This window comes from Poromitra crassiceps, assembly GCF_964638095.1.
Source record: "Poromitra crassiceps genome assembly, chromosome: 22".
In the NCBI taxonomy this organism is placed as follows: domain Eukaryota; kingdom Metazoa; phylum Chordata; class Actinopteri; order Beryciformes; family Melamphaidae; genus Poromitra; species Poromitra crassiceps.
Genome location: NC_139647.1, coordinates 6,844,611 through 6,988,789, shown reverse-complemented (window position 1 = coordinate 6,988,789; position 144,179 = coordinate 6,844,611). Strand labels below are relative to the sequence as shown.

Sequence of the window (144,179 nt, the reverse complement as noted above, 5' to 3'; positions counted from 1 at the left end):
TTTTTTCACCACAGATATTGATATTTCTGTGTGAAGGAGTTGTCCTGTTTGCCCCCTTAATGAAATATTAAAGCAGTATCAGGAGAGAAACGTCTCAATTGATTCAAAATTGCACACGTAGCTTGGAAATAATGATTGGAGGCTTAGCGTCACGTTACGTTTATTGACTGCTGTAGATGGGAGGCGTGCTACTTGCAGGGCCCCTTTCTAACCACATGATAGCATTCTCAAAGGTGCCCTCATGTTCAGAGAGAGAGAGAGAGAGAGAGAGAATCACTTTTATTCCCACAGTAGGCAATCAACATTAATAATCAGAAGATACAATTAAGAAATAAATAATACTAAAACTCAAAAGGTGCAGTCCAATATTTACAATATGCACAAGTGTTAGAAGGTCCTGGGTGATCAATAGAGAGCCCCAGGGATGACGTATTTTTGTAGTCGGAACGCAGAAGTCCCGGACTTCCTGGTTCTTCACTGTTTTCGCCTATGGGATTTTTGAATGGGTTTTTGCCGCGATGCTTCAAATAAGGTCTCTGGGCAACGCAAGCTTAATCAAACGCGAACCAGTGTTCAGCCGGATAATCTTCACACATGAGGACCCCTTTTATGAGTTTTGAAGCGTAAATGCGAGCCCTAGAAGTAAAAAGCTCGTGCTAAGCTAATCCAGAACTACACACAGTGTCGCATAGGCTTCCCCGTCACGTCACCACTCAACCTGGACTGTTGTTGACGTGTGCGCTGCTGTGCACTGATTACCCCGGGCTGAACCAGGTGAGGGAAAGAGAATTTCCGTGTTCGTCCTTTGAAGTGATGACGTTATTGACGTATAATATCCCCGTCGACTCAACAGTGTAGCATGCCATTTGCTAGCTAGCCGCCCTTTTAACGGCATGTAAAAAGCGTAAAAGCGGCTTTAGCTCAGGAGGTAGAGCGGGTCGGCCAATGACGCAAGGGTTGGCGGTTCGATCCCCGCTCCCTCCCAGCTGTTAATCGTTGTGTCCCTGGGCAAGACACTTAACCCTCCTTGCCTCGTATGATTGGTATGATTGGTATGAATGTAGACATGAATGGTATGATTGGTATGATTGGTATGAATGTAGACATGAATGATGGTGGTTCGGAGGGGCCGTTGAGCGCCAATGTGTGGCTGCCACGCTTCTGAACCACCGGTACGAATGGTGTGAACGAATAATCATCCTGTGTCAGCGCTTTGAGCCTTGGAAAGGCGCTATATAAATCCAATGATTATTATATTATTACGTTGTTGCCCAGAGAAAAAGACACCAACAATGTGATTATGCAAGTCTGTGTCAGAGGGACACAGACTTGGGATTTGAGATCATCTCAACAGACTTGCAACAGACTTACTTTTTTTTAAACTGTTTAACTGATAGTATTAGTATCGGTTAATGGTAACGGTTGGTTATTGGTTCAACGGTTATCGGTTGACATCCCTAGTGGGGAAATCTGAATTATAAAAATAAAAAAAATGCAATGGGAAGTGGAGAACACAGTACTGCTTTTATCACTTTTAATCACACAATCACACACAACTGTTTGAAAGTGGCACTGCTTATTCAATCAAAGGCTCCCAAAAAAGTATTTCTATAAATACTTGGTGTGCTTTTTATCTACTCTGATATAGATGAGATGTTGAAGAATCTTCTCCACAGCCTCTCATTAGTGCGGGCAGAGCTAACTCTGGGAAAAGGTGCCTTTGAAAAGGCAGATCCTTCCTTAAGGCTGTTCAGGGCCCGGCTTCATCTATCGGCTGAAATGTCACAGCCATGAGCAAACAGCGCAGAGCTAGAGGTCGGATGGAAAAATCGAGAAAAAAGTGTCTGCGAGTTAATGACATCAGTCATTTATTCCCTATGGAGGATGCCTCACTGTGACATCCAATAATGCATTCAGCGTGTGTGCAGAAATGAGCTGCTTACAGTTTGATGGATTGCTAAACTAAAACTCTGTTGCATTCCTCCCTGTTGATTGGTCAACTAATGGCTCATTTCCACCACATATAACAGCACAGTACAGCTCTAGTCGATCTGGTCTTACTCGTCTCTACTTGATATAGACTCTGTTTCCATAGCAAGTTTACTCGCCTCCGCCCACACCTGGTCGTCATAGCGACCGCATATCTGCCCTCCGCCCATAGCCGAAGTAGGCTATAACGTATAACGTTAAAATTAAATCCATACACAGAACTTTTAAACTGTTTATGAAATACTGGGGCCTCTAAATGACCTACAGTGTACATGGGCAAATGTGACAATCGGCTAGGAGAATGGATATCACTTTGTTGTTACTCAAACTCACATGCATGCGCTGCGCGAGGGATGGGAGAGGCGCTACAGGGAGAAGTGAAGCCTCTACCCCGGCGGCCTCTCACCAGGCAAGACCGCGGCTTCACTAAACCCCCGCCTGCGGCCTAGCGGAGCCAACTACAAAGGGCTTCCCGAGGAGCGGACTTTTTCTCTCTCAAAACAATTGAAAACCACCGCATGTTAAAGCTGAGCAAGGAGATCGATTTTATTTCACCAGAGCCGAAGGCAGCAACACAAAAGACTGATGGAAATAACATTAACAGAACAGAAGAGAAGGTAAGCCCCACTAAACTGGTATCCAGCATTGACAGTAGATACAGTCAATACAATTCTGCCTGACCAATCAGTCGTCTCCAGTGTTTTCACGTCACCGTATGAACCCGGGTTCACAGCGCTGGAACCTCAACAAAGCAGGGACCAAAACTAGCACGACTCAACCCCGACTCAACCCGGGCTGTCCATGTTTTTGATCGGTGGAATGAGACAAAAAAGCGAGACGAGCTGGGCGGGGCCACGCTGATACCAGCGGTGGAAATGGGCCATAAGACGCCGTTGCATTCCTCCCTGCTGATAGGTCAACTAATACTCTGTTGCATTCCTCCCTGCTGATAGGTCAACTAATACTCTGTTGCCATCCTCCCTGCTGATAGGTCAACTAATACTCTGTTGCATTCCTCCCTGCTGATAGGTCAACATGGTGATTGGGATCTTGGTGTTTAATAAGCTCGTGTCCAGAGACGGCATCCTGGACAAGAAGCTGAAGCATCGAGCAGGGTATGACGCCACATTCTCGTTAGTACCTCTTGTTTTTTCTTATCACTAACATTTACACATACTAGAACCTCACCAGTGTTGTAGTCAAGTCACTATATCTCCAGTCCCGAGTGCCCAGTGTTCGCGTCTTAGTACAAGTCCGAGTCACCAAAGACGAGTCGGAGTCGAGTCCCCATTAGTCCATGAGTCCAAGTCCGGAGTTACTGAACATGAGCATGAATCCGCATGTAGGTGGAACACACGTGCCTGCCCTTGCACGGAACTGAATAATGTCACAGTATTAATATAGCTATCAATATCTTATGGCACATTATTAGGGCTATTACAGAAAAAAAAACTGTCTTTATCAATTAAAAAGTCCCTCTCCAAATTCCGACTCCAAATGCATGAATGCTCGAGTCCAAGTCCAAGTCACGAGTCCTGAAAATGAGTCCAGGCCTCAGACTTGTGTAGTCGACTGGACTACAACACTGCACCTCACAGTCGTCTGGACTACAACACTGCACCTCACAGTTGACTGGACTACAACACTGCACCTCACAGTCGACTGGACTACAACACTGCACCTCACAGTCGACTGGACTACAACACTGAACCTCACAGTCGACTGGACTACAACACTGAACCTCACAGTCGACTGGACTACAACACTGAACCTCACAGACTGGACTACAACACTGAACCTCACAGTCGACTGGACTAAAACACTGAACCTCACAGACTGGACTACAACACTGAACCTCACAGTCGACTGGACTACAACACTGAACCTCACAGTCGACTGGACTACAACACTGAACCTCACAGTCGACTGGACTACAACACTGAACCTCACAGTCGACTGCACTACAGCGCTGAACCTCACAGACTGGACTACAACACTGAACCTCACAGTCGACTGGACTACAACACTGAACCCTCACAGCCGACTGGACTACAACACTGAACCTCACAGTCGACTGGACTACAACACTGAACCTCACAGTCGACTGCACTACAGCGCTGAACCTCACAGACTGGACTACAACACTGAACCTCACAGTCGACTGGACTACAACGCTCAACCTCACAGTCGACTGGACTACAGCGCTGAACTTCACAGACTGGGCTACAACACTGAACGTCACAGTCGACTGGACTACAACGCTGAACCTCACAGTCGACTGGACTACAACTCTGAACCTCACAGTCGACTGGACTACAACACTGAACCTCACAGTCGACTGGACTACAACACTGAACCTCACAGTCGACTGGACTACAGCACTGAACCTCACAGTCGACTGGACTACAGCACTGAACCTCACAGACTACTGGACTACAACACTGAACCTCACAGACTACTGGACTACAACACTGAACCTCACAGTAAAAAATATACACACTCTTTTTCTCCATATGGAGATTTAGACCCCCTTTTCATGCTGTTGAGAGGAAATTAGAAGCATAAACATAAAGAGGTCAGTTGTCTCTCGGGAGCCAGACGTTGCAACGTATTTCTTTGGCAGAATCAGTCCAAGATGAAAAGCCGTGAACACGCCCACACATTGGCTCTGTGTGCTGTGTGTGGGGATCTATCTTGACGTCAGGGTTAGGCGGTGCGGGAGTTGTTTTTTGTCATGTTGTTGTTTCTATGTCCCACAGACAGATGAGTGAGCCGCATACAGGATTAACTCTCAAGTGTGCCAAATGTGGTGTTGTATCAACAACTGCTTTATCAGCAACTACAGCTAGCAATGCCATGTAAGTGCCCATCAATGTCTCCCAATCAATAACGATGCCGGTGCAGGGAGGCTGTGCATGATGTGACGCATGTCCACCTCCAGTTTACACTCTCAGACCACTGCAGCAGAAAGCTGCTGTCCCACTTTCACACACAGCCCAGCATACATTACACACACGTGCAGGAGGAAGAGCCTCTACTGCACCACATGCAGGAGGAAGAGCTTCTACTGCACCACAGAAAGACTTGTCTTCAAGTATCAACCATGCATGCTAACATTCTGCAGGGATTATGGAGTGAGAAGGCCAAGATGGGGATGACAGTAGAACGCCGGCCACAGTGGTCATTTTGACTGTTAAATTAATTTAAAAAAAAAAATACAATGCTACTGGTACCTGACTTTCCCTAAAAGTGTCCGTGTTTTAATATAAGATCGATTTTATATCAATTAAATTACACAAGAAAATATGATCATTTTTACCTATTTCGTCCATAACTGATCATATTGACCGCACATAATTTCTGGGTTTTAGGGCTATTTTTATTAGTTATTTCTTCTCACATTTTGGTGTTATTTAGTTGTTGTTTTGTAAAGATATCCCAACACTATGAATGCACAAATGTCTCAATTGGGTATTTCTCATGAGAGAGTATAGAGTTTGGAATCTAGTGGTCAAAATGGCCGCTTACGGCCGTTCTAGTGATGATGTATATTTATTGCCGGTGCAGACCTCACTGTATTATCCCGTCTATACCCATTTACCTCTGGTTTCCTCTGGTTGTATCCCTCTCTCGCTCTGTGTGTGTGTGTGTGTGTGTGTGTGTGTGTGTGTCTCTGTCTTTCTGTGTGTGTGTGTGTGTGTGTGTGTGTGTGTGTGTGTGTGTGTCTCTCTCTCTCTCTCTCTCTCTCTCTCTCTCTCGCAGGGCGTCCTTGTGGAGCTCATGTGTTGTCCTACCTCTGCTGGCGTTGACCTGGATGTCTGCAGTGCTCGCCATGACAGACAAGCGCTCCATCCTCTTTCAGATCCTCTTCGCCGTCTTCGACTCGCTGCAGGGCTTTGTCATTGTGATGGTGCACTGCATCCTGAGGAGAGAGGTAGGCAGGGCTTTGTCATTGTGATGGTGCACTGCATCCTGAGGAGAGAGGTAGGCAGGGCTTTGTCATTGTGATGGTGCACTGCATCCTGAGGAGAGAGGTAGGCAGGGTTTTGTCATTGTGATGGTGCACTGCATCCTGGGGAGAGAGGTAGGCAGGGCTTTGTCATTGTGATGGTGCACTGCATCCTGAGGAGAGAGGTAGGCAGGGCTTTGTCATTGTGATGGTGCACTGCATCCTGAGGAGAGAGGTAGGCAGGGTTTTGTCATTGTGATGGTGCACTGCATCCTGAGGAGAGGTAGGCAGGGCTTTGTCATTGTGATGGTGCACTGCATCCTGAGGAGGGAGGTAGGCAGGGCTTTGTCATTGTGATGGTGCACTGCATCCTGAGGAGAGAGGTAGGCGGGGCTTTGTCATTGTGATGGTGCACTGCATCCTGAGAAGAGAGGTAGGCAGGGCTTTGTCATTGTGATGGTGCACTGCATCCTGAGGAGAGAGGTAGGCAGGGCTTTGTCATTGTGACGGTGCACTGCATCCTGAGGAGAGAGGTAGGCAGGGCTTTGTCATTGTGATGGTGCACTGCATCCTGAGGAGAGAGGTAGGCAGGGCTTTGTCATTGTGATGGTGCACTGCATCCTGAGGAGAGAGGTAGAGGGCTTTGTCATTGTGATGGTGCACTGCATCCTGAGGAGAGAGGTAGAGGGCTTTGTCATTGTGATGGTGCATTGCATCCTGAGGAGAGAGGTAGAGGGCTTTGTCATTGTGATGGTGCACTGCATCCTGAGGAGAGAGGTAGAGGGCTTTGTCATTGTGATGGTGCACTGCATCCTGAGGAGAGAGGTAGTCAGGGCTTTGTCATTGTGATGGTGCACTGCATCCTGAGGAGAGAGGTAGAGGGCTTTGTCATTGTGATGGTGCACTGCATCCTGAGGAGAGAGGTAGGCAGGGCTTTGTCATTGTGATGGTGCACTGCATCCTGAGGACGGAGGTAGGCAGGGCTTTGTCATTGTGATGGTGCACTGCATCCTGAGGAGAGAGGTAGGCAGGGCTTTGTCATTGTGATGGTGCACTGCATCCTGAGGAGAGAGGTAGGCAGGGCTTTGTCATTGTGATGGTGCACTGCATCCTGAGGAGAGATGTAGGCAGGGCTTTGTCATTGTGATGATGCACTGCATCCTGAGGAGAGAGGTAGGCAGGGCTTTGTCATTGTGATGGTGCACTGCATCCTGAGGAGAGAGGTAGGCAGGGCTTTGTCATTGTGATGGTGCACTGCATCCTGAGGAGAGAGGTAGGCAGGGCTTTGTCATTGTGATGGTGCACTGCATCCTGAGGAGAGAGGTAGGCAGGGCTTTGTCATTGTGATGATGCACTGCATCCTGAGGAGAGAGGTAGGCAGGGCTTTGTCATTGTGATGATGCACTGCATCCTGAGGAGAGAGGTAGGCAGGGCTTTGTCATTGTGATGATGCACTGCATCCTGAGGAGAGAGGTAGGCAGGGCTTTGTCATTGTGATGATGCACTGCATCCTGAGGAGAGAGGTAGGCAGGGCTTTGTCATTGTGATGATGCACTGCATCCTGAGGAGAGAGGTAGGCAGGGTTTTGTCATTGTGATGGTGCACTGCATCCTGAGGAGAGAGGTAGGCAGGGCTTTGTCATTGTGATGGTGCACTGCATCCTGAGGAGAGAGGTAGGCAGGGTTTTGTCATTGTGATGATGCACTGCATCCTGAGGAGAGAGGTAGGCAGGGCTTTGTCATTGTGATGGTGCACTGCATCCTGAGGAGAGAGGTAGGCAGGGCTTTGTCATTGTGATGGTGCACTGCATCCTGAGGAGAGAGGTAGGCAGGGCTTTGTCATTGTGATGGTGCACTGCATCCTGAGGAGAGAGGTAGGCAGGGCTTTGTCATTGTGATGGTGCACTGCATCCTGAGGAGAGAGGTAGGCAGGGCTTTGTCATTGTGATGGTGCACTGCATCCTGAGGAGAGAGGTAGGCAGGGCTTTGTCATTGTGACGGTGCACTGCATCCTGAGGAGAGAGGTAGGCAGGGCTTTGTCATTGTGACGGTGCACTGCATCCTGAGGAGAGAGGTAGGCAGGGCTTTGCAATATATAGATATTGTATTAATATCGTGATACGAGACTAGATATCGTCTTAGATTTTGGATATCATAATATGGTGATATGGTATAAGTGTTGTCTTTTCCTGGTTTTAAAGGCTGCATTACAGTAAAGTGATGCCATTTTCTGAACTTACCAGACTGTCCTAGCTGCTCTATTATTTGCCTTTACCCACTTAGTCATTAGATCCACATTACTGATGATTATTTATCAAAAATCTCGTGTAAATATTTTGTGAAAGCAACAATAGTCATCTCTACAATATTGTCGCAATATCGATATCGAGGTATTTGGTCAAAAGATATTTTGATATTTGATTTTGTCCATATCGCCCAGCCCTACCTTATGCTCCTAATAACAAAATGTGCAATGATGAAACTTTTTCAGAGTGCATGTCTTATTTAGTCTAAACCAGAGGTGATATGCAGCATTGTGTTATTTAGTCTAAACCAGAGGTGATATGCAGCATTGTGTTATTTAGTCTAAACCAGAGGTGATATGCAGCATTGTGTTATTTAGTCTAAACCAGAGGTGATATGCAGCATTGTGTTATTTAGTCTAAACCAGCGGTGATATGCAGCGTTGTGTTATTTAGTCTAAACCAGAGGTGATATGCAGCATTGTGTTATTTAGTCTAAACCAGAGGTGATATGCAGCATTGTGTTATTTAGTCTAAACCAGAGGTGATATGCAGCGTTGTGTTATTTAGTCTAAACTAGAGGTGATATGCAGCATTGTGTTATTTAGTCTAAACCAGAGGTGATATGCAGCATTGTGTTATTTAGTCTAAACCAGAGGTGATATGCAGCGTTGTGTTATTTAGTCTAAACCAGAGGTGATATGCAGCATTGTGTTATTTAGTCTAAACCAGAGGTGATATGCAGCATTGTGTTATTTAGTCTAAACCAGAGGTGATATGCAGCATTGTGTTATTTAGTCTAAACCAGAGGTGATATGCAGCATTGTGTTATTTAGTCTAAACCAGAGGTGATATGCAGCATTGTGTTATTTAGTCTAAACCAGAGGTGATATGCAGCATTGTGTTATTTAGTCTAAACCAGAGGTGATATGCAGCATTGTCTTATTTAGTCTAAACCAGAGGTGATATGCAGCATTGTCTTATTTAGTCTAAACCAGAGGTGATATGCAGCATTGTGTTATTTAGTCTAAACTAGAGGTGATATGCAGTGTTGTGCAGGTGATGGCAGGCTGACTGATCCTCTCTGTCTTTAGGTACAAGATGCTTTCAGATGTCGGCTCCGAAACTGCCAAGACCCAATGAACGCTGACGCAACAGGAACCTTCCCTAATGGGCATGCTCAGATAATGGTAGGCAGTGTTAGCCCCTAATGGGCATGCTCAGATAATGGTAGGCAGTGTTAGCCCCTAATGGGCATGCTCAGATAATGGTAGGCAGTGTTAGCCCCTAATGGGCATGCTCAGATAATAGTAGACAGTGTTAGCCCCTAATGCGCATGCTCAGATAATAGTAGACAGTGTTAGCCCCTAATGCGCATGCTCAGATAATGGTAGTCAGCGTTAGCGTTAGCCCCAGTTCTCTGTAACCATTAGATCCTCTTTACTTCCCCCCTGCTTATTTATGATGTGCATGCATACCTCCCTGCTCTCCACTGACCTTCATTTAACGTCTCTGCTCCCGATGCATTTTTTACCATTGTTTATTATTAGGGGTGTCACAATATATCGTCCCACGAAATTTCGCGATAGTAAAACGTCACGATATGTATCGTTGAGATGAAATCTCATATCGCAAAAAAAAAAAAAAAAAACTTTCCCCCCCCCCCCCAAAAAATAGACTAAGAAACGTCTTTGTTTGTTGAAGTTCAATGTGTGGAAAGTAGTTCAGTTGAACAAGTCTCTGAAGAGACACATGAGAAGTTATACAGGAGAGAAACCATTCAATTGAGTTTCTGGCAAAACTGTTTACTTGACAGGAAAAACTGAAGATGCATAAAAAATAGATTAAGAAAAGTCTTGTTGTTTGAGTTTGAAGAAAAACTGAAGATGCATAATGAGAATTTATACTGCTGAGAAACCTTTTAGTTCAAAGTAAATCTAAGTGACGGTGTAACTCATTCTATTTCAAGATAAGCCTTATCTCCAATCTCATGTTTTTTCTAGTTGTTATTGTAATAACAATTTCCCACAACAGCATGTTTTGTATTTGTGCATTTCAAATAAAATACTACTTTTCCAGTCATATATTGTCATTATTCAAGTTTAAAAAAATATTGTTAAAATCGTATCGTATCGTATCGTTATCGTGAACCCAGTATCGTGATACGTATCGTATCGTGAACTGAGTGTATCGTGACACCCCTATTTATTATTCCCTTTAATACGCCCTCTCATACTGTAGATGAAGCGTTGTTTCCTGCAGGTTCATCATTTACCAGATAAGGCTTTGGTGAAACTGTAATTACATGCAGTGGAGACACTTGACCCTCTGATAAATGACAGCAGTTGGTTTTCTTAGGCCCTAAGCCAGTCCGCTATTTATATTTGATTGAACTTAGCATGTTTGCCATGTGTGCCTCTCACAGGGTAATAGAGGACTGTTCTCTGACTGACCTTTGAAATGCGACAGCGATCCTCTTCATCTAGCACAACGCCACTGGCACATCATAGCAATGATCGCCCATTAGTATTCTAATATCCCTCCGATTGCAGCAGTTTTCACAGTAGCAGAATGGTGCCAGGGCGCCCTGCTTCAATGCAGTCATTAACAGCAAGCACAACATGCTTTACAGCTGCTGTTGCTAATGCTGCAATTACAATTTTTACATGGATGTTTAGCTGATGTGTGTATATATATATATATATATATATATATATATATATATATATATATATATATATATATATATATACTGTATATATATATATATAGCATATACACACACACACACAGTATATATATATATATATATATACACACATCAGCTAAACATCCATGTAAAAATTGTAATTGCAGCATTAGCAACAGCAGCTGTAATACACATATGTGTATATATATATATATACATACAGTATATGTGTATGTGTGGTGTGTGTGTGTGTGTGTGTGTGTGTGTGTATATATATATGATGTTTCACTGATATATTGTTAGGATGAAGCAGAGAAAAAATTGGCTTTGTATTTTCCTGGGGAAGCACTGAGAAACAGTATCAAAAGTATATAGAGCTTAATCTGGCTATCTGGATAGATCAGGGCTGAATGATTTTGAAACCATATCTAAATGTGATTATTTTGACTGATTGCGATATGATTTGGGATATTAGGTGGAATGATAATTTTTACATCATCGTTCTCATTTTCATTGAAAAGCATATGAATGATTATGGTGTGATTTTTGCAGGGATCTGTACCAAACAAAGACATTTTCTTAAGTCTGTAGGATATGATGTGTAGGCCAGGACGTCTCCGCAGCACGATAATATTTAATTTAACATGGTGTTTGCGTGTGTGTGTTTTTAACAGACATTTCACCTTTAATAAATATTGCACCTCCAGCTATTTGACAATTGCAGTGGGCCATATTGCGATTTTGATTAATTGTTCGGCACTACTAGATATGGATGAATATATTTTTGTAGATATGCAGTTTACACAAACTGACTTATTTTTAGGATTATTTATAATTTACGGCAGTACTGATCATTTGACTGTCTTGAACCTACAGACCGACTTCGAGAAAGATGTGGATATCGCCTGCCGATCAGGTAAGGAAGAGATGGTCTCCTGTCCGCTTTGCCTTTAAAAGCCCAAAAGACAATATAAAAAAGAAAAGAAAAGAAAATATAGCTCCAGTTTAATAACAACCAATAACCCCCACAGGAGTTTTTCACAGCTATCAACACACTGAATTTCATTTGAGAACAAAACAAAAGAGAGATGTTGGACATTTACATTATTTGTCGGATATACTGCGTTGTTGAAATTGAAATGTAAGTGAAAACCATTCAAACAGTAGTGGGTTTTATGTGTCCTGGAAAATATGCCCATAAAAGTGAATAACAATGGCTTTTCCATCATCTAGGCAGGAGAGCTGCTGTCTGACCACAATGCTCCTCTGGCCCAGAATTACTCATGCAGTACACTCCCTCAGAGCATCTAGTTGGGTCCAGAACCTCAATTCTGTGAACATTCTCTGGCTAAGATGTTTTGACTTCTATGGACCTTTTATTAAAAAACAAGAACAACAACAACAAAAAGACCCCAGGTCCCTCCCAAAAATCCCAGGTAGAGGGCCGAAATCCAAGATGGCCGCTGGCACCATCTTGGGGGAAAAATACTTTTGAACCAGAGCACCTAGAATCATGTATGGAGACACTTCTCTGTGCAAGTCGACCACGAGGATTCCGATTTTGACATCAGTTTGATGTTAGGACATCATTGTGACCCAGCAATCCAAGATGGCCGCCATCCAGTAGAGTGAAAAGGTCACTTTTGAATGGGAAGTTAAGATGTGGCCACGATTTTGGGAGAGACCTGGGGGCTATTTGTATAAAAAGAAGTCATAGAAGTCCAATCAATCACAAAACATCTTAGCCAGAGAACGGTCACCTAAATGAGGTTCTGGACCCAACTAAACGGTGGAAACACCCGATCCGAATAGGCAGAGCAGACAGGTATCATTCATAGTTCATGGCCAGATTCAGACTGAAATAGAGCTGCAGTCGTAGAGATACATTTAACAGATTGCTCTCTGGATTCACATAGTTTGAAATGATTGCCAGTCCCGGTGGCAAAGGGAATATTTTACAGCCTCACACCTACATTACGTATCAATAATGCATTTGATCAAAAGCCCACTTCATGATGAATTCTAGTTGTAGACACGGTCTCCTGTGGCTCCTCCACAGCAAACGAGCTCGAAACAAAAAGGCGAGTGGTAGATCTTTGTAGATCTTTGTATCCTTGTAATCTCCTTGCAGGCTTTTAATAGACAAGCTAATCCCTGCTGACTCATGAGGCAAAGATTAAAATGCCCAGTGGTGGAGGGCCGAGTGTTTTTATAAGCAGAGGCTATTTCTGATCAGATAGCATATACTGTATATATCTATGATCTTCAGATATTCTATTAGAATATCTGAAGCTTTACAAGGTGGTCATTAGCAAGTTAAGACAAGTAAACATGTCATCCAACACAAATGATGCAGGCAGCCTTTGGGTAGGAGATGTTGTGTGTGATGGACAGACGATCCATACTGTAAGGTCCCTCCCCCGATTTCATTATGGGGGTCAAGGGAGAATGTAAGGGAGAGAATATATAATTTATCATTTTATTCTGGGACTATACTAGAGTAGCTTTACAATGATTCGCAGATCAAAAATCTCTGTATTTATCTTGTACTTTCCCTTTGTGCAGCCGCTCAGTCCAGCCTCTGTCTGAAACACTCCATTTGTAGAAACGACCATGAAAAAGAGTGGAACACTAGTTTTGCATCGCTTATATTTTGACATTGTGAGTGAGAGCTGAAGGGTTTCATGTATAACATGTATGTAGTGTTAATTTGTATATAGTGTTTTAATTTGTGTGCATTGAAGAGGACAGCCTGTAAAGTCTGCTAGTTGAATTGTGACATCACACACTGAAGGCTGGCTCCAGGATCCCATTGGTAGGGTATGGTTTGAACAGTACAGGGCCCTGGAGCAATGACCATATAAGGTAATCCTGGTCTATCTGACCTCACCTAGATCCGTGTTTTTGTTCAACTCTCATAACCTCTTGATCAGAGCAGTCAAAATCCAGATTTTCTTTCTAATGGGGATCATTTTCACATAATTTTACCTCATTATTTGAAACGTTGGACTTTTTTTTTTTTTTACCACTTTATATATTAGTTTTCACAGATTAAACAGATATGAATACAGAAGTGCAGGAAAACACCTTTTCTCCCCTCCCTATCCCCACCCCACCCCAGGGGGACAAACAGAAAACAGAAGACCAAAAAACAACAACAACAATAGTAGACAGATGTGTGTGGGTACAAGTTTAAGTTTAGGGCTCAAAGCAAAGCAACTCTCTGTTGAAAGCAAACACTACTGCCTCACAATTGATCAAGCAAATATGTAATAAAGGGTCACCATATGAAACATTTAATATGAACATCCAACATTATAATACAGTAGGTCCCTTTGAAAGTCACAATGGAACAATGTTCTGAGAGTATCTTGCTTCCTTAATGTGATCTATTTCCTGTTCAAACAGGATATAACACAGGGAGGCATCATCAAAATGTAAACCAATGGGAGAGAAAGGCAGTTTTATTTTATGGGAAGGAGCAGTTGGGAATGTAAAAAGAAAAGCGATTTTTATTGGTTACAATTTTATAAGCCTGTACATGATAAAGTCGCCACTAAAGATTTTCAATTTTTCTGGAAATAAAAGTAATGACATTTTGATGATATATACATACAAGACATTTTTGTAAAAATGTGGGGTCATAAATTGTCAAATGGGTGTCTGGTGTGACAGGTAGAATGAGCTAAATTGGTGAAAAAGTCTGGAATTCTGAGTATTTGCCACTAACCCTTGCATCACTCTGCCCTGCAGCTCTCCACAAAGACATGGGCTCTTGTCGCGGCGCCACCATAACGGGCACCCTCTCCCGCATCTCCCTCAACGACGAGCAGGACGAGAAGCTCCCCGAGGGCCTCAACTACTCCACCTTACCCGGCAACATCATCTCCAAAGTCATGATCCAGCAGCCCTCGGCCCTGCACATGCCCCTGGGAGTGGGGGATCTGGGAGAGCAGTGCATGGCCGACAGCAACGCCGACATGCGCCGCACGGTTTACCTGTGCACCGACCAGAGCGACCAAGACATGGGCCACGGCCACATGATGGAGGGCCACTCGGCGCAGGGCCCCATGATGGAGACAGACTACATTGTCATGCCCCGGGGGCCCGGGAACATGTCTGGGAACATGCCCACCCTCCTGAAGGAGGACAGTAAGATGAACATCACCATGGACACGCTGCCCCACGAGAGGCTGATGCATTACAAGATGAGCCCCGACTTCAACATCAGCCCGTCGGGCCTGGACCACATGAACGTGAACCTGGAGCAGCAGTACCCGAGCGCTCCCGAGCACGTGCAGAACCTGCCCTTTGAGCCTCGCACGGCGGTTAAGAACTTCCTAGCGGAGATGGAGGAGAGTGCGGGGCTTTCGAGGAGCGAGACAGGGTCCACCATATCTATGAGCTCCTTAGAGGTACATAATATGCTCAGGTGTACGAAGCTCAAGAGGGTTCAGAGCTTAGATTCCCTGCCTAGCAACACGAGGGTCGCAGGTTCGAGCCCCCGTGTTGGTGGCCGGGTGTCCATACGCACAATTGGCCGTGTCTGCGGGTGGGAAGCCGGATTAAGGGTATGTGTCGTGGTCGCTGCACTAGTCTCCTCTGGTGAATCGGGGCACCTGTTCGGGGGGAGGGGAACTGGGGGAATAGCGTGATCCTCCCACGCGCTATGTCCTGCCAGTGAAATTCCTTGCTGTCAGGTGAAAAGAAGTGGCTAGCGACTGCCCATGTATCGGAGGAATCATGTGCTAGTCTACAACTCTCCCAGATCGGCAGAGGGGGCGGAGCAATGACCGGGACAACAGGGGGAATTGGACAAGTACAATTGTGGAGAAAATGGGAGAAAAATCTGGGGAGAGAGAAAAAAGAGGGTTCAGAGCTGCTTTCTATACTGTTAAAATGTACAGTAGAGTACTAGTAGAGTACTAGATGTAGTATGTAGGCTCAGATGTAGTATGTAGGCTCAGATGTAGTATGTAGGCTCAGATGTAGTATGTAGGCTACAGATGTAGTATGTAGCCTACATATGTAGTATGTAGGCTACATATGTAGTATGTAGGCTACATATGTAGTATGTAGGCTCAGATGTAGTAGGCTCAGATGTAGTATGTAGGCTACAGATGTAGTATGTAGGCTCAGATGTAGTAGGCTCAGATGTAGTATGTAGGCTACAGATGTAGTATGTAGGCTCAGATGTAGTAGGCTCAGATGTAGTATGTAGGCTACAGATGTAGTATGTAGGCTCAGATGTAGTAGGCTCAGATGTAGTATGAAGGCTCAGATGTAGTATGTAGGCTCAGATGTAGTTTGTAGCCTACAGGTGTAGTATGAAGGCTCAGATGTAGTAGGCTCAGATGTAGTATGTAGGCTCAGATGTAGTATGTAGGCTACAGATGTAGTATGTAGGCTCAGATGTAGTATGTAGGCTCAGATGTAGTATGTAGGCTCAGATGTAGTATGAAGGCTCAGATGTAGTATGTAGTCTCAGATGTAGTATGTAGCCTACAGGTGTAGTATGTAGGCTCAGATGTAGTATGTAGGCTCAGATGTAGTATGTAGGCTACAGATGCAGTATGTAGGCTCAGATGTAGTATGTAGGCTCAGATGTAGTATGTAGGCTCAGATGTAGTATGTAGGCTCAGATGTAGTATGAAGGCTCAGATGTAGTATGTAGGCTCAGATGTAGTATGTAGCCTACAGGTGTAGTTTGTAGGCTCAGATGTAGTATGAAGGCTCAGATGTAGTATGGTTCAGGTTAAAAAACTTTAATGTCCCCGAGGGGCAATTCGCTTTGCAGACAGTAGACACGACACATAGGCAACAAATTAATACATCATACATACGTCATACATACAGTAACACAGCACAGAATAGATCTAAATCACCTGCACTGTCATCATAAATCATGGAAAGAAAAGTCTCTCTACCTGCAAGAGACACGATGACATCTACGACTTTCGGTTGTTTAAAAACCTAATGGCAGAGGGAACGAAGGACAGCCTGAATCTGTTGGTCTTAGTCTTTGGATGACTAAACCGCCGACCAGATGGAAGCATCTGGAACTCAGCATGTAAGGGGTGCTGAGGGTCCGAAACCACAAATTGTGCCTTTGATGTGACCCTCCTTTCATATAGGCACTGAATGTCATTGTATGTAGCCTACAGATGTAGTATGTAGGCTCAGATGTAGTTTGTAGGCTCAGGTGTAGTTTGTAGGCTCAGATGTAGTATATAGGCTCAGATGTAGTATGTAGCCTACAGATGTAGTATGTAGGCTCAGATGTAGTATGTAGCCTACAGATGTAGTATGAGATGTAGTATGTAGGCTCAGATGTAGTATGTAGGCTCAGATGTAGTATGTAGGCTCAGATGTAGTATGTAGGCTCAGATGTAGTTTGTAGGCTCACATGTAGTATGTAGGCTCAGATGTAGTATGTAGGCTCAGATGTAGTATGTAGGCTCAGATGTAGTATGTAGGCTCAGATGTAGTTTGTAGGCTCACATGTAGTATGTAGGCTCAGATGTAGTATGTAGCCTACAGATGTAGTATGTAGGCTACACAACTTATTGATTATTTAAAATCTAATAACCTCATGTTTTGTTCTTACAGAGAAGAAAGTCACGATATTCTGATATGGACTTTGAGGTAGGCATTCCCCCCCTTATTGTTATTCTTTTTTTAAGTATATGCATCTAGCTTTTGCAGTTGCCATTTTTTGCAGTTGTGTTTGTCATTTGATTTACTGTGACTTTTTGTGGCACTTAAGCTTATTGGACTTTACACAGGCTTGACTCCACAAGATTGATTGATATGCTGTGTAGTTAAGGTAAAAGCAGGGCTGTCAACTGACAAACAAGGCAGCAGTTCTCATCTACATTTTGTCCTTCTCCATCTCCGACATCCATTAACTATACGTTACTTTCCAAAATGTATGCTTTTAAAGTCATTTGCACATTTCACATCTGATTTTACCACTGGTTTCAACAATGATTATATTGGCTTGCAAACCAAAGAAGCAAACACATAATCCAATCCCCTTTGACAGGTTTCAGCATTTCCTTTGCATTGTCTAATCAGGCTTTGCTGCATATATAATATATATATAAATATGTGTTATATATATTTATATATAAGGTACAAACTTACAAAGTCAAGGAAACGTGTCAAATTAAGGCTTCTGGCAGCTGTTAAAGAAACATGCAAACATTTTGGGAGATTCACCTATTTGCCATATTCCCGATAGTAATGAGAAGATACTGTAGATATAGATATAGATATAGATATAGATATAGATATAGATATAGATAGTAATGAGAAGATACTGTAGATATAGATATAGATATAGATATAGATATAGATATAGATATAGATAGTAATGAGAAGATACTGTAGATATAGATAGTAATGAGAAGATACTGTAGATCAGGGGTGGGCAGAGGGCCATACTGACATAAACATAAAACACGCGAAGGGCCACACATTGGAGATCATACCTGCCAACACCTGATTGTCGCGGGAGTCTCCCTATTGTTACCTCTCTCTCCCGTTGTGATTGGTAATTTCTCGTTAATCTCCTGATATAATAGTGATACAAATCCAATGGCTGTAGTGTAGCAGATGAGATTTATTAACATAATTCTGCCCTTCATTGAGTTTTTTGGGGTTGTTTTGTTTTTCTTTGAGGACCTTGGGGACCGGATTGAGGTGGTCCAGGCAGGGCCAGGTCCGGCCCTGGGGCCGCATTTTGCCCATGTGTGCTGTAGATGATAGTAATAGATGATAGTCATGAGAAGATACTGTAGATGCATTTTTCTTCTCTGTGCATGTAGTAGAAAAATAGCGACCCCCAAGTTAATGGTACTAGCTAGCTTACTCCCCCGGTAACACGAGCAAAAATGTAACAAAACAACAGAAAAAAACAAACAGAAAATGCTTCCATACTGCTCACCTGGCGTAATCCAAGTCTCCAGAAGCCCAGAAGGCAAGTTGACATGAAAAGATGTCATTTTTACACCTTGTTTTTAGCTGAAATCTGCACTGGAGCCAGGTGCTGCACGATGGTGGCCGGGGGAATAGCCTGCTATTTTTCTACTACACGCACAGGGAAGAGTAGGGACTCTTATCTTCTCTAGGCAAATCTCCCAAAGTGTTGGCATGTCAGGCGTGGGCTGCATGATGTTAGCTTGGTTTAGGCCTGGGCCAGGGTTTGACTCCAACACCTGAAGCAGCATTCCCCTTACCTTAGGCTTACATCAGATGATGTACATCGTGACATCATGACATCAAACTGTCATGGCAGAATTATGACTCCAGACACTCTGGCCGATGCAAATGAAACAGTTCTGGAGGCTCAGTGTCCCAACAACCTCGCTGAACACATTATGTTGGTGTTTCCTTCATTTTGGCAGTTACACGTATATATGCAGAGACAAAACGATTTGTTTCAAACCGGGCCTATCAGTAAACTGCCATATGACACACTGACAAATTGAACAGAGTGGGTGGAGAGGAAGATGCATTTCCATTATTGGCTTTCAATACCAAAAAAAACAAACCTTGCCATTGCAGAAAGTCATGCACACCAGGAAAAGACACATGGAGCTGTTCCAGGAACTGAATCAGAAATTTCAAACCCTGGACCGATTTCGAGACATACCAAATATGGGCAGCATGGTGAGTAACAGGAAACCATGGGGGTGGCTGTCAGCCAATTAGAGAGAGAATGGCATCCAAATAGCCTGTTTCTGCTGTATATCCGGTGCAGGACACATAATGTGTGATTGTGCAAATGAGCAGTTCTCCAGCTAATGCATTCATGTGGAAGGGAAGCCTGCTATACCTCGTGGTGCCAGCGGCTGGCAGGGGACTGGAGGGTTAGAGTGGGGGCTAGTGTGGAGGGCTGGCCCCTCAAGGCCCCGTTTTAGGGAAGGAGGACCTTTGGTAATCCAGTTGCAATACAGTGCACCCATTCCAATGCAAGGTCATGAATGCACTTTGATTTACATGCATATTTATCTACTCAGCAACCCAGTCATGACTCCATTAACGCATGGCCCACTATTTAATCTATCAACATCTATACAAAGATGCCCTTGAGTTTGCTATTAACAAGTGTGTGTGTGTGTGGGGGGATTCTCTTCCTGTAACTTGTCACATAGAAGACACAACCTTCAGGCTTCTTCTTAGTTCTGCCTGACCCGGCTCCAAATCAAAGTCCAATGATCCGTCTCCACACCTGGCTGCAGCTGCAGACAATGGGCCTGCCAGGCTCCATCCATCTCAGACAAGCAGCAATGCTTTGTGTCTTGAACCTAACAAATAGCAATTGGAGAGAAACAGAGCCACACTATTGTCTGTGTGTATATAGGCACTGTCAGCCTACACAGCAGCTGTTTGGCTGCATGGAATCCTTTTTCACTCACATTTCAATCACCCCCACAGCACAATGTATTTTGCTGCTTGTTGCTTAGTTACCACTGCAAGGACTTTTGTATAGAAAACGATAACTACATCCTCACTCCCCCCCCCCCCCCCCCCCCCCAAATGAATCTACTGCAGAGCTGACTGCAGACATTAGTAACCATTTTATATTCTCTGAGTGCGAGCAGCTTCTCTCCCTTATTTGCAATAGAGTCTGTGGGACTGTCAGTGAGAGCACATTCAGATCAATGGTTCACAGATGAAGCTCATATAGTCTACAGTAGCAGAGTTTCTGGGTTTGGGGGAACGACTCCATGATAGTAATATTGTTGCCATGTTCAAGGCAAGGCAAGTTTGTTTATATAGCACATTTCATACACAGGCAATTCAAAGTGCTTTACATAAAATGGATAAAAAGAAAAGATCACAAGGTAAAAAAATATAAGATAATAATAAGATATAATAAGATATAAAATGTCAGAGCAAAATGATTAGCATATTCTTTTACTTTGTGATTGAATTCATATGCATACTTAGATCTTAAATTATGCACTATTGTGAATTCATTTTGTAAGTGTGTTTTTACCGGTTTATATTAATATATTATATATAATTAAATATTTTTTTTCCTAAATCTAATTGATTCACATAATACTTTTTCTTGGTTATCTTACCTCAGTTCAAACCTCACTGCTGCAGTCAGATCACTGCTAAATTGCAGATAGGATTGATTTGAAATTTGGTTCAAAGCTTCTGGCAGAGCCTTGGTTCATCTTTCAGAGCCTCGTTGCCTCGTTGTGTGAGCAAAGGCTGGCTGCTGATACACCAGGAACAAGTCAGTACCCACATCAATCAAGCTGATCAATTACAGATATGTGATAGTTAGAAATTTGGTTCAAACTTTAACCAAATCTAGTCACAGAATATATTGTCTCTTGGTCGATCTTACCTCAGTTCAAGACCTCACTGCAGCTCATCTGCTGACCTACCATACATGAACACAAAGGGCCCTTCCTTACAGACTTCCATCACAGTCAGTGCCTATAGGCTTAAACGATGCATTATTGTGAATGAATTCTGTTCACATGTAATACACTACCATTACCTTTTGTTAGCTGATGCTTTCACAGCATTATACCATTACTTTCAATTAGCATGAGTTAGGATTGGATGCAGTACAGGGCAATGTTTAAATACATAAATCAATCAATAAATAAATAAATAAATAAATAAATAAATAAATAAATAAATAAATAAGTAAATACATAAATAAGTAAGTAAATAAATAAATACATAAGTAAGTAATTAAATAAACAAATAAATAAATTAATAAATAAATAAATAAATAAATAAATTAATTAATTAATTAATAAATTAATAAATTAATTAAATTAATTAAATAAAAGTATGAGTTTGGCCCTAGAAGATGTCATGCTACTAATATCACACCCATGTTCACAGGACAAGGCAATGCCAAACAAGAACCCGTGGGAGAGCTACAATCCAGCCTGTGAGTACCAGAATTACGCCACTATGAATGTACTAGAATGTGACACCAAGGACTCACTGGAGATGACGGCTGCAGAGTGGGAGAAGTGTGTCAACCTTCCCTTAGACGTCCAGGAGGGAGACTTCCAAACCGAGGTCTGAAGTGTGTCAACCTTCCTTTAGACGTCCAGGAGGGAGACTTCCAAACCGACGTCTGAAGGTGGGACAACTAAGAAATGCAAACAGGGAAAGGAGACGAGCGGATGGATTTTGCACTGAAAAAAGCAACAGACTTTTCTAACAGCCTTGGCAACATATACAGATACATATCTGGATAATACGAGTGTGGCAGGGACATTATGTGCCAATACAATATAAGGACTGAGGAGAGGGAAAAAAGAAAAAAAGGGGAAAAAAACATCAGTGTTACTTTTTGTATTCTCACTAGTGTACTTAGTGTGGGGCAGCCTGGTGTACAATATTTACCATCATGTGTTTCAAAATATCTGTTGAGGAATTGGCTAAAAAAGGTCATCTCTCTAGATGAAACCTCAAAAAGCAAATGACATGCCATGTCGTCCCAGCTTCATTGGGCCTAGTTTTGATTTCATAAAACTGGACCCGGGAGCACAATGTATATATTTATGCAGGTTTTTAAAAAGTTTATAACAGTCTGTTTGGCCATTACTACACTTTTTACTTTATAATATAAAACATGGGAGGCAAAGAGGATTTTTTCTGTCATATTAAAATGAATGTTTGTCAAGCTACATTCTTCATTGCTTTAAATGCAATAAAGATAATACTCACTTTTATATAAATAATATATTTCACAACTTTAATACTGCAGAATCTGCTTGAAGGATCCCAGCAAGCTCTCTCATCTGCAGCTCTGTATAAAATATTTAAAAACAAAATGTTGTATGGTGTAAATAAACTTTTGTCTACATATGTTTTACTTGTGCCAATTTATTTTAATGAGAAAAAAATGCCAACCGGATCAAAAGTTATAGCGAGAAATGTTAACATTTGAAAAGGAATGTAAATAAAAGAGGAAATATGTTCGTACTGCTTCAGAGGTTGTGTCAAGTTTATGTGGTTTTATTGCTTGTGAAATGCACGACTCACTGTGCTCCGTTACGAGGAATCACCCATGATACTGACTATGAAATTACACCTCATCCTTTTGGAGTATTAACTGGGCGATAATATATCGAGATATGAGACGAGATATCGTCTTAGATTTTGGATATTGTAAAATTGTGATATGAAGTGTTTTCTGAACTTACTAGTTACCTGTTCTATTGGTTTCCTTGACCCACTTAGTCATTATTATTGCCACATTACTGACGATTACTTATCAAAAATCTCATTGTGTAAATATTTGGTGAAAGCAACAATAGTCATCCCTACAATGTTGTCGCAATATCGTTATCTAGTTATTTGGTCAAAAATATATTTGATTTTGTCCATATCGCCCAGCCCTACACTGGCCTACAAGTAGCCTACATGTAAACACATAGATTAACAGTGTGCCATTTCTCTGAAATACTAACATGAAGACTGCTTGGTTATTTGTGAAATATCATACAGCAATGTTCATAGTAGGGAATATCTTATCCCAAATGTCTCATTTAATGACTATCCAGTCCCTCCCATGCCTGTCCCCCTGATGAATGCTGGCTCCAGATTACAAAGTGTGATTGAAGCTGCACCTGTCTGCACCTCACAAATCCACCACTCCATCTGATTTCTGACTTTGGTGGCACCTCTAACCGGATACGATCAGTCACGATTTTGCCAAGGAGATGGGGGGGCAAAACTGGGTGGGTCTGAGGGCTTCTGAGAAATCCTGTTTGTTGGTCTGCAGTGTGGCAGCCACTTGGAGTATCAGAGTGCGTCGCCCTCTGGGGAGCAACGGTCCGCCTAGCAGGAGGAAAGACAGAGAGAATGAGGCGTGACTTGTATCTGCACCGCAGAGAGAGGGAGCAGCAGTCAACAGTGACCATGATAAGAGGAAACGGGGACACAGCAGAGAAGAAGCTGACGAGGAAAATGTTTCATTATAAGCCTACATGATGTGTTACGCTGTGTAACATCGTTTGGGTGCAGTCTAGATATTTGAAATCAGAATTCACACAATGATACAATGCAGACTATACCATTCATAATGAGGTTAGTTGTAGCCGGCTTGCTTGTTAAAGTGTGTTGAAACACTAGTGTCACCTCACTGGCTTTGTGTAGCCTGATTTAATGCAGGGGGTTTTCTGCATAGAATAATTTGGATCATAAGTTCTGTATAATCACCAATTAAGATCATAACAACTCTGACTACACACCAACTCAAAATCAAGCATTTTTACTGGATCAATTCAGAGAATTTCACAAGACTGTAAACAAACATTAAAGGAGAATAAAATAAAATAAAATTACAACGTGGACCTTATTTCCAGCTTTCAGCTCACCCTGATTTTTTTTTTATACCGATGCACTGAAAATATATAATTTGCTGAGCAGCAGCCTGGAACTAGCAGGAAATAGGGACATGTAATGTGTGTATTTATGTCCTGTAAATAGCTTATTTTCTGACACACAGCGGCTCATATCCTTATTATATGATACTGACATAAATGTGATATTGACATAAATATTGACCTCTGCCAGCCATCCATTGCTCTGTTTTCCATCAGGGGACATCCGGCGACTCAGAGCTCAGACCCCCTTGAGAGCTCAGAGAGCAGTCGATCAAGCCGCCACGACAGTCCGTGGCATGGATAAACAGTGTAGGGTGGCTGGATATCTATCTGATTTCGATAATATAGACGATGCATTTGAATTTGATGGCTACCTGGAGCTAGACACCGTAAAGAATGAGACAGGTGGGATTTGAACCAGTGAACAACTACACACCAAGCAGTTGTTTATCTAACTGAGCTAAAGCTATAGGGACTGCCCAGGCTTCTTCATCAGCTTATTGATATCAGTGTTCAAACTACTGATGATAAAGAACATAGTAAAGAAGAATGGACAATGTGAGCGTGATGTCACCCATTGGTTTTTAAGACCTCAAAATTAATCCTCAAATCACCTGATTTGATAAAGAAGCATCACTGCTGGCATCTTACAGTCAGCAAAAGTCAGTAGAATGTGAACATTTCTGAAGCAGGGATTGAACCAACAACCAACCTTCTTCACCACATCTATATGTTTATGTGGGTACAGCCCACTTCCTCTGGCCCAGAGTTGGGCAATACTATAGAGGGGAAATCATATCTCGGTATTTTTAGGCTGAATGGTGACATGATGTAAATTTCTGTATTTTATACAAGTGCGCTAAATGTTCAGTTCCAAGTCAAAGACACATGTGAGATGTAAGGCTGGGCAATATGGAAAATTTGCTTTTCATCATCAATTTAGACATCAGAAATGTGTCATGATATTAAAATATCTTCATATCATCACAATATGATTCCACTGAAAAATGATAAAAGATAATATTGAATTATTGCACAGCTCTAGGTTTAGGTAAGTAAAACAGCAGTTAGGTTTAGGTAACAACAGGGTTTGGGTCTCGGATTCAAACCAGGTGTCCGGTCTGCCACTCCCACCCCTTCTCTCTAATGCAACTATGACCCAGTGGCGCAGACAGTTGGGGTACTGCCCAGCACTGTTGAGCGTGTGGGTTCAAGCCTAGCCGGTCAGTTTTGAGGTCGTTGGTTCGAGCCTCAGTCAGTCAGTTTTAAACTTCGACAGCCAGATGGAAGACAGAAAAGCTCTGAGAACCTGTCTTAAAAAGTGTGACCCATTGGCTCAGAGGGTTTCTTTGCTGCCCAGCAGTATTGAACTTGTGGCTTCAAGCCTCGTCAGTTTTGAACAGCAACAGCCAGAGGAAAGAATCAAATGCTCTGAGAAAAGCCTGTCTTAAGCGGTGTGACCCAGTGGCTCAGAGAGTTTGATTGCTGCCCAGCAGGGTTTAGCTTGTGGTTTCAAACCTCAGTAACTTTTGAGGTCATGGGTTCAAGGCTCAGTCAGTTTTGAACAGTGACAGATGAAAAAGATAAAAGCTCTCAGTGAAGAGCTTTGAGTATGAAGGGGAGTCACTCCACATTTACTCTTTGGGCTTTAGGGCAAGGTGTCACAATAGTCTACTGGAAGTCCCCCCCCCCCCCCCACCCCCCCCCCCCCCCCCCCCACACACACACCAGCTTTATGTTGATTGACAGCTGAAATGTAACATTTTAAAAACCAGACAGGTCAAACTTTTTGCAGCGGGATTTTGGCCGAACTCTCTTAGTCTCTCTCTCTCTCACTGTCTCTCTATGTCTCTCGATCACATGAAAGTGAGGCTTCCTTCAGGTACAATCAGGACGGTCAGCTTGGGTGGTGGTGGTGATGGTTGCTTAAACCTGTGCTAAAACTCTGGTGTCACTCCACATTTACTCTTTAGGCTTTAGGGCAAAGTGTCATAATAGTCTACTCTGGAACCCCCCCCCCCCCCGTCCGTCCGTCCGTCCTTACACACACACACACACACCAGCTTTATGTTGATTGACAGCTGAAATGTAACATTTTAAAAACCAGACAGGTCAAACTTTTTGCAGCGGGATTTTGGCCGAACTCTCTTAGTCTCTCTCTCTCTCACTGTCTCTCTATGTCTCTCGATATCATGAAAGTGAGGCTTCCTTCAGGTACAATCAGGACGTTCAGCTTGGGTGGTGGTGGTGATGGTTGCTTAAACCTGTGGTAAAACTCTGGTGTCACTCCACATTTACTCTTTAGGCTTTAGGGCAAGGTGTCACAATAGTCTACTGGAAATCCCCCCCCCCCCCCCCCACCCCACACACACCAGCTTTATGTTGATTGACAGCTGAAATGTAACATTTTAAAAACCAGACAGGTCAAACTTTTTGCAGCGGGATTTTGGCTGAACTCTCTTAGCCTCTCTCTCTCTCACTGTCTCTCTATGTCTCTCGATCACATGAAAGTGAGGCTTCCTTCAGGTACAATCAGGACGTTCAGCTTGGGTGGTGGTGGTGATGGTTGCTTAAACCTGTGGTAAAACTCTGGTGTCACTCCACATTTACTCTTTAGGCTTCAGGGCAAGGTGTCACAATAGTCTACTGGAAATTTCTTGGACCCAGTAATGTTGTTTCTTATGAACTTTTATGATTGAAATGTCATATTTAAGCCTAGTGGATGAAATTCAACTTGGTTGCTAAGAGTTGCATGTTGGGCAATTTGAGTAATTACCATAATGAGCTAATTAACTGCCAAAACTGGAAATTAGCATGAATTATATAAATAGTGAGGCTGAAACCAGGAAATTGTTATACTGTATTGTTGCTTTTAATCAATTTAGAGAGGTGATCTAGAGTCTAAATTGATGTTTGGAAGTCCAGAAATTAATCTCTTGCCATAACAGAGTCTAGTTAACTATTTCTAAATTGACTAAAAGCTAAAATATACAGTAGCCTTTTCCAGATTTTGACCTATAGCCATGCAGGCACTTCAAAAGTCATACACAGAGAAAGACAACATCACCTCGTGGTTCCCGGTGTATGTCAGCTGCCTTCAGGGGAAGAGGTTGTGAGTTCTAACCTGGGATGTGCACAGACTGAACTTTCATCTGTGTATTTTGAGGCAGCAGTTATTTATATTTGAATAAAAGTGGAAATAGGCATAACAATCTTCTTTTAGTTTTTAGCACACTAATTAATTAATATTAAAGCTGGCTGCTAGGCGTAAAGTGTTAGTGACGTTAAAGACAGGATGGTGCTGCCTTCTCCATCGGGAATCGAACCAATACCCCACCTGTCATGTAGCAACAGAGACACAGCAACTCACCATGCTGAGCTATGAACTGTTTGCAGGTCACCTTCTGAATTCTACACACTGTGTTCACACTGACAACAACACAGAGCATAAAGAGTGAGATAGGTCAGAATTTAACGAGTGAGCAGCTGTTTATCTGACTGAGCTAGAGTCAGAGACTAACTAGACTCCTACATCAGCTTATTTCTATCAGTGTTCAAACTACTGATGATAAAAATAGCATGACGGGTGCTGCCTGAGGCAGGGATCGAACAAACAACCTTTGAACATCACACAAGATCCACATGTTTATCTGAGTGAGCTATTCGCTTGTTAAGCTATGATGTATGACCTCCCGACAATACTACTTCCGGGTCCAAGCGCCAAGCCGAGAAGCCTCCCTGCCTGGTCAATATGCCGCAGTGCTGTGTCCTTCATTGTTGGAATAGATCTGAGACGAAAAAAATGATTCGACTGTCATTCTACCACGTTCCTTGCAATGAGAAAGAGAAGAGGAAATGGCTGCAGTTAATAAGGTACGTTACAATTTGGAGAAAGTACGTAGAAAAACAAAGTTTGGCCCTAAGTCTAAACAGATTATCTATAAAAACTTATGTTAAGTTCAATAAATATTTATAAAAAAATATCTAAAAAGATTCACGGGATCCGCCCTAGTTGTTTTGAATGAGGCGAGCGAGGAGCGGTGCCGCTTGGCCCCGGAGGTGACGCGGGGTGAACGTGTGTCGTCAGTCTTAACAACCGAATAGTCCACTTCCACTTATGTTTTCATATTGTAGCTTTAAACCTTGATCTGTGACTGTTGAAATAGGTCTGGGGGGCATTTCTGCATTTAGTTAGAGAGGACAGTAGGCAGACAGGAAAGGTGAGCAGTCAAATCACCAGCAGTCAAATCACCTGGCCTAATGGACAAGGTGTATGATGTTGGATCAGATTGTAAACTTTTTAGTTCAGCAATTCCAGACTTTTCTTTTAGAGCTTCAGACATTACACTGTGTTGTGTTGTAGTTGTCAGTTTGTGATATGCTTTTTCCACGAAAAAGGTGCACATAATGCGTAAAAGCTGGGAGAGCGACGAGACGAGAGAGACAAACAACGTTACATCATGTGTCTGTCGTGCATTAAAACTAAAGTAACACGCCTGTTTTGAAAATGTAAGGAGTAGAAAGTACAGATATGTGTGTTAAATTGAAGGGAGTAAAAGTAAAAAGTTGTCAGAAAAATAAATGCTCCGTAAAGTACAGACGCCTGAAAATCCTACTCAAGTACAGTAACAAAGTATTTGTACTTAGTTACTTCCCATCTCTGCCTGCCTGTCTGTCTGGCAGGTCCCACAAGCCCGTCACAGCAGAGGGTAACCTGCTTAGGTTGCTGAATCAACATAACAGCATTGATGGCCTCTCTCTGCCCTCCCTGGTGGCACACTTAAGGCTCAGGCAAACAGTGTTGCTACATCAAAGGCCCGTCACAAGAGTTAAGCCCACAGGAAACGCTTAAGGCCACCCGAAATTCACAGAGAGTATCCCCGTAAATGTCAACTGATTTAACTGTAATGCCTGGAGTGCATCATGTGCTGTGCCTGTGTTCGATGCTATACACAAGTGGCTCACAAAGTGGGGTCCTTGAGAGGGGGTCCAGGGACCTACCTGTACCTGGGGGTCCAGGGGGACAACTTTTTGGTGTGGTTCAAAAAAACTGCCCGCTCCGTCAAATATGGCCTACTTTGTTTGAATGTTGAATTACTGCTGAAGGTTAGTATGCATTTTCATTCGATTCACCCGTTATCAAAATATGTCAAAGTATTTGCAACACAGCCAGGGAGTTAGAAGTGAATTTATAGTTGTAACAATAAACAATAACAATAAAATAACGCAGAAGTTGATGGTTTATTCAGGAGCATAACAGCCCATAGAAACCATGAAATGAAGAGCGACAAAAGTCCTTTAGAAAACCAATTGGACATTTAATAATGCAGATGGTCGGGGGGGAAACAATCCTTGAGGATATTTCGAGTTGTATAAGATTCAGATTAAAGTCAAACAACAGTCTAGAATGCTACTATAAAAGGAGGGAAACGCTGTCCTTCTGTCTTACTGTCTGTCTGCATCCATTTCTCTCCTCAACAGGTTGGCTAATTAATCAAAAATATAATCCCCCCCCCCCCCCCCCGCTTTTTATTTGTGCTCAAAGTGAAATGTTTTATGGTCACTCAGTAGGTGGCTGGCTTGGTTCTTAAAACTCTTTATATAAGGATTTTTCTATACATCTATGCAGAAAATAAACGGGGGATTCTCTGATGGAACGGGAGCTGAAAAAAGTGGGGCGTCACTGTTGAGCTCCATAAGAATAAAAGACAGGGATTATCAAATTTGAATTTATTTAGAACAAACAGCACTGTCAGTCAAATATTCTTGCTCAGTCCTTGTTAGGATAATCTTGTAGCAAATCAGGCCAAACCACAGAATGTTATGGCAAGTCGCAGGCTGATGCAGACAATGTAATATAGTGAACCAATCAGCTGGCTGATGCAGACAATGTAATATAGTGAACCAATCAGCTGGCTGATGCAGACAATGTAATATAGTGAACCAATCAGCTGGGGCAGAAAGCGTATGAAAACAAGTATTGCAATTTTGGTGCTTAACTGATTCATAAAGATTTGTAGTGTGTGCCCATCTTAGTAGTACCTTTCCAAATGGTTTCCAAATAAAATGTCAATGTACACTGTTAATATATCTGTTAAATCAAATGTTTTTGTATCAATCTTGCCACATACAGTACTGTAGTTTGACTGTGAATGAACTGTAAAAAATAATGTGAGAACCAAAGCTAATATTACTGTCACATTGTAATTATGTTGAGAAAAACTAAAGCACTGACAAAAATATATAACTACTTAAAAGCAAAATCCATCCATTGGTTTCATTAATACTCTCATAACAGACCCTTTTCACGGGGGCCATTTTGTGTCGAAAAGGCAGGGTAAACACAAGTGCAACCAAAACAGTAACAAGGGTTTCCAACTTCCAATCCTAGAAGTTGGAAACCCTCATTAGTGTTTTGCTTGCACCTGTGTTTACCCTGCCTTTTCGACACAAAATGGCCCCCATGAAAAGGGTCTATCTTTAAATACAGAGTGAAAAGCTATTGAATCCATTTGGTGAAAACCCAAAGAGTACTGACACCTTAAAACACAAAAAACACAATTGGTCCTGTTTATATTTCAAACACAGTATGCAAGTACAGTAATGCAAGCTCACATAATGGACTGGGCCTGCCAACAAGTGAGCAAAGATAACAGCACTAGACTAAAATGTTACCTCAGACAAAAAGTAGCAATATAATATAAACTTTTGAAAAGTCTACAGCAGTAAACACCTTTTTTCCATAGCATATATTTTTTTCCTCAAAAACAAGCAAGCAAAACCGTTTACATTTTGTAAGTTCTACTGCTTTTATATTATTTTCTTAAATGTGCATTAAAGCCTACTATACATCTAGATATTTTGTTTTACAGTAACTTAAAGGTCGCCTGGTAAACCATACTGATCATGTGACCTGGTAAACCATACTGATCATGTGAACTCACATCCTGTTTCACCTACGTCTCAGTCTGGCCTCCAAGCCGCCCACAGTCATTTCAGTGGGTGGGAGTACTTGCCTTGATAGACAACTCCTTCAGCCAATCAGCGTCACCAAATCCAGTCCTTCAGCCAATCAGCGTCGGATCCAGTCAAATCCAAATCCACTTTTCCGCCGAGAAACTCCGCAGCTGCACTCTTGTGTTATTGAGTCTATTTCTGCAATAACTGCACTTACAGCTGTGTTTACTATACTCACGTTAACATTATCGCTCGTTGCTTCAGGAGCCACCATACTGTTTTGCCAGCGGTGTCCCTGATTGGCTGGGTTACGATGTCAACTATGAGGCAGGTCCCTGATTGGCCTGTGCACTTTGAATCTCTGGATGGATCCACGGAACGAAACAGAGTGTGAGTTCATGTGATCTAGATGTTTACCAGGCTAACTTAAAGGCTCTAGAAAGTGTAGAGTGAATTAAACTTAAAAGGGAGACGTCTAAACTTTTTCGGCGACACATAAAGTTGAGACATAAACTCCATCTGTGTCTGGTTGTGGACATGAAGTCTCAGAATGGATCTGTGTCTGGATGTGGACATGAAGTCTCAGAATGGATCTGTGTCTGGATGTGGACATGAAGTCTCAGAATGGATCTGTGTCTGGATGTGAACATGAAGTCTCAGAATGGAATGTCTCCAGCTTCTGATTCTGCAGCCGCAATAAGCGACTCGCCTACCAAAATGACCAATTTGTGTCAGTTTCAAATGTTAGAATTGAGAAGTGAATTTTGAAAGCAGGAATCGGAGTTGGAGTCAACTCCCAAAATCCCACAGCGATCAATAATACTGATCAATCAATCAATCAATCAATCAATCAATCAATCTGTAATACTGATTATGCAGAGAAAGACTAAACAATCAGTCTCAACGGTTGCATAACGGGGAGGGAGATGTCAATGACATCATGTCATCCCAAAACAGGGCTGAGATAGGCGAGACACGACTGCACTGGCTCTTAAAACCACTACATTAACAACCAGGACACAAATGAGCGACGTTTATTGATTTGATGATGGAACAACACTTTCTAGGCCCTTTAAGATGGCTGGAGTACCTCTGACTCAGTTTTCAGTGCACATATTCATCGTCACTCATGTCTGAGTCATCTGCCTCGACCTCTCCTTCAATCACAGACTTCTTCCCTCTGCAGCAGGACACCACCAGGCCCAGAAGGAAAGCCTACAAATTACAAGCAAACCGCACATTAGACAATGTTTTCAATGATCATTTGATCCATAGCATACATACATCCATAATACCAGGAAACGCTATTACAATTTTTGCTGATGAGATCTGCTGTGTGCCGGTTGGGTTCTGAACTAAATTAAATTTGTTTAAATAATATTTTACAGAGTTAGTTACAAAACTAGCCAAAGTCAATGTTTGATGGATTCTGCAAATCTATCAAGAACAAACTTGCTTGGAATCCAATATTCCGATTATTTTTCCCAAATGATCACTAAGAATATTCTGATATGTAATCCTCAAATTGTTCCAGAGAGAAATAGAGGCAAAGTGACGGCCTACTTCCTGCTTCAACACTGTACCAGAGATTTTCATCCGCCATTTATTTTCCCATAGACATTTCCTAAAATGCTTATAAAAAATAGTTGTACTTGTTCAAACCAAACGGTTCAGATATATTTTGAAACAGGAGAGACCTCGTCTCGGCTCAGAGACGTTTGGTGAGCGGCGCCAACAGCGCCACCTACACCAAATGTCTGGGAACATCATTGTCAAAATCTGTCTCTTCCAGGCCGGCGAGAACGGCCGGCAGCAGACACGCCTACATTTATTATTTGAATTTTATTTGGTAGCGGCAATGCAATGTTTCATAGTTCCAATACAGAGCATGACTCTGATGTGCTGCAAAGAGAGTTTAATACCTGTTGTTTATTTTACCATTTGTTTCCTACCCGGAAGTGGTGCGCCCACCATTGTCCTCCGTAGTGAAACACGAACCGGAGAATAAAAATGGATGTCCCGAGAAATGTAACGTTATTGGTATCAGTTTTATCTGATGTGTGCTCAATCCACAAGATTGGTGCAATTAAAGGAACACTCCGCCCATTTTCAACCAGCTTTGTATCATTAGAACATCAGTAGTATATCAGAAAACTGTAAACGGTTTTGAAGTCTGTCATTTAATTTGACAGTTATTGAGTGTTAAAGTGTGGACCAGTGACATCACTGGTCCACACTAACTCAAATTAATAACTCATTAACTCAAATCAACTCTCAATAACTGTCAAACTATTCATCATTCATCTAGTTTGACAGTTATTGAGAGTTGATTCGAGTTAATGAGTTATTAATTTGAGTTAGTGTGGACCAGTGATGTCACTGGTCCACACTTTAACACTCAATAACTGTCAAATTAAATGACAGACTTCAAAACAGTTTACAGTTTTCTGATATACTACTGATGTTCTAATGATACAAAGCTGGTTGAAAATGGGCGGAGTGTTCCTTTAAGGATTTACAGCGGCTTTGTTTAAATCTTTTAACACAGGACAAGAAAGACGTGCTGGCTTGTTTACCAACTGGTTACGCTAAAAGCTTTGTCTATCAAGCTTGGCCTACTGTCTGCGACTTGTTGTCGGCACAGGGACACCGCTACTGCATGTAGCCACCGCCCCCAGAATGTAGGCCCGCCCTCAAGACTCAGGATTGGTTCACTGCGATGCAATGTTTTTTCTAACTCTGAAATTGTATCCACCCACTTTTAACAACTAGAGGTGGCGGGAGGTTCTCAGTCTCTACCGAGCGAAGCGGATAGAGACTCGTGCAGCAAAGTACCGTAACAAAGTATTATTACTTTATTACATTACACCACTGGTTGACAGCATTGTGGTCATCTTTCATTATTATGTACATCCTTGAACTTACCCCAATAAATACCCAGTTGCCAAAGTAGTAGATGGTGCTGAAGAACCAGAACTTGTGAAGGAAAAGATAGGATCTTGTCACCGTGCACTGGTCTGAAAAACACAGACAGAAGGCAGAAGTATTTTCTGTTAAATAAAGGTACACCACCACGGATAAACGCTCTCTTTATTTGTCAGAATGCACCAATGCATGCCCGTACGCATTATACACACATGCCGTGACATGTATATATTATATATAATTTTTCAATCTCTTTACATGCCTTGGTAGGTTTTGGTATCGGTACTCAAATTGAAGGTATCAACTAAAATAACCCAAGACCAAGTAGTATGGAAACTTCTCCAGTCAAAAGATACCTGGATTCAATCCTTTTTTCACACAGATCTACAGTAGGAAACAAATAAATACTATTTGTATGTGGGAAGTATGATTGGTCCACTATCACAACAGCACCCCCTACAGTCTGTGGTGGTGAAGTCGAGCGCGGTGTATGTGATGTGAAGGAGTTGGCAGTTCAGTGTGCCGAGATGCTGCCAAAAAAAGATCAGATAAAAAAAAATATATATATATCGAATGAAGAACTTGATTGGTATCAGTATCAGTGTAAGCCTTAAGGGTACTCGTATTGGTACTGGTATCGTACATGCGATGACTGGCCAGTCTGCTGCTGGTTTCAGTGGTGATTGAAGATGGGAAGCAGGTGGTAACTCACTCTCTCTCTAGATTGCCTTGTCGAGACATGAACCCTCTCTACAGCCACGGACAGAGTGACCCACTCTGTTAGTCTGTTCTGCCTGCTCTGCCTGGACTCGCCTGTCGGCCTGATCGGTGGGTGTGTTTGTCAGGAAAGCGCTGTTGGGCGGAGCCCCCATTGACTCTAACATGGACTTTGTGTTTATGTTTGGATCTGGAACAGAAGTGGATATTCCCTCAGTTGTCTTTGCAATATTATTATTTCCCATTGTGTCACCGCGACTCTACTCATCTGATCAGGTTTTGTTACGCCTTTTAAGTCAGTGAAGACTTTGAAACATTTCCCTGTCTCTCTCTGTATCTTGGGCCCAGCCTTTTGCACAGGCACTACAGCCCTCACCTAACTGCTAGACACCTGGCATATTTTTTTGGCTGCAAGTCTGTCAATGTCTGGAGTGATTTTCTGAGCGGTTGAAACTCTCAGTAGGTGTCTGTCAGTGACACATGTTGTGTTGTCCTCAAAACAGAAAATAGCTGACAATAGAAATTCTGCCAAATTGTAGCCTACTTACGGAAGATACTTGAGCTGCTTAATGTCCCAGCATAATTACCGTGGAATATTAAACATAACCCAGTTATGCTAATGAGGTCATTAATTAAGGCAATTACTGCATCAATTAGGCAGTATTTCTATGTCAACATACGTGTCTCCACAAAACACATGGGTGGTATTAATATGAACTCTGTATCTTAAAGCATTAGGGAGTTATAGTCATTTCAAGAAAATCTGGTTTTCCTCTTTAAGATGCAAATTTATGCAGCAAGGTGCTCAAAGAATCTAATCAGTTCATCTACCTTTATAGGACGTATTGTGTAGATTATAGAATGTCTACAGTACGCGCACGCACGCATATACTGTACGCCCACAGGAGAGGACCACGCCTATTTAATTGACAAATTGGACCATGCTAATTTCTATGAAAAATTTACAACAACAACAAAATATGTTTGTTACATTTTAAAGACTTTGTAATCATTAATGTATGTGAATGTGAAGCTGAAGTCAGGAGAAGCAGTGTCTGGTTATGTTAGTAAAGAGTGTGAAGCTGAAGTGAGGAGAAGCAGTGTCTGGTTATGTTAGTAAAGTGTGTGTGAAGCTGAAGTGTGGAGAACAGTGTCTGGTTATGTTGGTAAAGAGTGTGTGAAGCTGACGTGAGGAGAACAGTGTCTGGTTATGTTGGTAAAGAGTGTGAAGCTGACGTGAGGAGAACAGTGTCTGGTTATGTTGGTAAAGAGTGTGAAGCTGAAGTGAGGAGAACAGTGTCTGGTTATGTTAGTAAAGAGTGTGTGAAGCTGAAGTGAGGAGAACAGTGTCTGGTTATGTTAGTAAAGTGTGTGTGAAGCTGAAGTGAGGAGAACAGTGTCTGGTTATGTTAGTAAAGTGTGTGTGAAGCTGAAGTGAGGAGAACAGTGTCTGGTTATGTTAGTAAAGAGTGTGAAGCTGAAGTGAGGAGAAGCAGTGTCTGGTTATGTTAGTAAAGTGTGTGAAGCTGAAGTGAGGAGAACAGTGTCTGGTTATGTTGGTAAAGAGTGTGTGAAGCTGAAGTGAGGAGAACAGTGTCTGGTTATGTTAGTAAAGAGTGTGAAGCTGAAGTGAGGAGAACAGTGTCTGGTTATGTTAGTAAAGAATGTGTGAAGCTGAAGTGAGGAGAACAGTGTCTGGTTATGTTGGTAAAGAGTGTGTGAAGCTGAAGTGAGGAGAACAGTGTCTGGTTATGTTGGTAAAGAGTGTGTGAAGCTGAAGTGAGGAGAACAGTGTCTGGTTATGTTAGTAAAGAGTGTGAAGCTGAAGTGAGGAGAACAGTGTCTGGTTATGTTAGTAAAGTGTGTGAAGCTGAAGTGAGGAGAACAGTGTCTGGTTATGTTAGTAAAGAGTGTGAAGCTGAAGTGAAGTGAAGCAGTGTCTGGTTATGTTGGTAAAGAGTGTGTGAAGCTGAAATGAGGAGAACAGTGTCTGGTTATGTTAGTAAAGAGTGTGAAGCTGAAGTGAGGAGAACAGTGTCTGGTTATGTTAGTAAAGTGTGTGTGAAGCTGAAGTGAGGAGAAGCAGTGTCTGGTTATGTTAGTAAAGTGTGTGTGAAGCTGAAGTGAGGAGAACAGTGTCTGGTTATGTTAGTAAAGAGTGTGAAGCTGAAGTGAGGAGAACAGTGTCTGGTTATGTTAGTAAAGTGTGTGTGAAGCTGAAGTGAGGAGAACAGTGTCTGGTTATGTTAGTAAAGAGTGTGAAGCTGAAGTGAGGAGAACAGTGTCTGGTTATGTTAGTAAAGTGTGTGTGAAGCTGAAGTGAGGAGAACAGTGTCTGGTTATGTTAGTAAAGAGTGTGAAGCTGAAGTGAGGAGAACAGTGTCTGGTTATGTTAGTAAAGTGTGTGTGAAGCTGAAGTGAGGAGAACAGTGTCTGGTTATGTTAGTAAAGAGTGTGAAGCTGAAGTGAAGTGAAGCAGTGTCTGGTTATGTTGGTAAAGAGTGTGTGAAGCTGAAATGAGGAGAACAGTGTCTGGTTATGTTAGTAAAGAGTGTGAAGCTGAAGTGAGGAGAACAGTGTCTGGTTATGTTAGTAAAGAGTGTGTGAAGCTGAAGTGAAGAGAACAGTGTCTGGTTATGTTAGTAAAGTGTGTGTGAAGCTGAAGTGAGGAGAACAGTGTCTGGTTATGTTGGTAAAGAGTGTGTGAAGCTGAAATGAGGAGAACAGTGTCTGGTTATGTTAGTAAAGAGTGTGAAGCTGAAGTGAGGAGAACAGTGTCTGGTTATGTTAGTAAAGTGTGTGAAGCTGAAGTGAGGAGAACAGTGTCTGGTTATGTTAGTAAAGAGTGTGAAGCTGAAGTGAGGAGAACAGTGTCTGGTTATGTTAGTAAAGAGTGTGAAGCTGAAGTGAGGAGAACAGTGTCTGGTTATTAGGGATGCACCGATATGAAAATTTTGGCCGATGCCGATAACCGATATTAACATTGCTGTTATGGCCGATAACCGATATTTACCGATGTCGATATGATCTGTATAAAACCACATTTTTATGATCATCACATTTTGTACATACTGAAAAACACATGTTCACACTGAATTTGAAAAAGTTATGCATTTATTTATTTGCAAAGCCTTTGGAAAAGCCCATAAATCATAGATTTACTGCATTATTTCATATCAATGTGAAGAATTTGGCTGATAATGATAACCGATATTAACATTGCAACATCTGACCGATACCGATATGACCGATATGTTAAAAAATGACTAACATCGGCCGATACCGATATGATTGCCGATATATCGTGCATCCCTACTGGTTATGTTAGTAAAGAGTGTGTGAAGCTGAAGTGAGGAGAACAGTGTCTGGTTATGTTAGTAAAGTGTGTGTGAAGCTGAAGTGAGGAGAACAGTGTCTGGCTATGTTAGAGAGCCATCTGGAGCATTATACCTCACCCTGCTGAGAGGCTCCTATCACACTGTTCCTCACACAGCTCTGCACACGGACTTGAGCCACATGAACAGTGCAATATACTCATACAAGGCTCCGTCAAACCAAGGTCCACTCAAATAACCCAGTGTGCTTTACCATTTAGACACAACAATATTTTCATATTCTTTGAGGACCACGATGGAAACAAGTCCTGGGCTCTATTGTGTTTAATTCTTCGACACTTTTAATACTGGTGGTGTATGGTTTTATCTGTGTATTGTGTGTTTTAACATCTGTCTTAATAAATTCATTCATATTCATTCATGAATTCAAAAGCGCTCTCTCTATAGTATAACCTCGGTGTTGAAATAAAAAAGGCAACCCAACTCTAAGCTGTTTGATCTACAATAAAGATTAGATAGAGATGGCCTGAGGGAAGCTGCACCGATGGTCAGCCTCTGCTCCAGGAGGAGCGACAGACAATCGTCTCCATCTTCATCCCCACGTCCCCGCTCTTTTCCCTCAGCACCTCGGCCATCTGCAGCTCTCCAGCTGCTCACCTGAGCAGGGCTCAGAATGGGACCTACAGATGGTTCACAACAGTGGTCTGCCTAAACATATGATCATGTACACCAGTGACCCGCTTCACCTTGGAATCACTAGTGTTCCCTCATAAGAGCACGGGGCAGCTTGTGAGTGCAGGTAATAATAATGGCTTTAATTTATATAGCACACTTTAAAATGTAAAACAAATCTCAAGGTGCTTTACAGTAGATAAAAGACAAGATAAAAACAAGCTAAAAACAGCAAAAAAAAAACTCAGAGCTAGTAAAACGCAGAGCGGAACAGGTGGGTCTTAAGGTTCGTTTTAAAAACAGCGAGGGATTCAGAGGCCCGAACAGTTCCTGGGAGCTGGTTCCACAGGCGTGGCCCCAGGGTGGAGAAGGCTCGGTCACCCATCGTTGCCAGCTTGGTGCGGGGGAAACAACAAGCAGGTTGAGGGTGTCGGATCTGAGTGACCGGGAGGGGGGCTTGGGGGGGGGGAAGGAGTTCCTGAAGGTAGGTGGGACCAGTGTGGTTGACCGCCTTGTAGACCAGGAGGAGGAGTTTGAAGGCGATGCGTTGGTTGATGGGGAGCCAGTGGAGTGAGTGGAGGACAGGGGCGATGTGGTCTGACGGGCGGCGCAGTTCTGAACATATTCCAGTCTCTGGATGTGTGAAGCTGAAGTGAAGTGAAGCAGTGTCTGGTTATGTCAGTAAAGTGTGTCTAGTGTGCCAGTAAAGCTCATCTCACTGGAGTCATGATACTGGACTGAGTGCATGCTCTATGTACTGGAGCACGATGCATTATGTATAACGTAAATCCCCCATCCAAAAATCCCTTCAAGCAGGGTTCAAGACCTCTAGATGAAAACACAAAGGACAGCATATGTAGATAACTGATAATCCGTCTGGGTCACATGTACTGTTACAGACCACTTTCACTCAGAACCTCCACATTGACATTAACTGAATTATGTTTTTAATCATCTAATTAGTGTGCTGTGCAATGTAATTATGGCCCAGTGCCAGGACAGGATTTGAGGCGTGAGGTCACCTGACTGAGCTAGCCAAATCAACAAATTCACTGTGGAGAAAAAACCCACAACAAATAATGCTAGAAACTACAACTACTACCTAAAGACTGCATCATCATGCTCTATGTGTCCAACAAGTACAAGTCTATGGACGTGTGTCCACATAGCGTCTGTCAGCGTTTTTTGTTTGTTTGTTTTGGGCGTGGAAATAGCGCTGCCTGGAGCAATTTTTGTGAGGAGAAATAAGAGCGGCTGATAACGTCACCTGCTGCTAGCTCACTAACCAGCTGGTTAGCACTAACGTCACCTGCTGCTAGCTCACTAACCAGCTGGTTAGTAGCACTAACGTCACCTGCTGCTAGCTCACTAACCAGCTGGTTAGCACTAACATCACTTGCTGCTAGCTCACTAACCAGCTGGTTAGCACTAACGTCACCTGCTGCTAGCTCACTAACCAGCTGGTTAGCACTAACGTCACCTGCTGCTAGCTCACTAACCAGCTGGTTAACACTAACGTCACCTGCTGCTAGCTCACTAACCAGCTGGTTAGCACTAACGTCACCTGCTGCTAGCTCACTAACCAGCTGGTTAGCACTAACGTCACTTGCTGCTAGCTCACTAACCAGCTGGTTAGCACTAACATCACTTGCTGCTAGCTCACTAACCAGCTGGTTAGCACTAACATCACTTGCTGCTAGCTCACTAACCAGCTGGTTAGCACTAACATCACTTGCTGCTAGCTCACTAACCAGCTGGTTAGCACTAACATCACTTGCTGCTAGCTCACTAACCAGCTGGTTAGCACTAACATCACTTGCTGCTAGCTCACTAACCAGCTGGTTAGCACTAACGTCACCTGCTGCTAGCTCACTAACCAGCTGGTTAGCACTAACATCACTTGCTGCTAGCTCACTAACCAGCTGGTTAGCTCTGCTAGCAGACAATACAGTGTTGTGGAACAAGCAAAGGCTTACCAGATATTTCCATTACATGTCCGGTATCCATACTGCATATCGCTGCTACAGTAACGTCAATTCAATAACAACAACCTCCTATTTCTGCACCAGCAGCACTGTGACTGCCTCCATATTGTTGTTGCTATGGGAAACGGCCCGCGTCTCATTGCAATTGGTTGTCTGGAAAAAGTGGTTGACGTCACACGGTGCTTTTCTAAAAAGTTCAACATTTGTGAACTTTTGAAAGCGCTCCGCTGTGAGGAAGAAAACCTCGTGGTCACCTCCCATTACTTTCAATGAGGAAAGGGTGCTGGAGCTATATGGACACACACAGGGCTGGCCTTGTACATCTGGTGGCCCTAAGCAGGATCAGTTTGGGGGGCCTGCCTCGCAGTGGATAGACAGTGAAGTATTCATACAGTAGAACCAGCTACCATATGCAAAATACTGGTATAACCCTTGTGCATTTTATTTGTACCTAGAGCTATCAACATGATGGTTCTTATACAGCTAATTACAATTCTTACACTGCTAATTATAGTTTGTATACTGCTAATTAAATACACTCATGGAAACAGTCAAAGTAAAGCTGAGTGCACTTGCCATTTTTACTTCTGTACATTGTTTTTGTGTAGCCAGGTGAACAATGGGCTACAGACAATTTATTTTATTTATTTTGGGTTTACATACGGTGGTAGGATTCGCCTTTGAAATTAGCACTGTTGGAACTGTTCTTTTATTTGGTGTAACACTGTCACTTTAAGGCCAGCTAGAGGCTAAACTCCGTGAGAACACGGAGCTCACGCGAGATCTTAATCAGGAAGAAAACAGTGAATGTGAATGGGAGACTGTGAATGACTGTGGGGAAAAGAGCACACATATCATTGTAAAAGATTGCGGTAACAGTGTAAACGTGTCCCTGTGTGTGAGGTAACAGTGTAAACGTGTCCCTGTGTGTGAGGTAACAGTGTAAACGTGTCCCTGTGTGTGAGGTCTCCACCACGCTGAGCGCAACTTGGGACGGCGGATCTGCAGGGGAGATTGAAGCTGCTCTATTGAGTTCCAGGTGTGTTTAGGAGCGTGCCGGCTGCACCCTGCAGTGCAAAACCAGGCCACTACTGTTGTCTTTTCACTGCTACACATTATAGCATATGGAGTTGAGTTATCTAAGAGCTACAGTGATGCTTTGAGTAGCTGTGTTGCACCTTAGTCCACTACGTCACAACACACAGCTTGGAGCTGGAAGTTATTGTTTTGATTCTGTTTCTTTGTTAATTTGAAGGCGTTTCAGGACAGGCTGAGCTTACAGGAAGATAACAACCCTGGTTTCTTGTTTACTGTCATTTCCAAACAAATCCTCTGAATTATAAAATGAACGCTGCTCTTATTCAGTGCAGACTGGGAATAAAAAAGACCCACAAAAAGAGTTTTGCTTTGTGTCCGGTTTCGTCATTCTTGAATGCTTAGTGTTGAAATAACATTTTCATGCATGCAGAACACTGTGTCTTTAGGACCCTGGAGCTCTTAGCTGACATTTGTCAAAAATGGCTGGAAAGCTAGACTCCGGCGGTTCTAATGAGTCCAATTTCATCGTTTGCATTTGATATTTACTGGTCTGTGCTTTTGCACTTTTTACTCGCACATCTTTTACCTTTACTCTATCATTATTTTTGAATGGCCCCAGTAAGTGCACGCCTGCTGTGACATGACATTCAGACAGAGGTCAGGTTACCCCATGTGGAGCACTGAGCCCTACACATACTGTAGGGGTTGATCAGCAGCCACTCTATTTGATTACAGCCACACCAGCCTCACTTCCTGTTTGTGTAAAGCTACATGGAGGCAACATGGACAAAAGTATTTGCCATTTATAAGTTACTTCCTGTTGCGTTCACTACAGCTGATGATGGTGTTTGGATGAACACCCACATGTCTTGTTTTCTGCCTTTTCTTAGTCTTAAGTGTTTTTAAAAATAAATAATTTTTTCAACTTTCCACCTGGATGTTTGAAAATGAACTTACGCAGATAAGAGGGAAAGGATTCATCTGGAAGGCAGGGTTGTTGTATTTAAAGTCCCTGGAAACCAGAAATATTTTATTATTATTTAGCATTTTGAGTTCATCACATCACAGGAACCTATGTTAATAAGCCACCAGCCAAATTTGAACGATGATGAACGTCGCAAAGTATATAAATTTAGGTTTGACAGTCATGACAAAAGTCATGAGAATCAATTAGATTTTAGAGTGTATTTTCTCCCGCGGACTGTGTGGGCGTGTCCCGTCTGCAGCAGGTCTCCTCTCTCTCTCTCTCTCTCTCTCTCTCTCTCGGAGCAGACCGAGGAGACCTCTCTCTCCGTTAACGGAGAGAGAGAGAGAGAGAGAGAAGGAAAGAGAGATGGAGTGTGTGTGTGTGTTCGCAGCGCGCGTTGCTCGATGCATAGCACAGACAGAGAGGGTTTACAGAGAGGAAGAGATCTCTGCGCTGCGAGTGCACAGCGCTACTGTGTGTGTCAGTGTGTGTGTGCGCACGTGCGTGCATGCGTGTGTGCGATTCGATTAAATCTTATGACGTGATAAGATCATGCATTTTAGCACCGCATGCACCGCTCTCTTCAATGAGGAAATGGAAATCCAGACCTTGTAGAAAAGTGTCGATTTTTGGGGTTAGGGTTGAAAGTAATGTCAACTACTTTCTGAGGCACACAATTACTCACATAAGACCCTAAATTTAATAGTCAGAAGGTTTTTGTGGATTTTGGTTTCCAGAGACTTTAAGTTGCAGCTTGATATCTTATGTGAGAGGTCAAGGGACCCTTTGAAAATAGTCATGGCCATGAAAATTGCCAAATGTGGAGCTATTTTATGCCCGCTTCCCAGTGAGCATAACATGGTTGGTCCCGACGGATTTTGTCTGGAGGTCTAGTTTCTGCTAATACCAGAAGCTTTGCTCGAGTCTAGCTAAACATTGCAACAAGAGCTGTCAAACATGGACTGCACCCTGCCATCCTCTTCCCATGGGGGCCCCCTGGTGGCTTTTTTTCATTTCATTTCATTTATTTGTTTATTTGAATAGGGACAGGTACACGTACATATAGTGTTCACAACATAAAATGTCAATAAACCTATGATGTGTTGTACCAAAGCATGTATAGCCCAGGGCTAGTTTGCAATGCCAGTCCCTAGATGTAACCCGACATTCCAGCCCTGCTTAGGGCTGTAGGGCCCTAAGCAGCTGCTCAGTTTGCTTATAGGGAGGGCCGGCTCTGGACACACAGCCAAACTCAGATAGACATGATACATTATACTGTAGTAGTTAGTTACAGTGGCTAACAATACTATTCAGCTCCCACAACCTATTGCTTTAAGATCTGATCTCTATTTTGAAAAAGTATTAATACCTATTTCCTGTTTTTAAATTGCCAACATTTAAAGAAATTGAAACCTGCCAATTATGGGATGTTTTAAAGGAGGATTTGGTTGACAAAATATTGTAGTAGCAATTTTACGGTCTGGATCCTCTATATTTTGGATAGAGTGAGTGAACTAACTTCAGATAAAGATCTTATTATGTTGAAAAATACAGCATTTTGGAGTATTCTCTCTCCAGTCTGAGAGAAACTGATGTGAGAGAAACATTCACATTCTAGTGAACAGAGAAAGTACCCTACATTTTCTCCCATATATCACAAGGCAATGCTGCCATGTTTACCAAAAGAGAAGAGTGATCATTCCCCAAATAGTTCACTATAGTGAATGAGTGAATAGTTCACTATAGGGAATAGTGAGCGAGTGAATGAGTGAATAGTTCACTATAGTGAATAGTGAGCGAGTGAATGAGTGAATAGTTCACTATAGGGAATAGTGAGCGAGTGAATGAGTGAATAGTTCACTATAGGGAATAGTGAGCGAGTGAAGGAGTGAATAGTTCACTATAGGGAATAGTGAGCGAGTGAATGAGTGAATAGTTCACTATAGGGAATAGTGAGCGAGTGAAGGAGTGAATAGTTCACTATAGGGAATAGTGAGCGAGTGAAGGAGTGAATAGTTCACTATAGGGAATAGTGAGCGAGTGAAGGAGTGAATAGTTCACTATAGGGAATAGTGAGCGAGTGAAGGAGTGAATAGTTCACTATAGGGAATAGTGAGCGAGTGAAGGAGTGAATAGTTCACTATAGGGAATAGTGAGCGAGTGAATGGGTGAATAGTTCACTATAGGGAATAGTGAGCGAGTGAATGGGTGAATAGTTCACTATAGGGAATAGTGAGCGAGTGAATGGGTGAATAGTTCACTATAGGGAATAGTAAGCGAGTGAAGGAGTGAATAGTTCACTATAGGGAATAGTGAGCGAGTGAAGGAGTGAATAGTTCACTATAGGGAATAGTGAGAGAGTGAATGGGTGAATAGTTCACTATAGGGAATAGTGAGCGAGTGAAGGAGTGAATAGTTCACTATAGGGAATAGTGAGCGAGTGAAGGAGTGAATAGTTCACTATAGGGAATAGTGAGCGAGTGAAGGAGTGAATAGTTCACTATAGGGAATAGTGAGCGAGTGAAGGAGTGAATAGTTCACTATAGGGAATAGTGAGCGAGTGAAGGAGTGAATAGTTCACTATAGGGAATAGTGAGCGAGTGAATGGGTGAATAGTTCACTATAGGGAATAGTGAGCGAGTGAATGGGTGAATAGTTCACTATAGGGAATAGTGAGCGAGTGAATGGGTGAATAGTTCACTATAGGGAATAGTGAGCGAGTGAATGGGTGAATAGTTCACTATAGGGAATAGTGAGCGAGTGAAGGAGTGAATAGTTCACTATAGGGAATAGTGAGCGAGTGAAGGAGTGAATAGTTCACTATAGGGAATAGTGAGCGTGTGTAGATTACCACCATTTTCTTTCAGAAAAAAGGAACAACTTTTCACTGACACATCCCATTGTAATGTGATTTAATGATAATCCCCTTGATGCAGAGACAATTATAATGAATGTGTGCTGGGATTGAGGGAGCCTCCTGTTGGAAAGTGCCTGGGCAGCAGCAGATCAAATGACAACAATCTTTCCCCTGTAGCTCTTTCAAACAATGCTGTGGAAAAGTGCACGTTGCTAGGAAACAGACAGGGCTCTATCTCCTTTGTATTTATTAGTTAAAATATAAGTGCTGTCTGTGGTGGTGTGAGTCACGATTTGTGATGGAAGTGATGTCATCAGTGCTGTCACTTGAGCAATTGTGATGTCATCAGTGCTGTCACTTGAGCAATTGTGATGTCATCAGTGATGTCACTTGAGCAATTGTGATGTCATCAGTGATGTCACTTGAGCAAAGTTGATTGCGCAACTGTGGTGGGCGGGCGGTGTGTGACAGAGGAGCGGGCAATTTCCATAACTCCCACCATGGCGCATTATCTCAAGTCTCCACCCGATTCCTAATAGTATAAAAACAACCTGTATCCTAAGTTTGATTATATTACTGGGATCAGGGGCGATTTTAGGGTTGCACAAAGCACCTTAGGTTAAGATTTCCCTTAGAGTCAGAGTTAAGGTGTCCATAAAATAGAATCAGCTGCACAAAACACCCTTAAATCTTGTGCTTATGTTTTCCTTAAAATGTTTAACCTTAGGGAGAAGAAAATTGTGTAAATTTTTAAGTAAATTGGATCAATCTGGTGGCTAGATCTATGAAGAACTACACATATCACATTAATATCCTCTTTAGTGTTCTGTGGCTTTACAATGATGAAAAAATAATTCTGCATACAGGTCAGGACTATATGGTAGAATACTGTTTGCTTAAATACAATGGCCCATCTATACCAAAGCTTGTTTAGGATTTAGGATTAGACAGCTACTCAAAAGTCACTCATCCCGGGCGTCCGGGTAGTGCAGCGGTAGATTCCCTGCCTTCCAACCAGAGGGTCGCAGGTTCGCGTTCTCATGTTACCTCCGGCTTGTTCGGGCATCCATGCAGGTACGATTGGCTAGTGTCTGCGGGTGGGAAGCCGGATTGAGGGTATTTGTCCTGGTCACTGCACTAGCACCTCCTCTGGTCGGTCGGGGCGCCTGTTTGTGGCAGAAGGGAACTGGTGGGAATAGCGTGATCCTCCCACGTGCTACGTCTTGCCAGTGGAGCTCCCCGCTGTCAGGTGAAAAGAAGCGGCTGGCTACTGCGCATGTCTCGGAGGAAGCATGGTGCTAGTCTCCGGCTCTCCCCAGATCGGCAGAAGGTGGAGCAGTGACCGGGGCAGCAGGGGGGAATTGGCCAAGTACAATTGGGGAGAAAAAAGGGGAAAATCGTCGGAAAAAAAGACACTCATCCACGTTGTGACTCTTCTCGTCCCTGTCGCCACAATGGTGGAACGAGCTCCCCCCTTCCGTCAGGGTGGCCGAATCACTGCCCATCTTCCAGCGGAGACTAAAAACCCACCTCTTCAGGCTACACCTGGACCCTTCTTAAACTACGTCATGTTCTTCTTCTTCAACGAAAAGCTACTTATTCCTTTTTAAAACAAACTTTCAACAAACTTATTCCTTTAAAAAAAGTCTCTGACAAAGACTGTGTTGCACAGTTGATTTCACTACTGTTGAAAATGTTTTACTTTTGTACTGTAAGTCACTTTGGATAAAGCATCTGCTAAATGACAATGTAATGTAATGTATTATAAGTAATGTAATATAAGACCATAATGCCCAATGAAGGATGACTTCAAACTGGCCGTAAGACACTAAAGCTCACACATCAGTGGCAGAAGCTATCCACACGGCTCATTGTTTTACAATAGGTTGCACAGATACTCGTAACTGGGAGCGACCTTAGCATTACATGCTGTTGCCAGGGTAAATATCGCAAAGACAGAATAGTACAAAGTTGATTTTGATTGGCTCATTTGGGATAATCAGTTGATGAATGCAAACAGCCGTAAAGCATCTGTACAAATGTGGTCCTATGCATAGAAAAATCCATGCATAAAAGAAGGGGGGGGGGAACAAACAAACAAAAAACACGGCTCATTTGCATTTCAAATATGATTTTTAGACCAACTTTTGAAAACAAAATGCATATGGGGATGGGAAGTCTGGGGGGAAAAACTCCTTTGGGGCTCAAGTTGTCTGCTTCTTGTGGATTCATCTACCATGATGCTGAGTAAATGAGTATGACCAATGAGTGACCACAGTGACCACATGGGAAAAGGCTCAGCCCACACAGGCAGGGAGCCTGAGCTATTTAGGAAACATGAGACAAACTAAACTGGTTAGAATGATCAACTGGAGATGGGTTGATTTCTGCTAACCTGCCAGGTGACTTCTGTGTGACTGATGTTTTCTCCATTCTGAGACACGGGGGCACAAGTGGGTCCACAATTAACATGCACCCCTACTAAAATTTAGTAGGGGTAAATGGTAAATGGCCTGCAATTATATAGCGCTTTTATCCAAAACGCTTTACAGTCAGTAGGTACATTCACCCATTCACACACCGATGGCGGCAGGTTACCACGCAGGGTGCTGCCACACCAGCGGGAGCAATTTGGGGTTCAGTGTCTTGCCCAAGGACACTTCGACATGCAGACTCGAGGAGCCGGGAATCGAACCACCGACCTCTTTTATCCAAAGCGATTAGTGGACGACCCGCTCTACCTCCTGAGCTACAGCCGCCCTATCATATATCTACACACAACACAGGTTACATACATACATATACATTATAATACTACACAAACACAGCATGTCTGACTGTGGGAGGAAACCCACGCAAACACGGGGAGAACATGCAAACTCCACACAGAAAGGACCGGGGTGGAGATTCGAACCCACGACCTTCTTACTCTGAGGTGACAATGCTAACCACTGATCCACCGGTAATCTCTAAATCCACATGACGCTGCTGCCATTATGAATAGAAGTCTAAAGGTGACAAAATTGTAGTTTCACAGCCACTAAAACAAATAAGGCTGCTTTAAATGGTCGGAATGAAGGCGTTTTTAAGAAAATAACGAAACACAAGCTCTACTGGGAGTGGTAAAGGCTACTTATGAATGGGCTAGTCTAAAGGTGGATCTGTCCTAAAGGCGTTATTATAGAATTCTATGTTTGTCTGTCTCTCATTTATTTGATAAGAGTCCACTCTGTATTGCTCAGTATATAGAAATAAATTACAGTATTCATTGTTTTGAGTGCCTTCCAGACATGGAAAGCAAATGGATGCAGTACACACCAAACTTCTTTCTGACAACAAAACCAATTTGCATTTTGTTAGCAGCACATCTTCATTTGAACACCCAAGATTAATAAGTAAACCTAAAACAAAACACCTACCTCAGAATGAAAATATTTTGCAAAGGATTCACATTTGACACCTTCGTTTCTAAGACTAACTGAACCATAATGCAATTATTTAATGCAGGCTGAGTCAAAAGACACATTTAAGCAAGGTACAGTCAAATATAGTAACTGCCTATCTCTAATTGATTTGGGGAATTAACGACATCCACCTCATTGTTTCTGCATGGCCCTTTTACTTGACATTTAAAGCCAGTATCAACACTCACTAGCTGTTGTAATTGCTATCCAATTCTATGTCTGGGAGAGTGTTTATGTCCCAACACAATGAACCGGGTTCCAATGCAATAAAAGACCACATTAAAAAATAATATCTTCGATTCTGTGTTTTCAAGGTCACTCTCTCGGGTTGCTAGCTTATAATTTAATTTTACAAACTAAATCGCAAATGTTCACTTTAACAAAATAACTCAACTTAGAGCAAATTGAGTTTGAAAGAACTTTCTCCTATTCTGGCAATTACATAAGGTCTATAAATCCCACTGCAACATTCTTATTTACAGAGCATCGTCTTGGCAGTTGGTGATTATTCTGCTTTTAAAAGCCTGTTCCCAGCCAAAAGCATTATGTAGACAGAACAGTATTTCAATCATGAGAGACTCGTAGGAAAGATTAACAAACTTTGTTAAACCAATAAACAGTTTAAGCGTGGCGTTTGACTCCATGATATGACGACGCTCCTCTTGATATGAGAGAGAGGGGGGGGGGGGGGGCGTCAGTGCTGTTGTAATCCCCCCAAAAGAAATGGAAGTTTTAAACTGGGATAAAACATATACCAAAGGGGTTCATGGAGCTCGCCGGGGTATGCAATTGTCAGGATGTGAATTGACTGGGGTTTAAGCAAAATGCAGGGATAAAGGGTTGTCTAAATTGTCAGGACGTGGGCTGACTGAGTTTAAAGCCCCATTCAGCAAGTTTTCCAAGTTTTGCTATTGGAGAAACTGCGGCCTCTGCGTGCAATAGTATCGATAACGATATCGCCGTTTCAAAGTCAACAAAACACAGCGCCAGAAAGCTCTATGTACATGTTGTGACATCGGGTGCTCACCACGTGATGAAATAATAATCCATAGTTCCGTGAAACATCATTTTCGTAGCAAATCCGAATCGAGTTACTTCCTGGTTTCCAGGAACGCAACGCTGCCGCTGTAGAGCGCATGCGCGCATCTTGCCTCGGGACGTGGCAGACAAACTGCTTAGTCTCAGGGCTGGCCAATAGAGGGCGGTGTGGGATAAATAAAGGCGAGAGTCTCCCTATTACAAGTCAATCTACCATGTCCTATGACTAAAAAGCTCTTATATTACAGTAAAAAATGACAAAAATCTTACTGATTGGGGCTTTAAGCAATGGCAAGGACGCTTATGGGGTTAAATGCAAATTTCCCGGGCATGGGCGGACCACCACCACCAACGGAATGCTTTAATGCTTCCTACAATCATGGAAGGAGGAATCTTTGTGCTGATAATACATGTATAGCAGCTTGCTCTGGACGGATGTAGGACGCAGAGGCCGATGAAGACCGGCGCCCAAGGGAGGCAACCCCCCAAAAGACTCATAATTCAACACACCTTTGTCTCTGTCCTCAGTAGGGTTTAAAACCTGCTTTTGGAGTGTTTGCATTGCATCGTACCCTCTCAACCACCAACAAGGATCCGACTTGAGCAACTTGGGCAAATGAATAAATGAGTGTGATCATTTAAAGCTGGCTTGCATTTTCATGGTTGACTTACTGTAAGTGTTGACATGCGGAAAGCAAGGGGGCACCGAATGCTTCAGTAAATGTTTGTCGTTAGTATTAATTCATCCAATAAATAATGAATGATGAGAAAGATCAGCGAAGAGATCTTGTGCACCACTGTTGCATAAGAAAGGGGTTTGACTCAACACTACTGTCCTTGCTCTCCTCCAGTGGAAACTTGTTCTGAGAGGCATCAATTGTTAATGTGCTGTAAGTTCTTCCCACTGTTGGACAGTGTGTAGCGAGCACTACCTTACTGTACCAGCAGGGATGACAAGACTTACCCTCAGGTGCATCGGCATCACAGATCTTGGTGGTCTCAGAGGTAGAATTCCCAGAGGGTATCTGGCTCAGAAAATAAATAAATAACTAAATTACACAAGGCATGTACTGTATCTATTTAGCACAAAACTACTACTAAAAAGGGATTCCCCCCCCCCATAACTTGTGAGTCTTTAAAGGTAAAGACTCATGAGTCATAATGAGTTAGGCAAAAAAAATTGCCATCTTTAACCTGTGAGTCCTAACGAGTTAGTCTGAAAAGGCGTCTTTGCTCAAATTTAAAAAGATAAAGGCTGTTCCAGCAAAAACACCACCTACTCTCGCATGCATGGTTCATTTCAATGATGTCCTTTAAATGCATTCTACATGGGTGCATCGCACATGGGTGCATCGCACATGCGCGCGCACACGCACGCACACACACACAGATCACAGGGACGGTGGACTGTCATACAGCAGATAGACAGAATCAAAAATATATAGAAATTAGGGCTGTCAGCGTTACGCGGTAATCGCGCGTTAACTCAAATTCCTTTTAACGCCACTATTTTTTTGAACGTGCGATTAACGCATGCACTTTCTTTGAAGTTTGAGCCTTGGTCCGACCCATAGTTTGGGAAATCAGGAAGCAGTAACGTTGATAGCAAGCAGAAACAAAGCTCCGTGAGCAGAAAAGGAGGAAGAAAATGGGTATATTGGCAAGTTCAGCTTCAAATTGAGAAAGATGTCCTGCATTTTGGGTGAGAGAGAGAGAGAGGGAGCAGCTCAGACAGACGGAGAACGGAGGGGGGGGGGGGGGGGTGGAGACAGAGAGGGAGAGAGAGAGGCAGACAGACAGGCAGTGAGAGAGGGGGGGCGAGCAGACCAGAGAGAGAGACCGACGGAGAACGGGAACGCGAGAGAGATACCGAGAGAGAAAGTGAGAAAGAGAGGGGGGAGAGAGCATGCACGCAGCTTCTCCTGTCTGTGGCTCGAGAGATGTAGAGGATAGCACCAATTAACTTCACAGTGCAGCCTGAGAGATGTGTATTCCCAGTAACTAGTAGCAATAATAACAATATTACCAATGGCCAAATACTTACCCATACTAATAATAGCTACCCATATTAATACAACAGTGCATCTTTGCACAAAGCTCTCAGGTTTAAGGTAGCCTACCTCGGTTTAAGGTAGATTTAGAACAGATTATTATTTTTTTATTAATTTGCGATTAATCGTGATTAACTATGGACAATCATGCGATTAATCGCGATTAAATATTTTAATCGATTGACAGCCCTAATAGAAATGCATAGATTGGTATGCAACATATGGAGTTGTCCTCACCTGTACAAGGTATTTCTGGCTGCCATACATGACATATTGTGGGGCGAGGCTATAAATCATGTAGCTGGTGTGAAGAACAATCAAGAGGAGGATCATACACAGGAAGAGAAGAGCCTGGGGACGGGTTCTCTTAGGTCTGATTTTGTACAGCTGCAAAAGAAAGAATGACATGCGTTTGTAAGAATGTGGAACACAGCATGTTCAGAACAAAGCATACACTCACAAATGACAGCATACAGTACACGGTGAAAAACAAAGACTTTTGCCCTTCAATCACGATCGTAACAATAACAGAAGATCATTTCAAAAACAAATAGACAAGTGAAGCCTTCCTACCCTTATCCAGAAGAACCAGATGCCCATGTTGCGGATGCCAGCCATGGACGTGAGCACAAAGTACATGGTGATGACCGTGATCAGGATGTAATCCAATGGGAAGACCTGTGATACCAGAGACAGGCTTCATATGGGCTGCATCTCTCATGCATGCAGTGCACACACATCACATGACACACATCACATGACATCACATGACACACATCACATGTAGGGTCATTTTAGTCTCGGCTCCCAGACGTTTGGTGAGCTGCGCCACCAAACGTCTGGGAATTTCACTGTCAGAAACTGTCTGTCCGAGCCCGGCGAGAACCGCCGGCAGCAGACACGCCTACATTTATTATTAGAATTTTATTTGGTAGCGGCAATGCCATTTATCATAGTCCTAACACAGAGCATGAAGCTGATATGCTCCAAACAAAATTTATAGCTGTGGTTAATTTTACAATCATTTTTCCTACCCGGAAGTGGTCCGCTTGATACTGTTAACTTGTGTGAAGTCATCAGCAGCCAGCAGGCTCTGTAACGTTAGCCTCGGGAGTCGGGTTTATCGCTGGGGGAAAGACCTCTAGCCGCCGGGGCCGGAGGAAACACGTCCTATTAACAGGTTATGTTTGTTTCTACGTGATTAATATGTTTCTCCGCATATGCGACAATGTTTTGCGAGACACCGGTTCTGCATGAGATCTGCCCCCAGAAAGCAGGCCCGCCCACAACACTCATGATTGGTTCTCCGATGCAAGGCTTCCAACAGCGCCACCTAACGTTATGCAAAGATTTAAATAGTAATATTCTCAGTCTTACAGGAGTGAAACGGATTAAGACTGAGGGCTGAGTCTAGGGTCATTTTAGCTTTCTGTGTGCAAGCACTCTCAGAGCATAGTCAACATTGAAGAGACATGCTGCTTTGGAGCCATTACAAAATGAGCAATTATTATCAAGATGCTACAGCAAACTTTGTGTGGGCCAATTAATCTTGAGCAAATCAGAGCTTCTTACTGCGCAGTGTGGTTAGACAATGAAAGAGAGGGTTTGAAGTAGGGATGGGGAATCGTCCCTATTTTCATATCGTCCAATCGTGGTCATTAGAGATGGGCGATAGACGATCCAATCGCCATAACCTATTCATTGACCGTCATTTTAATAATAATAATTATTATAGGGACCTATTCCTATTTAATGGCATTCATTATTTGGAGGGGGAAAACAATTGATCATAATATTATTGAATACAGCCTGTAGAAGGGTTTTTTGTTTTGGTCCCCGTGAAACTTTCTATAGTCTCTCGTGATTCTGAATATAGCGGAATCGTTTGGTTTGACCAAACAAAAATGCCCCCACGGCACCGCGTCATACCTCAAAAGCCACGCCAACCATGGGGCAAAACAATATCGCTAACCAACCGGTAAAAGCGGCAGTCGGGAGGAAATCTTTTCAGATACCGACAGCCTGACAAAGTTTTTCCTGTTTCCGAGTGGACAAGTATGTCAAATAATGATTTCAACACACTGCCTCCGACAGAGGGAAATGTACGCTGAAAAAATGAACTTAATTGGCCTCCATCTACAGCATGTCCTTTTTCATTACTCCAATAAAGCTGGATAAGTGATGCCATACAGTGGCCTGAAGTGAATTACTCCAACATTTACCACGACTTCATTTAATCACCATGAAAGATAATAAGTTGACCTTTACCTTGGCACTTCATATTTAAAATCTTTAAATACAGCTATGCTTTTCAGACTAGGTTTGGCGTGACATTGGTTATTAAAGTGGAGTGTTTGCTAAGTTAACTATCTTACAGGCAATGTACACCAGATGCGTTACGGCTGCGTTGCGGATCCGGCAAAACTGCCGGATCGGATCTCGTCCATGTTAATTGACGGGCGATACGTGCGGTACGGAAAAATGACGCGCCTGTTCTATTTTTGTCGGATCCCACATCCGTCTGACAGATTACATGAGTGTGGGTCTGTTCGCTGCCGTAGCGCATCTGTCCCGCTGGCGGTGTACATTAGCCCTTACTGTATGTTAGCTAAGAAGTCAGTGAGATACAGTATCTCATTGCTTTTGCACCGTGGAATGGCATTCAATAGCAAAATATCCTGAGACCCACACACGAAAACATCAAATTTGTTCTTAAAGAGAGGAATTAGCCAGTAATGTTAGCTTAGTAGCAACCTAATGTTAGACAAGCATGGTAGCTTTTAAACACATTACATGCAGGTTATCTTACAAGAAAACTAGATTAAGAACACACTAGAAGAACACACTACCAGTAATTATCTAGTGACTACATATATAAAATGGAGTATGTGGGCAATGTTTGTTTGCTTGTTTCAAGTTCTGTGTTCGGCCACAGCTATGCCGTTTTACGTGCGATTTGGCTGAAACCTTCAGGGTGTGTGAAGGGCACCCGTGTGGGTGACCTGACGGAGTCAGATTTTTTGATTAGGCTAATTAGCAAGGCTTGAACCCCCTGCTATTGCCGCTGGCGGCTATATTTATTATTATTATTTCAGGCCAGAGCGATGTAAGGATACTCACAGGCTGTAAGGCTAACAGAAGTTCATTCAGAGGATTGGTGAGGTTGGTGCCAAAGATAATGAATCCGGAGCTGATGCCTGCAGAGTGGAGGGCTTTATCCAAACTGAAACACACAGAAACAACTTCAATCTGAGTTGGAATCTCCAACGTTACAAAGCATGATTCAGATAGGAAAATCACTGTACAGTGCAATGCTTACATTTTGACACTCCCTGCCTATCACTGCACACATTGAATGCGTCATTTGGATTGTATGCAGGAAGTACAGGACGTGTCATGACTTACTTTGAAATGAAGAGGGCGACAGTGAACAGCAGTGCCACCAGGATGAAGAAAATGCCCATCAATATCTGCAATAGAAAAAACCCCATAAATGATATGTATGATCCCAGTCATATAGACGCTTTTCATTTGACAACATAAACATTCAAAATTGCCCCTAGCTTACTTCCTTGTTGCAATGTTTGCTAATACAATAGTTGACAGGAAATAAGCTAGGGTTCAAACTGTTCCCATAGCAACCGAATTCCGTGAAAACCGTCTATACACTAGGCCACGGACCAATAGCAGGCGGAGCTGCGGCTCTGGGAAACTCCCATCTCACGTGAGGTGCGGAAGGACTCAACCCATTCCCTCCCACTCTGCTGAAGAAAAATCAAGATGGCAACACCCACCGTTTGAACTCCGCCAGGAAAACTAAATGTAATAGGATAGATACCTCCATATTATTTATGTCTATGGTACCATTCATTTCCCTCCATCTGACACCTGTCATTCTGTGCGTTTAAATTGTGTTTTCTGAATTCCTACGGAATGTTTGAATTGATTTAAGTTGTAGGCTATCTGTTTCCTGTTTTCCGGTTTGTTTGATTTGAGTTTGATTTTTAAGGTAAATTCTCGATCCATCACTCATTGGGCATATTAGTCGGGATATGAAAATGCATCTGCTGGTATGCTAATTATAAATTTTTCCTCTAGATTTTTTCTGGTCCCCCAACGTTAAAGTTCAAACTTGGCCTATGCATTTAGTGCGCTCGTGCACAACAGTGCGTTTGCCCAATGTGAGATAGTGCAATCAAAGAGCCCTTTGTGGCTGCTTGGGTTTCTCCCCCGGGAACCGTGAGATCCTGCCTGAGAAACATGAGACTCCCTGGGAGACTCCACAGAAAATGAGGTGAAGAGACGACACTTGGGAATCCTGTAGATATGCAAGTAAGTAGAGTAGAACTAAAGTAGAACTCAAAGTAAATCTAGAGCAGAGCCGTCTAGATTATAAGTTGAGGACAAGAAAATGGTTTGGAAGGAACAATGAAAGCAATATTCCACTTAGTATTTAAGATGTGGGCTACTTGGCACTTGACCATTAAAATTATACATACAATCATATTATATAAACTATTCACCAAAATCAGATTTGTAGAGCAGCAGAAGACGTGTTAAGCTGTGTTCACACCGAGATATTTATTTTTCTCCCTGTCGCTCGATTCAACCCTTTGGAATCGCTCTGTCGCTGTTTAAATGTCATGATGTTTGTCCACTACGAGCCACTGTAGTTGTTTACAAGCTAAGCCTATCAGCGTGCTCCTAACGCGAGCTTGTGTATCTATACCGGTAGTACAGACTTCACTTCATGTCAGCTGCCTGTCAATGCGGTTTGTTGCCACACTAATAAACCAGCGGTTTGTTCCAACCTTCCAAGCCAGTGTGATCCTTGACTCACACGGCAGCCAATCAGCGTTGAGCAGCAAGCGACTGTTGGCAGGGAAATTTCGCTCGAGTTGGCTTGTTTCATCTCGGGCGACGAGCGAATTTTCGCCCTATCGCTCTGTCTCTGTCGCTGGGACGCCCAGCGATTTTTCTCCCGGGCGAATATACGCTCAATCGCTCGTTTGCATTGACTTTGTATGTAAACTCGATGCCAGCGAAAAACTTTAATAGGTCGGTGTGAACGCACCTTAACTGTTTACAAATCCCACTCCTAACACAGCGAGTTTGGAGCAAATTGGTGGTTCATTTTTGTTTTCAAACCGGAGACTCTGGATGGAGAACAGTTCTGCTGGTCTGTGCATCGCCTGATGACCATCGATTTAGATCAATTCCTACTGTATACCAGGGTGGGAATTACACGTTACCCTCTGGCCGTGATGCCCTGAGATCCCTGAGGCCACCTTGGCAGTGCCCTGCTAGCAGCCTGCTACTGTCACTTGCTTTAAAAGCGTCAGTGGTCTCAGTTTAATGTAGCCTGCCCTATGCAAAGGATGTGTTATTGGCTCATTTTAACACACACATTTCAGAAGAATCGCTCTTCACGATGGCAATGGAGCAATGACCTTTGTGTCATTTCTTACACATGAGATTACTTTTAGCCTTTTAGTCATAAAGATTATTGAAAGATATTCCATATTCCAGACTGAAATGTTATAACAGAAGTGGAGTATTGGTCAGAATGACATGAACATTTGGACACTTATTCAGCGGGTATCTTGCATGTTGCGTTCAGGTGCACTGTAATTTTTTTTTTTTTTTCCCAATTCCAGCACCCAGGGGTGAGCCGCCAGTTGCCCGCCCCTGGCCTATAAGATCTTAACTTTTGCTTTGGTCATAATGGGTGCAATCAAAGGCGGTGATTGGTCCTACGTAATGGGAGCAGTTGATAGAAAGCGAAGCTTTCAGGAAAGTGGAGAAGATAACAAACCCTTCAATATCGCTGAATTACATAATTACTAATCAGGAAAAGATAAAATCGTGTTACACTTACAAAAACTACTATTACTCCTACTTTATTTCTGCTTAGAAATTTTTTAAATACCATATTTGACTCAATCAAACAAATCAACAGCAATACTAAAGCAACAAGTTATTAGTTCACTGAAAGTTTATGAAAATTAAAGTTCAAGTTTTTCGCTGGCATCGAGTTTACATACAAAGTCAATGCAAACGAGTGATTGAGTGTATATTCGCCCGGGAGAAAAATCGCTGGGCATCCGAGCGACAGAGACAGAGCGATAGGGCGAAAATTCGCTCGTCGCCCGAGATGAAATATCCCAACTCGAGCGAAATTTCACTGGCATCAGTCGCTCGCTGTTCAACGCTGATTGGCTGCCGTGTGAGAGCGAGTCAAGGATCACACAGAATTGTACTGTTTTATCCTACTTTCAAAGAAGTCAGATACAAATAAATGCCTTCAGATTCATCTCTCGAGACACACTTTCCACTTGCATCGGAAATCTGTCGGCTCCGTCAAAAGGGGTGCAACAGCGCGCGCACGTATGCTGCGCTTCACCCGCTCAAAATTAAGTGAACATGACCGGTGTGTAGTCAACACTTACCATTTTCAGCATAGCCTATAGCAAGTTGCTACTTGCTACTAGCAACGAGCTAGAGTTGTTATTGTTGTTTCATAGCGACGGACGGATTTGAGAGCGACACGCAGGGGGCGGAAAATAAATGCATTAATGGGCGGAGCCGGTCGGTTGGAGCCAATGGCAGAGCTTGCAGGGAGCGGAAAGGGCTTGTCTTCCGCTGCCGACCGCGCCTCTTGAGTTCCTGTTGCACCACATTGAAACAGGGCTGCTGCCCCCAGAGGTTATAGAGAAAAAATTGTTTTCATTTTGTTTAACCGATGGGTTCCCAGATTGCCTTCAGATAGACCTTTTTATGTATTTGGTGTAATCGGAAGTACGTCAAACAGCAATATCAGGCTATCTTAGCACAATTGTTGCGTGTCTATGGGATCAAATAACATAATCATGATCCCATAGTCATCCAGGAATCGAGCGAGGGGGGGGGGGGGGGGCGCCTTTTTCCAAGTTTTGACTGGGGGGAGGCCCACAGTCTCAGACTTTGAAAACCCCTAGCATACATGATGCAGGCTCACCTTCAAAGGCCTGAGGACACGGCCCACTTGAGTGCAGCAGTTCCTCTCTGCGACCTCCAGGTGTCTGCTCCTGCGCTGGAGCACCTGCAGCTTGCCCTCCAGCTCCTGCAGACTGTGGCGGTCTCTGGATGACAGAGGCCGTCCGTCTATACACTGACAAAAAAAACACAGAAATGGTTGTAATTTCTGCGGTAGAGACGCCGAATAAGCCCTGGTTTCCTGTTTCGACCGGCACATGTTCTTTGTTTTGCTTTCTTTGTTTCACTATTTTTTTGATGTGTGCAAAATAAAAAGAAATTAAAAAAAGTTTTTATATGTTGACTATACACTGACAAAAAAACACAACAGAAATGTTTTTATATGTTGACTCTTGTCAGGTTAAGAATATTAAAAGTAAACCCTGCACGGGCGTCGTACCACAAAGAGCGCAGCGCGTACCACAAAGGCTTAGTCCTTCGCACGGCCGACCCGGGTTTGAATCCGACCCATGGTCCTTTGCCACATGTCATCCCCTCTCTCTCTCTCTCTCCCCACCTTTCCTGTCTGCCTACTGTCGTATCTAATAACAGCAAAATGCCACCCCCCCCCCCAAAAAGTAAACCCTGCAGAGAAACATCCTTAACTGACCTGTCCAGTGAGTTACAGAAATCCCCATAAGCAAAAATGAATAAACAGCTGCTTAAACTGTAATTAACATGCTCTGTGGGTGTAGTTTTATTTGAATGGGTGGATATCATTAATATTAGAAGACTGTCCTCTACAGCTTCAGGCTTAAATTATCTGCCAGCAAATAATACCCCATACTACTACATACATATGGAATGATGATAATAGACTCTAATTATTACTCATAATCAGGCTATGAGAATGTGAATTAAGTGTTCAGCTTCAAACTAAATTCTACAAAAAATGTCCTCTGTTCAACCCTTAAGATAATGTTTTTTTTTAAAGCTGGTATGAACCGCTTTGGCATAAAGTATACGTACTAAAACAACCTTGCCCATATGATTTTAATCTTCTTCTTCTTTTACTCTGGTAATGTGCCGTTTTCAATGTGCAGTCTTAAATACATGGACACATGGTTTTCGTTCTGTCTATCTATGCAGAGGACAGAGGAGGAATGAGGAATGCTGTTATGTCCCTGCTCCACTTTAAGTTGCCACTGGCAACTAAAGGATAGCTTTAATTGTAGCCTAGCCTATCTATTTCGCTACGCAGTGCCATCTGCGTTTGAGAGCTTGCTGGACTGGGCAGTGCTCACATCCTTACTTTGCAATGAAAGACAGTGGGGCGGGGTAGAGGCATGAGGAGGAGGAGGAGGAGCTGGTCAGCTGGGGGGCTGTGTGTGTATCTTTCAATGAATGCACGATTAAACACTCCATGCTGAGAATTATACTTTTGCTCTAGAGGGTCATATCATTTTTTATATAATAATAATTAAATTTTTACACCATCTTATGTTTTGTCTGTTTACTTTTGTCCTTGTCTTTTTATTTTCAACTTGAAAACAATAAAAAGAAAGTTTGAAAAAAACAAAAAATAATAATGACATTTTTGTTTCATGTTCTAACTTGTGTTTCTTTTACTTTTTCTAAGCCTTGTAAATGTGCTTATGTGTATCACACTGCCTTTGCGGTGTTTCGTGTTTCACTGGTGAGACCAACCTTGGCTTTCAGCTTCTCGATCTGATGCTCGACATCCTCGGTGTCCTCTGTGTTCTCCAGGCGCTCGTAGACGACGCTCCGTGTGCCTTTGATCAGATTCAGCGGCAGCACAGACATGCCGTACGCCTGCAAAGACACTCGCCACCGTTACAATCAGACAACAGTCAGAGTGTGTGTGTGTGTGTGCATCCACCCACACACACTGTGCTGTACCTACACCATGGACAGTACAATATACCTACACACACCCCTGCTGGATGACAAAGACACTGCAATGTGTAACAACTGACAGCAATTACATGAGGGTAAACAAACAGAACAAATCATATAGTTGTCCATTTTTGGACGTGTAAAAAAAAAAGTTAAAACATACACGCAAAAACATACTGACATTAGTATTTGTGCTCGAGTTTATTGGGGAATTTGCAGCAACCATTTTGTGTGGATGTGACATTGGCTTATACCACCTTGATGCAATTTACAGCTTAACAGTGCCCCCATGTGACAGCACTACTCTACTCTCCAACCAAGATCTGATGACATTTATTTCAGGAGAATAGTTGGAGAAAATAAACAACAGAAACAAACCAGTGTGAGTTGGGGGAGGGAGCATCAAGGTGCCATACGAAGAAGAAGAAAAAAACATAGATCAAACGTTCACTTATATGAACAAACATCAAACGTGATTTCCTTGCTACTAGAGAGAGAGAGAGAGAGAGAGAGAGAGGGAGAGGGAGATCTAGACAGAGAAAGAGTGAGGGAAAGAGACAGCGAGTGAGAGATGTGAGCAACAGAGAGAGAGAGAGCGAGACAGAGAGAGAGAGAGAGACAGAGAGAGAGAGAGACACACAGAGAGAGAGAGACAGAGAGAGAGACAAAGAGAGAGAGAGACAACGAGAGACAGAGACAGAGAGAGAAGTAGGTGCACTGCACACGATTCGGAAGGCACCTCCCTGCATGCGTGGGCTTGGGGAGTCTCCTGCCAGGCACAATATGGGATGTTTGAACTTTAATTAAAAATGAGGGACACCTCTAATACGGGGAAAGAGAGCGATCAATAGCAGATGAGAATAAAAGCAGTATGCCGGTGCTGTCTGCTCTCCCCGGGCTCTGTCGTGCCTGTGCTCACTTGGAGCCCAGCCATTTTCACGGCTCATCAGAAAACAGGGGTCCCTTTAGTGCCGTGATACCTCCAGCCCTGTCAGGAGATGCTGCCCTCCTTCTTCTGCTTCTTCACGTGGGGAAACGCTCGAGAGCCGGAGCTCAGATTCTTTCCCCCTAAAACAACTTTTACTAGTTTCTGAGTGTTAGGTAGCACTAAAAGAGTCACATGGGATACTAAGTCAGGCTAGACTATTATTAGTCTCTGCTGTGGATCTCTGCTACGGGCGATGTCGCCTGCTGCAATGAATCACGGAGCTCTTAAGGCCGAAGCATGTCCCGAATATCAAACATATCCCCTCCCCTCCACTGCCATACTACACATGAGAGAACTACAAACCTCCCCTCCACTACACATGAGAGAACTACAAACCCCCCCTCCACTGCCATACTACACACGAGAGAACTACAAACCTCCCCTCCACTACACATGAGAGAACTACAAACCTCCCCTCCACTACACATGAGAGAACTACAAACCTCCCCTCCACTACACATGAGAGAACTACAAACCTCCCCTCCACTGCCATACTACACATGAGAGAACTACAAACCTCCCCTCCACTGCCATACTACACATGAGAGAACTACAAACCACCCCTCCACTGCCATACTACACACGAGAGAACTACAAACCTCCCCTCCACTGCCATACTACACATGAGAGAACTACAAACCTCCCCTCCACTGCCATACTACACATGAGAGAACTACAAACCTCCTCCTCTCCACTGCCATACTACACATGAGAGAACTACAAACCTCCCCTCCACTGTCATACTACACATGAGAGAACTACAAACCACCCCTCCACTGCCATACTACACATGAGAGAACTACAAACCTCCTCCTCTCCACTGTCATACTACACATGAGAGAACTACAAACCTCCTCCTCTCCACTGTCATACTACACATGAGAGAACTACAAACCTCCTCTCCACTGTCATACTACACATGAGAGAACTACAAACCTCCTCTCCACTGCCATACTACACATGAGAGAACTACAAACCTCCCCTCCACTGTCATACTACACATGAGAGAACTACAAACCTCCCCTCCACTGTCATACTACACACGAGATAACTACAAACCTCCCCTCCACTCCCATACTACACATGAGAGAACTACAAACCTGTATGCCTAAACTGGAAGTGGGTGTGACTTTGGCTCTCTATTCATGGCTTTCAAGGGGCGTTACGTGCTGCCGGGAACGCCCACCTGGCGCCTGGCGGTCAAAAAAAAACCCCGCCGAGTCGACTAGTTTCTCACGCTGTGTTTGTTCAGCCAAAATGCCGGATACCCGTTGTGCTATCGGTTGCACTAACCGACGAGGAGACACGCCTGGCTTGTGCTTTTACAGAATGCCGTCGGAGAAAGAAAACTCAGACAGGAGGAGGTTGTGGATTTGTGCGATTAGACGTGGTTCAGTCGCTGGGGAGGGCAAATGGCTTAAATGGCACACGTTTTTGCGGCCAACATTTCATCAAAGGTATGCTCAAGTAACGTTAACGGGGGTATTTTAATCATTATTGTAACGTTACTTGAGCTTACCTTTGATGAAATGCTGGCCGCAAAGACGTGTGTACAAACGGCTGAACAAACACAGCGTGAGAAACTAGTCGAGGCGGGCAGCGGAATGAACAAGTTTTTTTTTTGACCGTCAGGTGGGCGTTCCCGGCAGCACGTTACGCCCCTTGAAAGCTATGAATAACCAGGAATAGCTTAGAAGAGGGGGGGTTGGGGTGGGGGGATCTTTCAAAGACAGTCATGTGACTGTGGAGTGGGAAGGGAGATTGAGATGGTCACAGGTCCCTGACACAAGCCTCCTCTTTGTTGCTCCGTCTACTTCTGCTAGCAGAGCCAACAGGGAGGAAAGAGACGAGGTTGTCCCCTACATCTTTGATAAAGAGGGCTACTACAGTATAGCCTTGCTAATCCAAACTGCTCAAGAATAGAGGCGCTTTAGTGCTTTAGTGCTTCTCAACCTGGGGGCCGGGACCCCCCGGGGGTCGCGAGAATATTTTGGGGGGGTCACGGGATGATTGCCAAAAGAATAAAAAAGAAAATAATTCAAGTAAGTCCAGGGCTCCCAACTTCCCAGGTCAATCTCAAGAACTGTGATTAGATCTGGGGCGCAGTGGTAAGCGCTGTCGCCTCACAGCTCGAAGGTCCTGGGTTCGATTCCCACCTGGGACGCTGTGAGCGCTGAAGGAATGCGTGCCCGTCCGCATGTCCTCGAGTGCCCGCCGCCCGGGTGGGGTCGTCAAAAGGGCCTTTCTGTGTGGAGTTTGCATGTTCTCCCTGTGCCCCCTGGGGGTTTCCTTCATATAGGAACCCCCTTCACCAAAACATGCAATATCCTGGTTGCTGATGTGGTGCCTCCTCTGGTCGTTAAGGGCGCCTGTTCGGAGGGAGGGGAACTCGTTGGAATAGCGTGATCCTCCCACATGCCATGTCCTACCGGTGAAGCTTCCCCTGTCAGGTGAAAAGAAGCGGCTGGCTAACTGCTCATGTCTCGGAGGAAGCACGAAGCCAGTTTTCGGCTCTCCCCAGATCGGCAGAGGGTGGAGCAGCAACCAGGATAAATAAATTAGCACTAATGGGGGATAAAAATGGGGTAAAAAAAAATAAGGGAAAAAAAAAAAAAAAAGAACTGTGATTAGATCGACAGACATTAATCTCTTCAACTTTTCCTTCAGCATCAGCATCTTCAGGCTGGCCAGAGAAAGGTAGGTGGATGGAGACAGAGCCATGAGAGCCATAAGTCAACGCACGAGCCCAGCTTTTAAATCAAGCCAACAGACTTCACGTGGGCCTTCAGGTCCACCAGAGGCCTCTTCTCATCACTGTTACAGGAGGTATTAATCCAGCATGGAGTGGAAGGTGATATGACAGAAATATGCAAACATTATGTATGTTCCATTCATTCATTGGAATGTCATCTCAAAGACAATGGCAAAGCTACATGGTGCTAGTCTTAGTATCAGCAAGGCATCCTAAAAGCACCAGATAAATGCAATTTGGAATGCATTGAGAGAGCTTCTCGTTGGGGCTGGGTATTGGTTCAAATTTCAAGAATCGATTCGATTCCGATTCACATGGTTCCGAATCGATTAATCCCGATTCGATTCGATTCGATTCCGATTCGATTAATTTCAATATCGATTTGGTTAGTGATACTAAAACATGTTTTTGAGCTGTAACCTGAATTACATGACTGTCCAGTAATGTAACACAGGGGTTCCCAACCTTTTTTGCGCCAAGGGCCGGTAGTTAAAAAAATTGCGGACCGGTTATCAATTTGAATGGTTTTAGTTACACATATATTTACTCACCAGGTGGTGACAACGGGTAAATAACAGCCTTTTCATCTGTCAATAAAGACACTTTCACAATTATGCACAGTGATTTGATTTCAGCCTATATAATTTCTAAAAGTAGATATCAATGATCAAACATTTCCATTTATGTAGCCTACAGTATTTATGTTTTTGTTTCAACTACAAACATAAATAAACGTCAACTTGAAACTATGTTTCAACTACCACACACAGCCTATAATATTATAGCCTATGTTTATAAACATTTTTTTTTTTTTTTTAAATCGATCTCTGGACATATGAATCGATATCAAAGGATTAAAATAAAAATCGATTTAAAATCGGAGAATCGATTTTTTTAACCCAGCCCTACTTCTCGTGCAGTAGGACCGGGATGCTTGTGTTGAAGTCTGAGCTAAAGTCCACAAACAGGACCCTGGCATAACCGAACTGGATGGACATGTGGTCCAGCAAACACAATCAGTTGCTGGTTAGTTCTGTGAGGTACAGCAGTGCCATTGCACTACTTGTGATGCTGCTATCAATCTAAGCAGCTGCAGGTTATTTTACCCTCTAGCAAAGCTAAGAAAACGAACAGCGTGAACTTTGTGACTGCATGGTAGCCTTATCCAGTGTAGCTTTATGTTCTGATACCTTAGCTTAGCAGTAATAGAAAGAGAACAGAGAATACGATAAGGATAGCGTGTGTGAGCGGACAGTAAAGTAGAGATGAGGAGGAGGCACAACGTTGAAAGGGAATTATGTTGAAGGCAACATGAAAAGCCAACAGTACAATAAGTTACTACTCTGGAAAGACCACCTACTTTAGGAATATGAATTGGAAAAATATACTGAAGCAATGTGCTGTCTGAGCCTGAGGTACAGCTGACATAGGACAGGACTGTAACTGCACTGTTAACTGAAGCAATGTGCTGTCCAGTGTTGGGGGTAACTCATTACAAAAGTAATATATTACATGTAATATATTACTTTTAGCAGTAACTCAGTAATATAACTTATTACTTATAGGATTTCAGTAATATAATACCAGTTACTTTGTCAAGTAACTCAAGTTACAAATTGAGTGATTTTTTTTATTATTAACTCATTGAGTGCCAATGACGACAATCGTCGTCAATTCAAATAGTAACGTAGAGTGCCAATGACGACGATTGTCGTCAATTGCGTTTTTTGACGGTGGGACGTGGATCAAAGCCTGATGCATCTCCTGTGAAAGTATGGGGGATGTCGAATGTGTAGAAGCTATTTTACGGACCCATTAGGTGGCGACAGTGCTCTCCAGATTAGAGAAAGGTGAGGAAAAACAGCAGAAGAAGCCCCGTGATGAAACGGAAACCGATGCTGGAGCCAGAGCCGTATAGATTGCTCTGGCTGGAGCTAACGTTAGCTGCGAACAGCAGTCAATCCGCTCCCACAACTGAGCCCCTCTGTCTCTGCTGCATAGTTTCTCCACACGATTAGCCGCCAGAAAAGCAGCACCCGACGCCGAAGGGCCAAACCATTCTCAGCAGTCCGGTTTGGCTTTTCGGTGTCGCGCTGGGAGCCGGCGCACAAAAACGGAGCGCTCCGAAAATAGACGCTGGGTTAGCCTGTGTGTTAGTGTGGGGATGAGTTTCTCCAAGCTCCGCCGGCATGCAAGCTGTGTGTTGGTGGGGATGAGTTTATCCCAGCTCCATGCAGAGATTCGTCGCCTGACACACGCAGCAGAGCGAGCAGAGCCACCAGAGACACTCCCACGGAGGAGGAGTTTGGAGTTGAGGGGGGTGGGGGTGCTGTTTTATTGAAGGAAATTACTGTTCAGATGTTTCAGGTCAGAAAATATTAGCTTCAGTGTTAGTGTTCAGTAGTGTTAGTGATGGATTTCCTGACTTTTGACCAGTAGTAAGGTTTTGTATTTAATCAATTCAAAGCATTGGTTTATTCACCTGGATAGACATAATGGACAGACAGACAGAGACAGAGACAGACAGACATCCAGATAGAAAAATAGATGGACAGACAGAAATACAGACAGAAATAGAGACAGATAGACAGAAGACAGACACACAAAGAGACAGACAGACAGACAGACAGACAGACAGACAGACAGATAGATGGATAGATATTTGATAGAAAGAAAGATAGACAGAAATATAGATAGATATTTGATAGATAGATAGATAGATAGATAGAAAGATAGATAGACAGAAAGATAGATAGATAGATAGATAGATAGATAGATAGATAGATAGATAGATATTTGATAGATAGATAGATCGATAGATAGATACATAGTTAGATAGTTAGATTAAAGTGCCACCCGCGCGGACTGAAGTATTTTATTTTGGCCCTTGGTCTTGGAACGACCTTCAGACCCGTCTTAAACGTGCCTCTCTGGTCTCTTTTATAGAGTTTGAAGCAACAGATTAGCTGAGGCCCTTGTCACTTGCTGCTCCTGCATTGATGTGTAGCACTTCTCATCATAAACCCTCTTGTCTCTCTTTATAATGAAGCTTGTTTGATTGTACTGTTTTATTTGCACTTGTACTTTAGACAGTTTGTGTCTTAATGTCATTATTGTCTCCATTTTGAGTAGACGGTCACGGTGGTCTATTGACAGAAGTTTTGTATTTGTACTGTGGTTTGTACTTGTGTATATTGTATTTTTGTCCGACGTGTAATGTGCTTTTGCCTTCTTGGCCAGATCACCCTTGAAAAAGAGACCTCTGTCTCAATGTTGTTGTTTTTTTCTGGTTAAATAAAGGTTTGATTGATGATTGATTGAGATAGATAGATAGTTAGATATATATGTGATAGATGGACAGAAAGATAGATAGATACTGTAGATGGATAGATAAGAAGCCTGCACCAGAGGAGACTTGATATTCACTAGACTAGAGGATGCCTCCATCCTGGCTCTGCTGTGGTTGAATCACTTTGCTCCTCGCCCTACAGAAAGATATGAAGGTAAGAAGTTGCTTGTGTTTGTATGAATGTTAAGTGCCCCGGGCTGCAGTGCTCTAGGCCCCGTTTACATCACAGACTTGTTTGAATTAAGGCTGAGTGGCTACCTCTCTCTCCTCTGTGCAAGAGAGCAGTGATAAATTAGCCCCGGAGTCATGGAGACAACATTCCTGCCGCACACGGAGCAACGTCACTTCACTTCCATTAGCTTAATCATGCATAATAGTAAGTAACACATAGCAAAGAGTGATAAATCACCCCGGCGCTCTGCTCATACGGGCAGAGGGTGCCACTAAGAAGGCGTTTGCTGCTTCTAGATAGGCTGGAGAGAGAGGAGAGAGCAAATCGACTAGATGAAAGTATAACAGAGAGAGTCTGGCTGCGAGAGAGAGAGAGAGAGAGCGAGAGAGATGGGGGGGGGTGAGCTCCTGTTGTTTTCCACAGGGCTTATTTATGTGTTTTGACTTATGAAAAGAAGAAAGATCAGAAACAAAGACACACTTGGGGGTCTTCTCCATTCCCACAGGGCATTTCAGCATGTCCAAACCGGGTCCAAACGAGCAACAGGGGCTCAACGCACATCTGAGCAGCACATTTCCAGGCAGCCTCAAAACCCGGGCCGGGTAATTATCCGCTCTTTAGAAGAACTGTGACAAGCAAAGTGAGAGAGGAACACTGGATCAAATCCCAGCTGAGATGGATTATACGTCCTAAAGGGAGATTGGTTCTACAAACTTACTACTACGCTGCGCTGTGTATTATTCATTGCGGGCTCCACATTCAACTGTTGTGTCATTTGTCAAATAGGCCTCTTTGAGCGGGACAGAAAGGGGATAGATTGGGGGGTTGATACAGTTTTTCTTATTTCCCCCACAGTAGGCACTATTCTGTGTTCCTCTGACGCCCCTGACACCAGTGACACCACCCCCAGGGAACGTGCGCAGTCTAGTTACCATGATAATGGACAACGTTAACAAGTGTTACGAGCACAGTCCACTTTTCTGATCTGGGGGGAAAATGAGAAACCGCCGAATGCTGAGGGAATCAAAATAACGGCATATATTAATGGACATTGAGGTAGATGTACTGTATATTATATATCTCGCTGGCCAGCCTCCTCTCCCTTCTGTCCGAGGAGTCTGGCGCCGCAGGTCTCCATAGTGGGATTGCGATGGGCGGCGCTTAACGGCAGCGCCCTTGGAAAATAGTTTCAAACAATCCAACTTGCCGTTTTCAGCATGTAGCAACGAGCTAGCGTGTAGGTTTCTGCCGTTAGCTTGCTAGCTAGTTAGCGTTGTTGTTTTCCCTGAGGCGGCAGGGGACTATTTACAGCGACACACAGGGAGGAGGGAGCGGAAGCCGCTCTGATTGACATGGTCGGAGCCAATGACGGAGCTTCTTAAGCGGGGAGCGGAAATCCGGCAGCGTCTGAAACCGACGCCTCCAATGGGAGAGTAGAGTAGAGCAGGGAAGGGTTTATTCCAGTTATGGAGACCTGCGGCGCCAGACTCCTCGGACAGAAGGGAGTGGAGGCTGGCCAGCGAGACTAGGGCGGTCCAGACTCATATAAGCACAAATAGCTCGAAGCCCACAGTGCAGTGGATGTGGCCATTCAGCCTTTAGGCAACAACATGGCTAATCGTTTTCAATGTGGAAAATGGTCCTACCCCCCCTACCTACCTACCTACCTATATCCAATGGAAAAATCCCATTCATCATTTATGCAAAGAGACACAAAATGACAGAAAGCAGAGGCCTTACTTAAATATGATCAATGGGAATGATCTTGCTTTTTTGTTCTTTCTGCAAGGATGTTACCTAAGTTGTACATATTAAATGGACGCCTCTTCTGAACAAAGAGGAGTTGACAGCCACTGGGCGGGCAACTTTTGGAAATCCTCCCATTGGCTGCTGAGCCAGCTCATGTCCCCACTCACCACCCGCTCATGTCCCCACTCACCACCTGCTCATGTCCCCACTCACCACCTGCTCATGTCCCCACTCACCACCCGCTCATGTCCCCACTCACCACCTGCTCATGTCCCCACTCACCACCTGCTCATGTCCCCACTCACCACCCGCTCATGTCCCCACTCACCACCCGCTCATGTCCCCACTCACCACCCGCTCATGTCCCCACTCACCACCCGCTCATGTCCCCACTCACCACCCGCTCATGTCCCCACTCACCACCCGCTCACGTCCCCACTCACCACCCGCTCACGTCCCCACACACCACCCACTCATGTCCCCACACACCACCCGCTCATGTCCCCACTCACCACCCGCTCACGTCCCCACTCACCACCCGCTCATGTCCCCACACACCACCCACTCATGTCCCCACTCACCACCCGCTCACGTCCCCACTCACCACCCGCTCATGTCTCCACTCACCACCCGCTCATGTCCCCACTCACCACCCGCTCATGTCCCCACTCACCACCCGCTCATGTCCCCCACTCACCACCCGCTCATGTCCCCCACTCACCACCCGCTCATGTCCCCACACACCACCCACTCATGTCTCCACTCACCACCCGCTCATGTCCCCACTCACCACCCGCTCATGTCCCCCACTCACCACCCGCTCATGTCCCCCACTCACCACCCGCTCATGTCCCCACTCACCGTGTATGTGATCACTGCCAGCATGCCAATCAAGGTGAGCGAGCTGATGGAGAAAGAGAGAGCAGGCAGGCCATCTGCAGGTGGAGAGAGCAGAGCCGTTAGAGAGTCAACCTTCAGCCCTTACAAAGAACATTGGTGGACTCTGGTGAGACAGTGTGCCAAATGTTAAGAGCCTACTTTCCTGTAACACAAATAATCTATGTGCGCGTTGGCAACACTTCAGTGAGCTGTTGTTCCAGCACTTTGTTAGATTAAATGAGGTGGATTAGTGGATTTTTTTTTTTTTTTTACATTTAATTTAAATGTTTTAGAAATGAACTCAAAATGAAAAGCTGAAGTGTGCTTCATTCAAATTGACTCAAGTTGCATCACAATTTCTTTGAATGTCCTTGAGATGCCTGGAGTCTGAGTCCTCCTGTGGACAACATGAGTTACAACTAGCTGTGTTGGTGCATAGTACCGCATGCATAGTCACAGTGCCACCTACTTGCAACACACAAAAATGTTTTTTTATCTCAGCTTACCAACAGAGATAAAAGTAGTGAGTAACTTAAGCAGATTTAAGACAAATGTGAAAAAATGGCTCAATGGGGGACATTAGTTATAGGCTGGGGTCTGTTTTAAGGTAGTTGTATTGTTTAATGTATGTTATGTGTTGCTAGTGAATTGTGTTGAACTTATGTTGTCTGAGTACATCTGTGCCTCCCTTCTCCCCTTTCCCCTTTACCAACAAGGACCATAATGGAAATAAGCGTAAGTTTTTTTATGTAATCCTTGACTTGTTTTTTTTATTACACCTTACTTTTGTAAAGTTTTTTATGAAAATGTGTCAAATAAATCAAATCAAATCAAATCAAACTGTTTCTCCGATCCACGTCAAACTTGGGGGGTGAGCTGCTGGGGACCCAACACAGTGCAGTGCCGAATTTCAGGCATGAGTTTGGCCATACCCCCCAAAAAAATGTGCGCCCATGGCACATCCTCTCCAGAGTGTCACATGTATCATGGCGGTGATACATGTGAAGATGGTGAAACCGATTTGTTGTTGAACTTTCTTTCACTTGTTTTACATCAATTCCAAAACACCTCCAAGTAAGTGAAATGTATCCATGTCAATTTCAATTTCAATTTATTTATTTGTTCGATAGGGGACAGGTGTACATTAATGAATATTTAAAAAAAAATGTAAATGCACGACAATTGCAGTCACAAGACTGATTTCCATTGTTAGTCCCCCTGCCAGATGATACAGGCTTGGAGTCCTGATAGGGGTAAAAAATACATACAACAATACAACAAATACATATTTAAAATGTAAACACAATGCAAAGTGCAAGTATACATAAATATACAATCAGGTACTAAAAGCCTGAGTTTGAGATCTACATGTATCTACATGTATCCCTTTAAGACCGCGAATCGTGTGACGCGGTTCGCGGTCTTAAAGGGATACACACACAAATGAGGGATATACACGCAAATGCTGCATCAGGTATCAATGGGTTAAGTAGGTTATGCAGAATCGCAGGTCACCATCAAGTCCTTTTGCTAGCCTAGCCTCCCTCCAGCATGACTCACCTCCTTGTGGTGACTGGGTGATTAGCCATACAGCAAGTGGAGATATGTAATAATGCTACTGTGTGCTGACATCCGTTACCCATGAGATGCAATCTGCATGCTTATGGTTTACAAGTATGTACTTGTGCGTCATACTCCATAAAGATACAGTATATGACTTCACAAAGTCACCCAGCCCTGTAGCTGTATGGGTACTTTGCAAGAAAGGGGAGACTTGTAAGGATAGAGGGAAGAATAAATAAATACAGCCAGATAGGCAAATGATTGGAAACAGGCTCCACAGTGTAAAATACCTTAGATTGGGGCAATGACAATGTTCCGTGTCCTTGAGTTTCCTGCAGCAAAAACCCACACTCAAATCCCATTGAAAATCTGTGTAATAATAACTTGGAAGATAGCTGTTCACAGATGTCCCCCTTCAAACCTGACTGAGCTTGAGCAAATCTGTAAGGAAGATGGGTGGAAAATCCCCAAATCCAGGTGTACCAAGCTGATAAAGCCGTATCCAAGAGGACTTGTTTGAGTAAATTCGATATTCCTGTATTACATTTTTCAGGTTTTGTCTGGGTTTTTTTTGTCTAGATGGTTGACAAAAAAACACGGTTTCATTCATTTTGAATTGAAACTGCAAAAAGAGCCAAATTTCAAGGCGATTAAACACTTTGGGTCTTTCTCAATACGCGTTCCTGTGCATTCTTGTGTCCTTCATTGCATGTTTGATGTAATATCTAATGGCCGAAGTATAATACCAAAACAAAAGAACAGTGGGACGGATAAGGATCCTGGACATGGACTTTCTAGCTGAAGATGTTTGGGATTGGGGTGGTGATGTGGAATAGGAAGCCCCATGATGTATTGCAACAATGCATCACATCAAAACAACATGAGATGGATTTGATACTCGCCCTTTATGGAGGCATAATTGCAGCAATCTCTTTAGGAACAGTGAATGAATGAATAAATGCATATTTTTATTTTCGTGTCATGGTATAGTACGGTACAGTATGGTATAGTATGGTACAGTATAGTATAGTACAGTACGACATAGTACAGTATAGTATAGTACGGTACAGTATGGTATAGTACAGTACGACATAGTACAGTACAGTATAGTATAGTATGGTATATTATAGTATGGTAGTAGATACTGCTCAGACCGATGTGAAACCCTGTATGACACCGGTGGGGAGACGGGGAACAGATGGTTTATCGCACGTCTCTCCAACCGGCCACCCAGCAGCCCCCCATCCCCCGAGCACTTCACCACATGCTAACATGGGTTTCTGTATATACAGTCGTGTGTATATATAATGCAACATGTTAGCATTGCTGTGGAGATACATTAGAAGGATATACAGTAGTGTGTGTATATATAATGCAACATGTTAGCATTGCTTTGGAGATACAGCACATCAAAAGGATATAGAACGCACAAGCTGGAAGGTTAACACACTGTGTCGCGTGCAGTGCCGCACGCTTCAGCAGTGAAGAGTTAGTAGAACATAAAGAAAAGCGGCGCTCACGAGTCCATGATTCTGATTTGATTTGGGCAAGAAACGAACGCGTTTCAGCCTAAAGACGCTCGACACTGATCAGTTGGCTAGAGCCGTTTTGTGCCTAGAAAATCTCTCCATTAGCCAGTTCATTACTGGGGCTTACGTGTTAAATCTGCTGGAGAGCTGAAGTTACATTTGACTGGATGAGAATCGCCTGCTAATGGTGGTAAAAAAGCAGGAAGTATTTAAACAGCTGGATCCTTCAGTGGAGGTTCACTTGATGTGTGTCACCTTTGATTGAGGCGGAAAGGAGACCCCCCCCCCCCCCCCCCCATCAGGCAAGGGCAACAGTAGGTGTGACAGCAGCTGTCAGCGCTGGAGCCCCAAAGACAGGGATTGATGAAGAGACTGATCGCCTCTCTCCCCTGTCACGATCCCACCTGTCACATGGTTCCAAGTCAAAGCTACACCGTTGTCTCTCCTGGTTTATCCCTAACCCCCTCGGCTAGCGAGCTAGCGGCGCTCAGCCCACCTGTCGGGCACGAGCAGAGGTGGCTAACTGCTTTGCCTTTTCTCCTCTCTCCGCCCCGGGAGTGACATTTGATCAGGAATATGAAGTCCTTAAAGTCGAGCTGAACCCAATAATGACTTTTCTTTTCTTTTAGTTCAAATACCTGGGCATGCAGTGCATATGTATGCAAAACAAATCACAACAATCTAATTTCTTTAGTTTTTCACACTTTTTCACATCAAAGGTTCGTTTTTCAAGATTTCATTGATAACAGTAATTTACAGTTTGCTGACGTCGCCCAGTACTATCAAATTTCTACCCCATTTCAACCAATCACATCACGACATGCAGCTGTCAATCAAATCTTCATTTCAGGATAATTTTCTCTTCCAAATGAAGTCGAAAATGGCGCCTAGTGCCTGTCATCTGGCAGAATTCCTATCCCATAAACTAACTACTAACTTGGCCAATTGTTAGAAACATGAACAAAAAAACAAAAACTATAATCTCTAAGAATGCAAAGAAATGTAACTGGCTCGTTAAAACGCGCATTCCAGGGATATCGTATTTACAGAAATAGCGTAAAAGGCGCGCGCTTGAGAGCGTGGTTGTCAGGGGTCTGCCCTCGAAGATTCCAGGCGGGCGGGCAGCACCCATTCATCGGATTGTCCTCTCCCTCTGCACGAAGCAGCTGGCTGCCTGGTACTCCGCGGATCCCACTCGCGTAGCACGACAACACGCTGAATCCCACTCGATTTGGAGGCGGCACACGCCAGGATTGGCCAAAGCCCAATCCAGTCCCCAGAATTGTCAAATAAAATCATCGACATGATACTATGACCCGCCTCTCAACCTGTCATCTTAGACAAACTATGTTTTCAGTCTGAAACTCGGACTCATTACGCACGCGACGAACAGGTTCAGTTCGACTTTAACTCTGAATGTATAATTGGAGTTGTTTATAACATTTATATCACTCACTTCGAAAAAAAAAAGGCATTTCACACGCAGCAGGACAGAGCGAGGGGGGAGATGGAGATAAATTATATACCTGGTCTCCATTGTTTTGTCTGCAAAAAAAGGGGAAACACTTTGTAGTCTGACAGCTGGGGGGAACATTAACATTTGAATGGGTGTTTCTTATTCCCGAGTGTTTCACTGTGGTTTCGCAGCCTTTGTTTAGCGGTGAGCTTGGTAAAGGAGACAATAGCTCCATGTTCTGCATGGGAAGCATTCTCTTCATGAACTCTTTCACAAAGAGAGGAGAGATGTTTGCTGCCTCTCTGCTCGGCTTCTTGAGCAGATTTGCCGGGGATTAAACAGAGGGGATATTGTCTATTATGTGGTGGTGCTCCACATCTGTACAGCCTCCCTTCCACACAGCAGCACTGGAATGAGGTGGCTCTTATCTCAGCGCACATAGAGGCCCCTTCAGGCTTGTGTGCACACTGGAGAGACGTGTACGGAGAGGTTTCAGGAGCTCCTGTAGCCGGAGCACACTGCTTGCTTCTGTGGCAGGATATAGGATCATGCCACTAGGGCTGTGAATCTTCACTGGCCTCACGATTCGATTTGATTACGATTCAGAGGGCTACGATTCGATTCGATTACGATTATCGATGCATCTTAAATCGATGGATCACTTTTTTTCCCCAATACATGATTTATTTTTTCTCACTTTCTTTTTTCTCACTGTGTGGCTACTTTTAAAATAAAAGTGCATTTGGAATTGCATTGTATTATGATCCATAATTAAAATAAACAACTGCATGTACTTCCATTATATTTTATTTGATTATTTAATTATTATTTATTTTTTTATTTTTTAAATCGATTTTTGACATTTGTGAATCGATGCAGAATCGTGCACGTCCGCATCGCGATGCATCTTATAATCGATTATTTTTGACACCCCTACTAAGGCAACACGTAAAGCTCACACTAAAGCTTCTGTGGCAGGATATAGGATCATGCCACTAAGGAAACACGTAAAGCTCACACTAAAGCTTCTGTGGCAGGATATAGGATCATGCCACTAAGGCAACACGTAAAGCTCACACTAAAACTTCTGTGGCAGGATATAGCATCATGCCACTAAGGCAACACGTAAAGCTCACACTAAAGCTTCTGTGGCAGGATATAGCATCATGCCACTAAGGCAACACGTAAAGCTCACACTAAAGCTTCTGTGGCAGGATATAGCATCATGCCACTAAGGCAACACGTAAAGCTCACACTAAAGCTTCTGTGGCAGGATATACAGTAGAATCATGCCACTAAGGCAACACGTAAAGCTCACACTAAAACTTCTGTGGCAGGATATAGCATCATGCCACTAAGGCAACACGTAAAGCTCACACTAAAGCTTCTGTGGCAGGATATAGCATCATGCCACTAAGGCAACACGTAAAGCTCACACTAAAGCTTCTGTGGCAGGATATAGATCATGACACTAAGGCAACACGTAAAGCTCACACTAAAGCTTCTGTGGCAGGATATAGCATCATGCCACTAAGGAAACACGTTAAGCTCACACTAAAGCTTCTGTGGCAGGATATCATGCCACTAAGGCAACACATAAAGCTCACACTAAAGCTTCTGTGACAGGATATAGATTCATGCCACTAATGCAACACGTAAAGCTCACACTAAGGGCTCTATTCTCCCACAGGCCATCGGCGCTATTACGGGCCTTAACCGCAAAAAAACGTGCCTTGCGCCTGTTTCGGCAAGATAGCAATAGGCTTTAGGCTGCCAAATGCGCTTTAGGCCGAATGGGCGTGGCGCAGTCCCAAAGTGGGCGTGTCGGCGCTAAATACCAGCCTAGTCATATCTTGGGAGCTGGCCTACATTTAGCGCTTTGCGCTTTTCAAAAGCAGGCCTATTCTTTGCCTTCACTGCTTCTTCTCTGTCACCCTTCTCTCTCTCTCTCTCTGAGTTCCCAGCATGCATTGTGTTTCTTCATTTCGCTACTAAATAGCCACCAAATGAGCCAAAATAGATATAAAAGGTAGTTCTAAATTAATGTGTAATGGTAACACAGCCTGCCATTGTCAACATTTCAATATTGGACCAAATAAAACCTCGAAATGAAAACACCACCCTATGTGAAACATATATGTCCTCCTGGGCATATATATACCCCTTGTCGAGTTAACGTGATTTAGAGAAGTAACAGCGGAACGCGCTTCGGAACGCGCTTCTAATGGCATCTGCTATACTGTGATGTCCGTCCAATAACTTGGCCCTATTTCACATTTAGTTTTACAATAAAAACACATTTATGCAATGACTTGACATAATGTAGGGTATATTTATGTGCATCATCCTTCCTGCAGCAGGTGAGAGAAAATGATATCTTTCTGGACAAACTTTCACCAATCTAATAGGCTATATTTTTCTAGCTGATGCATAGAACATTATTTTCACTTTGATCTTGCTATAGTGTAGCGTATTTACATGCTTGCAGTATTGAAACTGCAGTTAGATTGGTTTGAGAAGCATAATAATATGGAATAATAGCCTATAATGCAGACAGACAGGCTGGATGAAGGGAGGGGGGGGGGGGGCAGAGCGTTTGGCTTTCGTCTGGTTTTGCGGGATCACTGGAATTGGAGCTAAAAAGGCAAGCGTGCGATTCGTTTATTGCACTTATCCAATGAGCATGACGGTGCATAATTTTACGCCTAAAAGGCGTGGTTGTAATGCTTTGGGCTGCATCTAGCGCCAGCACGACGATATCAAGTGCGCCTTTCCACGCCCACTGCTTTGATCTGCGCCTGCCGCTCGGCCTAGAAACTGCGCCGATGCAACGATAGGGGCCGTAAGCTTCTGTGGCAGGATATACAGTAGAATCATGCCACTAAGGCAACACGTAAAGCTCAAACTAAAGCTTCTGTGGCAGGATATAGATCATGCCACTAAGGCAACACGTAAAGCTCACACTAAAGCTTCTGTGGCAGGATATAGCATCATGCCACTAAGGCAACACGTAAAGCTCACACTAAAGCTTCTGTGGCAGGATATAGATTCATGCCACTAAGGCAACACGTAAAGCTCACACTAAAGCTTCTGTGGCAGGATATAGGATCATGCCACTAAGGCAACACGTAAAGCTCACACTAAAGCTTCTGTGGCAGGATATAGCATCATGCCACTAAGGCAACACGTAAAGCTCACACTAAAGCTTCTGTGACAGGATATAGGATCATGCCACTAATGCAACACGTAAAGCTCACACTAAAGCTTCTGTGGCAGGATATACAGTAGAATCATGCCACTAAGGCAACACGTAAAGCTCACACTAAAGCTTCTGTGACAGGATATAGGATCATGCCACTAAGGCAACACGTAAAGCTCACACTAAAGCTTCTGTGACAGGATATAGGATCATGCCACTAATGCAACACGTAAAGCTCACACTAAAGCTTCTGTGGCAGGATATACAGTAGAATCATGCCACTAAGGCAACACGTAAAGCTCACACTAAAGCTTCTGTGGCAGGATATACAGTAGAATCATGCCACTAAGGCAACACGTAAAGCTCACACTAAAGCTTCTGTGGCAGGATATAGCATCATGCCACTAAGGCAACACGTAAAGCTCACACTAAAGCTTCTGTGACAGGATATAGATCATGCCACTAAGGCAACACGTAAAGCTCACACTAAAGCTTCTGTGGCAGGATATAGCATCATGCCACTAAGGCAACACGTAAAGCTCACACTAAAGCTTCTGTGGCAGGATATAGATTCATGCCACTAAGGCAACACGTAAAGCTCACACTAAAGCTTCTGTGGCAGGATATGGGATCATGCCACTAAGGCAACACGTAAAGCTCACACTAAAGCTTCTGTGGCAGGATATAGAATCATGCCACTAAGGCAACACGTAAAGCTCACACTAAAGCTTCTGTGACAGGATATAGGATCATGCCACTAATGCAACACGTAAAGCTCACACTAAAGCTTCTGTGGCAGGATATACAGTAGAATCATGCCACTAAGGCAACACGTAAAGCTCACACTAAAGCTTCTGTGACAGGATATAGGATCATGCCACTAAGGCAACACGTAAAGCTCACACTAAAGATGAAGCAAACGCAAGAAAGAAGTGGCTGTAAGCCTAAGGAGGAAGGGGATACACAGGAGTTGGGAAAGGTACAGGTGGTACTACTCTTTGTGGGTGAACAATCAACTGTTCCACTTGAATACTTTATCAACCTTTATCATCCAATCCTGCCAGGACACATGACAGTATGTGACCGGTCTGGAGGCACAAAAGTCTCATTTTGCTCACAGCGTTGTGAGATTTTTAAAACCAGATATAGAAGTGGTCTGGGTTGCACTGAGATCAGTTGTATTGGACATTGGGGTTGGATTACATGCAGACTAGAATCCCACTGCAAAGAGGTGAGAGATACTAAGTTTGGACATAAAGCAATATGAAAAACAGTCTTATCTTTAGAGTCAGATCTCAAAAATCACATCAAAATGGCAAGTGTAACCATTACAGTACCTATACAACACACACACAAAAATAGAAAGATGACCTCTCTCGCTCACTATCTCCCCCACACATCTACGTTTTACAACTCTGCAACTCTACAATGGTGTCGTTGAACGCTTGCCAAGCAGTTGCACAGGAAAAAAGGCTCCAGCCATTGATGCAATGGCTGACAACTTCCTTCCTTCAGATTCTGAATACATAAAATGACTATGAAATATGACTAGTCCATCTTTGCTCACTACATCTGCCCTTTCTTTCTTTCTTTCTTTCTTTCTTTCTTTCTTTCTTTCTTTCTTTCTTTCTTTCTTTTACCCCAGGTGTGCATAAAATACCGGTTAAGAACTTATTTTTTTTAATACCAAAATGTGAAATAATTATCGGTTTATCGTATCGGTTATCGGCCAGGAGAAGCATATATTTATCGGTTATCATATCGGCTGTAAAAAGCCGTATGGTGCATCCCTACGTACAGCAATATATAATTAGCTAATATATAATTAGCTAATTTCTTTACAGTGATTTCTTATTTGCAGCTCATCAGGTGGAATAAGTGGGATCCCATCTCAGCAAATAAATAAATAAGAATCTAAGTGCAAAATAAACTGTGGCTCCATAACGCACAATCCACAGGCAAAGCACTTATGTCATACAATCTTTAGAAACAATAGATGATGAGTAGGTGAATGAATGAATGAATGATTTTATTGAGGATAATAAAAGACGGCATCCAAGGGATGAAAACATGAGAAAGTGCAAGCACTTATTTACCTGGTCTCATGGAAACAAGACGTACAGCAACACATAACGTCATATATTCAGCACAGATCACTCACCCAAACAATTATCCATAGCAGTATAAAAATAATAATAACAATACATAATAATACATAACAACACAATCTTAATATCAGCCCGGACAACAAGCACGGAATTGTGTGAGGCTAGTGGTTTACAGTGATTTTACAACAGCTAAGACAGCTTTATGGCACATTGCGTTGTTGCAGCGTGCTGTAAAGCCCTCTTAGCTGTTGTGAAATCACTGTAAACCATTGGCCTCTTGGGGCTTATTGCTTAATTTGAAACCTAGTTTATTTCCTGTCACTGCAACAGGAAGTAAGCTAGGGTCCATTTAGAATGTTTATGTTGTCATGTTAAAACCGTCTATAGGCTACACTACACTAAGTTACTCAGCAACCATTTTTTCAGTTGGTTTTTGAAACCATTCAAGGACTGGGCAGATTTTATAGGTAGGATGAAAAGGGCATTTAATGTTTAGGCTTTGACAGTGAAACCTTTTAATAATAATAATAAAAAAAAAAACGTGCAAAAGAGTGGTACTTTTCCTCTTTCAAGCTACAGTCTGGCATTAATCTACTGTCTGCTCAATTTCAAAAGGTGACGTGAAAGTGGCTGAACCCACTAAAGGTCTTACTCAAAGTGTTTAAAGGGACATTTAAATGCTAATTAAATAGTCTCGTCGGTGATAGGACGACACGATGCCTGACAGTTTTAACAGTGCAAATAAGGCCTGAGGAATGGCTCCTTTAACGGGTGTAGAAGGTTGAGGGGCAGCCATTACTCATTATACCCCGACACCGTTCCGTGTTGCGGAAAGAAGACCTCACATTTATTATTATTGGAAGGAGGAGAAAAATCCGAGATAATGTCTGATGTATCTTCAGAAACCCTGAGAGACCAGGGGGAGGATATGAGCGGTGTGACCGTTTCAACACCTCTTCAAGGACAGTGGCTCTCACACAGCAAGTCACAGAAGAACTCAAGGCTATCATTGGATTAGTGTGGATTCCAGACGCCTTCCTCTCCTGTGGGCCAAGACGCTCGGGGATGAGACGGGGACCTCGTCTCAACTGCTCCAGTGCAGCTGAATAATTAGGCTTTACTTTCCCACCCCAGCTGCAGATGGATAGTTGGATATTCTCACACAGTAGCTTGGTGCTGTATTCCCTCTGTATGCAGTTTTATGTCAGGGGAAGCACACTGAGAATGCAAACAATCCTCAGAGGAAGTGCTTTTATTATCATACTATCATAAACTAGATGCAAAGAATACCCCGAATGCCCAGAATCACTGCGAGCAACAGGCAATAAGTCATTATTCTTCCGTGTGACCTTGAACGGGAACATGAACAGCGAGTGATCTTGAACGCATTCGGGCATCATTGGAGCGTTGTGGAAAAATGGAACGGTCAGCCCGTTTAAGATGCAGTGGCCTAAATGAACAGTCACAGCAGAGAGGTCAGGAGGCTTCACTTAGCCAGAGTGTCTTCCCTTTGCTCAATTAACTTCCCATCTGGAGAGGGACCAGGTGGGAATTAGACAAGGGATGATCTTCACATCTCCTCTCCTCAGCACAGCCTAGCCGTCTCCCCCCCTGTGCCAAGGGAGGGAGGCCGGGACGGGGAGGAGCGGGTAGGGGTCCACCACAGTGAAGAGAGGCAGATGAAGGTTGGGACCAGTGTTGGGGGTAACTCATTACAAAAGTAACACATTACATGTAATATATTACTTTTAGCAGTAACTCAGTAATATAACTTATTACTGATAGGATTTCAGTAATATTATACCAGTTACTTTGTCAAGTAACTCAAGTTACAAATTGAGTTAAAAAAATGTTTAAATCAAAGCACATATTTAAAAAAGATACAATCATTTCCTAATCAAACTGGGTGTTTTTATCCAAATAACCACTATAGATGACAATAACAATGGAAAAGGATCACATTTAGAATTTTGGATTGTTTACACTGATTTCAAGGCGGTTGAAATTATTTTTCAGGATGGTCCAGGGCAGCGATGTCATTCTGCTGCTGTTGTTATTTTGGTGAAAGTAATGCAAAAGTAGTGTAATAAGTAACGAGTTACTCTACACAGACAGTGATATTGTAAAGTAACTTATTACTTTCAAATGAAAGTAACTAGTAATATGTAGTATATTACATTTTGAAAGTAACTTGCCCAACACTGGTTGGGACTGGGAGGAGCGTGTAGGGACTGGAGGGACATATATATAATGGACCAACGGAGCTCATTGACTTTGACACAGCAAAATGAAGCTCACTTCCGGATATTGTTTGATTTTGTTTGATTGGTTGAATGAATTAATGCTACACGGAAGTACGAGGAGAGTGGGCGGCTGCCCCTAGCGACTGCCGGGGGAGTTTCTGAATTTGCCCTGTCTCCCTTATCGCCGTAATGCATTATGGGTAGTCAGCTACTTTGGCTAATGGTAGTGGCTAACGCTACTTACTTTACATTGCAGTAAAATGCCACTGAATGACCAAATTGATTTAACTTTTAACCATTTCGAGTAACACTGTTTCCCTACGGACCCCCAGCGTTGGTTAGTTGTTTATAACGTGACTATATTTATAACGTTATAGCGTACTCCGGTTTCTGGGCTGAATCCGATGGTCTGAATACAGAGAAGGCTTAAGGGTTTATTTAACGGTATAGATAACGTTAAATGGTCCGCCATGTTATGAACGTTAAATGTATGGTATCTATATAGTTACGTGTGTCTACTAACATTATTAAAATATCATAAAGTAACGCTATTTTCTGATAATTTGCTTAACCATTACTTGCTACCTGATGCCTTGCGGCACATTGCTGCCTCTACCGGTCGGAAGTATTACTGTTCTTACTATCCGATGTTTGTCGTCAATTTTCCTCAAAATGGGGCTATAATTTGGAAAACGGAGCGCGTTAGAGCATGAAAAAGACTTGAAATTGTTTTTTCAGACCATAAACTCATTTGGAAAGTGTTTATTTAAGACATAGACCGAGAGAGAAATTGGCTCGTTTCCCATAGAGTTGAATGGATGTTCCCGGAGAGTGCTACACAAACTGCGCCCCCCACTGGCCATTTGAAAGAATGCAATTTCCGCATTGGCATTAAAAATAGGCAGGCTGAATTGGGCACTGGGTCCACCACAGTGAAGAGAAGCAGATGAAGGTTGGAACTGGATGGAGCGCGTAGGGGTCCACCACAGTGAAGAGAGGCAAATGAAGGTTGGAACTGGATGGAGCGCGTAGGGGTCCACCACAGTGAAGAGAGGCAGATGAAGGTTGGAACTGGGTGGAGCGCGTAGGGGTCCACCACAGTGAAGAGAGGCAGATTTGGTGACTTCCTGCTTGGCCAGATGGCAGAAGGCCAGAGGATTGTTAGGATTCCACATTTGGAGCTATTCCTGCATGAACGTGAACATGAGCCTAGGCAGAGGCATGCTCTACTCAAAAAGCCAAGGTGCATAGAGAGGGCCCTTATACACAGAGAGAGGGCCCTTATACACAGAGAGAGGGCCCTTATACACAGAGAGGGCCCTTATACACAGAGAGAGGGCCCTTATACACTTGTATCACACAGTGAACTATCGATACTTAAAGTCGATTATATTTTAAATAATATACCTGACTAAAAGGTACTCAAATAAATGAGAATTGTCCAACACATAATTACAACTCGAATAAATGAGAATTGTTCGACACATAATTACAAGTTTAAATGTATTCAAGCCTATTTAAAACATGGCAGATAAGTGTTCTACTTGCTCCGGAATCCTAGTCTAGAAGTACGTAGCCAGCCGTCTACGTCTGAAACACAACTCCTGAAACGCCCGCCCCCCAAGACAAAAAAAAAGGAACGTGACAGATTCTGCGCTGGCAGAGGGGGCGGGACTGGCAACTCATACACTCAGTTCCACCTTCTAGTCTGATATTATACTCTGTTTGACTTATTTCTATGTAAAACGTTCAAAGTATATGGGTCTGAATCTTATGTTAGTTACTCCAGTCAGGGGTCTGAATCTTATGTTAGTTACTCCAGTCAGGGGTCTGAATCTTATGTTAGTTACTCCAGTCAGGGGTCTGAATCTTATGTTAGTTACTCCAGTCAGGGGTCTGAATCTTATGTTAGTTACTCCAGTCAGGGGTCTGAATCTTATGTTAGTTACTCCAGTCAGGGGTCTGAATCTTATGTTAGTTACTCCAGTCAGGGGTCTGAATCTTATGTTAGTTACTCCAGTCAGGGGTCTGAATCTTATGTTAGTTACTCCAGTCAGGGGTCTGAATCTTATGTTAGTTACTCCAGTCAGGGGTGTGAATCTTATGTTAGTTACTCCAGTCAGGGGTGTGAATCTTATGTTAGTTACTCCAGTCAGGGGTCTGAATCTTATGTTAGTTACTCCAGTCAGGGGTGTGAATCTTATGTTAGTTACTCCAGTCAGGGGTGTGAATCTTATGTTAGTTACTCCAGTCAGGGGTGTGAATCTTATGTTAGTTACTCCAGTCAGGGGTGTGAATCTTATGTTAGTTACTCCAGTCAGGGGTCTGAATCTTATGTTAGTTACTCCAGTCAGGGGTCTGAATCTTATGTTAGTTACTCCAGTCAGGGGTCTGAATCTTATGTTAGTTACTCCAGTCAGGGGTCTGAATCTTATGTTAGTTACTCCAGTCAGGGGTGTGAATCTTATGTTAGTTACTCCAGTCAGGGGTGTGAATCTTATGTTAGTTACTCCAGTCAGGGGTCTGAATCTTATGTTAGTTACTCCAGTCAGGGGTGTGAATCTTATGTTAGTTACTCCAGTCAGGGGTGTGAATCTTATGTTAGTTACTCCAGTCAGGGGTGTGAATCTTATGTTAGTTACTCCAGTCAGGGGTGTGAATCTTATGTTAGTTACTCCAGTCAGGGGTCTGAATCTTATGTTAGTTACTCCAGTCAGGGGTGTGAATCTTATGTTAGTTACTCCAGTCAGGGGTCTGAATCTTATGTTAGTTACTCCAGTCAGGGGTGTGAATCTTATGTTAGTTACTCCAGTCAGGGGTCTGAATCTTATGTTAGTTACTCCAGTCAGGGGTCTGAATCTTATGTTAGTTACTCCAGTCAGGGGTGTGAATCTTATGTTAGTTATTCCAGTCAGGGGTCTGAATCTTATGTTAGTTACTCCAGTCAGGGGTGTGAATCTTATGTTAGTTACTCCAGTCAGAGGTCTGAATCTTATGTTAGTTACTCCAGTCAGGGGTCTGAATCTTAGTTACTCCAGTCAGGGGTCTGAATCTTATGTTAGTTACTCCAGTCAGGGGTCTGAATCTTATGTTAGTTACTCCAGTCAGGGGTCTGAATCTTATGTTAGTTACTCCAGTCAGGGGTCTGAATCTTAGTTACTCCAGTCAGGGGTCTGAATCTTAGTTACTCCAGTCAGGGGTCTGAATCTTAGTTACTCCAGTCAGGGGTCTGAATCTTAGTTACTCCAGTCAGGGGTCTGAATCTTATGTTAGTTACTCCAGTCAGGGGTCTGAATCTTAGTTACTCCAGTCAGGGGTCTGAATCTTAGTTACTCCAGTCAGGGGTCTGAATCTTATGTTAGTTACTCCAGTCAGGGGTCTGAATCTTATGTTAGTTACTCCAGTCAGGGGTCTGAATCTTATGTTAGTTACTCCAGTCAGGGGTCTGAACCTTATGTTAGTTACTCCAGTCAGGGGTCTGAATCTTATGTTAGTTACTCCAGTCAGGGGTCTGAACCTTATGTTAGTTACTCCAGTCAGGGGTCTGAATCTTATGTTAGTTACTCCAGTCAGGGGTCTGAACCTTATGTTAGTTACGGTACTCCAGTCAGGCGAACATTAAAAAAACATCTCTCCTTTGAATAAATGCCCTCCAACCAGTGTGCTGTTGTGAATGTTAAAGTCATTGGTACTTATAATCGATTTAAAACAGCCTTGACAGCAGGCAACGGCTGCAGCCATTGTTGTTTACTCCCCGGCGCAGTCTTGACAAGCACACAGCTTGTCCCGCCCGTTGGGCTTTTGATTGACACTGATTGGCCAATCGTTAGTCCACACTTGGAGCTCATTGGCTCGGAGGGTTAGAAAACCGGAGAAAAGGCATTTCCATATGACAATGTCAGACCAAGGGCAGCCAAACGGATTCCAAGATCTGGACCCAGGCTATACAAATATACGACTCACTGCTCAAATGTGTGAGAATGTGTGACACACCCATCATCCTTAAAGAGCACCAAACCCAAACTCTGTGTAAACCCTGAGATCTACCACCTGTTGTTCTCAATAGAAGGTGATCACTTGGCACCAAAGATCAGCCAAAAGCAAATGGTAATTTCAGTAGCATGCTTCCCCCCCAACATTAGCCAAACTTTGAAGGAGCTATACTTACGGCTGCTCCCGAGCTGCTCGAAAACGTACTGGACTTTCTCCCATTGAGTGGAATTCTGACCAGGTGGTGCTTGAAGAGGAACGAAGGCTCTGAAAGAAATTGAACTATATTTTAGTGCAAGTAAAAACAAGGCAAAAGTCCTGGTATTTTGAGGCTGTCCAAAATAGTATAATACAGTAGTTGATAGATACTGTATGCCTATGTTTAGTCTATTTTTCATGACCAACCGCCGTTACACATCAAACTGGGCCTGTCTAAGCCTGTAGTTAAAGTCCCTGGAACCCAAAATCCACAAAAACCTTCTAACTATTAAATTTAGGGTCTTATGTGAGTAATTGTGTGCTCAGAAAGTAGGAGACATTAGTTTCAACCCAAACCCCCAAAATCGCCACTTTTCTACAAGGTCTGGATTTCCACTTCCTCATTGAAGAGAGCGGTGCGCGCGGTGCTAAAATGCATGATCTTATCACGTCATAAGATTTAATCGAATCACACACACACACACACACACAGACACACACACACACACACAGTAGCGCTGTGCACTCGCAGCGGCAGAGTCTCTCTTCCTCTCTGTCAGTATGCGCTGAGCAACGAGCGAACACACACACACACACACACTCCATCTCTCTTTCCTTCTCTCTCTCTCTCCGTTTCCCTCCCTCTCTCTCTCGCTCTCTCTCTCGGAGGAGACCTGCAGTCCTGCATGCACACACACGGGACACGCCCACACAGTCAGCGGGAGAAAAGACAGTCTAAAATCTAATTGATTCTCATGACTTTTGTCATGACTGTCAAACCTAAATTTATATACTTTGCGACGTTCATCATTGTTCAAATTTGGCTGGTGGCTTATTAACATAGGTTCCTGTGATGTGATGAACTCAAAATGCTAAATAATAATAAATAAATAAAATCTGGTTTCCAGGGACTTTAAGTCTCAAATTCCTTGTGTGAAAAATTTACCTCTCGTTTATTACCAGTTCTAATATCTCTTTGAGGAAAACATCATTTAAAAGGTCCATGTCTGTCCAACCACTTGTCTCATTCTCTTCCTCTGTTCCCTTCAATATTTGCTTTTAAACACCTGCTTTCTCATGGTTTTTCTCCTTTTTTTAATCTATTTTATCTTAATTTGTAGGGAGAAAATCTTCAAGAATAGAATCATGAGTGGCTCAGTGGACTAAGGCCGGGAATAGAAGACTTACAATTCTAGCCAATTTTGAAAATGTACTGTTTTCAGGCCTTCCGTACAGAAATACTATATTTGGTGTGCCCAAGCATAAGGATAGCTTTAGCCATTATCCAGCAGTGTAAAGTTGACTGTTTATTTATTTTTAACACAAGATCTTAATCAAACATGTTAATCTGCAAACATGTCATTCAAACACATGAGGAGACCATGATGGATGATTAGTGGAGTTATCAGAGCCTATCTGTGTGTGCGTGGCTGAATAGGGAGGACACACCGTTGTTGCAAGTGAGCCAAATTATCTCACAAATATCAGATGTTCACAAATAACCCAAATAGATTGCTGAAGAAATTAAATGGACCTTAATAATGCCATCACTGACTATTTGTGTCATCTTAAAGGAACTACCAGCTTTGTATCATTACAAAATCAGTATATCCAAAAAAACTGTAAACTGTTTTGGAGACATTCGTTTAGTTTGACAGTTACTGAGAGTTGATTTGAGTTGTGGACCAGTGATGTAATTTGTGCAGGAATGACATCACTGCTCCGCTGGCTGTCATCACTCGGCTTCTTAAAGAGATACTCAACACTTTTCCCACTTTTTTCTGCTGAAAATCAATATATATTGGAATATATTGAGGAATCCAGGTCAAAGTCCTGACATTTACTATAAATCTGAGTAATTCCTCACCAAGTCGACCAGCTGAGATGGTGTCAGATCATTAAACTGCTATTGAGAACTTCCTAATAGCTTGTGGGTCAGTCCAGACCAGGGATGGACCACCCCTGGTCCAGAATAATTGTCCACAGTCATTGTATTGTATCGTTTTCAAGAAGTGATTCATAGTCTAGTTCAGGTTCAAGTGATTCATCCATCTAATCTCAAGATTGTGTTGTGCTGCTGACTCTGGACTGAAAGCTGCTCTACTCTCCTCTCATAGATGTTCCTGCCAACGCTCATTGACTCTGGCCAGCCATCTCCAGCCCGCCAACCTGCCAGCCTCCAACCTGCCAGCCTCCATCCAACCTGCCAGCCTCCAACCTGCCAGCCTCCAACCAACCTGCCAGCCTCCAACCTGCCAGCCTCCAACCAACCTGCCAGCTTCCAACCTGCCAGCCTCCAACCAACCTGCCAGCCTCCAACCTGCCAGCCTCCAACCAACCTGCCAGCCTCCAACCTGCCAGCCTCCAACCAACCTGCCAGCCTCCAACCTGCCAGCCTCCAGCCCGCCAGCCTCCAACCTCTCTACTCTATAGAGGGTGAAGGTCAGTTCAGTACCTTAGTTTTCACCAGTAGGTGGCAGGCTTCCCCACAGATTCAGGTGGGGTGTGAAGTTACTCTTTAAAACACCTTAGAAGAAAACCTCCAGAAACGTGCAGCAGACAGTGAAAGGTCAGAGGTTGTTTAAGGCCTTGTCAGGCTGCAAACACGAGTCTTTGTATCATCAAGCAAGAACCTATGGAGTGACGCGTGAGCAGTCAACAAACAGAGGCCTTCTGTCTCCAGCTATCAGTCCAGGATAAAAGCTCTCATGTTGTTGGAAATCAAAGGACAAAAGCAACAATTCCCCCAGAACAAAGCTGCATTAGGTCCAGTTCATGCGGTGAGACAGGGACTAAATTGCTTCTGTCCTAACTTCCCAACGTAAAGCTGTAGAGAAAGTCAAGGCATGGCTCCTCCATTCTCACAAAGCAGGTAGGCCTTCCACCACCAGTGTGCCATTGAGCGGTTGAGAGAGCACATTAAATTGTATAAGTTGAACTGTGAGCATGTTGCTGTCACGGCTGTGAAAGAAATCCATTACGTCCGTGTTGTGCAGGTGCTGCTGAACACAGCCAGTCTAAACCTGCAGATAAATAAGAGCAGGCGGGCTCAGACTGTGCATCACTATAGATTTAGTCGTCCTCAATGGATTGATCTGGAACGTCACACGTCACACTTGAGACGCCCACCACATCTGCAGGGTAAATAGGGAAAATGCATGGAATAAAGATGCTTTTTCTAATCCAGTGGTTCTCAAATGGGGGTCCGCGGACCCCCAGGGGTCCGTGGCACTTTGCCAGGGGGTCCGCGAAAAGTTTTCAAGTACCGGTAAAAAAGATTTTTTTTTTTTTTTAATTAAAAAATAAAATGCTACATGTTAATTATTCCTTCTCAAACTACTTCCTACATGGTGCTAGTCTATCAAAATATCTTGGCTGTCATTGATTGTGTTGCATAGTGGTTTTCTGTACTGTTGACAAATTGTGATATTGTAAGTTGCTTTGGACAAAACAAAAGTGTCTGCTAAATGACGTAATGTAAATGTAATGTAATAAAAAAAATATATATATATATTTTTAAAATCTTCATAGTTCAACGAAAATAGTTTATGCTTTAAATCTAAAATGGTTCATGGATTACATTCTAATAACAAACCTATCAAAATAAAAGTCAAGCACGTTACCGTGGAAACAATTAAGCTTAGCCCAAAATCACAAATCAGAATGAGGGGGTCCCCGGTATATTTTCTATCTTGTAAGGGGTCCTTGGCTGAAAAACATTTGAGAACCTCTGTTCTAATCTACTGGACTTTTTTTTCAAATAGATAAGAAATTCAGTTATTTGGATAGATAGTTATATACTGTAGTTGATTCTTTTTCTTTTTCTGAATAGCTAATCATGGCCAGACAGATGGCGCCAATAGCTGTTCTTTAAAGGGATCCTCCTCTCTCATGAACTGAACATAGCGTAATGATCTAGCCGCACCCTTTTCCACCTATCATGAAGCAGCAGTATGAGCCATCCAGCCATCCATGTCTCCAACTTACCCAATTAAAAGCAGCACCATGCAGACCAGGGCAAATCCAATTGTGTACTTCAGAGCATTTTTCACTTGCTGCAATGAAAGAAAAAAATGTAATTGGTAAATCATGACATGATAGTCACACACTCCATGTAGCTACAGGAAGGACTATAATGAGAGAGAGAGTTGTAGATTAGAGTCAGTGTGACCTGACAGAGAGGACTTCTCTGAAAGCAGAGATACAAAAGACCTCCCCGCCTTTGACAGAAATTCCCTGTGTCAGCTCAAAACTAACAGGGAAGGGGAAAAACCAGTGTAGCCCGTAATCTGTAGTCTCCTCTGAAGACCGAGGTTTGACATTTCTGCAAATTCCAGGTTAGGACATGGGTAGAGGTTAAATTGGGCTCTGGCAGCCTCAGTAAAAAAAAAAAAAAAAAAAAATGAAAGTTTGACCCATATATATATATATATATATATATATATATATATATATATATATATATATATATATATATATATATATACAGTATATATATATATATATATATATATATACAGACAAACTTCAGAGTGACTCATATATTTATTATGTTTGTCTGTGACACAGAGTGAGCAATGTTGCAGCAAATATCTGCAGGCCACAACTGGAACAGACATGAAGTGGGATTTACTTAGCATATTTATAATAACTTACTTATATTTCTTAAGGGGTTTCTAAGTACAGTATTCTAGGTAAGTTTTTAAAAGTACCTAAAAGTCAGTAAAAGTAGCATATTTCTACGTGATCCAGCAGTCATCACTAGACAGACACAGCATGGAGGAGAGACAGTTGTCAAGAGACTGAACCCCGAATTGCTCCCGATGGCTGTGCCAGCACCCTGCGTGGCAGCTGGCCGCCTTCGGTGTGTGAATGGGTGAATGTAGGCACATTGTAGAGCGCTTTGGATAAAAGCGCTATATATAAATGCAGTCCATTTACAGTTAACACATTCAGTGCCACAGCGCTTCAGTAAAATTGTCTGGAGCCTGTGCCAGATTCACTTCCATTCAGTTGAAAACAGCTATAGAATTTTTTCTATTATGGCTATATTAACGGGGCTGGACTTTAATGAAACATTGAACACTCCTGCTTCTTCCAAAGAAGAAATTTTGTTTCTAGACAGTTCCATTATGAAATTACAGCCTCTCAAAAAAGTGCACTTTCAAGGGTTTTCTGTCGTTTTTTTTTACATTCCAAGATATAGGCCCTTTTATGAATACCTTTTGCACTCTAATTTCGAGCACATTCACTGACTCTGGCTGGTGTTTTCTGATGTGGTGGCGTGTGGTGTGGTTTCTGTGAAGCCTGTGTGCCACACACCCCTCTCCCCCCCCCCCCCCCCCCTCCCCCCTCTCCCCTCTCCACCTCTGAGCTGCGGGCTCCTCCCACACGCACAGAGTTTGTTTTCTCGTTTTTGCCCCGGACAGATCCCAGCGCCCATCAAGAAGGAAATGATGCGCGCTGGCAAACGCGACTGAACGAAAAGGCTTGGCCGTTCGGCTTCGGATGCTGGCTTTCTAGGAAATCGTGTGGAGATAGATAGAAGCATAAGAGCTCAGTTGTGAGCGCGGATGCAGCCGAGCCCACTGTCCGCTGTAGACAGAGCAATATATACGGCTCTGGCTGAAGCATGCATCCGTTTCCACTTTGATCGCCGCTTTCTCCGCTGTCTCCTGTACAAAGTAAAGGATCTGAGGTGGGTGGAGCAGCTCCTGTGACGATGTTTAAGGTGGTGCCGTGTGATCCCTTGAAGGGATTCATGCTCACTGGCTAGGTACGACCTTAAACAGCAGAATTATGGAATAATATGAATTATGATTTTAGGACGTCCACAGACGTCCTTGGCACTCCTCGTTACTTTTTTTTAGGACGTCCACAGACGTCCTTGGCACTGAATGTGTTAAGAGGCTGTCCTTACATTGTACTCCAACAGCCGCAGCAACAACGTCTGTCTGTCTGTCTGTCTGTCTGTCTATCTACAGTATATCTATCCCAAATATTTAGTAAACATTTAATGACCAAGTTACCAGTTTTAGTGACTAGAAACTTCTAGCGTGCCTCGCTGTCTCGCACGCAGCCCTGCTTGCTTCATGCATGCGCAGTTGAGCAATTGTGCTCCGCCACGCCACCAGCCACCTTATTATAGTGGTGAGATAAAAAATATATATATTTTAATTTAATTTAGCTTGTGTAGCTAATTAATGAAATAAATAAATACATAAATAAATAAATAAATAAATAAATAAATAAATAAATAAATAAATAAATAAATAAATAAATAAATACAATTAGAATATGTTACTGTAAAGCATAGCAGATGCATCAGCCTCAATTAAACATTCAAAGATGTCGCAGCAGCAAGACCTTTTGGCTCATATCGCTGCCTGCTGGAGTCAGCTGATAGTTAACTAATGTTGTACTTTGTCATCACGAGATCATTAGTGTGACAAGTGCTACAAATATATAAGTGCTTGAGAAACAGTGACTCAAGCCAACAGTGCAGCCTGATGGATATATCCGTCAGTTGCTATTATCAGCTGATATCAATCTTTGACAGAGAAATGGTGAAGGCAGTAAATTGTTTGAGCCACTCTTGGTAAGCACATTTATTCCTGGAACGTCTGGAACGTTCTTCATCTCCCATATTGAAATGAAGTGAAAGAGGAGAAGAACTCTTTCATCTTACTGCAGGATGAGTCTCGTCATTTTTCTTTGTTGATGTAAACGACATAATACAATAGGTCAGAGGTCATCCTGGGATTTCACAGTCAAATAGTATGAAGATTTGTATTAACTCATCAATGATCCATTCTACCACTTTTCAGTTAAACCTACAGCAGTTTTTGTCAAATCAACCCTGAAACAGAATTCATATTAGCTACCTCTATGAGTTATACGTCAGTCTAGATTTGTCAACATAAACACTGGAGCTCTACCACCTACGGTTATAATATCAACAATGAAGAGAAAACAGAAGCCTTTTTAGCTGCAGTAACAACAGAGTGATATTATATGGATGTGGGTACAGCAGGCTGTTTTATTATAGTTCTTCAAACTATGAAATAGTGCATTTTGGATGTAAAACCTCAATCATTCTATGTCAACCTACAAAATCCTGGCAAGAATTAAGACTCACAGTTGATCATTTTCAAGCTTTGAAAGAGAGCCAGTGATCCCCATAAAAACGCTAACGCCGGTGCAGGAACATTTGAGTTGAATATAGGGCAGATTTGCACTTCATATATTCTAAGAAAACCTTGTTTGAGATAAGTGCATTCTTCAGTTAGTGCAAATACACAAAGAAGTTTAATGAACCAAGTACATAAAAACGGAAGCCTCTTTGTTTGCTTGGTTTGCAAGGTACAATAATGGATGTATAAAAAGACCTGGATAGGGTATAGGACACGCCCACCCATTCATTTGAACGTAAGCTGCTCATTGGTGCATGAAGCATTTTGAAAGTTTTTTTCTTCCTGGTTTTACTTCCGTGATGTGCGGCCCAAGGTCATGTGACATGTCTGCTTGTGGTTATGAGCGAGCCCAGGCCCACAGTTATAATGGCCAGAGCCATTAAGAGAGGGAGCTCCAGAGAACACCTCTTGGTGGCTTCTGAAAAATAAAGTGGCTCATGAAGTCAAACTTGATCATCAAAAAAGTCGTTTTTGACTTTGAGACACCCAGAAGATTTTTTTGCCGAGTTTTACAGCTGCTTCTTTCCCCATGTAAGTGGATGGGAAAAACTGTTTCTGGGCTGCAGGGTGTCACGTGACTTGCAATACCGAGCTTGGCCACCACGTTCCCGGGGGCTTGGGTACAATCAATGCAATGTGTAGAAGAAGAGAGGTGCATTCTCACCGAGCATTTGTTGACATTGTCATCATCCCTTTCTTCATAGTAGAAATACACAAATGGGATCCACAGGAAGACACAGAAGAGTATGATGGAGTAAAGTGCTGTAGGGAGACAACAAAGAAGAAGAAAGGATTTCAAATCAAGTGCAATACTGTTGGAACCAGCTGCTGTTGTGTTCTTCACACTCCAATGCATCAGTATACACATTTCCCATAGGTACCTGTGTGTTTGAAGCTGTTGCAAAAAACTCTATTAATTAATATAATAATATTAAAATTTGGTTGAAGAACAACCAGACCTGCCAGCATACCTAGCCGCATGCTCGTCTTGTCTACTGCCATCTGCTGGCCTGTCTCTCAGACTGTTTTTTATGCCCGTGTGTGTGTGTGTGCCTGTTTGTTTGTCTTTGTTTGATCGTCAGTTAGCATGCTTATGGTTTGATAGTGTATTCTGTATTAATGTGATCTTAATGTTGGCATGCTTTAACTGTCATTTAACAACAACAAATAAACCCACACCTGTGACCACATCAGAGTATCACTGCGCCTTGTTAGCTAACGTTAGCTAACCGCGCTGCCTGTGACAATGCTTGTCTGGCCTCAAAACGCCACTGAGTGACCAAAACATTAGCTTGTTAACCATTTCATGCGGCTAACGTTATCCTTGCAGCTAAGCTAGTACGGTTTTTTCCGGGCGTCTCTCCTTGGTGTATAGACTGGAGGGGGGCTTGAAGGACTACATTGCTTGGCGGAAGAACGATTATTTGTTATCAATATTGCCTTTTTGTTGTTGCTCAAACCTTACCAGGTAGGCTATGTGTAGCAACCGTTTTATAAAAGCAATAAGGCCCTTGAGGCTGTGGTTTACATGCAAGCAGCGTGTCTTGAACACCTCTCAGCTGTTGTAAAATCAGTGTGAACCACAGCTTCTTATTGCTTCAATACATTCTGCTTGTCAGGATAATGAGAACGTTTTGCCGGTTCCCTTCACATTCTGATCTGGTGGACTGAACAATAGATTCAATTAGAGGGGCATTTGTATTTCAACACATTATCCCTCTACCACAGCACAGCATATTTACCATTGAAGGATTTGGGCAATTAGTGCTCATTTCCATTTCCACTATGAACAATTAGGGGTGCACGATATATCTGCAATCATATCGGTATCGGCCGATGTTAGTCATTTTTCAACACTGTATTGGTATCGGTCCGATGTTGCAATGTTAAGATCGGTTATCGTTATCAGCCAAATTCTTCACATTGAGATGAAATAATGCAGTACATCTATGATTTATGGGCTTTTACAAATGTTTTTGAAATAAAGAAATGTATTACTTTTTCAAATTCAGTGTTTACATGTGTTTTTCAGTATGCACAACATTTTATTATCGCAGAAATGTGTTTTTATACAGATCATATCGACATCGGTAAATACCGGTTATCGGCCATACCAGCAATGTTAATATCGGTTATCGGTATCGGCCAAAATGTTCATATCGGTGCGTCCCTATGAACAATGCAAGGAGGACAAGCCGGCTGGAGCAGAAACCCCTTCCATTCACTAAAAGCAGTGTTCATCTTATTGTATTGTGTGCAGGCAATACACTGATCCCTGGTGAAGGACCTGGCTATTCTTAGATCCAATCCACTTTTGTTTGTCAGTCAGTCTCTTCCTGTGCAAGAAGCGTCTTTTAGGGAAAAGACGAACACTCAAAAGCATTAAGAATTGATGGAGTGGAGGTGAGGCAAAAACAAACACTTTGATAGAGAGAGAAGCTAACAGAGAGAGAGGCTATTTCAAGCTGGAGGCTTTTCTGTCTGCAGCAAAGTGATGTGGGTGAACGGGTGAACAACACAGCCCATACCTGTCCTGTACACACAAGCCCAATGTAACTCATGTCACGAACACAAAGGAATGCCTCAGCAACATGGCTGGCATAACGGTGCACGTCCTCCAGGTGTTAATGTGATTCGTCATTAGCACTGTTCACATTGTGATGCTAAATCAACAACAATAATGTGCAAAAAGACCGCTTCAGCAGAAAAGACATTTCACATAAGAGTGATTCTCCGACGAGTAACTGATGCCAGTTCAGCAGCGAAATGAAAGCATAACAGCACATTAATGGAGGAGAGATACACAACATTGAGAAATAACAACCAATCACATGCAGAGATGACTGCAATTCGAACTAAAGGCCATACCTCCGTCCTCCGCCAACCTTTCTACAAGCGTTTGTGGTGTTGCATGAATCTGTTTGGAAGTGAGTGAGTGAGGTTGTCAAACGTATCGATACGGTCGTTACTCATTTAGTTTGACCACTTGTTGTTGCCATACTATGGTACTGCCTTAATGCCATAGAGACAGTCCGCATGTCTGGGAACGCCCACAAAATGTTAAAAGGCTGGCGCGCGAGTGGGGTAAAACCGCCCATATATCTCATGGGCTGACTCACCAAAAGACTGTGCTGCGGCTCTAAACTACAGGTTTGGGGGTTCTAGAGCAGAACACAAGACGTCTGCTCAGATGTGCGTTTACTGCGGTGGTTAAATCCCCGATCGTGTCTGCCTGGGCTGGGCTATCCGCTAAATTCTAACTTTGCTGAATGGATAGAACGGGGGTTTTTACCCCACCCTGACCACGCTCCCCAGCCAGGCTGAGCCAGCTAAACCAGCGTCGATGACGAGACGTGGCCTCAACCTATGGCAGCAGTGTGGCAGGTACATTTTGCACCTGATCATCACTGAAGCGGTGAAGTCACTGAAACACTTCAACACCTCAGCCCACACGTGGAAGACAAGTCCAGAATGTCTCTTCCGAAGCTCCTGGCCTCACACCTCCACAGGGGAGCAAACCGGCCCCCTGGTGGAACAGAGTGGATCTCACGCTCTGCTCCATCACGGCCAGAGGGAAATGCATGTCAGTGGTTTGGAGGCTTGCTTTTTGCCAGCTGTGACTGTGACAGGGCATTAGTTTCAATAAACACATGCTCATTGCTCCACTAAGGTATTCATTTACACTCATTTACAGCCAGACAAACTGGGTTTAGGATGACGCCACAAGCCTATAAATGCAACCCATGCACAGACAGACAGAAGCCAGTGGCATAATGCTGCTGGGTTACAGCAATGGGGTCATATTAATCATAACACCATGAATATGAACATGCTGAAGGAAGAGGTCATACTGCATTACAGTCATCATCCATTACTCTCGAAGCAGATCGTCTACTTGGAAGAACGCCTGACCATAGAAGTTTAGCACATTTATCCCCCTGACACAGAGAGGACTAAACTAAATAATGAAATGTCCTACTCTACCTCAACCCTCCACATTGTTCTTGTGTTCTTATACCACTCAGAAATTACAGTCAGTCTCAACGCCAGACCCATGAGAGTTCTGACGCTGATATACACTACGTTACTGCACGCTGCAGATCTCTCTCTGGGTCTGATACACTATGATCTTTGACCACCAAAATGGAATGAGTTCATCCTTGAGTCCAAGTCGATGTTTGAGCCAAATTGGAAGAAATTCCGTGAATCCTGAGATATCGCGTTAGCGAACATCGGATGGACGGACGTACGTACGGACGGACAACCCGAAACCATAATGCCTCTGGCCTGGCTATCGTCGGCGGAGGCATAAAAATAATACTAGCCAGGACCAATATTCTGGCGCTATATCTGGCGCATACCTGGTTAAAAAGAAGCCACAATAGACCGTTCTCACGGCCCGTCACGGGGGCCATTTTGTGTCGAAAAGGCAGGGTAAACACAGGTGCGAGCAAAACACTAACGAGGGTTTCAAACTTCCATGATTGGAATTTGGAAACCCTCATTAGTGCTTTGCTTGCACCTGTGTTTATTCTGCCTTTTTGACACAAAAATGGTCCCGTGAAAAGGGTCTATTTCCTCAGCAGGAAACAGACTGAGACTCCAGGGGGCCTCTTTGTCCATGGTTGTAGGAGGCAGACACACATCAATATTATCTTCAAGTACATCAGTACAGTAGGACATCATCATGAATTGAGTTGATGGAACAGACAGTGAGTAGGAGGACAGCCTCTTTATCCACCACATTACCAAATGAGTCCTGACCCAGAAGACCGGCATTTATGCCAAAGAGCATTTCTTACAGCTCAACCAACAAGGCTCTGAAAATTCAAATGTTAGGCCCCAGACCACATTTCTGCTGTAGTCAAGTTACACATGAGTTCACATAAGTTAACTGAAGCGTGCCCTCTGACAATTTCAAGATGCATTTCAGAGTGCAGAGCAGTTTGGAGTTTGGACAGCCTCATATCAAAGTAAAACAAAAGTATTAAGATTTATAACTTTTAAACAGAAGAATCTCACTGACTCACTGAGGCCCATCAGTGTGGAGCCGAGATAATTACCTCCATGCTCCAGTACAGCGCCTCTGTGCACCTGCCTGACTCGCACCTATTTTAAATATCAGCAGGCCTGTCAGAAGCCTGGGCCCTGAGCTCAGAGAACACTGGAATTCTACAGTGCGCGCAGGGAACACCTCACTGACTCAATGACACTGCATCCACAGTGTGCAGAGACTACAGTAAGTGTGCAGACTACAGTACGTGTGCACACTACAGTAAGTGTGCAGACTACAGTAAGTGTGCACACTACAGTAAGTGTGCAGACTACAGTAAGTGTGCTGTGCACACTACAGTAAGTGTGCACACTTACTGTAGTGTGCACACTTACTGTAGTGTGCACACTACAGTAAGTGTACTGTGCACACTACAGTAAGTGTGCACACTTACTGTAGTGTGCACAGCACACTACAGTAAGTGTACTGTGCACACTACAGTAAGTGTGCACACTACAGTAAGTGTGCACACTACAGTATGTGTGCACACTACAGTACGTGTGCACACTACAGTACGTGTGCACACTACAGTACGTGTGCACACTACAGTAAGTGTGCACACTACAGTAAGTGTGCAGACTACAGTAAGCGTGCAGTACTGTACAGTACTGTACTGTACTATAAGTGTGCACACTACAGTAAGTGTGCAGACTACAGTAAGTGTGCACACTACAGTAAGTGTGCAGACTACAGTAAGTGTGCACACTACAGTAAGTGTGCAGACTACAGTACGTGTGCACACTACAGTAAGTGTGCAGACTACAGTAAGTGTGCACACTACAGTAAGTGTGTGTGCACACTACAGTAAGTGTGCACACTACAGTAAGTGTGCACATTACCGTAAGTGTGCACACTACAGTAAGTGTGCACACTACAGTAAGTGTGCAGACTACAGTAAGCGTGCAGTACTGTACAGTACTGTACTGTACTATAAGTGTGCACACTACAGTAAGTGTGCAGACTACAGTAAGTGTGCACACTACAGTAAGTGTGCAGACTACAGTACGTGTGCACACTACAGTATTTTTTCATTTTACAGCCAACTACAGATGTTACTCTTGTCGGCCATGTCTACATTAGGCCGTTTTGAAACGTTTTGAAAAGTTGATCTAAAAGCTGTCTTTTAGTCTTAAGTGAAGAGTTATGGGGTTGAGGTTATGACAAACAGCTGAGGGCAGGGACATGTCTGTTTCTTATGCACTGTGGCCAACATTCCCAATGTTGCCATCGTTCAAAGCCACTACATCACACAAAGCTTCCCTACACAATAAATATGCAATCTGTCTTTTGTCCATCAATCCTCTTCAAAATAAAAGCTCCTGTAGGCCAGCACTTCACACTCACAGTCCAATTTAGTCAGCATATGCAGGTGGACAAGGAGGACCAAAGAAGAAGATCCTGCTTGCAGATCACATCCTCCAGCTTCTCTTCTACAAAATGACACTCCTTCAACAAGAAGGAGAACCAATGATTTATTGAAAGGGCCCAGGGGTATTTTGCCCTGTTGCTTAAAAGTGTCTCATGCACCACTGCTTTGAAGTGCTGAGCAGTGGAAGGAAAAGGTATAAATGGACGCGAGCCTTTTTGATTGAAAGGCGAGGCTTTCAAACTTAAGACTTCATCAAAGATCAGAAAAAGCGATCCCAACTCTAAAAGAAGGAAGGTGCTTCAATACAAACATTCATCCCCTTTGTCAAGTCAAAAAGTACCTATCACCATATATTACAGTCTCAGCAGAAGTCGTGAACAACTATGCATGGTTCATTCTCTCCATACACTTTAAATCAAATGTCACTTTGATACAGCATTTTCACTTCGCATTTTCATTTTCACGCATCCCTCCATAACTGTCACAGTCTGACGTCGGCTGTTATGGAATCTGTTCATCACTGGTGGTGAAGCTTTTATTCACACTTGTCTATATAATAAAGTTAATGTTGTCTTTGCATCTTTAAAATGCATGCCCACACGCCAGGTGGGATTGATCTGAACATTTTCATGGTGCTGGGTTCTGATCCGGTGAAGTTCACGTCACGGGCAGGTTGGAAAGAACTGGAAAACCACCTGGACACCGCCGTGCAGTTGTATTGCCAATAATTGCCAAGATATTTCTTAAAAATCACAACAATGGGTCAGGTTCAAATACTATCACAGACCATCATAATATAGTTTATATATGCTTCAGCTGTATATTTATTTTGAATGCAATTAAAGACGGTAGTGTATGCTTTCAGCAGCGGCGGCCCTCCCCGCTGCTGAAATATGCCCCCCGCTGCTGAATTACACTGTAAAAAATACTATAGGAATAGTTATAGGATTACTATAGGAAAACTATAGGAATACTAGTAGTAATACATACTTAGTTCAAAACGCCAGCTCTTTTACCTGGTCAAACCAGAGATCGTCTCTCTGGTCAAAGCTAGTGACTCACTAGTCTCGCTGGTCACCATTCTGGAATTGCGATGGGCGGCGCTTAGCGGCAGTGCCCTTGGAAAATAGTTTCCAACAATCCAACTTGCCATTTTCAGCGTGTAGCAACGAGCTAGCGTGTAGGCTTCTTCCGTTAGCTTGCTAGCCAGTTAGCGTTGTTGTTTTCACGTCGGCGGCCGGGAACATTTACAGCGACACACAGAGGAGGGAGCCGCTCTGATTGACATGGTCTGAGCCAATGACAGAGCTTGTAAGCGGGGAGCGGAAATCCGGTGCCGACTGAAATGGACGCCTCCAATGGGAGAGCAGCTGTAGAGCAGGGGAGGGGCTTATGCCAGCAGCCTGTTTCCATGGAGCCAGACTCCTCTCATGGAAGGGAGGGGAGGCTGGCAAGCGAGAGTAGTGACTCACTGGAAGCAGGTTGCGGGGATAAACTCTACCACAGGAAGTGTAAACACAATCGGTTCCGATTGTGTTTACAGAAACTTTACACTTCCTGTTAAGCATTAATTATACTTATTAGAAAGTGTCGCTCAGCACATAGTCGCAGACGAAAAAGAAAGTGTCGCTCATGGTGTTGCATTTATACTTCAGTGAACGTTCGCCTCGGTTCAACGGTCACGTGACACTCGAACGCTATAAGCAGACAGCCAAGAGAAGAGGAACGCACAGTGAAACCACCTCGGAGGCGAGATGTAACGTACTTGGCTGCAGCCGCATATAAACGACACACAACACAACTCACCTCCTCTCTCGTTCTTTGTGATTTTCACGAAGTCATACATCAAGGACAGGCTGATAAAAATAGCGGGGACATTCATTTCAACCGAGTGAAAACCAAAACAAGGAAGTCAAGCGCGTGCCGTCTATATAGCCAATCAGACTTGCGCGACACATCGTGACGTAGTCAGCGACACTAGAGATTTCACCAGGTAGCAGACACACTGCTGCTCGCCGACACTTGAAAGTGTCGACTCAAGTCCTCATTTCTGTCGGCGACCGTTTCAAAAGTGTCGCCAGACCAAGCATAAATTGGGCTTCAGTCTCTCAAGCCAGACTGTCTCTTCTACATAAGGTGAGTACAAGAGTAAGAAAGTTGTCTGCATAACAATGGAATTGTGGAATATTATAATTGCCCCACCATGAGAAGGGGAGACATAATGTCTGACCAACACACCTCTGGTGAGACTACACACTACAGTAAGGTGACCAGACGTCCCCGATTTTCGGGGACAGTCCCCGTTTTTGGTGACCTGTCCCCGGCTGGAGCTGTCCCTGAAAATGTCCCCGATTTTCTACTGGCGTCTGTGGATGACTCTATAGCTCTAGCAGGCTCATTCTTAAATGACCTACAGCATCCGTTGGGACAAACAATGCCATGCTACCTTGTCGGGAAGGGGGCTAAATAATGCATTTTGAAAAACCGGCATATATGGTCAATTTCAAAGGGGACCCTTGACCGTTCTCATCTCAAGATATCTGAATGAGAATGGATTCTATGAGTCAATGTTTTGATCCAGTCATCCAACAAGTGTTTACATGTTCTGCTGCAGCTCTTTCACTAGATCTTGAACAATGAAGAAGCAATTAGGACTCCACCGAAAATACTTTTTGAGATCTGAGGCTATTCATAAAACATCTGGCGCTGTAGGTTCGGAAGGCCAGGCCAATGCTGCTGGGGAACACGTTGACATTTTGTAAAGTGAATGACGTGTGTGTGTGGGTACAGTACAACAGCCATGGACAAAATTAATTAAACTGGAATCATCCCCCATTATTATTTCATAGGTAATAACATTCGATATTTTTATAATATATTGATTGCCGGACTGGAAATGTCCCCGATTTTCATTTGATAAATCTGGTCACCTTACACTACACACGCTAATTATTCAGCAAGGAACTGGATTCAAAACGACTGCGTAAATGTTGGCACCATCAACTATAGGTTTGATTAAACAAGAACCAAAAGAAAACCATTTACTACCGTATATGTTATATATATCAAATGATAACCGTGTGTGAGGCCATCAAGTTATTTCAGACCTCAAGTAGGAAGCAAGATTTATAACAATTTATTTAGAAGGACAAACACATGCTTGTTGTTACCTGTGATCAGACCACTACTGAAAACAAATCACTGTGACTTGGAGACTAAAACGTGCTCCAGTGGAGGAAGTAGGAAATGTGTGTGTCAGCCATGTAATTATTCCATTTGTAAAGAGAGACAAATTGACAGGGTTGTCAAACACTGCCTTCAAATAAAATCATACTTTAAGGGTTGGATCTGGAAGGAAGCGGAGTATGTGATACACATGGAGCTTGGTCGCCACCTACTGGCCAATATAAAAGTAATGCCACTGAAAAAGGGAGGAAACAGTGGGGGTAAATTTAGCCTATGGCTGCAACCTTCATTAAAGGTGAGTTTTCTCAGAGCTGAGCACACATCAATCCTTTACCATCGTCTTCACAACCAACCATCCACTACAGAAATGCAGACAAATGTATCGTGGATTCCTTTTTGACTTTCACAATGAAATCAATTATACAATTATAGTAATTATAGTAAATAATTGTCTCTAAAACATCTCAAGGCAAGCAAAGTTTTCACTTTGCATAAGAGTATGACAATATCTCAAATGCTATCACTAAGCCTAGCCTAACGTCAGGTTGGGGGTGACAACAGAATACAGATGACAGCTTTATCAAATCTTATCACAGCAAGGAGTGGGAGGGCTGGCTGAGGATCACTATGGGTCAATAGTCAACACTTTTAAGCTTGGATTCCCAGTCTGTGATATTAAAAAGGCAGTGTGCATTTATTCCAAACATAATTCTTATGTTTATATTCTCACAATCAAACAGTTCCGCTTCGAGGGTGTATGAACTCTGACCCTTCCCCATCAGCCAGAGGTTACAACAACAAGCACACCACCACAACAACAACCACAACAACAACAAGCACAAAACACATTTGGCAGATGATCATTCGCAACCACACACCCACCCACCCACACACACCCATACACGCACGCACGCACACGCACACGCACACGCACACACACACACACACACACACGCACACACACACACACACACACACACACAGAGCTGATCACAAGGAGCGATGCTTGAGGCGAGTAGCTAGCAGGCTCTTTCAAGCTCCCCGCTAACACCTCTCCTGCCTCCTAGAGAGCAGAGCTAACACCTCTCCTGCCTCCTAGAGAGCAGAGCTAACACCTCTCCTGCCTCCTAGAGAGCAGAGCACTGTAGTTGCTCATCGTCTTCCTGAGATATTTGATCTGCATAACAAATGGGGGGGGGGGGGGGGGGGGGGGGGACTTGCATAATTTTGGGATTATGTTAGCGGTTAAATAAACAATATAAAATCAAAACAGGTGTCTGGAAGAAGAGTGTATTGTATAGAAGGGGTTAGCATGAGCCTTGCAGCCTTTGAGGTATTACCTGCATGATGTACAGCTCAGCCTTTAGTAGCCAGTCGATACAATCTTCTTCTATAGGACTGAAGAGCTACAAATTACTACTAGCCACTGTATAAGCTCTTTCTTTGATGTATGACACATTTCTGGAGCATAAACTGTTGCACCAATGTGAATGTGGTTTCCAGGCAGTTTGGCCATTAAATTAATTAAATTGCTGATAGGGCCCAGCTCTACATTCAAGACTAAGCCTATTGAATTATTCATTTTTAAGTCCTATTAAGCTTGAAGGGTTTTCAATTAAGGGGATGTCTAGTCCAAACCCTCCGTAGTGACACAGTCTGTCAATCTCACGGACCAAATCAGATTTGTGCGTCCACTGTTTTTTTTGTTTTATGTTTTTCTTTAAGTTTTGGTCTGAGTGAAATGGTCTCTCCTGATTCTAAATATATATGAATCGCTTGGTTTCACCGAGTAAAACTATTTTTTATAAGCATTTTATGAAATGTCTATGGGGAAATAGATGAAATCTCTTGGTGCGCATGCTGAAGCAGGAAGTGACGTTGACTTTGGCTCTCCATTGTACTTGGCGAATTCCCCCTGCTGTCCCCAGTCGTTGCTCCGCCCCCTCTGCTGATCTGGGGAGGGTGTGTGTAGACTCACACATATACTTCCTCCGAGACATGTGCCAGCCGCTTCTTTTCACCTGACAGCGAGGCGGTTTCACCGGCAGGACGTAGCACGTGGGAGGAGCGTGATTTCTAACCCCACATAGGATAAGCAATAACCACGCCCTGTGGCGCAGGGATTGGCCAGGAGCATTGAAGCTTGGGACTAAAGCACCTGGGGTTTTTCATCTTTTAAAATAAAGATGTTTAAAAAACTATTGCTGGTTACATTTTCAGTGCTGTACCTTTTCTCTGGGTAAGAATTGAGCTTGAAATTAACAATGATACATTATATTATATGAGCTATGAACACAACACCGTTTATATTATTGCATGTTTTTGTAGATTGTGTACATTGTGTATATTACAAATATTATGGAAGGTAGGTGACCATAATTCATTTCAATGTCCGCTCTCGAAATCGCTGTCCGTTCTCAAGAGCTATTCAGTTGGTTCATGAAATCGCTGGGCTGCGTGCCCTCCAGTAGTGTTGCTCCTGGCCAATCCCTGCGCCACAGGGCGTGGTTATTGCTTATCCTATGTGGGGTTAGAAATCACGCGTGGGAGGATCATCATCACGCTACTCCCCCAGTTCCCCTCCGCCCCAGACACGGCCAATAGTGCATGTATGGCCGCCCTGACCAACCCGGAGGTAACACCGGGGGCTTGAACCTGTGACCTCCGTGTTGGTAGGGGCAGGGTACTGTATCTACCGCTGCCCCTAAAGCCAATTCTCTGATGTGATTATGCCAATGGAAGTGATTTCTTTGATTGGGCTGGCTGGCAGGGAGACAGCTTGTCTTCTTTGAGTTTGGCACTTCTGAACAGACGGTACAGAACAGTGTTGCCGACAGCCACTTAAAGACAGCATCTGTTGTGATCTAGTGTCTTTGGCATGACTGGATTTGCTGGAGTCAAAAGAGAGCCAACTCACTCACCAGCACATCATGTGGTGATCAGTGATCACTCAGACATTTAGTTCCTAATCACATCACTGGATTAGGAATTTATAGGGCAAAGTGATCAACTGACTATCTGACACTACAGAGTGTCCACAGAAGAAAACATTGTTCACAAAATCATGAAAAACACATGGAGCACAGCACCATCCAGAACACAAAGGTTTTCATTAAGTGAGGTCTTAATTCAGTTTGATAACATCTGTGAAACAGATGTACTACTAACAACAGATTATATAATTGCATAAGAACTTGACCTGACGTTCACCCGCAAAGTGGAATTGGGAATTTATTTATTCCACTGTTCAGCAGTCTAAGATCTTTACCAACACCTTCTTCACCTTCATTCCATTGACCTAGAATGGAAAAACATCATCTACATTTCTTCTCCTGAATTCACCCCATTTTCTCCCCAATTGTACTTGGCCGATTCCCCCTGCTGCCCCGGTCGCTGCCCCACCCCCTCTGCCCATCTGGGAAGAGCCGTAGAGAAACACATGCTTCCTCCGATACATGTGCAGGTGCCAGCCGCTTCTTTTCACCCGACAGCGGGGGAGCTTCGCCGGAAGGACGTAGCACGTGGGAGGATCACGCTATATATTGGGTTCGATTCCCACCTGGGACGCTGTGAGCGCTGAAGGAGTGCGTGCCCGTCCGCATGTCCTCGAGTGCCCACCGCCCGGGTGGGGTCGTCAAAAGGGCCTTTCTGTGTGGAGTTTGCATGTTGTCCCCGTGCCCCCTGGGGGTTTCCTTCATATAGGAACCCCTCACCGAAAACATGCAATATCCTGGTCGCTGAAGTGGTGCCTCCTCTGGTCGTTCGGGGCACCTGTTCGGAGGGAGGGGGACTCGTTGGAATAGCGTGATCCTCCCATGTGTTATGTCCTACCGGCGAAGCTTCCCCTGTCAGGTGAAAAGAAGCGGCTGGCTAACTGCCCAGGTCTCGGAGGAAGCATGGAGCCAGTTTCGGCTATCCCCAGATCGGCAGAGGGTGGAGCAGCAACCAGGATAAATAAATTAAATTAGCACTAATGGGGGATAAAAATGGGATAAAAAAACATCATGGGGGGGAGGGGGAATAATAATAAAATAAAATAAAAAATTACAAAAGTTTAGCATCGCAACCGAGGGCCCCCACCATTGCGGTCGGGGTACGTTTTGAAATCCCTCCAGGCCTGACATTTGTTCTAGGGGAAACACTACAGGATATAAACCACAGCCTTTGCTATACGACACAATGGGGTGCTGCTACCTCACTGACGGTATCTATAGCCCAAGTAGTCCATCCATCAGTAGCATCAGCAGCACCTACCAGCACACAGTTTCAAGCACAGGAGTTAAAGTCAACAGCACATAAGCTGAGCTGGCCCCTAAAGCTTACTACCACCGTCAATTCACACATTTGCAGTTTAGTATCGACCTGAACTAAATGTCACTTACAGAAACAACATCTAGACGCTTGCCAGAACTTCTACCACGCATAAAAACAACATCAAGCGGCAAACGCCAAGCAGCAACATCAAACTAGATGTTATTCAAATGAAAATGGTCCTCCAGATCTCACAAGTGGTTGAAAGCGCCATTGATAAGTGGCGTAACCATCAATTACCAAGCGGAGACAGAGTTGGCGTTGAAGGAGAACGTTGTATACATTGCCAACTACTGATAGTAAAATGATAAACAAAAAATATCCAACAAACAATAGCATTTCCATTTCAAACAGCATCAGTACCATTTCAAGATGTATTGACATGTGCTTTAACAACACAGCCAATATGCAGATGAAAGGCCTATGCTTCTGCTCCTATGTGCACTTCCAGAAAAGCTCCGTGTTGCTTCCTTCCGCTGCACGTTACTTCGTTCCGGATCGCGTTTGTTCTTATGAAATTGAATTTCTCGTATGAAATTATTAACACCGGCGATTGTCCGACCAATGAGAATTTGGTCGGACTGGAGTAGGGCTGTCAATCTCCCTCTATAATCAAATTCGAATTTCAGTGCTTTATACATTTTAATATTCGAATTATATTCGAATATTTTAATTAATTTTTAATTGAAAAAAAAAAAAAAAAAAAAAAAAAAAAAATGGTTTTTGGATAAAATAATTGATAATAAAAAAAGACACAGCCTTTGTTTGAGCTCCTTATCAATAAACAAATAAGTAAACTTTGCCAAAACAACAATGAGCCATAAACAAAAAAAAATCAGTCACGTATTGCACTTAAGAGCTACATGTTTACATTCAGTATAGCAGCTTCAACAGTCAACTTCAGTTAACAATGAATGAACATACATTTTAAGAGCTACAGGTAGGTTTACATCAATATAGCAGCTTCAACAGTCAACTTCAGTTAACACTCTTTTCTTCAAGTATGTTGTCAGAACTTGTCACTGTTCTAGTGTTCTAAAAAAAAAAAAAAAAAAAAAAAAAAAATTAAATATTCGTTTTTAAAAAATAATAATAATCGAATTTCGTTCATAATTATTAAATTCGAATAATATTCGAATATCAAAATTCGTTTCAACAGCCCTAGACTGGAGCATAACGACCAAACGATCGACCAACCGACCAGAAGAATATACAGCCCTAGTATTTAGTATTAAATGATCAAAGTTCCGCATTAAATAGCCTAATTCTCATGAGTCAATTCTTTTCTCAACAAATATGCATTGTGTTTCTAATGTGTATCCAGGCGGAGTGGACAAGTTTGAAGAAGAAGCACTTACTGTAATATCCATACAACACAGTGTCTTCAATTTGCCCTCTTGTCTCATTGTTTGCTGCCCATTCCTGAAATGTGAGAAGTGGAAAGACCGGTATGCAAATTAGATCTGAGTACAACAGGAAAGACATATTAAGATCAATGGGAAAAACAAATGAATCGGATCAAAGCTCAAGATCAAACAAAATGTGTATCAAGTGGGGGAGGCCGAGAATAAGGCTGACAGGGTCTGGGTCCAACTCCACACCAAAAATGACACTCAACTGCTGCACTATGTCTGACCAGTATCGTTCTATCTTAGGACATGACCATATGCAGTGAGTGTAATCTCCCACCTCTATCTTACACTTAAGGCAGAGGGGAGACAGGCTAGCATTCATTTTATGACGAAGGCTGGGTGATATTTGCAATCTATGTATAATTCTTAGCTGCATCGACCACAGTCTGTTGCACACAGAAATTCTTTTGGCATTATCAAATATATCACACCAGTCCTCGTCATCAATCTCCACCTCAAGGTCCCTCTCCCACATCTGCTTGGTGGCCAGAGTGTTCAGAGTAGAGGTAGACCTTAATAAACTATAAAGAAAATAAAGATAGAATATTATAGCAGGGTGGGGGGGCTTAAGTGGAAAAAGGCACCAGGTCTACTGGAGGTAAAGAGGCCACAATGAATCACAGGGGCTTAAGTATTGGTGAGCATGTGGGATACTGCAGTGCTCTGGCAGCCTGGTTTAGCACACGGTAAAAAACACAGATACTGTAGAAAAACACAGCATGTGGGGCAAAGCAGCCCTACATCACAGCGGAGACCTCCTCCTAACCGTGCAGCCCTCACATTTCAGAGGGGAACAACTGTATATAAATTGGCCATAGCCTTCCAGAGATAATCCGTGTAACATTCAGAGTATCTTTTTTGATGTCTGAGCTGGTATCGCCGATCCCTGTTATTAAAGTGTGCTTGTGTCTCTTTTTGCTCTCTTCATTTTCACTCTTTCCCTATAGTTGTAATTTACTTTGTATGTATCCATTAATTGAATCCTGATTGTTTCACATTTAACTGAATATTTTTGTTTTTATTATTTAATTTCTCTGTTTTGGGTGTCCCCATGGTGAGATCAAGTGGGAGGGGGGTGGAGGGTGAAATGCAATCTGTATTAATGTACTGTTCTTGTGTATGTGATCCCCTTAAAGGGAAATTTAAAAAAAAACACTTAAATTACAAAATAAAATACCTACTTTTGATGATTAATAGCCCCAAAGCATTTTTTTGTGTCATTTATGTCAATTTTTGCCCTGCCGTTTCTCTGAAACGAGCTCATATCACCCTCGACATTGGAGACTAAATGATAAATGTTTCTATTCCTTTCACTCACTTTTACTTACACTCGTCAAATGTCAATTAGGGCGGCTTTAGCTCAGGAGGTAGAGCGGGTTGGCCAATGACGCAAGGGTTGGCGGTTCGATCCCCGCTCCCTCCCAGCTGCTGTCGCTGTGTCCTTGGGCAAGACACTTAACCCGTGTATGAATGGGTGAATGTAGACTACTGACTACTGATTGTAAAGCGCTTTGGATAAAAGCGCTATATAAATGCAGGCCATTTACCATTCAGTAAAATGACTGCCCTGACCACTACAACTGAATCAAATGTTGTGAAATTAGGAAGTAATCGTGTTTTGTTAGGGGGGTCAGTGAGGGATTATGTTTCTGATCACTAATGTGTAATGTAACTAATGTAACTAATGTATAATGGATGGCCACGACTAAACACGTGCCACTCAGCATTCCCTCACTACTCCCAACCCCCATGCAACATCACCCGTCGTCCAAAATGGATATAACGATTATGCAATAAAGTAATAGTGTAGAAAGTGAATTGGCAAATACTTTATGAGCCAGGAAATGTATTCAGCTTTTAGACTAGAGGCCAGAACAATGAGCATGCCGTCTGTTTCAGCACAATTACAAAGCAAACCAGTTAAGAGCTGCCTCAGGAAAACTCCTCTGTGCTTCTTCAATTGATTTGACATCAGATGGCTGTGATCAGTAACGGGGCAGAATTGATACTAACCTTGTAGGTACCGTTGGCAAACTTCATGAATGAAACAAGGAAGATATCCACAGGCAGAAGTGCAGAAGTTGTCAAAGCAATTGCCAGTGCACACATTGCGGTAATAGTTGAAACAACTTCACTCTCCTGACGACTTTGGTATTTTCGAATGTAGACCCAACAGAAAGCAAGGATCACCTAAAAAGAAAAGAAGGGAATTGTTAAAAGAATAGAGTGGAAATGTATAATCCAATTAGTGCAAATGAAGAATGACTCATCACAAGGAAGAGTAAAGCTAACGAACGTGTAGGAGAAATATTCAAGGGATGACGACCCTAGGTAGATCAATTTCAAATGTGTTGCCATGCCAGAGGGCTTCATAATAGGGCTGACAATCTGTGATTATAGCACAAGACAAAAATGCATTTTGACTACAGTGTGGTGAAATGTTTGTTTATGCTACAGTGTATAATTGTGGTACATAATCAGCTGCTTTGTATATTGGCTTAGCAAATAAAGACACCAATTTAGGCCAATAAAGTTCTCAATAGAAAAAAAAACAATCAGCCATCCATTGATCTGCACTACGAAGTGTTGTTATGTTCGCTACAAAAAAGAACTGCTTCAACAAAACTGCTAATGGAAAGAAAGAGTGGGAAATTATATATTGTCTGGAGATAAGTGAGAGGCCTATGGACCTGACTACAAGATTGCAAGCAGCTGCGCTCCCCCACCTCATCCTCTTTCAGCACATGATTCAACAGATGCACAAAGTATCAAGGGCTTGAGAAGGAATAATAATTATAAACAGCAAGGTTGACTTTTGAAATTTAAACAGGATTCATCCGCCTGTTAAAATCCTTATTTAATTGGACTATACATTACTCAACTGATTGATAGATTAGTTATGTTATTCTGCTACAGTGTGATAACAGACATCAAAGAGAGGGGCTTGTTGTGTTGTTTAATGGACAGAAGACTCATTAGAAAGAGGAGCTGCAAAATGACAAGGTCATATTCCAGGCAGGCACACGCTGCTCCCTTCAGATCCCTTCAGATCAACCACTGCCATTCACACACAGGATCAATTCAAGGCCTCTGGCTGCTTGTGTTTTTGCCAAGGAATGACACAGGCTTTGCATTCAAATGAGACCCACAACTATGTGGTCAGAGAAGCTAATGATGCACAGATCAAGAGAATAGTTACCAAACCTGACTACTATTGTAAGAAGTATCTTGATTAACTACTGTATCTCTGACAACTCATGTTAGTCATGTGACTCTGAACTAGGGATGTCACGATACTAGAATTTCTACTTCGATACCGATACCCAGGAAAATATCGATACTCAATACCATTTTCGATACCACGCGGTGGGATGACACATCAAGAGGCTTAAAAAATAAACAAAGACAGATGGACGCTTCTCGATAATCTAGGCCTGATAAAACTCATTAAAAACTTTGACCTGACACAGCAGATGACACCTGCTCTAGTCATCAGCCTATCATAACACAGCAGATTACACCTGCTCTAGTCATCAGCCTATCAGAACACTTTGAACTTGTTGAAGCAAAAGATACCAACCAATGACTGGGAGGGAGAAATCAGTGGTATGTTTGATTTTTCATTAAGAGAAAGCGCTGCTGATATTGATACAGTTGCAAATGAGTATTGTATCCGTTTAAAATGTTTAGTATTGATACCTATCGATACCTGTTGCAAATGAGTATTGTATCCGTTTAACATTTTTAGTATTGACTTTTACCGATACTATCGATACTTTTGACAACCCTACTCTGGACCATGACAGCTAAACTAATATGAGATTTGTAACAGGTTTGGTGGTGTTGTGTAGCTTCTGTTATTAGCCTCCAGGATAGCCAACTAACATGACAGACTCAAAGCCACGGCAGTTGTGGGATTTCACACACGGACTGTTTATCTACCACTTGTCGACCATATTGTATGCCTGGTCTCTACGGCACTAATCTCTCACACACACATGTAGATCGATAGGCTATAGTTTTACACACACCAAGTTGTCACTGAAGAGAAGACTGTTCTTGCGTCTTGCATATAGACTGCATGGAGGCAGACTTTAGAAGAAGAGTAACGTAAAGAAGCTGTTGGCGTAAAGCCAATACAAAACAAGGAGCGCAGTGGATAAATATGTTACTGCAACCAAATAATGTTCCCAAAACAGAGGATCTAGGCATTTGTGACAGTTACAGATTGTGAGCTAAAAGAGCTAATAGGTAATGTTAGCAGGTTAGGTGTAGTGAGGCTGACCAATTTGCTGGCTAGTGTTTAACTATAACATGTAACACCATACGAGGGATCAGCCAAGCAGCATTTTGGTAGCTAAACAAACCGTGTTTCTGGGTGGAAACTGGAATGGGACCCTATGGGGCCTGAGTTTGAGCGTCTGACTTTAGGGGGCTGACCCTGTTTACATTTTAAAAACTGCAACAGTTCACACAACTTTAACACGACATCCATATTATACATCAGACTCTTGAGCTACTTCTGCTCTCACTCAGAATGTCAAAACATAAGCGATGTCATGTATAGTTTTTGAGATATTAACGTTTGTTTACTTTAGCACAACTCATACTAGGTAACTGCCGCGGTGTTTTCTTTTGTTGTTGTTGTGACGTCACGCTGATTTCTGTTCTTCATCTAATTTCAGTGTTCCCAATTTTCCCAAAACTGCCTGGACATGTCAACGTTATTCAAGACGTAAATTAGGTTGGTGGTACTTTGGTAAAAGTGTGTTTCTAATTGCAGCAATTGTACCAAACACTGCATTTTAAAGTTGCGTAGAATGCGTACATTGATGGGGGACCCCTGTATGGGCTGGATAACATGTGATGGGCATAGGGATAGCTGACTGATGGGCTAGCTAAACCAAACCAAAGCTAGTTGTTGACTGACTAGCGTTAGCCAGACTTAGCTTAGCTCTTAGCCATTTGGAGCCAGCATGCACATTAACTACGCTACCTAACTACTGTCGGAACGTCGCGAATCAATTAACGTTAACGTCCCTCGCTCGATGACACGCTCGTATAACGTTATTGCTTACCAAAAGTACAAAGGTGAAAATAGACCAACCGAGCGCAGACTCGGATAGCAACGACTGCGCCGCCATCTTCACTTCCTGCAATAACAAAACCACGTGACAAAACCAGGTGCTAGGGGAGGAGGGGGCGGGGTGGCACGATACTGGTTACAGGAAGACTGGAAACAGCTGCAGTGAGCGAAGTTTTATTGATATAAAAACCATAGTTTGAAGTAGCCTCAACGCGAGACTCCTCAGACTCGTTCAGAAGTAAGAATGACTGATGAGTCTCGCGTTGAGGCTAAGTTTGAGGGAACTATGAGTGAATCAACAATTGGCATGCAGGCCTTCCCATCATCAGACAGGTCAGCAGTCACTTGTTCTTTGTAAACTGAAATGTGTCATGTCATCTCATGTTATGTTTAATACCCTTCTCTCCCATCATTATTCTGACCCAAGCAAGGCTGTGTCTGTTGTAAGGAGGATGCTGGAGGTTGGTTGCTTCTAAAGTTGTTGAACCAGAAATTTAAAGGAGAACTTCACAGAAAAACAATGCTGATTTATTCTCTCTCTCTCTCTCTCTCTCTCTCTCTCTCTCTCTCTCTCTCTCTCTCTCTCTCTCTCTCTCACACTCACACACACGCACACACACACACACACACACACACACACACACACACACACACACACACACACACACACACACACACACATAGCAGTGATATCATTTGAATGGCATCACTGGTCCACATTGGTCCACAACTGAACTCAAATGAAACTGGACGGACAAACCCGTCTTTATGTGTTACAAACACCACAACTCTCAATACCTGTCAAACTAAACGAATGCCCTGGATACGTGTGAGAGCATGTGCAAAATAAGCATCAGCATTGTTTTTCGGTGACGTTCTCCTTTAAGTGTATTCTACTGTGGTTCTACATTACATGAGGTCATTTAGCAGATGCTTTTGTCCAAAGCGACAGTAGCCTACAGAAAACAACTATGCAACACAATCAATGACAGCTAAGACATTTTGATGAACTAGAGTAGCACTTTGTAGAAAGTAGTTTGAGAAGGAATAAGTAACATGTAACATTAGTAAGTAGTTTGAGGAGGAATAAGTAACATTAGTTTTTTTATGAAAAGATGTTCAAGAAGGTGTAGCCTGAAAAGGTGAGTTTTTAGTCTCCCCTGAAAGATTGGCAGTGATTCGGCCGTTCTGACCGAAAGGGGGAGCTCATTCCACCATTGTGGCACCAGCCAGGGACGAGAAGAGCCCACATAGTGGTGGAGGGGCGAGGCGATCTGGACGAGTGGAGGAGCGGAGGGAGCGATGCAGTGTTTGGAACCTGACCATAGATTGCAGACATTGAGGGGCTGTCAGGTGGACTGCCCTGTAGGCCAGTACCAGTGTCTTGAATTTGATGCGTGCCAAGATGGGAAGCCAGTGAAGGTCGTGACATGAGAGAATTTAGGTTGGTTGAACACCAGACGGGCTGCAGCGTTCTGAATGAGCTGTAGCAGTCGGATGGCAGAGACAGGTAGCCCAGCCAGAAGAACATTGCAGTAGTCCAGGCGGGAGATGACAAGTGCCTGGACAGGAGTTGTGTCGCTTCCCTCGTGAGAATGGATGGATTTTGGGGATGTACAGGGAGAATCTACAGGAGCGGACAGTCGCTGCGATGCAGGCCGAGTTGGACAGCTTTGTCAAGGATCACCCTGAGGTTCTTAGCTGTTTGAGAGGGAAACACAGTAGTGCTGTCAATGGAGATGGAGAGGTCTGTGAGAGGGCAGTCTTTCCCAGGGAGGAAGAGTAGCTCTGTCCTACCAAGATTAAGCTTGAGGTGGTGGGCAGACATCCAGTCACCAATGTCTTTGAGGCATGCAGTGATACAGTGCGTGCCTCGATTTGGGTGTCTGAGGGGGGGAAGGAGAGGTAGAGCTGAGTGTCATTGGCATAGCAGTGATAAGAGAAGCCATGAGATGAGATCACATGGCCAAGAGAAGGAATCTTATCCACCTTATTTTTGTGAGGTCCGCTGTAAAATAATTCTGGGAGCAATATCCGGTCTAGAACGTGAGCAGCTGTGTGTTGACGCTGCCTGAGTGGATAGTACTCTGCACTATAGCCCATGACTGGAGCGCGTGCCTCCTCGCATCGCATTTCCTTGTCGAACTCCGACGTTAAAAGTTTGCTCGTCACAAAATAACACTTGTTTTGGGAATGTAGCCTAATGATGTTATCTATCACATCCGCTAACCTGTTGCTCGTTGAACAAGTCAGCATTTATCAGCTCAGCTGCACCGTTTACAGACGGGTACATTAGACGGGCTGTGTTGTGTCAAGCTAGACGTAACGGGGGAAAAGGACAGCAGAAGGAAGCTGCACCCATGGTGCATCATGGCCGCCAAAAATAAGGTGGATATAGAGAAGGAATAGCAAGGGGCCCAGGACTGAGCCCTGGGGTACACCAGTGTTAAAGAGTGCAGGATCTGGATAGGGATCCTCGCCATAGAACCTGGTATGAGCGGTTAGAGAGATAGGAAGCAAACCAGGCAGATCCTGAGATTCCTAGGTCAGAGAGAATGGAGAGTCCACGTTCTAATGCACTCAGTGTAGATAGCTTTGGACAAGAGCATCTGAATGTATATATGATAGAAGAGTGAGAGACAGGTGGAGTCAGCCAGGCTGAGGATGTTTACGGTGTTATGATGCCTGTGGAGCTTAACTTGTGACAGACCATTAAGCACGATGCATTTTCTAACTCTCATCATTCACTCTCAGTAGTTGACAACTTCCTCTATTTCATAACATTTTACTATTACCTCAACTCCAGTTTGTAACACCTAAACAAGAGCTTTATAACACCTACATGGCACATTCAAGAATCCTAATTCAATCATAATGTCAGCTTCCATTAGGTATGCAATATTTCTTTCACTGTGTCACAGAAGTGCAGTGTAGTGAAATGAAGTGGATAGTATTTATGTTTACAACTCAAGTATTGGAAAAAATGAAAAAAGTCATCATGTCTTGAGGTTAGCCATGGATAAGTACCATAATGCTTTCTAGATGTGATAGATGATTTCGTTTGTTTCAGATTGATTTGATTCATTAACTCAAGTCACAATGTTCTTTGGGGCATTGCCCAAACCAACAATCTGAGAACGTTCTCAATGCCCGTCTTGATGCTGCTCAGCACAGGCTGGGGCTCCTTGAGACGCTGGATACGTTCCGAAACTCCTCCGGTTCATTCTGCCTAAAAAATAAATGAATAAACAAATAAATAAACAAACAAATAAATAAATAAACAAATAAACAAATAAATAAATACATAAATAAATAAACAAATAAATAAATAAAATAAAAAAGTAGGTCAGGAGAAATGAGGGTGCAGTGCACCTGTAGCTGTGTTCCCATGTGCAGAGCAGATCATTTGCGTAATACTTGCTATCAATTATCCACCACAGTGGCCCACAGCAGAAAAGCAGTCGCTGTCCTTGGTGCTGAGGTGCGGACGTATAGGAGTGTGTATGTGCATTTTTACAAGTGTGAATCCATATTGGTATTAAGCCAAATGCAAAACTATATAATCCCATAATTATGTTAGTGCTGTCCTTCAAGCGTTCGGCTCTGGGTAAAGCATCGGACCGCATGGCCGCCCAGCCTGGGTCTTTAAAGCGTTGGGCTCTGGGTAACGTGTTGGACCGCAAGCCGCCCAGCCTGGGTCTTTAAAGCATTGGGCTCTGGGTAACGTGTTGGACCACAGGCCGCCCAGTCTGGCTCTTTAAAGCGTTGGGCTCTGGGTAACGTGTTGGACCACAGGCCGCCCAGTCTGGGTCTTTAAAGCGTTGGGCTCTGGGTAACGTGTTGGACCACAGGCCGCCCAGTCTGGCTCTTTAAAGCGTTGGGCTCTGGGTAACGTGTTGGACCACAGGCCGCCCAGTCTGGCTCTTTAAAGCGTTCGGCTCTGGGTAACATGTTGGACCACAGGCCGCCCAGCAAAGCATAGGCGGCGGCCTAGCATTAAACCTACCAGTCTCTATTGCTAAGGGAAGGGTTCCAGAGATGGGCACAGAGGCACACAGAGATCTTTTTTGTCTGTCCAAGTCGAACTTCACATAGGGCTCCACACCGTAACTGTCTTTTATGAGACGATAGGTTCTTATAGTTTTGGTTTATCCCATAAGTCAACAGACCATTAATTTATCCTTGTACAAAACAAACATATTACTCACAGTCTCTTGGGTATCACATAATAACCTGTTAAGAAAAATAAAAGAGATTGTTTGAATCAAAAAGTGACTTCAAATCATTTACCCAAGGATGACCATGGCCGATGTCCCAAACAAAAATCTTTTTTGTGAGTCTTTGGTCAGACATGGAAATGTCACCCACTACTCAGAAACCAAGAATTTCACCAATCTACCAGATTCTGACGCTATAACAGCCCATTTTACCTTTTGGCCCATATGTGATACTACCACCATTACTACTACTACTATTACGACTACTGCTACTACTACTACTACTACTACTACTGCTGCTGATTGGTGATGTCACCAGTGATGTTACTCAAGCACTCAATGAGGATGTCATCAGTGTTGTCTCTCAAGCAAATTGTAATGTCATCAGTTCTACTGCTACTATTACTACTACTATTACTATTACTATTGCTGCTGCTACTACTGCTACCACCACCACTACTACTAATAATACTATTACTATTACTGCTGCTACTACTACTGCTTGGACCGCGTCATCGCCGCTTGCGGCTATATTATTATCATTATTGTTATTATTAATATTCTTTTGTGTTTTGTCGATATGCGTTGGTAGCTTTCATTCCCAGGTGGGCTCACACAAATGATGAATGAGACGCCTTAATGGCTTTTTGTGATTTTTCTTTCACGAGTACATGAAAGGGCCATATCAATGGTCATGTCAGCATACAGATGCGTTACACAGAGTAAGCCTTCTTTCTGTACTGATAGTCATATGTCAATTTCAACTGAAAGGACATTGAGAGTGCTGCTGGCCGGTTTCCTTTTCTTCTGCAATGTCATAAATGATGGTGTGAAAAGGACAGGTGTTTTCCACCTAAAGCCCTCCGACAATAGTGATTTGAATAGCATAATAGAGGAGTCAATGCAAACTACACTTAGCGGTCTGTGTGCATTGCAGGCAAACAGAATCTTGCCCAGAATAATGGTGTTTGCTTAGGATAATACTTATCCAGCAGAAATATAATGCTACACACACACGTGCGTGTGTGTGTGTAGCATTATATTTCTGCGCGTGCACACACACACACACACACACACGTGCGTGCACCCGCACGCACACACACACACACACACACACACACACACACACACAGGAAAAAGGGGGAACGTTGTTCTTTAGTAAATTGTGTTCAACTGAGTTGTAATGTTAATTTTGAGAACATAATGTAAGATATTTGTGTGTGTGTGCGTGCGTGCGTGCGTGCATGTGTGCTAACATGACTGGGGAGTGCGCTGCTGGAAACCCGACGGTGTGCAGTGCCGCTCATTTTGGACACGCGCATACCGATATCAATACCGATACTGACACTGGGATCGATACTGGTATTGATACCCAATACAGCTGTCGATCGATACCGATGCCAACCTTCAAAATAAAAGTCCAGAACACACACAGACCTACACACACACAACACACCGGGCCGGAGCCCCACGGATCTACATTTGAAGGCCACATAGCGCGGCCTGATCATCTTTTAATTGTAAAAATACTTGCCTTTGCCCTTAAAGTAGAATTTGTCCATCTGTTTAAAAGCAATTTGAACCTGTCCCAAAAACAAAAGCAAACCATTTAAAAGAGCTTCTAACAATAAAACTGTGTCTCCAAAGCAATCAAATCCATGTCTGTAACACCTGACACCTGTTCATGTTCAACAAGAGTAGGCATCAACCTCATAGTTGTTCTTTCTTTCTTTCTTTCTTTCTTTCTTTTTCTTTCTTTCTTTCTTTCTTTCTTTCTTTCTTTCTTTCTTTCTTTTTCTTTCTTTCTTTCTTTTGTCTGTCTTCACACTACTGAAACGTGTGTGTGTGTGTGTGTGTGTGTGTGTGTGTGTGTGTGTGTGTGTGTGTGTGTGTGTGTGTGTGTGTGTGTGTGTGTGTGTGAGAGGACACCTGTTTGTGGACTGTATGGGGTGGGAGGAACACGAAGGGAACAAAAGTTAGTATACCTGTCACCGTGTCTTAGCCTTATGGCTTTTATGATCGACACTATACTATTAGGCTACTTTATGGATTAGGCAAAGAAAAAAACGTTTCCATACATTTTCAACAGGAGACTATATTAGAGTAGCCTATATATCCTTAGCCTCCTGCTAAAGCTACATTTTAAAGATATAAATAGGTGAATGTGACCGTTTTAATTTTAGGTAAAGCATTGCAGCATATTGCGACACGTTATAGCATTTGTGTCTTCTGACTAAAATAGAGTAGCCTATGGGCTCGCTGCTTCCTCCTAGGCATGCCTGCATGCTGCTGGAGGCTGTCAGTCTATACGAGGGATCAGACAAACCGCGTCACTGGGTGGCCAACAACGGCAACGGAACCCTATGGAGCCTGAGTTTGAGCGTCTGACTCTCGGCTGACCCTGTTTACAATTTAAAAACTGCGACAGTTCACACACAACTTTAACACGACATGCGTATTATAGCCTACATCAAACGCTTGAGCTAATTCTGCTCTCACTCAGAATGGCAAAATATAAGCAATGTGATGTAGGCTGTAGCCTACTTTTTGAGATATTAACGTTTGTTTGGCACAACAGTTCATAACTGCCGCGGCTACGCATTTTTGGGTGGCAGTGACGTCACGCTGATTCGTCCTATTATGTTGGATACCTGATTATTAGTTAAAGAAAACAAATTGTAATTGCTTTGCTATTGGGAATAAGTTGATCAATAGACAGGTACGTTTTTCCCCCTGACTTTAATAGGCTACATGCATACACTTCTCCACCCATGTTGATATTTACTTTAAGCTTGGCTTCGGCAATTCCTACTCCTTGCTGCCAATAAGTCATGATCCAGATTTGTTTTGATAATACATCAAACGCCTTTTTAATTGGCGCACCTGGCCGCGCTAAATGAACGCGTGCCTTTGGGCATTTCTCTGTCGTGTTCTGAAAGGTTTCAGCGTCTGTTCTGATTGTTTCTCTTCGAGCCTCTGTCAATACATTTAGTGATAATGACAGAGTGGGAGGGCCACTCAGTGCGACTCATAAGGACCGCGGTCTAGCAAGCGAGTCCCACCGTGACTTTTATTTTCCAAGTCCAGGAATCCGGAATCGGGCTTATCGGAATCATACCTATGGATTATGCTTTTTCCTTGTTGTTGTTTGCTTGTTTGTTTTGGCTCTAGAGGAAACTTTCTCGGCAACTGTAAGTAGCCTATAGCCTATATAGGACTCACAGCCGAATCAATTTAACAACATTAAATATACCGGTTAAATGTGAATATCTGCATGCCAACCTATATTAATACATATTTAACGTGGATCTTTGCATCGTTTGTCGCTTGGCACATGGCGTGTTCGTTTTTATTTATTTGTTTTGTTGTTTTTGCTTTGCTGCTTTCTAACTTCTCTGCTTAACGGGACACGGGCAGCGGGCTATCTGTTGGTCTGATTTATGAACGCTCCGCTGGAGTAAACAGCCTACCGGATTGCATGACTTGTACAGCGGACTGTCTCCGATATGTGCAGAACCCTGAACTAATATTCAGCGCTGCACGCACCCCATAATTAGCCTATTAAAAAAATAAATTCACCCAGCCAATCAGCGGTCGCTTAAGAAACTATATATGGCTATTTAGGCATCTTTGCAGTGTTAAGTTAAGTTGTTTTTTTTGTCTTTGACGAAATTGCCTGCAATGAATGGGGCAGACCCGGGACAGCATACTATAAGTTTAGCGTGCATGCAGGACAACTAGAGGTTGATCATTAAATTTAGGTTATGCATCCTACCACAGATTGACATGTGTGTGTGATCAGATAGGACTTATTGCTGGACTTCTGTTTCAAACTAGTATTCTCAGCAGATGGTGCAGCAGCATCGGTGGAATCAGTCAAACTGAGTAGTAGGCGTGTGGGCTGGGGGGATAGTTAGCCTATACTCAAATCCTGCAATGCAATGTGCAAAACCAAAAATGTGCAAAATCAGTCATGTGAAAATGTGACTTTGTGTGCAGGCTTCAGCTGTAGTGTTGCATCATGTCATGCACAGGATATTGTTAAAATGAAGGGAACAGTCAGTGACAGGCAGTGTGTAGTGCCACTTGTCTCGCCCATGCATGGCTGTCAGTGGCATGGGTCACTTCATCTCTTAGCGCCATGACGGGCCTCCACACAACACTTCAGATGCAGCAGAGTTAAGGTGGTGTTAAGGTATATCATGGAAAGATATAGGCACACTTTGTGAGAGTGCACAGTGCACACAGCCTATGATCTGAATCAGTGCTGTGTGTGTGTGTGTGTGTGTGTGTGTGTGTGTGTGTGTGTGTGTGTGTGTGTGTGTGTGTGCGTGCGCGTGTGCGTGTGTGCGTGTGTGTTTCAAAACAAAATCATCAAGTTTTCAACAACTTTTTTCTATATAGATTTTAGTCCCCAAGTCAAAGTATTGACTTAGAGTGGAAATCAGGTGTGTATAGTGCTATCTGGAGAACTGGGGGAGCGCTCCTACAGTATATGAGGAACACCCCCCCCCCCCCCCCCATTTTAAAAAGAGTGGGATCTCCGCTCCCCTGCACTCTCACAGCACTCTACACCCCTGGTGGAGAGAGACAGTCCACTCAAGCTGAATATCTCATGCTTTTGACTGTATTTTTGGAGCAGATAATCAAAACGTACATTTTTAAATCAACTTTCCTGACTTAAGGTTCTCTTGCCATCCCTCTCGTAACGGACAAGCCCGTCCCCGTCTCGTAACGGGACAAGCCCGTCTTTTATTGTCACACGAACACCACAACACATGCATGCGGCCACAACACACTCATGCTGACGGTGGCCGGTGAAAAGTGTCCTCTGCATTTAACCCATCCAGGCATGTCCTTTCCTCCGGGGGGCAGGCCAGGAGCAGTGGTCGCTTTCTCGTACAGCGCCCGGGGACCAACTTCGGATGTTGTCGTCACTGGTCGGATGACGATGACGATCTGATCTTCTGCATGTTTTTAGTGGGGGAGTTATATACGGAGGAACCCCCTGGATAATCAAAACGTACATTTTTAAGTCAACTTTCCTGACTTAAGGTTCTCTTGCCATCCAATGGTATGGTAGTGAGGCAGCATGGTGTGATGGGTTGAGAGACTGAGCTGTCACGGGAGGCTCCAGGCTCGGTTCCTGCATGTCTGCCCACAAGTCTTCGAGATTCAAGATTAATTTGAATAGCCATATTGACTCATCATGATGCAAACGGAAACGAATCTCAAATTATAAAGTGCAAACTAAAAAAAGTGACATGGGGGGCGGAGGTGGTAGGATATCCGTACGGTAATTTCCATGTAAAATGTTCATGTAAATGTCTAGTAAAAGCACTTTAAGTGATATATGATGGTGAAAAACAGGTGAAAAACAATCAGGTGTTTATTAACCCATTGATGCCTGATGCAGCATTTGTGTGTGTATCCCTTTAAGACCGCGAACCGCGTTAACGCGGTTCGCGGTCTTAAAGGGATACACACACAAATGAGGGATATACACGCAAATGCTGCATCAGGTATCAATGGGTTAATAGAGTCTGACAAAAACAAAATGCAAGGCGTTAGCAGATATGAGCTGGAATGATTATATGGGGAGGGTGAAACCTGCATTCTTCATTCATCTCAACATCAGATGGAGTCTTATCCCTCCATTAGATCGTTCTGTCACCTGTAACAACAACAGATTGTGTGCAGGCCCACAGCTCATCTGTGACCATTACTTTTACATCTGTTGATCATCAGCTGCCTCAAACTCATCTATGAAGAATACAACTGAAGCCGTGACATAAACATATCAATAGCTTATAACAAACATACATACGGTACATAGAAGCACTGCTTCTCATACAACCAAGTATTTTTATTTGAAAAGTATAGAGACACTGCGGAACGCGTCATCATTCAGAAAACACGGCCAAAACGGGGGAAAACACAAACTCCCGTCCAATCCTGGCGTTCTCCTACAGTATGTCGCGTGCATGGCCGGGTGTTGCACAAAAAGATTGTATATACGGAAGATGATCACTCCAACTTACTTCATTGACAGCAACATCCACATTTTTCTTCTCGCCAATTCTCAATGGCTTCCTTGTTTTCAGTACAAAAAAACTTTAACTGTCGATTTTTTACATTTGTTGTCTGCGCAGCCCACCACACAACAGCTTTGAGCTATGTTTAATTCAAGGAAAATGACGCTGGTGTGTGCAAATGAACGGAGCTTTTCCCCCGTGATGGGCGTGGCCTATTTCATGCAGTGTCTTTATGTGCTGTCTTTATGTCCACAGAGCACTGTGTGGTAGGTGTCCAGGCTATTTAATGAAGAGCCTGGAAACCTGAGTCTTGTAAACCTCATTTGCATTCAAGAAGAGGCTTTAGGGGTAGATTGCCTGTCTACCACCATGAGGGTTGCAGGTTCGAGCGCCCGTGTGGTCTGGCATCCATACAGGCACAATTGGCCGTGTCTGCGGGTGGGAAGCCGGATTAACGCTATGTGTATCCTGTTCGCTGCACTACTGCCTCCTCTGGTCGGTTGAGGTGCCTATTCGAGGGGAGGGGGACTGGGGGGAATAGCGTGATCCTCCCACACACTACGTCCTGCCGGTGAAACGCCTCGCTGTCAGGTGAAAAGAAGCGGCTGGCGACTGCACATGTATCGGAGGAAGCATGTGCAAGTCTTCAACTCTCCCCAGATCGGCAGAGGGGGTGGAGCAAAGAGCGGGAGAGCAGGGGGAATTGGACAAGTACAACTGGGGAGAAAAATCAGAAAAAACTTGATGAGAAAAGAAGCAGCTTTAGGGAGATGATTATAAACTCACAGCTCAGATGTATGATTTCTACTCCTTTTATTAAACGGTTAATTTTCAACAAAGAACAGATATGATTTGACATACAGACCACACAGATATGATTTGACATACAGACCACACAGATATGATTTGACATACAGACCACACAGATCTGATTTGACATACAGACCCCACAGATATGATTTGACATAGAGACTACACAGATATGATTTGACATACAGACCACACAGACAGCAGATGCACTTAGTGACCTCTGAGGTAACTGCTGGAACAACAGAGGCCTCTGAGGTAACTGCTGGAATAACAGAAGAGGGAGTCAACAAACTGGTACTGGCCAAATGCTCCTGTCTATCGTTGAGCATCAACAAGGATTTCACATAGTCACAACTAGAAAAGTGCACTCCTGTGGAGTGCAGATCTCCGCCAGGCCCGCGTTTTCCCCCACGCTGACCCATGTACTGTATGCTCTGCTGTTTATGTAGGCTGTATTATGTGTTGCTGGTTGGGTGACACACTGGAATGTTTTGTAAATTATTGAATGTTGATGTGTCTGATAATAATCGCATGTGGTATGGTCAATTGTCCTGACACGAAAATAAAATATTGATTGATTGATTCATAGTTATTGTTAATATTATGCATAATTGATTAATTAGAAGGTTTATTGATGATGAACTATGGCTCGTCATTCATGTTAATTCAGGGATATTATGAGGACAGTGGTTTGGGGGCCCCACAGTAAGATGTCACATAGGGCTCCAAAAGGGCCAGTAACGGCCCTGGGCAGGGGGGAAACTGAAGCCACTCGCCATTGACTTGTGAAGTCGTTGGGAAAATGCTGAATGGATTTCGTTTATAAATTAAAACTAGAACGACCGCACTGCGGATATATGCCTCCGCCAACAAGTGAGCAGTCGCCGTGCACATCTGTCCAGACTTTGACGTTTGAGCCAAATGTGAAGAAATCTGGTCAAGGTGTTACTGACATATGGCGTTACCGAGCTTGAAAATGGCGTTCGTGAGGTCACAGTGACCTTGACCTTTGACCACCAAAATGTAATCAGGTCATCCTTGAGTCCAAGTGGACGTTTGAGGCAAATTAGATGAAATTCCGTCAAGGCGTTCCTGAGATCTCACGTTAACGAGCATGAAACGAGCGGTCGTTATGTCACAGTAACCTTGACCTTTGACCACCAAAATCTAATCGGTTCATCCTTGAGAATTTCGGACGAAAAATACGGACTTGGTGTGCAAAAAGCCTTAAGAGTGATAACTAGATACTTCAATGATTTCCTCTGAGTAAACCAAGAGCTCTGCTTGTCCCAGACTGTCTGACGAGGGAGCTACAAAACGGAACATTTTGAACAAATTCAGGCTAATCTGACGTTATGACAGATTGGAGCTGACCGAGACGGAGGAAACTCAAAACAGTCATATGAAAGAGTTCCTTATAATTTGGAGCTCTCAGTGTACGTATCAGTAAATTAAGTGTGCCAGCCTATTTCTTTATTAAAGTCATCTTAATTTACTGCATTTTGCCTGTTAAATATGAGATGGCATGTTTCACAAGCTTTATTATCATCACCTCAAATGAGAGATTGGACATTTCAGTAGTTTGATGGGCATTGCGTGCCTGTCTCAGACGCCTGAGAGGAACGCGCTGCAGACGTCTTCTCATCTCTCTTTGATAAGGGGGGAATTGTCGCCTACAGACGTGCGTGCAGAACGATCATTAATTAAGATTGCTATTACGTTTCACAATTATTTTTTTTACCAAATGTTTGCTTGCAGGTTTTCAAGTGGACTGCTCTCTCTGGTGTCAGAAAAGACATGAGTTACCTGCTGAGATGGACTGCTTTCCTTTGGACTGTCAATTCCATCCCTTGCACTTTTGGAATGGCAGTGAATGAAAGAACAGGTATGTACAGTGCAGTGTGATCGCTGCCGTCCACTTTTCTTTTGAAGGAGCACAGGAGGCACATTTGACCAAAACGGAATGGAACCATCATTAATGGTATTGGTTACACCTGCTTTACTTTGTGCTTTCACCACCTCAAAAATGGTTCCTGTGAAACGGGTCCATTGGCTGTGTCTGCAGGGGGGGCGGGGTACGAGAGCCAGTGGGGTATGAGTCCTGGTCGCTGCACTAGCGCCTCCTCTGGTCGGCTGGGGCGCCCGTTTGGTGGGAGGGGAACTGGGGGGAATAGCATGATCCTCCTATGTGCTACGTCCTGTTGGTGAAACTCCTCACTGTCGGGTGAAAAGAAGCGGCTGGCGACAGCACATGTATCAGAGGAAGCGTGTGCTAGTCTACAACTCTCCCCAGATCGGCAGAGGGGGTGGAGCAACGACCGGGACAGCAGGGAGGATTGGTCAAGTACAATTGGGTAGAAAAGGAGGGGCGGGGCCAGTCAAAAGTAATCGCTTTGTTGTGTGTGTGTGTGTGTGTATGTGTGCGCGTGCGTGTTTGTGTGTGTGTGTGCGTGCGTGCGTGCGTTTGTGTGTGTGTGTGTGTGTGTGTGTGTGTGTGTGTGTGTGTGTGTGTGCGTGCGCATGTGTACTGTACATTTCCTTAGCATTATTCTTCTAGCCATACATCATCCTGTCACAGAACGATTCCAACTTAATTGCAGATTCTATGGAACCTTTTTGCGGTCGCATTTCTGAAACAATTGGACTCAGTCATGAGATGGGAACGCTGTGAAGATGTCGTGTTTTTGTCTTTTAGGTTGTTGTACTTGCTCATGTTTGTCATACTGTACATCATCTTTGCATTAAAACCCCACTCCATGATGATGATTTATTTATTTTTATTTTATTTTTATTTTTTGGGCGGGGCTATATGCATATTTATCAAGTGCAGAGCTTGTAGACAAAATAGTGATGCATAATTTGGTCATCCTACTAAAACTCTATAGATTATTTTCCACTCCAACACAAACACACATTTAATAATAACTGGCAAACTAAATGAATGCCTGCAAAACTGTTAACAGTTTTCGGATATACTACTGATTTTGTAATGATACAAAGCTGGTTGAAAATCGGCGAGGTGTTCCTTTGATTATTTTTTGAAAACTAACCAATGCCAACTTCCAATACTTTGATATGCGATGAGAGACTCAGCTGAGGTCTGTTTCATACTAGGGCCAACTGTTTGCAACCAGAAATATGGCAGTGCTGAGAAATCACTCTGGGTTCCAGATCCACAAAGCCGCTCTCCCATTCATCTGTGGCGGAGCAGCTTGCGTCTTAATTACATCACAAATGAGTCTTGGCTCAGTTGAATGTTTCTAAATCTGAACTCGACTCTTTCAGATTGCTGCAAAAAAAAATCGGGTGAATTTCCCTCTAATAACTTATGTATGTAAACCTAAAGCAAATGCACTGTGGAAATCAATTCAGGCTTTTCACTTCCATAAAGCTCGTCCAAAGTTTGTTTAAAAAGATATTGAACAGCTGCACCCTCTACAAACCACTTTACAACCTCATTTGCCGGTGAAATACTTTTAAGTGAGAACGTCAACAGTGTTGCTGCATGAGAGAGCGCAATAAATCAAATCCATTTCAACAACTCGTGATACTCATTTGGTTAACCAGGCTGTTCAGGTGAATAAGCTATTTGAAGTAAAGTTTGATTTAAGAGGGAATTTAATATCTCTTGCTAAACTGTTCTACCTTCACGTTGCCGCAGCCAATTCAAAAGAGAATTACATGGACGACGGACGGCGTCCAGGGAGTGCAGCGGTAGATTCCCCGCCTACCAACACAAGAGTCACAGGTTCGAGCCCCCGTGTTACCTCCGGCTTGTCAGGGCATCCATACAGGCACATTTGGCCGTGTCTGCAGGCGGGAAGCCAGATTAGTTTAGTTTATTAGGATCCACATTAGCTGCAGCAACTGCTGTAGCTATTCTTAATGGGGTCCGACACAAAAATACAATACAATACATAACATGTACAATATATACTGTACCACCATCCATCCATCCATCTTCAACAGCTTATCCAGGATCGGGTCGTGGAGGTAGCAGTTTCAGCAGGGGAATCCAAACGTCCCTTTCCCTGGCCACATTAGCCAAGCTCTGACTTGGGGGGATTCCAAGGCGTTCCCAGGACAGCGTGGAGGTAATCTCTCCACCTCGCCCTCGACCTGCTCTGTGGTCTTCTCCCAGCTGGACGTGCCTGCAATACCTGCCTAGGGAGGCCACCAGGTGGCCTCCTTACCAGATGCCCGCACCACCTCAACTCGCTCCTTTCTACGCGAAGGAGCAGCGGCTCTACTCTTGAGTCCCAGGCTCACGGACGACTGAGCTTATCACCTTGTTCCTAAGGGAGATGCCAGCCACCCTCCTGAGAAAACCCATTCCAGCCTCTTGTATCCGTGATCTTGTGATATGAAAAAAAAAAGAGAATGACATGATCCTATTTCTTTCCTCTAGATAACTCATGTCCCCCACTGACAGTAGAGGATCGTCGTTTTTCAGATAGTTTAGACCGTCCCCTAGAAATCACAGGTATGTACAGATAATAATGATAAAAATGTTTACCTGCATGAATCTACTCACACCTGCTGATCTATCATAGTGCCTACCTGTATGAATCTACTCACACCTGCTGCTCTATCATAGTGCTTACCTGTATGAATCTACTCACACCTGCTGATCTATCATAGTGCTTACCTGTATGAATCTACTCACACCTGCTGATCTATCATAGTGCTTACCTGTATGAATCTAGTCACACCTGCAGATCTATCATAGTGCTTACCTGTATGAATCTAGTCACACCTGCTGATCTATCATAGTGCCTACCTGTATGAATCTACTCACACCTGCTGATCTATCATAGTGCCTACCTGTATGAATCTACTCACACCTGCTGATCTATCATAGTGTTTACCTGTATGGATCTACTCACACCTGCTGATCTATCATAGTGTTTACCTGTATGAATCTACTCACACCTGCTGATCTATCATAGTGCTTACCTGTATGAATCTACTCACACCTGCTGATCTATCATAGTGCTTACCTGTATGAATCTAGTCACACCTGCTGATCTATCATAGTGTTTACCTGTATGAATCTAGTCACACCTGCTGATCTATCATAATGTTTACCTGTATGAATCTACTCACACCTGCTGATCTATCATAGTGCTTACCTGTATGAATCTAGTCACACCTGGTGATCTATCATAGTGCTTACCTGTATGAATCTAGTCACACCTGCTGATCTATCATAGTGCTTACCTGTATGAATCTAGTCACACCTGCTGATCTATCATAGTGCTTACCTGTATGAATCTAGTCACACCTGCTGATCTATCATAGTGTTTACCTGTATGAATCTAGTCACACCTGCTGATCTATCATAGTGTTTACCTGTATGAATCTAGTCACACCTGCTGATCTATCATAGTGTTTACCTGTATGAATCTAGTCACACCTGCTGATCTATCATAGTGTTTACCTGTATGAATCTAGTCACACCTACTGATCTATCATAGTGTTTACCTGTATGAATCTAGTCACACCTGCTGATCTATCATAGTGTTTACCTGTATGAATCTAGTCACACCTGCTGATCTATCATAGTGTTTACCTGTATGAATCTAGTCACACCTGCTGATCTATCATAGTGTTTACCTGTATGAATCTAGTCACACCTGCTGATCTCGTTCACAGGATTTGATCTGACAGAAAAGTTTCTTCTCCGAAAGGGAACAGTCACAGAAGACAGGCCATCATTTCGTTTGGGAAGCAGCCCGCTCATTAAGCCAACGGAGTGAGTACCGCACTTGTGTGTGTGTGTGTGTGTGGGGGGGGGGGGTGCGCGCGTGTGCGTGTTCGTTTGGGATGCAGCCCGCTAGCTAACGGAGTGAGTAGTGCACTCGTGTGTGTGTGTGGTTCATGGTGGTTGAAATGTTGTGGTCTGGTCCTCAGAAAGAAGACCTCTAGGCCTGACAGCTTCCAGTAAATAATTTCTCTGTCTGCAGTTTCAGAATTCCTACTCTTGTGTCTCCTCCCCACAACACAATGCAAACATCCTGGAATACATGTTTCTTTTGTGTTGTGAATGCTATAAACAATCATAAAGCCAAGTGCTCATTTAGATGAACAGATAGGCTAGTGAACAGATAGGCTAGTGAACAGGTAGGCTAGTGAACAGGTAGGCTAGTGAACAGGTAGGCTAGTTTTACTGTTATTTTGCCCCCTCATATGTGTTGAGGTTCTGAGAGTTGAGTCCTTAATTGCAATTCAAACATTGCGCTCTAGCACAAAATCAAACGCTGCAGAAGCCATCTGATATAGGGGGTGTTCTGCACACCATGATATTCTCAGGATCACATGATATTCTCAGGATTTAGATCTGCTTGCCTGCAGATCAGCTGCTGTTCTGAGGAAGAAGCAGTGAAGCCATGAGTTGGTTTTATGAGAGCTTCACTCTAGCTAACCCGTATAGACCTTCCTCACAGCACTAGTTTCATTCGCTTTGGCTAATAAGGGCAAAGTGTGGGGTGAGCTGTTAAGACAGAGAATCATTTAAACAGAATTAATATATATTACATTGATTCTGCAAATCTCCTCCGGGGTAAAAAGGGCGGACATTAAGGTGTAACTGAGCAAGTATAATGAGGCAGGAATATTAAAACTACTACATAAATGAGACGCCAAGGTGCAATTTACTGAAGGCCTTTATTCCCTGGTCAACCGATGGCTCTGCTAAATGGTCTTCACCTTGATGTGCAATATGGTAGAGAATGGAATTTGATATGATTTTTTATGAAAGCCTATTAAAGTTTTAACTCTGGGCGTACAGTCTTAGTTGCATCAAGGATGACCTGCAGCGTAAACCTCCAATATCAAATGTAAAGCGTTGAGATGTTCATTGTTTTGTCCTTAGATCATAAAAGTGAAAGAGAACACTCTGTCCTTCTTCTGGGAAGGAGAGGATATTTTTAGTATTTTTTACAAGACATGCCGCTGTAAACAGTCGCCGCCACTCTCTCTGGTTAGCGGAGGGATCTTTGAGCCAGGTGATTTGTGATCCAATTCCCTATTCAGTCCATCAGCCAGACCCAAATACATCTGCTCCACTCCAGCTAGCCCTTAGCTCCAGTCTGGCCCACGGTGCGAGTAGCTGTTGCTTCTCAATGACACTGCTGACGGTCAGGCGATTGCAGTGCAGACAGCGTGATCCTTCTCATATCCAATTATCTGAGTACTTTGACGGGTGGTATTGCATGTCAGCTGGGGGGAGGAGAGCCAGGGCGAGGGCAGGCGGGCCAGTGAGGGGCCCTGTGCCCCTGCACAGCCCCTGAAACATCTCTCACTTTACTCTCAGGACATGCACAGATCCATGCTCACCTCTATATATCTTTACTGTCAGGACATGCACAGATCCATGCTCACCTCTCTAGATCTTTACTGTCAGGACATGCACAGATCCATGCTCACCTCTCTAGATCTTTACTGTCAGGACATGCACAGCCCCTGAAACATCTCTCACTTTACTCTCAGGGCATGCACAGATCCATGCTCACCTCTCGAGATCTTTACTGTCAGGACATGCACAGATCCATGCTCACCTCTCTAGATCTTTACTGTCAGGACATGCACAGCCCCTGAAACATCTCTCACTTTACTCTCAGGGCATGCACAGATCCATGCTCACCTCTCTAGATCTTTACTGTCAGGACATGCACAGATCCATGCTCACCTCTCGAGATCTTTACTGTCAGGACATGCACAGATCCATGCTCACCTCTCTAGATCTTTACTGTCAGGACATGCACAGATCCATGCTCACCTCTATAGATCTTTACTGTCAGGACATGCACAGATCCTTGCTCACCTCTCTAGATCTTTACTGTCAGGACATGCACAGATCCATGCTCACCTCTCTAGATCTTTACTGTCAGGACATGCACAGATCCATGCTCACCTCTCGAGATCTTTACTGTCAGGACATGCACAGATCCATGCTCACCTCTCTAGATCTTTACTGTCAGGACATGCACATATCCATGCTCACCTCTCTAGATCTTTACTGTCAGGACATGCACAGATCCATGCTCACCTCTCTAGATCTTTACTGTCAGGACATGCACAGATCCATGCTCACCTCTCTAGATCTTTACTGTCAGGACATGCACAGATCCATGCTCACCTCTCTAGGTCTTTACTGTCAGGACATGCACAGATCCATGCTCACCTCTATAGATCTTTACTGTCAGGACATGCACAGATCCATGCTCACCTCTCTAGATCTTTACTGTCAGGACATGCACAGATCCATGCTTACCTCTCTAGATCTGGCTCATATCCAGCCAGCTCCTTGGCACCACACATTTATTGTTTTATTTATTTATTTTATATAATAATTGTTGTTTTATTTGCACAGAGGAAAAAACAAAAACAAACAGACAATACAACAACAACAAGTAACTTAACACAAAATTGTGCAGGTGAGGGAAAGAAACCCGGAGGGGCTTATAGTATCTCACCTTATTGACAAGAGAATGTAAATAAATAAAACACTATGATAAAAGAAAAACAGACAATCAAACAATCAGTTAAAACTAAAAAAAAAATAATAATAATAATATAAAAGAAGGAGAAAAGAAAGGAAAAAAATAAATAAACAAACAAACAGGTGAACCAACGGGTGAACCAACGAAATCAATCAACAAAAATATCACCAGAGTGATTTTATGTTTGATCTGTTTAAAATAAAAAATTAATTCATAAAGATCAAGTCAATTCCCATCTCTACTCCACAAAGATCAAGTCTATTCCCATCCCTACTCCTCACAAATATAGCTACAGTATGTTTTGCCTTTGTATTAATTAGGGTCTGATATATTTACCCGTATTTGAATTGCATTTATATGTGGAACCATGAATAAATCTTCACTATCCGCGTGTGTCAAACTTTCTCCCATAGTTAATGAATGTAAATCCTGCAGGCTCTGTTTGCAGTGCTACTCAACAACTGAGTGTCCATACTGTCTCTTCTCACACAGCTCATCAGCAGCCACACACACACACACACACACACACACACACACACACACCACAGCTCATCAGCAGCCACACACACACACACACACACACACACACACACACACACACACACACAGTTCATCAGCAGCCACACGCGCCCAGTGTCTTCTGCTTTGCTGCAAGCTACAATCCTGTTCATTCATATCGAGTGATGAGTGATGACACATTGCAGAGTCACAGTAACTTTACATGAGGTACCAACAATGGCCAAGTCCAAAGCTCTCATCCAGGACATCATGCTTATGATGTCAACATTAACACACAATCTTTACCATTGTTAAAATTATAATGTGTCGTCAATTTATTTATTTTCAATCCTTTTCCCGCAGTGTTGCTCATTGATTTTGTCACTGATATGGTAATTGTTAACAAGTAATGCTGCTTGAGTGACTATGAGTGGTACCTTTTGACTTTTATATTATTAATCCCACAAAATATAATTAAGTCACTGCAAAATTGCTGTGGGAATGTCGTCACTTTATTTACAGTCCTCTTGCTAGTATTGTATTACCCATGAAAAATACACATATTAACCTGGTAATGTTGAATTAACAGGAGTACTGCACACTTACTGAACGCATTGCACCTTGTTAGTATCAGTAAGTACCTGGTATTAACTTGTCACTTACCTGATACAGGTTTCCACATTATACACCATTATAATTACCTGGGATTTATTGTTAATTATCAGTAATATCTTCTTCTTACGACATAATTATCTTTTTCATACCAGGTGTTTAAAATGCTGTAAAATAAAGTGCTACATATTTATTAACGGTCAAATCCAAATGTCCAGGGACTGTAACTGTTGTGTGAACAGCTCACTGGCACACACACGTCATAATATCATACAAATAATTCCACATTTGTCGGAGATAATAAATGAATCCAAAAAAAATTCATTTAGTCGATTGAATTTTAGAAAATGGGTGTGTTGTGGCGAACTATCACCTTCACCTGTCTGCATAAAGGGCAGTTTATAGACCAAATCACCGTGACGTCACCATGTAAACAACATTTACTTCCGGGTACCACTTCGGGAAGGCGCCAGGTTTAAATTTGCGTGTTGTCAAATAAATGCTGTTTAACTCTGGTTGTTTTCGGCCGACTACTTTCAATTTAAATGTTTAAACGGTTGGTAAACATGCTTGTCCGACGTATCTAGCCTTTCTTCTGTGTTTGTTTTATGTAGTGTTAGCTAGCTAATAACGTTTATTTACAACTGTCAAACTCGCTGTTTTTTTGCAGACTCGTTAACGTTACGTTACAGACAGAGGCTACTGACGCCGCTCGGATACAGCTCGGAACCCGGATGTTGTAGCTGTAGTAAGCCTGTGCCGCCGAATCCAGAGTTCTCTTTGCTCATGTTTGCCCTTTGCAGAGGGAATTCTGAATAATCCAAATCTTGACCCGCTCTTTATGGTCACTGGACACCCAACAACACAACACGAACGAACCATTTTGGTCTTCTTTGTCTGTTTTTGTCTTCAACACGTCAGTTTGTGCCGTAACCAGCCGTAACCAGGGGTAACCGGAAGTAAACATCCCCGCTGATTTGGTCTATAGTACAGCGCTTTATGGTGGTAGCGAGCGACCAGGATCATATTCCATCGTCGGTGGCAACGATAAATGTTTATACTTCCAGCGACGGGCGATATGGCATCTTTGTGGTGATAGTTGCGCCCATCTTCATTTGGATTGAACTTTGACCCCATCGTGGGCTCAAGACAGTACTGCTACCTCTCTTGTTTCTCTACCTCCACGTCTTGAGAGGAAATGAGAATGAGGCGAATGAAATGAAACTGTGCCTCTGCGATGCGTTCTCCTATCGCCTAGTATTTCTACTTTTTATGAGCCACAGCATCGGCCGATCAGAAATGGCTGTACTCTAAACTGCCCTTAAAGAATATGTGACACGGTCCGATGAATGGGGTAACGGTAGGCAACCAGGGAAATCGCACAAATCAAGATAAAAGTTTTTTTTTTCTTTCTTGGAAAAAAAAAAAAAATCTTTGTCACTTCCTTTTTTGATATTACGCAAATTCAGATGTTGAAGAACACTCAAACAAACAACAGTTTTAGGATCACTACACTACACACTACATACTTATCATTTGTTAGCAAACTAAGCTTGTTCAGGTCAAACTAAGCTTGTTCACCAACTTTCAGGGCCATTTTCTCTGAATGTTGCTTTTAGGAGGACGAGCATATCTTCAACTATTTTCAGATTCCAATGTATGGCACATCATTTGAAAGCTTGCCATCTGCACTTTCATCATCTGTAAAAAAAACAACAACAACAACAACCTTGGCCTAGTTCTTACCTGAAACACCAGGCCCTGTCAACAAATATGCAGAAAAGGCGTATGCCCAAACAGCGTTGCTAGCATTCAGAGCTACATTTATCTCCACTGGCATCATGACAACAGAGTAGCCTTACTCACACATCGCAGCACACACACACGCGAGCGTAACTTGGCCGGCTCAGTGGACTGAAGTCTCCCCTGGTAGAAAGAGAAAGAGTATCCTTTGCCCAAATCACGGGCGTGCGTTTGATTTGGCTCGATTAGTCGCATAGTCATCTGTCATACTGGCACCCGCAGGACTCGCACTTTTAAACAGGAAGGAGGATTGGCTCTGGGAGGAAGCTGTAGTCCTTTGCTAGCATGAATGATGCGTGTAATGGATAAACATGACACAGCTCCTGGCAATATGCCCACTGTGATGTGTGCTGGGACGCAGTGTCAGTGATCACATTGTGAGCCAAATCTACAGAGCAGCCTAATGGAGCTTGTTGAAGCTGTTTCACGGTGATCTACTGTACAACCTTCTGATTTCATGGACATTTGTGCTTTAGAGACACTTTTCATAGAATTGTGTGAGGCCATGTTTTACAGCAGTGTTTCTCAAAGTGTGGGGCGGGCCCCCCCGTGGGGCGCAATGGCAAAACAGGGGGGGGGGGGGCGCAGGGAGAAATGCAGAAATGCAGCGTGGAACCAATGTTTTGATGTCTGACTTCTTTCCCCCGTGAGCAATAAATGAACCCCGCTTCTGTAGTGACTTCGCATTCATTCCATGGATGGTTCATTCCTATTGCCAAATATTTGAACGTGTATTTGTTTAGTTTTGCACAGGTTGCACTTTATTGATATTATTTTGAAAATATGTGCAGTGCAAAACAGGGTTCATTGCAGCCACTAATACAGTGCACAGACTGCACATTTTTCTTGTCAAATATTTCTTATTTTTTTGCACAGATAGAACTTTATTGATATCGTTATAACAAAGTGATTGCACATTTCATTAGATTTTTTTTATCTGATGGAGCAATCTGGTTAACTTTGTTTGTTCTAGCAAAGTGATTGCAATTGCAATTTCTGTTTACAGATGTAGCAGTCACACGATTTTGTATCAAGTTGAAATGGAAGTTGTTTTTTATCAGGACAACATTACTGAAAGAAAATAGAAAGGAATGGTTACGATCTTGATGTTATTTCAATAAAAGTTTAACTTGGACCCTTTTGTTACAATTTTGTTGGGGAGGTGGGGCATGAACATTTTTCCTCCTCCAAAGTGGGGCATGACAGAAAAGGTTTGAGCCTCTTGGGGCTTATTGCTTAATTTGAAACCTCGCTTATTTCCTGTCAGCTGTTGTACTGGCAAACACTGCAACAGGAAGTAAGCTAGGGGCAATTTAAAGGAACACTCTGCCCATTTTCAACCAGCTTTGTATCATTAGAACATCAGTAGTATATCAGAAAACTGTAAACTGTTTTGAAGTCTGTCATTTAATTTGACAGTTATTGAGTGTTAAAGTGTGGACCAGTGACATCACTGGTCCACACTAACTCAAATTAATAACTCATTAACTCAAATCAACTCTCAATAACTGTCAAACTATTCATCATTCATCTAGTTTGACAGTTATTGAGAGTTGATTTGAGTTAATGAGTTATTAATTTGAGTTAGTGTGGACCAGTGATGTCACTGGTCCACACTTTAACACTCAATAACTGTCAAATTAAATGACAGACTTCAAAAAAGTTTACAGTTTTCTGATATACTACTGATGTTCTAATGATACAAAGCTGGTTGAAAATGGGCAGAGTGTTCCTTTAAGAATGTTTATGTTGTCAAGTTGAAAGCGTCTATAAAAGCCTGCTGGGATGTGTTGCAAAGCGAGGAGACTAAAGGTGCTTCCAGACCGGTAGTGTTGCTGAGACATTCTGTCAAAGCGTCGTCACAGATTATATAAGGGGGACTTTGGGCCAAGCGTTCAGACACATTCCGACAGTGCTGATACGTCCCAGAGAGGACGCTTTGTCGTGCTTCATGAAAAATGGAATTCATTGCGTCCCTAAGGCCCAATCCCACTTCTCCACCTTGGCCCTACCACTTAGCCCGTAACCCTCCGTGTTGCGTGTTCCCGTGGAGGGGGAGGGTGTCCCCATTCTCTTTGGCATCAGACCTATTCACCTTATGTTCAGACCTTACAGTGGGCCAAATTCTTCCGGGGTCCTTTTAACACTTCCGGCGGTCACGGCGCAAAATAAGAGAGTTGTTTTTGGAGCGGACAGTGAAGGGGGTAAAATAAAGAACGTAGCCTACTACTTTGAGCCGGTACACAGCAAGCAAGCGAGTATCCACTGTTAGCCAGGTCAGATAACGTTATCGTCGACAATGACGAGCACTTTCTTGTAAAACATACCTGGACTCCAACAAAGAAAGCTTCAGATAGTTTTCTCTCTTCTGAGTTGCGCTCGAGCCACTAACGTCAATAAGACCCGCAGACGTTAACGTAATTCCCTGGAATGCGAGACTTAACGAGCCAGTTACATGGCGTTGCATTCTTAGACATTGCCGTTTGCTTTTATTTGGTATGTTACATACAATTGGCTAAATTATAGGTTAATTCAGAGTTAGATGATATTGGAGCAGCCAGCCATTTTATTTTATTTTATTTTTAGCCGGAAGTTTTGATACGGCCACACAACCGGGTCAAATGGGCGTGGCTACATAAGGTGAATAGAGACACTGCATGAAATAGGCCACGCCCATCACGGGGGAAAAAGCTCCATTCATTTCCACACACCAGCATCATTTTCCTTGAATTAAACATAGCTAAAAGCTGTTGTGTGGTGGGGCTGCGCAGACAACGAATGTAAAAAATTGGCAGTTCAAGTTTTTTGTAGGGGAGGAAGCCATTGAGAATTGGTGAGAAGAAAAATGCTGATGTTTGTGGTTTCTGAATGATGACGCGCTCCCCTGTGTCTCTATAGGGTGAAGGGGGAGGGGCTTCCTGGCCCTCCAAATAGAGATGTTCCAGGGGCACATCGCCATTAAATCAACCAAAAATGAACCAAAAGTTACAAACAAACATTTGTATCTCCCTTGAATGTCGATACAAAGGACTGTGGACGCTCTGTCTGGATGTGTGCAATTTGTTTGTGGCAACACTTCAGGAAAGAAAATGTATTGCAATTTGTGCCGCGGGTCCCCACACTTACTCAGCCGAGGGTCCCCACACTTACTCAGCTGAGGGTCCCCACACTTACTCAGCCGAGTCCCCACACTTACTCAGCCGAGTCCCCACACTTACTCAGCCGAGTCCCCACACTTACTCAGCCGAGTCCCCACACTTACTCAGCCGAGGGTCCCCACACTTACTCAGCCGAGGGTCCCCACACTTACTCAGCCGAGGGTCCCCACACTTACTCAGCCGAGGGTCCCCACACTTACTCAGCCGAGGGTCCCCACACTTACTCAGCCGAGGGTCCCCACACTTACTCAGCCGAGGGTCCCCACACTTACTCAGCCGAGGGTCCCCACACTTACTCAGCCGAGCGTCCCCACACTTACTCAGCCGAGGGTCCTCACACTTACTCAGCCGAGTCCCCACACTTACTCAGCCGAGCGTCCCCACACTTACTCAGCCGAGGGTCCCCACACTTACTCAGCCGAGGGTCCCCACACTTACTCAGCCGAGGGTCCCCACACTTACTCAGCCGAGGGTCCCCACACTTACTCAGCCGAGGGTCCCCACACTTACTCAGCCGAGGGTCCCCACACTTACTCAGCCGAGGGTCCCCACACTTACTCAGCCGAGTCCCCACACTTACTCAACCGAGGCAGGTTATTATTTGCAGGCAGTGCAGTGGGTTTTGAAATGCATAAGCTGTACACTTGCACATGCTTCCTCCGATACATGTGCAGTCGCCAGCCATTTCTTTTCACCTGACAGCGAGGGGTGTCACCGGCAGGACGTAGCACGTGGGAGGATCACGCTATTCCCCCCAACCCCCTGAACAGCCACCCTGAGCGACCTTAATAATAATTATCATAAATATCACAGTCTAATGAATCTAAATGATATAAATATCACAGTCTAATGAATCTAAATGATATAAATATCACAGTCTAATGAATCTAAATGATATAAATATCACAGTCTAATGAATCTAAATGATAATGTTGGCACGCTGAGCAGGAAAATTAGCCCGGCCCCACTCATCCAAACAACCGCTCGTTCATTAGCACTTATTAAAGCATGCTGAGGAGTGTCTCTCTACCCTCTCTCTCTCTCTCTCTCTCTCTCTCTCTCTCTCTCTCTCTCTCTCTCTCTCTCTCTCTCTCTACCTCTCTCTCTACCTCTCTCTCTCTCTTTCTCTCTCTCTCTACCTCTCTCTGTATCTCTGTATCTCTGTCTACCTCTTTCTCACTCTCTCTACCTCTCTCTCTCTGTTTACCTCGCTCTCTCTCTCTCTCTACCTCTCTCTCTCTTGGTCTACCTCTTTCTCTCTCTCTCTCTCTCTCTCTCTCTCTGTGTTTACCTCTCTCTCTCTCTCTCTACCTCTGTATCTCTGTCTACCTCTTTCTCACTCTCTCTACCTCTCTCTCTCTGTTTACCTCTCTCTCTCTCTAACTCTCTCTCTCTTGGTCTACCTCTTTCTCTCTCTCTCTGTGTTTACCTCTCTCTCTCTCTACCTCTGTATCTCTGTCTACCTCTTTCTCACTCTCTCTACCTCTCTCTCTCTCTCTCTCTCTCTCTCTCTGTCTACCTCTCTCTCTCTCTATGGCAAACAGAATCAGAAAAGCAGCGATCAAAGCTAAAGTAGGCTGTCAGGAGCCTGGCTGAGCCACAGATGGCGGGGGCAGCACAGGGGTCGTGAACTTTAACCCCTTGGGCCCCGGGAGATCAGGTGTGCAGGCAGCGCAGACAGTTTGTGTTTTGAAACAGGAGCAGACTCAGGCGGGCAGCGTGTGAACCCGCCGTGTGAACTCCAGCACCCCACAGATCACTGCGACGCACAGGGGTTCTGCAGAGCGTCTCCATCGTATTCCATCCACTCAAATGTATTTCTGTGCAACAGCTTTCGCTGTGCTGCATCAACCCTTTGGAGATCTCTCCCCTTTTCATAGTTTACCTGCATAATTTGCTGGCTCTCATTATGTTTTGTGCTATACACTCCTTACAAGCAGTTCTATGCATGGCCAGCAGGGAATTATGCGGTGAAATTATTCCATCAATCCTGGTTTTTCTAAAGAGTCTCGCTTCTCCTCTTCACGTGCAGCTGAAATAGTCTTTTAGCCCTTGGGCAACGGGAAAAGCTTCCCGGTCCTCAGCCTCTCACGGAAGCGTTTGATTTTTTTGCGGGCGCTGTAACTCGGTGTATTTATCATTTGAGTCGTGTAGCGCGTTTCCCCACCAGGGCGCACAGAGTAGGAGGAGGAGGTCTCAAGCTCCAAGAGAATAGGACATGATCTATCGGGGAGGAAACTCATTCCCCACCTGTCTGGAGGAACTCTCTCGCTCCCCCCAGGCTGTGCTCTGCCTCCGCAATGACCTTATCATTGCATTATTATTATTTTTGCCGATGGTGATTTATTATGTTTATGCTGCTTTGACTTTTGACTGTTAATGTTTTAATGCAGTCTCATCTGGACGTCGTGGTGTTAGAGGGAGAGCATTTGGGAAGGGTAAAATGTATAAAAACAAGCAGGTGGGTGGGGTGAGTCCCTGAATAAAATACAATAAAAATTGAGAGAGTCAGTATGATTTCAAATATGGTCATATTTCCCTACAAGCTTTACAGTATATTTTCCCTATAACTGGATTTTATCAGCTATAAACACCAACTTGCAGTTCATCTTTACAGATTAACTCCACAAACTCACACACATAAGCCTAGAGCTATACTGCACTATACTGACAGAGCTATACTGCACTATACTGACAGAGCTATACTGCACTATACTGAGTATAACATAGCTATACTGCACTATACTGAGTATAACAGAGCTATACTGCACTATACTGATTATAACAGAGCTATACTGCACTATACTGAGTATAACAGCCTAGAGCTATACTGCACTATACTGAGTATAACAGAGCTATACCGCACTATACTGAGTATAACAGAGCTATACTGCACTATACTGAGTATAACAGAGCTACGTATACTGCACTATACTGAGTTTTCAACCTGGGGGTTGAGACCCAGCGGAGGGACGAGAGATAATGTTTGGTGGTCGCGGGATAATTAATGGAACAGAATAAAAAAATATCTTTGTTATACTGTACAAATGTATTGTATATGTATCGTGTGAATAGTTTTTAAGCCCCCATACTGCAAAAAGGAAAGGGGAAAATCTTTCTTTGGTTGAACTGTTGGGCCACTTTGTTTTATGAGGTCACAAGCCAAAAGGGTTAAGAAGCACATTTTCATTATCTGAATGACACGGACGCCAGAATCAAATTAATTAAGTGAAATGGACTCTTGTTTGTCAGCTTTATTTATATGAGCATCACTCTGCAGCAGCAGGATATTGAAATACTTTATTGATTCAGTCAAGCTGATTGGCTCGTTTACTCTACAGCCACTGAATGTCTCTCTCTCTATTTCTCTGTTGAATTGTTGAGAAGTGTTACTGTACTCATGGAACTTTAGATACGCTCATATTTTCAGACTTGATATGATTCATTCATTCATTTCTATTTAACTTGTCATTGTTATGATGGGGTCAATAATTGAGTTCATTGAAATTCTGACCATGTATGTATTTTTTTTCTAGATTCATATTTCCAAATGGGCTTTCAAGTGAATACTCTCTCGTTACCATCTTCCGGCTAAGAAAAACTACAAAAAAAGACCGCTGGTTTCTTTG

At 43.3% G+C, this 144,179-nt stretch overlaps 3 protein-coding genes across 3 annotated transcripts in view; 2 read left to right on the top strand and 1 right to left on the bottom strand.

Annotated features, from left to right (window-relative positions):
- Window positions 1-21,939, top strand: part of adgrb3 (adhesion G protein-coupled receptor B3) — a gene marked incomplete at both ends in the record, with an annotated part of 218,598 nt that extends 196,659 nt beyond the window's left edge. Inside the window, 10 exons of the mRNA XM_083658277.1 lie at window positions 3,019-3,104; window positions 4,749-4,847; window positions 5,752-5,881; window positions 7,970-8,011; window positions 9,275-9,370; window positions 11,746-11,785; window positions 14,623-15,284; window positions 17,479-17,514; window positions 19,438-19,542; window positions 21,751-21,939. Coding sequence (XP_083514403.1) covers window positions 3,019-3,104; window positions 4,749-4,847; window positions 5,752-5,881; window positions 7,970-8,011; window positions 9,275-9,370; window positions 11,746-11,785; window positions 14,623-15,284; window positions 17,479-17,514; window positions 19,438-19,542; window positions 21,751-21,939 — 1,485 coding nt within the window. The remainder of the gene's footprint in view (window positions 1-3,018; window positions 3,105-4,748; window positions 4,848-5,751; window positions 5,882-7,969; window positions 8,012-9,274; window positions 9,371-11,745; window positions 11,786-14,622; window positions 15,285-17,478; window positions 17,515-19,437; window positions 19,543-21,750) is intronic.
- Window positions 21,940-29,795: 7,856 nt separating this feature from the next.
- On the bottom strand, window positions 29,796-114,983 carry lmbrd1 (LMBR1 domain containing 1). Its single transcript, XM_083658438.1, has 16 exons — window positions 114,906-114,983; window positions 111,841-112,017; window positions 109,774-109,837; window positions 95,161-95,258; window positions 91,291-91,358; window positions 87,284-87,372; window positions 71,000-71,073; window positions 60,919-61,044; window positions 59,255-59,407; window positions 55,663-55,727; window positions 55,378-55,480; window positions 52,831-52,935; window positions 52,495-52,644; window positions 51,171-51,231; window positions 34,134-34,225; window positions 29,796-32,423 (listed from the first exon to the last, which is right to left on the bottom strand). Exons 1-16 carry the CDS (start codon window positions 114,969-114,971, stop codon window positions 32,313-32,315), a joined length of 1,602 nt encoding a protein of 533 aa, XP_083514564.1. The 5' UTR covers window positions 114,972-114,983; the 3' UTR covers window positions 29,796-32,312.
- A 3,503-nt stretch (window positions 114,984-118,486) lies between these two features.
- The window catches only part of LOC310796129 (uncharacterized protein), a gene marked incomplete at both ends in the record, with an annotated part of 167,935 nt that continues 142,242 nt past the window's right edge, over window positions 118,487-144,179 (top strand). Inside the window, 4 exons of the mRNA XM_083658276.1 lie at window positions 118,487-118,610; window positions 130,384-130,458; window positions 131,631-131,730; window positions 144,087-144,179. The exon at window positions 144,087-144,179 is cut by the window's right edge and continues 31 nt beyond it. Coding sequence (XP_083514402.1) covers window positions 118,487-118,610; window positions 130,384-130,458; window positions 131,631-131,730; window positions 144,087-144,179 — 392 coding nt within the window. The remainder of the gene's footprint in view (window positions 118,611-130,383; window positions 130,459-131,630; window positions 131,731-144,086) is intronic.

Excerpts from the sequence above, each read along its gene's own strand:
- lmbrd1 (XM_083658438.1), bottom strand. The coding sequence starts at position 114,971 with ATGGCGGCGCAGTCGTTGCTATCCGAGTCTGCGCTCGGTTGGTCTATT. Across the intron at positions 95,259-109,773 it reads TGTGTTGTATGGATATTACA|CACTTTACTCCATCATACTC; the intron begins GTAAGTGCTTCT and ends GTCTCCCTACAG. Across the intron at positions 32,424-34,133 it reads GCAACTGGGTATTTATTGGG|GCTTTCCTTCTGGGCCTGGT; the intron begins GTAAGTTCAAGG and ends TGTAATTTGTAG.